This window comes from Amblyraja radiata, chromosome 23 (genome assembly GCF_010909765.2).
Source record: "Amblyraja radiata isolate CabotCenter1 chromosome 23, sAmbRad1.1.pri, whole genome shotgun sequence".
NCBI lineage: Eukaryota > Metazoa > Chordata > Chondrichthyes > Rajiformes > Rajidae > Amblyraja > Amblyraja radiata.
This window is the reverse complement of record NC_045978.1, coordinates 33,926,418-34,070,596: the sequence shown is the minus strand read 5'-3', so window position 1 is coordinate 34,070,596 and position 144,179 is coordinate 33,926,418. Positions and strand designations below refer to the sequence as shown.

Below are 144,179 nucleotides of genomic sequence, written 5' to 3'. Positions count from 1 at the left end.
TGGTGGAACAAATCCAATCTGTTGGTTGTGAGAAGGCTGAGCTGGCATATTGGATGTTTTCACTAGTCCAGTGGGACATGGTGGATAGTTTCCTTAGTGTAAAGATAGGACATTGTATCCAGGAACTGTGCAGAGGTTATTTCTATGAATGTTATCGAGGATACGGTGGCACAGAGGTAAATTTGCTGCCTTACAGAGCTTAAGCGCCAAAGATCCGGGTCTGATCTCAACCACGGGTTCTGTCTGTACGGAGTTTGTACGTTCTCCCCGTGACCATGTGGGTTTTCACTGAGATCTTTGGTTTCCTCCCACATTCCAAAGACGTACAGGTTAACTGGCTTGGTGTATAGTGTGAATTGTCACTAGTGCGCGCGGATAGTGCTAATGTGCGGGGATCGCTGGTCGGCGCGGACGCAGTGGGCCGAAGGGCCTGTTTCTGCATTGTATCTCCAAACTAAACTAAACTAGACAGATGTATCTGCCAAGGTGGATTGATGAGGATCAGGTGGATCAGGTTTATCTTTTGTGTTGGTTCACTCGCCACCTGCCTCAGACCCAGTCTTAACTCTATCCTTCAGGCTTGGCCAGCGACCGACATCAACGTACCACCGGAGGGCATCCTATGCCCTGACCACACAGCACCTCATCCAAGTGTTGTTCAACATGAATAAGCTGTGTTTCATCAGCTGATGAAGGACAGTAGGTGGTAAACAAGTGGCATTAATCTTGCCTATGTTCCACCTGGTGCCATGAGATTTCACGGGGCCTGGAGTCATCACTAAGGACTGCTCCTGTGTGCCACCCTCTCAGCGGTTGGGACAAGACATCCCCAGGGAGTGGAACGAGGATTGAGGCATGCATAGGAAGGAACTGCAGATGCTGGTTTAAACTGAAGACACAAAATGCTGGCGTAACTCAACGAGACAGGCAGCTTCTCTGGAGAGAAGGAATGGGTCGAGACCCTTCTTCAGACTGAGGGTCAGGGGAGAGGGAGACACAGAGATAAGGAAGAGTAAGGTGCGAGAACGCGACATCAAAAGGGATGTGGTCAAGGAAAATGTAGAATAGATCATTGTTAGCTCGGAGAAGGAGACAACGAAGCACGCAAATGGGTGACGTTTCGGGTCGAGACCCTTCTTCAGACTGAGGGTCAGGGGAGAGGGAGATCATTGTTAGCTCGGAGAAGGTGACACATTTTCTCAGACCTCACAAAATATAGTCAGCTGTATTGCTGCAATGCCCCAAAAAACTGCAAACCCTCCCGGGGAAACGGCATTTGTTGATGAGGCAAAGAGACTGATCGGGCCATTGGTAAGAAATGTCTCATTATGTACCGATTGTGTTTCTCAAACTTTCCTTACTGATGAGAAGCAGCAGCCACCAGTACGTTTGATGTCAAATGAGGGCATTCATTTTGTGCGGGTGAGCTGGCTGACCTAAAAATCTCCCGTGAGTTGAGTTTGCAATGTTGGAATGGTGGAGTAGACTTGATGGGCCGAATGGCCTAATACTGCTCCTATCACTTATGAACTTATGAAACTCATTTATTTAATCAAATTCTAAAATTGCTGATGCAAAAGGGTGAAGAGATCGCCCCTGAATTTCTGAGGGTCTTTCTTGAGAATGCAAACGAGAATACGCTGTGGTCTCTGGGACAGGGGAGAACCTACTGAGTCTTTTGTTGTTTCTCCTCCTTCCTCTTCTTACAAGATCAGGGACAAATAAAATATTATTTTTTGAAAATGTGGGCTGTGGAGCCTGTTCCTGTGCTTTACTAGGTTCTAGAATGGCCACACACCTTAACAAGTCATGAAATGTTTAATAATACGTGTGAGCATTCTAAATGTAGTGTGGACGGTTCATCCACGGATGACCCCACCCACCTGGAATATTGTTGCGTTGCCCTTCACCAGAAGGATAACTGGCAACAAAATTCTAAGTCACCCTTTGACTACAAAGATGAGAAAACGTCTGTGTTAATGTTTTAACATAACCAACAAGTATACCGAGAGGAAGCTTATCAGAAAGAACTGCTGTAATCGGTGAAACCTCCTTATAAAAAGAGGAGACACCAAAAGGCAAGGTGACACAGTAGTTGACCTTGTACCTAGAACTTTAGAGCAGCAAGGTGGCGTAGCGGTAGAGTTCCTGCATTACAGCGCCAGAGACCCGGGTTCAATCCTGACTCCAGGTGCTGTCTGTACAGAATTTGTACGTTCTCCTCGTGACCGCGTGGGTTTTCTCCGGGTGCTCTGGTTCCTCCCACACTCCAAAAGACGTACAGGTTTGTAGGTTAAAGGGCTTCTGTAAAATTGTAAATTGTTCCCAGTATGGGGTGATTGCTGGAGGGCACAGATTCAGTTGGCCAAAGCGTCAGTTTCCACTCTGTATCGGTACAGTAAATAAACTGTGAAACAAAGGCATGTGTGGGATGGGGAGGGAGCTTGGAGGGGGTGGGGCATGGAGGGGGTGGGGCATAGAGGGGGTGGAGCATGGAGGGGGTGGAGGTGGAGGGAGTCTTCTGGTGGGAATCAAATGATTGCTTCTTTGGTGAGAACTACTGATCAACAAAAATATATATTTTTAATCTTAATTCAGTCAAATAAACCATGATTTTGTTCTGCCTTTATAGCATAAATAACTGACTCTCTCCTCTCACTGAGAGGCGAACAACTGAGAGGATTTGTGATTGAACACGGACTGCGGACTGATATATTGGGATCTTCCCATTCTTTTGAAGTTACAATAACTTGTGCAAAGTAATGCCCCTGTCCCACTTAGGAAACCTGAACGGAAACCTCTGGAGACTTTGCGCCCCACCCAAGGTTTCCATGCGGTTCCCGGAGGTCTCCCTACCTGCTTCCACCAACTGCAAAGTCTCCAGAGGTTTCCGTTCAGGTTTCCTAAGTGGGACAGGGGCATAAAACAGCCCCATCACCAGCAAACCTGAGAGCGATCAACTGGGACAGCACGGGCCTGGAAAACTCCATGTGCCACAGATGTACACTGCGCACTGATTCTAGTTAATAAATCAAACTCAGGCAAGGGAGGGAAAATACAATGCACAGGAGATATAAAAATAATCCATGGTGACGGCGGTGTAGTGGCAGAGCGACTGTCTCTCAGCGCCAGAGACCCGGGTTTGTTCCTGACTATGGGTGCTGTCTGTTCGGAGTTTGTACGTTCGCCCTGTGACCTGCGTGGGTTTTATCCAAGATTTACAGTTTCCTCCTACACTCCAAAGATGTACAGGTTTGTCGGTTAATCGAGGTTGATATAATCACATTCACAATCACAATCACAATCAGGAGTTTGCTCTCCCGCGGTCGGGGGCCACCAGCCCTCTGTTGACGGGACGATCTTGACTGCCGTAGCTGTCGGTCGGGCCTTCCGTATCGGGGCGGTCAGCTACTGCATCGGGGGGATGTCAGCTCCCCCGCGCCGGTGATCGGACCCCGCGTCAGGGCAGGGCGGACCCCGGGTCTGCGTCGTTGGAGCTCCCGACTAGCCTCTCCCAAGACTGCGAGCCCTTAGAAACATAGAAACATAGAAAATAGGTGCAGGAGGAGGCCATTCGGCCCTTCGTGCCAGCACCGCCATTCATTGTGATCATGGCTGATTGTCCCCTATCAATAACCCGTGCCTGCCTTCTCCCCATATCCCTTGACTCCACTAACCCCTAGAGCTCTATCTAACTCTCTCTTAAATCCATCCAGTGATTTGGCCTCCACTGCCCTCTGTGGCAGGGAATTCCATAAATTCACAACTCTCTGGGTGAAAAAGTTTTTTCTCACCTCAGTCTTAAATGACCTCCCCTTTATTCTAAGACTGTGGCCCCTGGTCCTTGATGTTAAAGTCCGCAGGCCGCAATTGGAGCAAGGGATTGGCTCCAATGTTAAGTCCACGCCCCATGGTGGGGCTCGAAGTCAGTCGGAGGAGGCCTCCAGCTCCATCGATGGTAGGCCCCAGAGCGACCAGAGATACGATCCGGAAAACACTTGCATTTCCGGCAAGGTAAGAAACTGAAAAAAAAGTTTCCCCCGAACCCCTCCCACATAAAACAAACCGGAGAACATTTACACAGACTTTTAACACACACTAAAAATTAAAAAAGGCGAACAAACAGACAGACTGTTGGCGGGGCTGCCAAGCGTGTGGCACCCGTGCTGGGCATAAATGTATAAATGTAAAAATGTAAAAATTGTCCCTATGTGTGTGTGTAGGATAGTGTAAGTGTGAGGGATCGCTGGGCGGCGTGGATACGGTGGGTCGAAAGGCCTGTTTCCACGCTGTAACTAAACTAAACAGATCAATGGTCTCCAGGGGGAAATTTCCACTCAGTTCCTAGCAAACGGCTCCTGGGAAACCGGTCACTCCCCAATGGGATTGTGTATGGCAATGGGATTGTGTATTGCTGATACAACAACTAGAAGTTACTGTCGTATGCATTCAACTGTAATGGATAGTCAGTCAAACAGAATCCCGTAAATCACTCTCGCTGCTTGGATAATCAATTGCTCTTCAGTAAATAACATCTTTTACAACCTTATTCCACCCTCCAGGCACAGAGCCAAACACAGTCATAACTTTCAGCGAAACAACAAATTGTTGGAGTAACTCAACCAGTGCGGCAGCATCTGTGGGGTAAACGGACAGACGATGTTTCGAGTCGGGACGTCTCGTCAGACCAATCAATAGATGACCTTTCACCCAGTGATGACTTTCCCCTTCTAAAAGTTCCACTTGCTTGCAAGAGTAGCAAGGACTGCATTTGTCCCACACTGTTATTCATCCATTGCAATGGTGAAAGGGAGGAAGCAGCAGCAACTGAATGCAGACACCAAAATATAACTGGTTCAAAGAAAACGAGGAGGCTCGGAGCACGATTCCACATAAAGGGCTGAAGAGAGGTTGGTTCAGCTCTTGGAGCACCAGATTTGGTCCTGCCATGACTCCCTCTTCTCCTTTCTCCCAACAGTAGGTTTATTTTAAGGGTAGATGTATAGAAGTTCCAAATCTGTTGGCTGTAGTCTAGTTTGTTTTTTAGTTTAATGATATAACGCGGAAACTAGGCCCTTCGGCCCATCAAGTCCGCACCGACCAGCGATCCCCGCACATAAACACTATCTTACACACACTAGGACCAATTTACACTTATGCCAAGCCAATTGACCTACAAACCTGTTTGTCTTCGGAGTGTGGGAGGAAAGCGAAGATCTTGGAGAAAACCAACGTGGTCATGGGGAGAAGTTACAGACAAGTTGGGATCCAACCCGGGTCTCTGGCACTGCAAGCGCTGTAAGGCAGCAACTCTACCGCTGTGCCACCGTGTCGCCCAACTTCATCAGTGATCTTTTAAATGTGCCAGAGTATCCAACATTCAACAGTTTTTGGGACCTACATTTATCACCACAAATCATGGGGGTAAACAATGCTCTGGGCCAGCTGAGACCAAACGTTAACTGGGCTTGTGAGACAAGCAAGTAGAGGTGTATTCTGTAGCCCAGCCGACAAGCTCAGTTTTGGGATTGTGGACAAATTTTGAAAGTATAGGAACTATTTATCACAGCATGGAGTGTGAGAATGATTTCCCACTGCCATTGATGCAAGTTTCACTCCAGTGATGGATTCTTGTGAAACCAAGTAAATGTCCATGTGCTTTTTTAAAAAAGTCTTCAAATTTCCGATAGGCCTACAGGATCTCCCGGTTGCTAATTACTCTTCCCATTCCCATACCGAGCTTTCTGTTCTGGGCTTCGGCCATTGGCAGAGTAATACCACAGGCAAACTGGAGGAACAGCACCTCATATTCTGCTTGGATTGAATTCTACTATTTCAGGTAACTAACGTACAAACAACTCAGCTCCCCTTTCCCCCCCACTGTGTCTGGACGCACGCACTTTTCTCCCTTTGCCCCTCCCCCCCGCCCATCCACTTCCACATCCCCTTTTTCCTTCCCCCCTTCCTCCATCCCTTCTTCTGCCTTCACATTTCACATTTATCTTCTCTCCTTATCTCACACCTTTTGTCTTTTCTTCTCTAGCCATTGTCCAACCATCTGCTAACCAACCCCCCCCCTCCCCCCTTTCACCTGTCTACGCCATTCACTAGCCAGGCTTTGCCCCATCCCCACCTCTCTTCCAGCTTTCTCCCCCCCCCCCACTACAATCAGTCTGAAGAAGGGTCCCGACCCAAAATGTGGCCTGTCCATATTCCCCAGACAAGCTGCCTGCCCCATTGAGTCACTCCAGTATTTTGTAAACCAGCATCTGCAGTTCCAAAAACACATGTCAGGCTGTTATTCATTGATTACAGCTCGGCATTTATTACAATCATCCCCTCCAAGCTGGTTACCAAACTCGCAGAACTGGGTCTCTGCGCATCCCTCTGCAATTGGATCCTCGACTTCCTCATTCACAGACCACAGTCTGTTCGTATTGGTGGAAATGTGTCAGACTCGATAACAATCAGCTCGGGAGCACCTCAAGGCTGCGTGCTCAGCCCCCTGCTATACTCACTGTATACTCATGACTGCGTAACTGGTCATAGTGCGAACTCCATCATCAAGTTTGCTGACGACACCACTGTTGTGGAACGTATCACTGATGGGGATGAATCAGAGTATAGAAGAGAAATCAAGCGACTATCCATATGGTGCCAGCACAATAACCTGGCCCTCAACACCTGTAAAACCAACAAACTGATTGTGGACTTTGGATGGAGTAGGATGGGGACCCACAGCCCCGTTTATATCAACGGGTCGATGGTTGAAAGGGTCAAGAGCTTCAAATTCCTGGGCGTGCACATCTCTGAAGATCTTTCCTGGTCCGAGAACACTGATGCAATTATTAAGAAAACACATCAGCGCCTCTACTTCCTGAGAAGATTACGGAGAGACGGTTTGTCAAGGAAGACTCTCTCTAACTTTTACAGGTGCACAGCAGAGAGCATGCTGACCAGTTGCATCGTGGCTTGGTTTGGCAACTTGAGCGCCCTGGAGAGGAAAAGACTACAAAAAGTAGTAAACACTGCCCAATCCACCATCGGCTCTGACCTCCCTTCCATCGAGGGGATCTATTGCAGTTGCTGCCTCAAAAAGGCTAACAGTATCATCAAGAACACACTGATCTGTTTTGTAGTCATGCCTACTATGTTCTGTTGTGCTGAAGCAAAGCAAGAATTTCATTGTCCTATCAGGGACACATGACAATAAACTCTCTTGAATCTTGAATCTTGCATCTGCCCATTGCTATACCGTCTGAATGGTTCTGTGAAACAAAATTATTTCCATAGATGAGCTTTGGAAGCAGAACAGAAACACAGATGCTTTGAGAAAAGCTACAGGCAGTTTATCACAATAGAATTCCATCACAACAACACAAACACAACAGCGGTCCCCTGATATTTCACCGCAGAAATGCACTCAAGCTCGCAACTCTCCCTGGAACAAACATAAAAGATACGCAACCCTGTGTGTGCATCTCTTCTGGGAACATCATCTTCTGTCCTTCTCAATTAGAGAAATCTAATTAGCAAAAGCACATCATCAAACACGTGCATTGCAAACTCAACCCACGGGAGATTTTTAGGTCTGCCAACTCACCCGCACAAAATGAATGCCCTCATTTGACATCAAACGTACTGGTGGCTGCTGTTTCTCATCAGTAAGGAATGTTTGAGAAAGACAATCGGTACATAATGAGACATTTCTTTTTTTTAATTTTTTTTATTAGAAGTACAGTAAATTACAATAATACGCATCAGATATATCTTATTACATTTGTTGTACCACTTCGTTTTTCGAGCTTTAAAAAAGATAGAAATAAAAGAAGTAAGGAAAGTGAGCAAGAATCGTGAAGGTGCAGGAAAGTGTTGGGAAAAGAAAGCCCCTTAGGGAGGAAGTTAGAGAAGGAAGTAAAGAAAGGAAATAAGACCCTAGAAAGAAAAGAAAAAAAAGGAAAAACAATTGCTCTATTGTAACACAAAACTCGCAAAAAAGGATATACCAACCGTGTTTTTTATTTAAATGTATTTCATACCCCCCGTTACCAGATCCTGGTACCATTTATATTTTAAATTACTATTGCACCTTATGCTTGTAATAGTTCCATAAATGCAGACCACGTCTTTTGGATGTGGTCTGCTTTGCCTGCTAGGAGGAGTCTCATCTCTTCCAAATGTAGTGTTTCGAACATGTTTGAAATCCACATTTTTATTGTTGGTATTGGAGCATTTTTCCAAAATTTGAGTATAAGCTTTTTTCCCATTATTAGCCCGTAATTAAGTAAGTTCTTTTGAAACACGTTTAATTCGGGGTTACCTTCTGATATTCCAAAAATGATCCATTCTGCTTTTTGTACAAGTTTTATTTTAAATGATTTTGTGAAGATTTCAAATATTTCGTTCCAGAATTTTTGGATTTTTATACAAAAAACAAAAGAGTGCGCTATGGTAGCTTCTTGTGACTGACATTTATCACAAATGGGTGAGACATTGGGGAAAAGTTTATTTATTTTAGTTTTTGAATAATATAGTCTATGTAATGTTTTATATTGAATTAGAGTATGTCGTACGTTGATCGAGCATTTATGCACATATAGTAAGTGTTTATCCCAGCTCTCTTTTGAAATTTTTATAGCTAGTTCTTGTTCCCAGTCTCTTCTAATACCATCGGTTGTAGGTATTTCTATATTTAAAATAATGTTGTATAAGTATGATATTAGATTTGTTGATTCAGCCTTTGTCTTCATGGCTTCATCCAATAAGTCTGGGGACATGTTATGATTGAATTGAATTGAATTGAATCCCTTTATTGTCATTCAGACCTTACGGTCTGAACGAAATTTCGTGCCTGCAGTCATACATACATCATACAATAATAAACAACAGTAAACACAAATTAACACCACCACAGTGTATCCACCAAGCACCTCCTCACTGTGGTGGAGGCAAAAAAATCTTAGGGTTACTGTCTCTTCCCTCCTCTTCTCCCTCTGCGCTGAGGCGATTCCCCACCGGGCGATGGCACAACAGTCCCACGGCTCACCGAACCCCGCAACGGGCCGGCTCAAACACCGCGGCCCGGGGTGGTCGAAGCTGCCGCCCTCCAGTCCAGCATACGCAGCCGTTGGCCCGCGGCTGAACCCAGGGTTCAGGTCACTACCGCCAGAACGCCGTCCCAGCCACCGGAGCACCGTTCCAGCCCCGAGCCGGATCGCCCTCACGTGAGTGCCGTTCCTCCCTCGAGCTGGGCCGCTCCGACGGGAGTGCCGTTCCTCCCTCGGGCTGGGCCACTCCGACGGGAGTGCCGTTCCTCCCTCGGGCTGGGCCACTCCGACGGGAGTGCCGTTCCTCCCTCGGGCTGGGCCACTCGGACGGGAGTGCCGTTCCTCCCTCGGGCTGGGCCACTCCGACGAGAGTGCCGTCCCTCCCTCGGGCTGGGCCACTCCGACGGGAGTGCCGTTCCTCCCCCGGGCTGGGCCACTCCAACGGGAGCGCCGTTCTCCCTCGGGCTGGGCCACTCCGACGGGAGTGCCGTTCCTCCCTCGGGCTGGGCCACTCCGACGGGAGTGCCGTTCCTCCCTCGGGCTGGGCCACTCCGATGGGAGTGCCGTTCTCCCTCGGGCTGGGCCACTCCGACGGGAGTGCCGTTCCTCCCTCGGGCTGGGCCACTCCGACGGGAGTGCCACAGCTCCTCACGGGAGAGTCTCGGCCCCTCGCCAGGCCGTCCTCACGGGAGCGCAGTTCCAGCCCCGAGCTGGGCCGCCCTCACGGGAGCGAGCCCAGGGCAAGTCCTGACAGGCTGCCTCCGGAGTCCCGAGGTCGCCAGCTCCGCCATTAGGCCTCAGCGCAGACGGAGGCAGAGAGGGGGGATACAACGAAAAAGTCGTATTCCCCCCAAGGGAGAGACAGCAAACCCCGTTTCAACCCCCCGCCCCACATAAACACAACCTAAAAACCAAAAACGCAACTACACAAAACGAAAAAAAACAACACAAAAAAGTAAAGACAAACGGACTGCAGGCGAGCCGCAGCCATTCCCAGCGCCGCCACTTCCGGTATAGATAGTCTTTTGTGTATTTTTTCAGATAGTCACGGATTTGAAGATATTTAAAATATTGATTATTTTTCAAATTATATTTCAGTTGTAATTGTTGAAATGATAATAATTTTCCTAATTCATACAAGTTTCCGAGCGTTTTGATTCCCATTCTTTCCCATTGTGTAAATTATTTATCTATAATTGAAGGTTTAAATGACGGGTTATTGACTATTGGCATTAAAAGAGATAGATTTCTTAATTTTAGATTCTGTTTTATTTGTTTCCAAGTTCTAATTGTACTATGTATCATTGGATTTTTATTATAAATTTTTGTTATTCAGATTCATTGGTGAGAGGAGAGTCGCTCCTGTATTACACGGAGAGCAGTCCTCTCTCTCCATTACAATCCAGTCCACCTGCTGGGCAGAATTGTCCAGCAGGTGAATCATATTTTTAATATTTACTGCCCAATTATAGTACATAAAATTAGGGAGCGCTAGACCACCCATCTCTTTTGGTTTACTAAGGTGTGCTCTTTGTATTCTGTGGGATTTATAATCCCATATCAAATTTGTAATGTCGGAGTCTAGTTTTTTGAAAAACTTTTTTGGAAGATATATTGGAATTGATTGAAATAAATATAGGATTTGTGGTAAAAAGATCATTTTTATAGCATTTATTCGACCTATTAAAGACATCGGGAGCGTTTTCCAGAATTTGATTAGATTATTTAGTTTCTTAAGTAAGGGGCTATAATTGGCGTTAAACATAGCGTGATAGTTTCTAGTGATTTCAATTCCTAAATATTTAAATTTTTCTGTGGCTATTTTAAAGGGGAATTTCAAGAGATGTGTTGAGTCTTTCAGTTTTATCGACATAATTTCACTTTTGTTCCAGTTTATTCTATATCCTGAGAAAGATCCAAAGTCCTCAATTAGATTTAATATGTTTGGTATACTGATTTGGGGTTTTGTGATATACAGTAATACATCGGCTGCATATAAGGATATTTTGTTATTTGAATATTTTGTATTATAACCGTAAATATCCGGGTGTGTTCTAATTTTTTCAGCTAAAGGTTCAATTACCAGAGCGAATAACAGCGGTGATAATGAACATCCTTGTCTATTGCCCCTTGTTAATTGGAATTTCGTAGATAGTATATTATTAGTTAATATTCTAGCCGTGTGTTTGTTATATAATAATTTTATCCATGCGATGAAGTTTTCTCCCATTTGAAATTTTTGCAATACTTTAATCATATAATCCCATACTACTTGATCAAACGCTTTTTCTGCGTCCAATGAAATGATAGCTAACTCTTGTTCTTGAGGTTTGTGAGAGTGCATTATGTTAAGCAGACGTCTCAGGTTATTAAATGAATGTCTCTTAGGTATAATCCCCGTTTGATCCTCATTTATTAATCTACTAACATATTGACTTAGTCTTCTAGCTAGTGTTTTCGCTAATATTTTTTGGTCCGTATTTAACAAAGCTATAGCTCTATATGAGCCTGGTTCTTCTATATCTTTATCTTTTTTAAGTATTAATGTGATCGTTGATTCTGCTAGTGTTTCAGGTAAAATTTGTTCTTTAAAAGCGTATGTATACATTTTCTGTAGACGTGGTGTAACTATGTCGTAAAAACATTTATAAAATTCATTACTGAATCCGTCTGGTCCTGGTGTTTTTCCATTCTTAAGTGAGTTTATTGTGTCTTCTATTTCCTTAGATGTAATTTGTGCTCCCAGTTCCTCTTGTTCCTTCAGTTCTAGTTTTGGAAGGTTACAGTTGTCCAAAAATTCTGAAACTTTATTATTGTCTATTAGCGTTTTTGATGTGTCAACGGATCAGCCTCTTTGCCTCATCAACAAATGTCGTTTCCTCAGGAGGGTTTGCAGGTTTTTTGGGACAGTGTAGAAATACAGCTGACTATATTTTGAGAGGTCTGAGAAAATTTGTCACCTTCTCCGAGCTAACAATGATCTGTTCTACATTTTCCTTGACCACATATCATTTGATGTCTTGTTCCCTACTCTGCCTTATCTCTGTGTCTCCCTCTCCCCTGACTCTCAGTCAGAAGAAGGGTCTCGACCTGAGATGTCACCCATTCCTTCTCTCCAGAGACGCTGTCTGTCCCGCTGAGTTACTCCAGCGTTTTGCGTCTATCTACACAGTTCAAGCTGGTCCGTGCAGGGAGAAGGTCCCGGAGCAAGGCAGTTAAAGACCTCCGAGTTTAGGGGCGATTTGGAAAGCTTTCTGAAACCTTGTAAAAGTAAAAAAATAATTTACAGATCTTGAAACAAGGGAAATGGAATGCCTTTGGACAACTGGAGGTTACGTACGGATTGGACATGTACAATGTGGTGATTCCTCTGTATAAGTACTTGTATTCCAATGTTGCATTTCGCAGTTCTCTGTAATATCCATCAACGACCATGTAATGGACGTTCTTGGCATCCAGAGATTTAAATCTTTTATCGCCTGAGTCGCAAAGTAGGTATAATTAATATTCGAGGTTTTTTTTAATGGACTTTTAATCCAGTTTTATTGTTTTATAGTTATTTTATGGTGATGGCATGTTTTATGTTGGACCCTGGTGAATCATAATGCAGATCGATAATGTGCATCAGGGAACTGAATGTAATATTTCTCAGCATACCGATGACACAAAACTGGGTGGGATTGGTAGATGTGAGGAGGCTGCAAAGAGGCTTCAAGGCAATTTAAACCATATGATCGCGTGGGCGAATGCATGGCAGATGTATCATGAGGAGGATGAAATGTGAAGTTATCCACATTGGTTGGAGAAGAGAAAGGCATCACATCCTCAAAGAACTCCAGCAGATTAGTCGAACATGATTCACTTTCAGAAATCTGTCATATTATTTTCAAAATGCCTTTAAAGCTGCATCTTTTATTATGGATCTTGCCATTTCCCAAATACCAATACCAGGCCAACAGTTCTGGAGCTCCTGGTTTCTCTCTCCTTCCTTTCTCAAGTAGTTTAGGGCAGCACGGAGATGCAGCGGTAGAGGTGCTGCCTTACAGCGCCAGAGACCCGGGTTCAATCCTGACTCGGGCGCTATCTGTACGGAGTTTGGAAGTTCTCCCCTTGACCGAGTGGGTTTTCTTTGGGTGCTGCGGTTTCCTTTGACATTGCAAAAGCGTACAGGTTTGCAGGTAAAATTGCAAAACAAATGTCCCCTGTGTGCAGAACAGTGCAAATGTACAGGGATCGCTGGTCAGCACGGACCCGGTGGGCTGAAGGGCCTGTTCCCGCATTGTATCTCTAAAACATTTGCTCCCTCTAATCAGCATGGAAAATTCCAACATCTATAGAATTATGGAAGATGAGCCAGAACTCTTACTGAATATTCCAATAAACTTCTACAGATGCAATGTAGTAAATACATGATTGGTGTTGTTGTGGCCTGGTTGGGGCAAAATTCCAATATACATGAGTGAAAGAAGCTGCAGATACTGGTGGACAGCTGGACACAGCCCTCCCCGCTATTGAATGCATTTATCTAAGGTGCCTCAAGAAGGTGGCATTTATCAACAAGTATCTCTACCTTCCAGGCCATGCTCCCTGTTTGCTGCTACCATCGGGCAGAAGGTATACAAGCCTGAAGTCCCACACCACCAGGTTCAGGAACAGCTACTTTCCTACAACTATCAGGCTTTTAAACTGGCTAACACAACCCTAAGATAGACACAAAAGGCTGGAGTAACTCAGCAGGTCAGACAGCATATCTGGAGAAATAGATGCTGCCTGACCCGCTGAGTTAATCTAGCTTTTTGTGTCCATCTCCGGTTTAAACCAGCATGTGCAGTTCCTTCTTTCACAACCTTAATGCCCCTGTCCCACTTAGGAAACCTGAACGGAAACCTCTGGAGACTTTGCGCCCCACCCAAGGTATCCCTGCGGTTCCCGGAGGTTTTTGTCAGTCTCCCTACCTGCTTCCACTACCTGCAACCTCCGGAAACTACCTGCAACCTCCGAGAACCGCACGGAAACCTTGGGTGGGGCGCAAAGTCTCCAGAGGTTTCCGTTCAAGTTTCCTAAGTGGGACAGGGGCTTAATCCTACCTCAACAACAAAACACCACACACAACATCTAGTACTGTCATAGACTTGTTTTCTTATTATGGGTTTTTTTCCCATCTTTTTCTTTTCCCAATTTTGTAGAATTTTATATGTATGTTTTGTGTGTTGTCTGAGCCTTTGTTGTCGGAGATGCTGCTGCAAGCAGGGTTCTCAATGTACCTGTACCTCACCACACTTGTGCATATGACAACACACATGAGTGCAAGAGGCAGCAGAGAGTGGGGGACTCCGCACCATCCATCACGGACACAGCCCTCCCTGCTATTGAATGCGCTTGGCTAGATATTATCTCAAAGGCCACCATTTCCAAAGTGCCTTGGGTCCATAGCAAGGGTTAGCTTTCTGTCTCACTGACTACTCTAGTACTAAGAGTGCTTTCTTCCTGTGTCCTAGACTACTCTAGTCCTTTGCACTGAACCCTTGGTTCTCCAACATATCTGGGAGGTTCCTGTGTGATCTCTCCCATGAAGGCAAAAGATACGCATTTGTTTCATCGTTTCAACATCGTAAGTTCTTCTGTCACTTGGTCTGTCGATGATACCCTTGACCCTTGGCACCAGGGAGGCAACATGAGTCTGAAGTAGGGACCTGACCCTAAAAGTCATCTATCCACGTTCTCCAATGTTTCGGCCTGACCCGCTGAGTCACTCCAGCACTTTGTGTCATTTTGTTTGTAATCTACAGCTTCTTGTTTCTTCAGGCAACATGCCATCTTGGAGGCTTCTCAGCGACCACAGAGTTGCTTATATGACTCCTTAACACCTTTCACTCTTGATCTCTTGCACTTATCCCTCCAATCATGTGCACCTGAGGCTCCCATTAGCTCTGACAGCACCCCTTAAAGCAACTGGCACCATCACCATTATCTGAAAGGGAAAATCTGTTAGTGAGTGAGATGTGTCTGGACTGATTGCACCTTCTAGTTTGCTTGGTGGTCACAGGATGGATTATTGGTGTTGGTCATGTGTACAGAGATACAGTGAAAGACTTGTTTTGTGTGCTGTCCAGATAATAAAACTGACCATCCATGAGTAATATCATGCCGTGCAAAGAGAAAATAAACAGAGTACAGAATGTAGTGTAGTGGGTACAGAGAAAGTGTAGGCAACAGAAGTGTAAAGGCTGCAACGAGGTAGATTGGAAGATCATCATAACATTTGAGAGATCTGATAACAGCAGGAAAGAAGCTGATCCTGAATCTGGTGTCACATGCTTTCAAGCTTCTGTACCTTCTGCCCATTGAGAGACGGGAGAGGAGTGAATGACCAGGACGTGAGTGGTTCTTGATTGTGTTGGCTGCTTTCCGAAGTGTAGATAGAGTTGTAGATAGAGTTAATGGGAGGGAAGCTGGTTTGTGTGATGGACTGGGCTGCATTCACTACTCTGCAATTTCTTGCGGTCTTAGGCAGAGCACTTATCATACCAAGCTATGATGCATCTGGATAGGATGTCTTCTAAGGAGAATCCATCCCTGTCTGAAATCTGATTTATTTCCCTGGTCTCCTGTGGTCATTGACAATGTCACGCATTGGGGTTGGTTTCTTCATCCCTAATTAGTGAATGCACATGATGTAAAGCCATTGGGATCTCAATATAACACTCACTCTGGTTTGGTAGCATTCACAAGTTAGGTCTGATGACCGGAGTCATCAAGTCTCGAGTCCTGTAGCATATTGGGTTGTGCAATTCAATGTTATTGTCCACCAGGCAATTTACCAGCAGAAGGAGTGAGGGTGATGGAGGAGAATAAAATGGCCCCACATAGATGAACAAGCACAAGTTGCACTCTTTGTATTATTTGCAACAAAAGGTATCACCATGGCGACAAGGTAAAAATGACTTGAACTGGGGACTGCAAATGTACAATGTTTTTGTAGCACATGGGTTATCAGCAACAATTTGTTCTTTCAACGAAACCTCCACGATTAAAATAAAACTGTCGAGCAATAACGTGTCAACAATTGAGCATGTGCAGTTATCTGCAGGATGAAAAGATGAAGTGGTTTTTATTTGGCATGTTCTTAATGGTAGTTTGTGGCAAATGATATTACCGACAAGGGCAAAACTATCCCTTGCTAATTTGGGTCCTACTGATTTTTGACGGCACCAAAGAAACTGTGGGTTTGTCAGTTTCGTTGATATTTGTATGTTTTACAGATTCAATCAATCATAAACTCCTGACCGCACTTGGGTCAAAGTCAGTGGAGCTTGCCTCTACAGTACTGAGAGTGTGGCCTTGTTGCCTTACAAGTAGGACATCAGCATTTCCCTCTTTAGGTTAGTTTAGAGATACAGCGCAGAAACAGGCCCTACGGCCCACCGAGCCCGCGCCGACCAGCGATCACCGCACACTAACACTATCCCACTAACACGCACATTAGGGACAATTTACAATTTTACCAAAGCCAATTAACCTCCAAACCTATACATCTCTGGAGTGTGGGAGGAAACTGGAGCTCCTGGAGAAAACTCACACAGGTCACAGGAAGAATGTACAAAGTCCGTGCAGACAGCACCCGTAGTCGGGTTAGATCCCGGCTCTCTGCCGCTGAATGGCAGCAGCTGTACCGCTGCGCCACCGTGCCGCCCTTTTTCACAGAGTTTGTTCAAGCATTCAGAGGAAGAGAGCCATGGGTGTCTTGTAGTTTAAAAACAAAAACGCTCCCAGAAGTGGCTCCACAAACAGCAATTCCCATTGTGTGAATTCAATAGCTTCTGCTGACCTCAGTCTGCCACCACCCTGACCATTGTGGGAGGCGCTTAGACCGGGAATCCAATGTGTTCTGAAAGGGGTGACGTGTGCCTCCCACTCATGAAGAATAACGGTTCTCATGAAATCCTGCTAAATACTGTCAGAAAATTTCCTCGTACCATTTTGAGCAGCAGCTTTCCGTAATGGGAACCTGCTTGTAAACCCTGGTGTATTTTACCTGGAGGAAAAATTGCAGAAGACCTAAACTAAAATGAGCTATTCTTTCCATCTTCATGTTTCCTTATAGGAATGCCACTCAGCCCATCAAGTCTATGCTGGCAGACAAAAGTGCTGGAGAAACTCAGCGGGTGCAGCAGCATCTATGGAGCGAAGGAAATAGGCAACGTTTCGGGCCGAAACCCTTCTTTAGACTGATGTTGGGTGAGGGGGGGGGGGAGGGGGGGTGCGGGGAGAAGAAAGGAGAAAGGAAGAGGAGGAGCCTGAGGGCTGAGGGAGAGCTGAGAAGGGGAGGAGACAGCAAGGGCTACCAGAAATTGGAGAATTCAATGTTTATGCCGCTAGGGTGCAGACTGCCCAAGCGGAAAATTGAGGTGCTGCTCCTCCAATTTCCAGTGGTGCTCACTCTGGCCATGGAGGAGGCCCAGGACAGAGAGGTCGGATTTGGAATGGGAGGGGGAGTTAAAGTGCCGAGCCACCTTGAGATCAGGTTGGTTATAGCGGACTGAGCGGACGTGTTCAGTGAAACGATCGCCAAGCTGACTCACAGAGCAATCCCAGACTCCCACTAAATTTCCAAGCAATTTATTATCACCCCATTCCCATCAACACTCCCGAGATTCTATTACTCAGTCACACGCTGAGGACAATTTGCAGTGGCCCATTAGCCCACCGACCATCATGTCACTCAGCTTCTGTTCAAAGCGAGCATGGAATGCATCAAATGCATTGAGAGGGCTGCAATGTTACAGTGATACTGCCCAACTTCAGTTTGTAGACTGTTATAGCATGCAGGATTTGCTGCAATTGACAGGTGTCCATGTGTTTATCCCGGGATTCTAGCTTGGTCCAGAATTCTCTATCGGTATCCTCGATGGCTTTGCGAAGGTTACAAATAGATTTTTAGTATCGCTTAAATCCTGCAGACTGGGCCTTCACGGTTCACCCATGGTATCTGTTTGGGGAACACTCATCTTGTCCTCCACATTTGCTGCTGAAGTCTTTAATGGCAGTGGCATACTCATTTAGGTTGGCTACAGAGTCCTTGAACATGGATCAGTCCATCAACTCAAAGCAGTCACAATGCATCCCATCTGTTTTATAGACCAGCACTGCATAACTTTCTGTCCCCGATCCTCCCACTTCAGTTTCTGCTTGTAGTTTAGTTTTTAGTTTAGAGATACAGAACGGAAACAGGCCGTTCGGCCCACCGAGTCTGCACAGACCAGCGATCCCCGCACATTAACACTATCCTACACGCAATAGGGACAATTTACATTTATACCAAGCCAATTAACCTATAAACCTGTATCTTTGGCGAAGATTTGGGCGAAAACCCACGAGAACATACAAACTCTGTACAGACAGCACCCGTAGTCAGGATTGAACCTGGCACTGTAAGGCAGCAACTCTACCGCTGCGCCACCGTGCTGCCTGTAGGCTGGGAGTAGAAGCACAGCCAGGGGTCTTGTACTTGGCATCCACAAAACAAAAATGTCTCATTGTACTTTACTGCCCTTTGGCCATAAATGTCCACGATGAGACCCTGGAAAATGTGGATCACTTCCCATAACATTGGAGCCACGTATTAATGAAAACAAATATTGATGATGACATTCACCACTGTCTCTAGTTCACTAGCAAAGCCTCGGGATAGCGGAGTGCTTGGAGATCAAGTCCAGGCACTAGATTAATGGTCTGGTCAGGGCAGCAGTGATCCCTGCTCGTGGATATCTTGCAGTAGATACTCTAAAGGGCCTGTCCCACTTAGGCGATTTTTTTAGGCGACTGTCATAGTCGTAGCTGGTCGCTGAAAAAACGGCGACTGGACCCCTCCCACGACAATGTCTATGACAAGCTACAACAACCTACCACCTAGTTGACGCCAAGCTACGGCAAGCTACCGACAACCCATTAGGACTTCCATCTACGACCACACCTACGACAACCTACGACCACATAGGTGACAGCCTACGACAACTGAAGTCAACCTACGTCCACCAGCGACAAACTACGACAAGCAACGACCCTGCCGGCGACAACTGAAGACAATTCAGTCGCCGGTACCTGTTGCTGGTTGACGTAGGTTGACGTAAGTAGTCGCTAATGGACAACCTATATCACCTGGCGACAACCTACGACAGCACCTGCGTCAGGAGAAGTCAAGCTACGCTCATTGGCGTCAACCCACTGTCGCCGAAAAATTTTGAACATGTTGAAAATCCAGCAGCGACCAGAAAGACGCTACGACTCTTTGAGCGACTGAGGAGACTACTCACGACCATACAGGCGACACCCCGGCAACCATGTGGCGACAGCCTAGTCACCTGTAGTCGCCTAAAAAATAGCCTCAGTGGGTCAGGCCCTTAAAGCGTTGGAATAATAGAACATAGAACAAAGAATACAGAAGAGAGCAGCACAGGAACAGGCCCTTCGGCCCTCACCATCCACAATGAACATGATGCCTGGTTACACTAATCTCCTCTGCCTGACGTGATCCATATCCCTCCATCCTCATTGTCAAAAAGATTAAATGTACAATCCAGAACATTGTTATATGATTACAACCAGTAGGACAAAAAGCCAAAACAAACTAGAGACCCTGACACAAAATGTATTTATTTTCACCACACATAATCAGAAAATTATTCTGTATTGAAGAGATAGATATAGCTCTTAGGACTAACGGAATCAAGGGATATGGGGAGAAAGCAGGAACTGATTTTGGATGATCAGCTATGATCATATTGAATGGCGGGGCTGGCTCGAAGGGCTGAATGACATCTATTTTCTGCACCTATTTTCCATGTTACTATGTTTCTATAATGTTGGTCAAGCACATGAGAGCACAAATGCCAAACTTCATTGGCAGCTAAGCTCGTGTTCGGCTTTCCACTGGATCACACAAGCCAAGAATAGCTTCCTCACCCGTAATGGCTACAACACAACCGGTGATATTAAGTGCCTGATATCATAATTTCCTTGACATCATTTCTGTAACCTGGATAGGGATTTCCAGCAACAGAGGATGGCAATGTGTTGTTACTGGTAATCACCCAAGGTGAACACTGGTGAGGGGGGTCAACATGCAATGCTTGCCCCAAAATCCACTGAAGGGGACATTTTGCGGGCCTTTCCTGTTTGTAGAACAGGACATCTCCAAAGATGCTTATGGCAGAGAGGTCCATCAATGGACAGGTCTATGAATGTAACCATTCCACGGAGGCATTGCTGTATCAACTTCAACGTACTCCCCTAGATGTTACTGAGAAAGATGTTGCAAGACCCACCGCACTGCCTCAATCTTACCCTGGTGCAAGGGTCCATTCAACTTTCCTCTTTGTATTGGTTGACTGTGATGAGGTGGTTTCCTGACGTATCTCAGGAGCTGCTGTCCAGATCGTGGGGCTGTAAACTAGTCTAAACTGGAGGAGATGAGGGTACTCCTTTACACTCATGGCTGCCCTGTTCGAGGGAGCGTCAGTCCTTTACAAAGATGGAAGCTGTGAACCTACATCATAACAATACTACCTCCTTTGGGATAATGGGGTTCATGTAGATGGTGTTTAAGAAGGAACTGCAGATGCTGGAAAATCGAGTGTCTGAAGAAGGGTTTCGGCCCGAAACGTTGCCTATTTCCTTCGCTCCATAGATGCTGCTGCACCCGCTGAGTTTCTCCAGCATTTTTGTGTACCTTCGATTTTCCAGCATCTGCAGTTCCTTCTTAAACTAAACCTGATCCTCATCACCAGTGTTTCCTTTGTTCTCCGGTTCTGATCTTGATCACTGACCCTACAACTCCCCCACCCCCCACACCAGAGGTGCCCGTTCAGTAGTCGCCGAGCTCTGAGGCAGTGGTTTACCCAGGGCTCAGGCAGCCGTGGGCACACTGTGCATTGAGCGTATCCTGCACTTACACTGCTTACAATCACTCCATCCACAGTACCAGCATCTTTACTCATCCTTGCTGTCTGCCCAGAGAGAAAGCCTGCTTCAACATCCTTATTTTAATTATTTTTGCTTCTCTCCAGTGGGTACAGTCTAGACAGTCTGGAAATAGAAGCAAGCTGGTTATTGACACCGCAATCAAGTGTTTCTTCAATCATAACAAGTGCAATGAAGGAGAAACTTCACGATGTTGTGGAAAGATTTCAGTGCACATGTGAGAGGATGTTAATGCAGAAAGCCACCGGAGAGGGGTGTGCAACGCTACCAGCCCCACCATTTACTACGGGTTAGGTGCCCTTCATGGGTGGCACGGTGGCACAGCGGTAGAATCGTTGGCTTACAGCGCCAGAGACCCAGGTTCGATCCTGATCCTGGTGCTGTGGGTTTTCCCAGGGGACTCCGGTTTCCTCCTGAATTCCAAAGACGCACAGGCTTGTAGGTTGATTGACCTCGGTAAAAATTGTAAATTGCCCCAAGTGTGTCGATTAGTGTTAGTGTAAGGGGATCGCTAGTCGGCGTGGATGTAGGTCTTGTCCTTGATACTGCTGCCACCAAGTGCAACTTTCCGGGTCTATCTCTGGGAATTGTCCAACTCAGGATACGACAAACACACAATAATGACCTCTGCTGTCTGGAGGAAGATTCTGGAAGGTCTCTGCAGAATTGCCATTGTCGATTCCCCTAGAAGAGCCTGATTCTAATTAGTGAAAGTCTCAAGGATGTTGGTATTTGACAATGTACTGATTAGAGGAAGAACTCAATTTGGATTTGGACAGTTATACACTATGTTCATTACATCAATAATTTAGTTGTCTGGGGATGGATAAAAGGCAAAATGTGTTAATAAAGCAATTGTTGTGTGTGTCGAGACCTCATTAAACCTGCGCTGGTGAATGCAGCAGTCATCTACCAATCTGCTGCGTTGTGTTATTAACAAAATCACTTCTTGTAGCGCAGCAACGCAGGTCAATCATCCATCCGACACTTTACCTCTGATGTAATCCTCCATGTATTACTGCACACTCAGCTTTCTCTGTGCCAACCACAGATCTTTCATCCTGTGACTTGCAAGGACACAATACAGAGTGACAAATTGTACATCTTCACCCCTCCTCCTACATTTGTGGGAAGGGTGGTGTGGGATCCAAGGCTGGGATTGAAGGTGGGTGAAGGCAGAAAATAGAACTGGGACTGGCATCAAAACACCTGAAAGATGCTTAAAAGGGAGCCAAAAGCTTTCAAGAAATCATTGGTGTTTCTTCTGCAATTAGCTGAAAAGCCATCGAACCATGGAGTTATGCAGCACAGAAACAGTCCCTTCGGCCTATCATGTCGATGGTGTTCACCAAGTAACCATCTACATGAAGGTACACAAAAATGCTGGAGAAACTCAGCGGGTGCAGCAGCATCTATGGAGCGAAGGAAATAGGCAACGTTTCGGGCCAAAACCCTTCTTCAGACAGGAAATAGGCAACGTTTCGGGCCGAAACCCTTCTTCAGACACTCGATTTTCCAGCATCTGCAGTTCCTCCTTAAACACCATCTACATGAACCCCATTATCCCAAAGGAGGTAGTATTGTTATGATGTAGGTTCACAGGTTCCATCTTTGTAAAGGACTGACGCTCCCTCAAACAGGGCAGCCATGAGTGTAAAGGAGTACCCTCATCTCCTCCAGTTTAGACTAGTTCACAGCCCCACGATCTGGACAGCAGCTCCTGAGATACGTCAGGAAACCACCTCATCACAGTCAACCAATACAAAGAGGAAAGTTGAATGGACCCTTGCACCAGGGTAGATTGAGGCAGTGCGGTGGGTCTTGCAACATCTTTCTCAGTAACATCTAGGGGAGTACGTTGAAGTTGATACAGCAATGCCTCCGTGGAATGGTTACATTCATAGACCTGTCCATTGATGGACCTCTCTGCCATAAGCATCTTTGGAGATGTCCTGTTCTACAAACAGGAAAGGCCCGCAAAATGTCCCCTCCAGTGGATTTTGGGGCAAGCATTGCATGTTGACCCCCCTCACCAGTGTGCAGCTTGGGTGATTACCAGTAACAACACATTGCCATCCTCTGTTGCTGGAAATCCCTATCCAGGTTACAGAAATGATGTCAAGGAAATTATGATATCAGGCACTTAATATCACCGGTTGTGTTGCAGCCATTACGGGTGAGGAAGCTATTCTTGGCTTGTGTGATCCAGTGGAAAGCCGAACACGAGCTTAGCTGCCAATGAAGTTTGGCATTTGTGCTCTCATGTGCTTGACCAACATTATAGAAACATAGTAACATGGAAAATAGGTGCAGAAAATAGATGTCATTCAACCCTTCGAGCCAGCCCCACCATTCAATATGATCATAGCTGATCATCAAAAATCAGTTCCTGCTTTCTCCCCATATCCCTTGATTCTGTTAGTCCTAAGAGCTATATCTATCTCTTCAATACAGAATAATTTTCTGATTATGTGTGGTGAAAATAAATACATTTTGAGTCAGGGTCTCTAGTTTGTTTTGGCTTTTTGGCCTACTGGTTGTAATCATATAACAATGTTCTGGATTGTACATTTAATCTTTTTGACAATGAGGATGGAGGGTTTCGGCCCGAAAAGTTACCTATTTCCTTCGCTCCATAGATGCTGCTGCACCCGCTGAGTTTCTCCAGCATTTTTGTGTACCTCAGGTTTAGTTTAGTTTAGTTTAGAGATACAGCGGGGAAACTTGCCTTTCTGCCCACCGAGTCTGCACCGACCAGCGATCCCCGCACATTAACACTATCCTACACACACTAGGGACAATTTACACTTATACCAAGACAATTAACCTACAGACCTGTGCATCTTTGGAGTGTGGGAGGAAACAGTAGATCGTGGAGAAAAACCATGTGGTCACGGAGAGAACGTACAAACTCCGTACCGACAGCACCTGTCGTGGGGATCGAACCCGGGTCTCCAGGACTGGAAGCGCTGTAAGGCAGCAACTCTACCGCTGCACCACCTTGCCGCCCTTCCCACGGTTGTGGGGTACAGCTGGAGGAGGGAAGGGGCAAGTGGGTGATGGGGCCTTGGGGCTGGGGCAAGATGGGTGGGTCAGGGGTCGAGACCGAGTTTGGATAAGGTTGGAGGGGGAAGCAGTGAATGGGCACGTGGGTCTGGGGGCTCGGAGAGGAGTGGGTGTACGGCCAGGAGCAGGTTCTGGGTCGTGTTTGGAGGGGAAAGGGTTGATTTAGTGATCAGATCTCGGGACTGGGGGGAGATGGAAGGGTCAATCAGGATCCAAGGTGTGGTCGGAGTCAGAGGCAGATCAGTGGCCAGGATCAGGGGTGGGATAAGGGAGGGGACGGGTCAACAACAGGTCTAGGGGCTGGGGGAAGGAATTGGGGTCAGTCAGCAGTCAGGATTTAGTCTTGGTGGGTGGGGAAGGTTGGCTTGGCTTAGTTTAGTTTAGTTCAGTTTAGTTTATTGTCATGTATACCAAGGTACAGTGAAAAACTTGTTTGTTGCGTGCTATCCAGTCAGTGGAAAGACTATACATTACTACAGGTGTCAGAGGCCAGAGAATGGGATTAGGAGAGAGAGATAGATCAGCCATGATTGAATGGTGGAGTAGACATGACGGGCCGAATTCTACTCCTATCACTTATGACCTTATGATTACCAGTGATGGGAGTGATCATTGATGGGAGCTAATGTTCCCAAGACATGGACTCATTTTTCCATTGAAACTCTAAATGAATGTTCCAGGTAATTGATGCACGTCGGAGTTGAATTTCTGGATGACAACACTACTGCAAGCTGGGTTAATGGCTGCCCTCGGCCATCTGATGTACACAGGTCTGGTGTGTTCAAGATATGTTTTGCATTTAAATCACACATTTCACGTGAGCATGTCGAAGCATAGTTTGAAGTGCGATGCATTAAGAGATAATTAGTTTGGGCAGAAAAATTCATTTTTTAAATTTAGTTTAGAGATATAGCATGGAACTCATCCACTCCCTACACACTAAGGGCAATTTGTAGAGACCGCTTTACCTACAAACCCACACGTCTTTGGGACGTGGGAGAAAACCTGAGCACCCGGAGGGAAACCACGCAGTCTCATGGGGAACACGCAAACTCCACACAGACAGCACCCAAGGTTAGGATTGAACCTGGGTCTTTGGCATTATGAGTCAGCAGCTCTACCAGCTGTGCCACTGTCATCCCATTGTCAAATCCCTCCACGGCCTTTCCTCTCCAGTTCTTCGATCACACCAGACCAGCGCCGGGCAAAGGGTACTTGCCACAGGAGATTCCAACCACAGATTACACCCCCATCACCACGCTGAGTGGTGGCCACCAAACATACACTTGGCTGGAAAAGCTAGAGTGTGGTTACAGGGTTTGACCAGCCAGAGTGTAGTTACAGGGACAAGTCAGAGGCTGGCTATCCTGCAGTGTGTCACTCACCTCCTGACACTCAATGCATTTGCACCACTTACTAGGCACGTCAGGAGCAAGACAGAATGGATGGATGAGGACACCTCGAACAAATTCTCAGGAAGCTCACATTATTGAGGACATGTGCAGGAAGGAACTGCAGATGCTGGTTCAAACCGAAGATAGGCATAAAAAGCTGGTGTAACTCAGCGGGTCAAATAGCATCTCTGGAGAAAAGGAATAGGGTCTGAAGTTGGATCTCGACCCGGAACGTCGCCTATTCCTTTTCTCCAGAGATGCTGTCTGATCCGCTGAGTTACTCCAGCATTTTGTGTCTATTATAGAGGACAAAGCAGTTCCCTGGATTAGCACCCATCGTGCACCCTAAGTATCCGTTGTTCCACCATCAGAGCACTGTAGCTGATTTTGGGCTTGCTACCTTCCTCAGCATAAAGCTATCTCCTGCTTCCACCATGATAAACGGATGGAGAGGCAGAAAAGCAACAAGGAACATGAGTCAGGAAGAGAGTGGTGAGTGCCCTGAGCGCTGAAACAAAGCAGCAAATTTGTCCAGGGAGGTGCGAACATGAAGCAGACAGCTGGCAGGCAATTCCGAGCTCCAGGCCGACAACAGACCTCCAGTGAGTTGTGCGGAGACGGTGCCAAGCCGACCATCTGCTGCAGCAGTTTGCAGACAAATTGGGGACATGATCAACCTTTATTCATCCAGGCTGCTGTAGTCCCAACGCCAGTTTGTCATGGCACATGTAGGTCGCCTCCTGATGCCTTGCTCCAGCACTTTGTGCCTGGACTCTGGGATTTGTGCTGATCTTTAACCAGTTGTAGAGGTGGCTGCCAATGTCAGAGCACAGCTTCTGTGGTAACCTAGTGACGATGAGGTTCATGCTGCCATCGCCAATGCATAAGCAACGTCAATACGATGAAGAAGTGAATTAATACCTAAACGTGAGTCCCTGATCAACACTGGAAGGGCACAGGGTGTCTGCATTTGTCATTCTTGTTGTAAGAAGGAGCAGTAATCGTTGTGCCTTGCACCGAGGTCCTCGGGTAATCGGGAGGTCATCCAACAACTCCAGATCATCCCACTGCAGTCTCCCACAGGGAACAGGTCATAGGTTCATAAATTCATAAGTCACTAGACCAAGTGGGACCCGTTGGGCCCCATTCCTCCAATGCAATATTCCACCACTCACCCATAGCCCCGGATTGCGCAGGCGCGGCTGACAGGTTCCCGTTGTGACGCCAGAGATCCCCGTTGTGACGCGAGTCAGGGCAATCACCCCCAAGTGCGCCTCGCCATCCCTCTTCCTACCTCTATCCTCCTCCATTACCCCTCACCCCCCAGTACTCCCCCCTTCCCCTTCACCCTCCCTCTTCTTTCCCCTCTCATCCTCCCCTCCCTCACTCCCTCCCTCCCTCTCCTTACAACAATGTAACAAATCTCTCATTACACTGGGCAGAACACTGTTGACGGGCAATTTATGTAAATGAGATCCCATTGTGACGTCATAGGCTGCTAACTGCCAGTGGAACACTGGTGAGGGGAAGTTTATGTAAATGAGATCCCATTGTGACACCATAGCTGTAACTGCCAGTGCAGATGGAATTTTGTTTTCACAAAGTGGGATTTTGTAAAGTTAAAAATGTGAATAACTTGTAAAATATTACATCAATCTGAATGAAACTTGATACACTACACCACAGGATAATGGTGAGTAAGGCGGTCCATAAATTGTAGCACTATCGTGTACTGTTTTGGCAAAGGTCACGTCATGACGGACATGCATGCACTTAGACAAGATGAGAGTTTAAGTAATATACTAGACCAAGTGGGACCCGTTGGGTCCCTGTCACACGGTAGGACTGGTTCCCAAATGCAATATTCCTAATATTCCCATTCACCCATGGCCCCCAACTGCGCAGACGTGGCTGATGAGTTCCCATTGTGGTGCTAGAGTCCCCGTTGTGACACGAGTCATGACAACCCTCCCCAATTGCACCTCGCCATCCCTCTTCCTACCCCTATCCTCCTCCACTCACCCTTCATCCCCAACACTCCCTTCCCCTCCTCTTCACCCTCCCTCTTTTTTCCCCTCATCTCCTCCCCTCGCCCACTCCCTCCCTCTCCTTACAACAATGTAACAAATCTCTCATTGCACAGGGTGGAACACTGTTGACGGGCAGTTTATGTTAATGAGATCCCATTGTGACATCATATGCTGCTAACTACCAGTGGAGCACTGTTGAGGGGCAGTTTATGTAAATTATATCCTATTGTGACATTATAGCTGATAACTGCCAGTGCAGATGAAAGATTATTTTCAAAGTGGGGTTTTGTAAAGTTAAAAATGTGAATAACTTGTACAAACTAACATCAATCTGAACAAAGGTACACAAAATTGCTGGGGAAACTCAGCGGGTGCAGCAGCATCTATGGAGCGAAGGAAATAGGCGACGTTTCCTCCATAGATGCTGCTGCACCCGCTGAGTTTCCCCAGCAATTTTGTGTACCTTCGATATTCCAGCATCTGCAGTTCCCTTTTGAACACATCAATCTGAACAAAACTTGATACACAACACCACAGGACTATGGTGAGTAAGGTGGTCCAAAAATGTTAGCGTTATCGTGCATAGTTTTGGCGTAATTCAGGCCATGAATCACACACACACGTGCACAGAAACACACACGCACACTCACTATCAGACAAGATGAGAGATAGATAGATAGATAGATAGATAGATAGATAGATAGATAGATAGATAGATAGATAGATAGATAGATAGATAGATAGATAGATAGATAGAGATAGAGAGATAGAGAGAGAGAGAGAGAGAGATAGATAGATAGATAGATAGATAGATAGATAGATAGATAGATAGATAGATAGATAGATAGATAGATAGATAGATAGATAGATAGATAGATAGATAGATAGATAGATAGATAGATTCAGATTCAGATTCAGATTCAATTTTAATTGTCATTGTCAGTGTACAGTACAGAGACAACGAAATGCATTTAGCATCTCCCTGGAAGAGCGACATAGCAAATGATTTAAATAAATAATAATAAGATAGATAGATAGATAGATACTCACCAAGAACCTATTAATCTCCACTTTAAAAATACCCTTTGACTTGGCCTCCACAGCCGTCTGTGGCAATGGATTCCATAGATTTACCACCCTCTGGCTAAAAAATTCCTCCTCATCTCCTAACTAAAGGTGCGTTCTTTCATTCTGGAGCTGTGCCATCTGGTCCGAGATTCTCCCACTAGTGGAAACATCCTCTCCATGTCCACTCTATCCAGGCCTTTCACTATTCGGTAAGTTTCAATGAGATCACCCCCAGTCCTTATAAACTCTAGCATGCACAGGCCCAGTGCCTTCAAATGCTCACAATTCATAACTTATAGCAGCAGAATTGGACCATTCGGCCCATCAAGTCTATTCCACCATTCAATCATGGCTAATTTATTTTTCTCTCCCAATGCCATTCTCCTGCTTTCTCCCCATATCCCCTGACACCATTATTTAATCATACTCATCATACGGTAACCCAATCATCCCCGGGATCATTTTCATAAATCTCCTCTGGAATGGATCCTCTCCAAAGCCAGCTCATCCCTCATCAGATATGGGTCCCAAAACTGCTGACGATACACAAAATGTGATCTGACCACTCCGTGAAAAAGCCTCAGCATCACATCCCTATTCATTCCAGCCCCTGTGCTGTTGCAGCCTGCACCCTCATGGGTGAGTAGACTCACTGGAGGTCTATATTCTCAAGTGGAAGGTTCTACAATTTGTGCTTGGTCTATAAACAGAGTATAGGTTTAGGTTTATTAATGTCATACGTGTGATATGAGAGATGTGTGCCTAGAAATACTGCTGGGGGTGGCAGATGCAATAGTGGCATTTTAGAAACTTTTGGAAAGGCATATGGATCTGCAGGGAATGGAGGGATACAGATTATCTGCAGACATGGCAGAGTTGTTCTTATAAACATAGAAACATAGAAAATAGGTGCAGGAGGAGGCCATTCAGCCCTTCAATAATCGTCTCCAATCAATAACCAGTGCCTGCCTTCTCCCCATATCCCTTGATTCCACCTGCCCCTAGAGCTCTATCTAACTCGTTCTTAGCGCCATGTTGCGGATAGAAGGGCCTTTCCTTGTGCTGAACTGTTCTATGTTCTATGCGTACCAAGATACAGTGAAAAGCTTTGTTTTTGCATGCTATCCTTTCAGATTAGATAATACTAAATATAAATACAATCGTCAAACTCAAGTATAATAGGATGAGCAAAGGGGGAGATATACAGTGTATTAGTGAACAACTCCATGCTGCCCCGACCTCACTCACACTGGGTGCTTTACCATCATGAAGCACTGGGGGTTCACCCAAGACTGAAATACTTGACCTGAGTCTCTTATCCTGATTTGGAGTTTGCATGTTCTCCCTATGACCACCTGGCTTTCCCTCAGGTGCTATGGTTGCCTCGTGTCAAGAGGTGGATGGATGGGTTAATCTGCTCATGTAAATTACTTGTTTAATGACAACATATTCAGAAAGGGGATTGGATGGATACTGTATATTAAACAGTGATAAGCTTTGTTTGCATGCTATCCAGTCAAATCAAATAATATTGTACAAAAATTACCAGAGTGCAGAATACAGTATGATAGTGTTACAGTTATGGAGAAAGTCCAGGTAAAGAAAAGTGCAAGGTCTCCAATGAGGTAGGTTGGAAGCTTGGGGTTCACCCTATATTATGAGAGGATTGATAACATACTTGCTGAATTTAGTGGTACGTGCTTTGAAGGTTTTGTACTTTCGAAGCAACCGTAGAGGGGAAAAGAGGGAATGGCCAGGGTGAAAATGGTCCTTGATTATGTTGGCTGTTTTCGCGAGGCAGCGTGAAGTCAATGGGGAAGTAGCGGGTTGATTTGATGGAGGGGGATACATCCACAACTCTCTACAATTTCCTGTGGACTTGGGCAGAGCGTAACCACATGCAGAGTTAGATGGAAATAAGGCGGGAACTGGGCTCAACGCGATTGTCCGTGGAACTGATTTATCTGATGGGTTGATGTCCTAACAGGTTCAGGGTCTTTGACCTGACACACTGCCTCTGAACGTTTTTCTCCACAAATGCTGCCTGACCTTCTGAGTGTTTCCAGCTCTTCAAGTTTATATTGACTCCCAGCATCTGATTTTCACTTTCCTGCCTTCCTCCAGAGAAATTCCTCCCTCTTCCCTCAACTCCAACGTTACATCATCTCATGAAGCCATCTCAAGAATTGACAGCCTCTATCATATATTTTAAGCTCCTGTATGTAATGCGTTGGCCTTATTAATTAGTCATAAATCATGGGAATATAACAGAGCGTGAATTAATTATTTTTTTTGGGAGAAGGAACAGTTACTATGGTAACAATTCAGCTTTGTTAGCCAAAGTTTTATGCCTAAGCAGGAAATGTGTTCCTGACTCTGTGGAGCTTAAAGAAGGGGATTCTTCTCCAGGACATCGAGAGCAGTTCAGAGCTTGTAAATATTTCAGGATAACACTGGCATTTGAAAGGAAACGCTAAAGCAAGTTCGGATCAGCTGCAGTGGAATTGGGGTCTCACTGACTGTTCATTCAATAACATGTGTGTGTCTATCCCAGTCCAAGGGTTAACACAAACACCATCACTTCTCTTAATTGGGCCATCTCATCTCACACTCATCCCCAAAACAAGAACTTCAAGTTCAAGTTCAGGTTACATTTATTGTCACATACACCAATTGGTGCAGTGAAATTTGAGTTACCATGCAGCCACACAAATAAAATAAAATGATCACAACACGATAGAATTTAACATGAACATCCACCACAATGGAATCAACGTTCCCACTGTGAGGGAAGGCAATAAAGTTCAGTCATCTTCCTCGTTGTTCACCTGTGGTCGGGGCCTTTGAGCCCTCCACAGTCGCCGCTATGGACGGCCCGATGTACAGGCCCTCCCGCCGGGATGATCGAAGCACCAGCGTCGGAACGCAAGAACACTCTCAGCAGCTTGGAGTTTCCGAATCGGCCGCTTCTTACCGGAGACCGCGGCTTCTGAAGTCCACAGGCCGAGCTGGACGGAGCTCCGACACTGGCGACCTCGACAAAGATCCCAGGCACCGCGATGTTAGGGTCAGCGCCGCCCGCAGCTGGAACCTCCACAAACCACAGCTCCAGGGTGTGAAAGTCGGCAGGCCCTCCGGAGCTCCAACACGGCGATCCCCGGTAAGGCATCGCCCGCTCCGCGATGAAATTCAGTGCTGTGCTGCTGCTGAAGCTCCGGCCGATCTCCGGCACGAAAGTCCGCGCCAATCCAGATGGTAGGCCGCGAGGGGGGGGAGGCGAAGATGCGACTCTGAGAATAGACGCATCCTCGACCAGGTAGTGACTGGGAAGCAGTTTCCCCTCTACCCCCACCCCCTCACCCAACCCCCACATAAAAAAGACTAAAAGACCTCCAAAGACATACTTTTTGACACTAAAAATAACAAAAAGGGTGAAAGGACAGACAGCTGCTGGCGAGGCTGCCACACTAGATGGCGCCACCACTCGAGACTTGCAGGGAGTAGTTCACTGTGCAAACCCGCCTCCCCTTCCCTTCGGGAAAACAGCCAATATAATCAAGGTCCACTAGCATCCCTGGATAGAAGGAATGGGTGACGTTCCGGGTGAGACCCTTCTTCAGATTCCTTCTATCCACGCATGCTGCCTGTCCCGCTGAGATATTCCAGCATTTTGTGTCTATCTTTGGTGTAAACCAGCATCTGTAGTTCCTTCCTACACATAATCAAGGACCACTCGCACCTCGGTCATTCTTCACCCTTCTATTCGGCAGAAGGTGCAAAAGCTTGAAAACGTGTACCACCATATTCAGGAACAACTTCCCCGCTGTTATCAGAATATTGAACGGACCTCTCATAATCTAGCCCTGTCCCACTGTACTAGTTCATTCATGTACTCTCCCGAGTTAAAAAAAAAATCAAACTCGTGGTAAGCACGTAGAATGAACGTAGCGGGTACGTCGGAGCTCGGGAACGTCTCTTAGTGGCTCGTAACGCGGTAAGCTCGGAAAGACTCGTGAAGATTTTTCAACATGTTGAAGAATGTCCACGAGAGCCCCGAGTACCTACGAGCGGACAGTACCGTAAATCTCCGAGTTCGAATCAGGGGAAACTCGGGAGAACTCTTTGAATGAACTCGTACAGTGGGACAGGGCTTTAAGGGTGTATTCCCAATCTCCCAACCTACCTTGTTGCGGCCTTTGCACTTTTTAAATCTTCAACGTCTTTGTGGATGTAACACTATATTCTTCACTGAGTAATTTTCTATTTGTACTTCCCATTGTTCTTGTGTGGCTTGATCGCACTCATGCAAGGTATGAACCAACTGGAGAGCATGTAAAACATAGTCCTGAAGTAAACAAACACCTCGGTGTCAAACAATTGGCGAATAAGCACAGAGACATGTGGCAGAAAATAGACTTGATTCACGTTGCAAGTGGGGGCTTTGGGCACCACGTTCCACAAATGATGTCCACCTACAATTCCTCGCCCTTTGGCGGTTCCCACGGCAACCAAGGAATCAACAACACTGGAAATTCAACTTTCATTATTCTTCCCTGAGAGTAAATAGCGCCTGAAAAGCATAAACTGTCAGAGTAAAATCACCTCTTGTCAGCCGCAAGGTGATTAATAATGCAGCTTCAGCAACATAAAATGTCCTGCGTTATTTACAGAGCATGATTACAAAATGCTCTGTAATCTACACCAACGACCAACCACTTCCCCCACAATGCCGCCGCTTCATCTATGCTGACCTCTGCATCACCACCCAACAGGAGAACTTCCAGAAGATCGAATCTGTCCTGGAAAGCGCCCTCCAAGAGATGACAACCTACTACAATAACAACCACTTGAAACCCAACCCATCAAAAACCCAACTATGCAGCTTCCATCTTAAAAATCGAGATGCAGGAAAACAACTGAGCGTCTCATGGGATGGCCACAAACTCTCCAACCACTTCCACCCCGTGTACCTCGGAGTCACACTCGACAGGACACTCTCTTTCAAAACCCACCTTCAGAACACCAAAGCCAATGTCAACACTCGCAACAACATCCTGCGCAAACTGGTAAACTCAAAGTGGGGCGCTGATCCACCAACCATCCGTGCAACTGCCCTAGCCCTGTGCTTCTCCACAGCTGAATACGCGTGCTCAAGCTGGAGCCGCTCCCACCACACCAAACTGGTTGACACAGCCCTCAACGACACCTGCCGCATTATCACGGGATGCATAAAGACAACGCCAGTCCCGTGCCTCTACGCCCTAGCTGGTATTGCCTCCCCCCATATCAGATGATCCATCGTCGCCCAAGACGAGCGGAGAGCACAGGAGATCGATACCAGGCACCCCCTACACGGACACACAGCACCTCCACCCCGACTGAAATCCAGAGCCAGTTTCTTGCAGACAGTCCCACCTCTCCAGACAACCAAAGAAAAAGCAAGGACCAACATCTGGAAAGATGAATGGAACCAGCTCAACACACGAGCCCACGACTGGATGGAGAGAGGAATCACTCCGACTGAATGCCTCGCCAGCGGGCACGACCTCCCATGGCCAACCGGGAAGACCCTCAACAGATTACAAGTGGAGCAGGGGAGGTGCAAAGCACTTATGAAAGCATGGAACTACCAGGCAGAAGACACATGCAGCTGTGGAGCAGTACAGACAATGTCCCACCTACTGGAGTGTGACAACGCCCCCCAGTGCAGCCCCCAGGACCTGGCTGAACCGACCCGACCAGCTGTGACCTGCGCCAGATACTGGCAGAACGACATCTGAGATTGCAACGGACTCGAAGAAGAAGATTACAAAAATTGACAATGCATTAGGGATATCAGGACAGGAAACAAAAAATTGATCAAAGACTTGAAGGAGAATCGTAAAGAAGGAGGAGAGCTTTACAGAACAAATTGCACTGAGTGACCTAAGACACGGCAGCTCACAGCAGAGCAGTTATGTGTTGGAACCAACTGCAGATGCTGGTTTGTACCGAAGATAGACACAAAATGCTGAAGTAACTCAGAGGTAAGGCAGCATCTCTGGATAGAAGGAATGCGTGACGCTTCTGCATTTCCTTATCACTGTCTGCTTTGATCTGTCGTTTTCACACCTTACCTTTCCATATCTCGAGACTGAAACGCTACCCATTCCTGCTCCCCAGAGATGCTGTCTGTCCCGCTGTGTTACTCCAGCAATTTGAGTGTATCTTCACCAGGACATTGCCTGAGATAACGTTTCGGGTCAGAACCCCTCCTCAGAGGTAACTTTTCAGATCCAAGCCTCCTTTCCCAATTCTGATAAAGAGTCTCAGATGTGAAACATCAAACACTATAATGTTCCTCTCAACAGATACTGCCTGACCTGCTGTGCATTTTCAGCACTTTCTGTTTTTATTTCAGATTGCCAGCATCCGTAATTTTTTATTTTCATGTCTCCTGGCTTAGTTGGCTGTCAAATATTTTTGGTTGTACTGAATATTTCTGACATTCAGAAACATTAAAAAAGCTATTGAAGCATTTTGAATCTGTGGAAAATATTTCACTTTTTGCACATATCTTTTAAAACATTAAATGCAAAATAAGTACGAGAACAAAAACAATTAAAACATTGGAATAAATTCAAACATTGAAACAGATCTAAAGACCCTCAGTCCTGCTTGGCCTACGTGACCTCCCGTTGACAAAAACTTTAAATCTCCTTCCCCGCTCCCGCACTGACCTGTCTGTCCTGGGCCTCCTCCACTGTCAGATTGAGGCCCAAAGCAAATTGGAGGAACAGCATCTCATATTTCGCTTGGGCAGCTTACACCCCAGTGATATGAATATTGATTTCTCTACCTTCAAGTAACCCTGGCATCCCGTCTCTCTCCGTCTCTCCCCCACCCTTGTCGTCGTACTAGTTTCACTGCTGTCCTGTTGAGTTTCATCTGAGTTTCATCCTGATAAGTTATCTGTATAACTCGTTTTCAACTTGCCCACAGCTATCAATGGCCCGTTTCATTTATCATCGATTCTTTTTTGCATATCTTTCATTCATTAGTTCTATATCTCTCTCCGTCACCGTCTATATCTCTCGTTTCCCTTTCCTCTGACTCTCAGTCTGAAGAAGGGTCTCGACATGAAACATAACCTATTCCTTTTCTCCAAAGATGCTGCCTGACCCGCAGAGTAATTCCAGGTTGTTGTGTCTAAAGACATCAGCACATGGTCATCATTCTCCACCGCTGAGATGAACAGAGAAGGTCTCGCTGTCCCAAGGTCTAATCCAATGCTGGCCATTCCAATGAATCTCCCATCCATTATAATGCAGGGACTGCAATTGTGCTCTTGTGTTGTATTCAACGAGGAACCCCATGTCAAAGTGTAGGCAAAGAAATTCCGGCAAGCAGCTGTCAGCATGTTTGGGACACACTTGCATCCGCACACATGTGTTGTAATTCCGGTCTTGCTGGTGCATGCACGGGGCTGCAGCAGAAGTTACATGCAGAACTGCTGCCATTTCCCTACAGAGACCAGGCCAGCATTTTCCTACTTTAAATCAATCTTACTGCCGGCTGAGAACAGTGTGGGTAGTGTCTCTCTCAGTCTGGCTGCTGCTTTATTCCTGCATCGTATTCCAAAACCAACAGCGGAGAACGACCGAGAACCGGGGTTAACGAAGGAGCTGTCTGATTAGGTTCTGCTTTACAAGTGCACCTGAGACATGTTGCTCTCAGATGACCTCCAGCAAGAATCCTAACAAGCTGTAGATTATTAAACACTGGTGGTAGGACTGGGGTTGGCAGACACAGGGACTAGTACTCAAGGTTTCTGTATATCTCTTGAATAACGTTTAATAGGCAGCTGGCAATTGCTTGGGGAAATATTATCTCTGGGACCAGTTGAGGCATATGACCATGAGGTAGAGACAGGCTGTTCGGCCCCTTGACCCTGCCCCGTCATTCACAAGGAGCATCACAGGTCTAGCTTTCATCACGTTCCTGCCCGATCTATGACCCTCGATTCCATCACTGATTAAAAGTCTATCCATCACAGCTTTGAAGATATTCAAGCATTTTATCTTGGTAGATCTCTGAAACAAGGAAAACCATAAACTCACACCCTTTGACAGATGAAATGCTTCCTCATCTCAGTATTGAGAGTGAGCTCCTTAGTCTGAGGCCAGGCAGCTGGTCCCACAACAACCTCCTAGCATGTAGCATGCCATGCCCTAGCAATCTTATGATCAATTCTCATTCTTCTAAACTCCAAGAATCAAACCCTTCAAACTCTTCAATCTTTCATAGAATCATAGAGTCATAGAGTGATACAGTGTTGAAACAGGCCCTTCGGCCCAACTTGCCCACGCCGGCTGACATGTCCCAGCTACACTAGTTCCCTTCATACTTGGGTTCAAAATGAAACATCTCTGAATTGCCTCCAATATATTTCCTTAAATAAGGAGATCAAAATCATTCTTTGGATGTGGTTCAAGTGCTCATCTAGACAGGGTGGCATGGTGGCGCAGCGGTAGAGTTGCTGCTTCACAGCACCAGAGACCTGGGTTCAATCCTAACTACGGGTGCTGTCTGTACGATGTATGTTCTCCCTATGACCACATGGGTTTTCTCCATTTGCTCCAATTTCTTCCCATCTTCCAAAGACATCAGGTTTGTAGGTTAATTGACTTCTGTAAATTGACCCTAGTGTGTAGGATAGTATTAGTGTACATGGTGATCATGGTTGGCGTGGACTCAGTGGGCCGAAGGGCCTGTTTCTACACTGTATATCTAAAATCTAAAAATCTTGGAAACCAAGTGCTGGAGTAACATAGCATATACGGCACTTGGAGGGGCTCCTGTTTACCTTTGTTATTGGATGTGTACAACATGAATCTGTGGGCATGAAGGCATCTTAGCAAGGCTGCTCAAGTCCATGTAAAGACAGTCTTTGTACATGTGGTGCCAGCCTTCATAACCATCAAGGCACTCAACAAGATTTACTGAAGAGAATTTAACACCAAGCTGCATAACAATCAAGATGTTCAACACCTTCATCCAAAGAGGTAGGTTTAGAGCAACTTTATTGGAGGAAAGAAGTGTAGAGGAATTCAGGGAGAGACTTCCAAGACCAGGCATGTCAATGTTGGACGGCGTTGTTAATGTCTGGGATTCTCAGAACTGACAACTAGAGAATAGCTAACATGGCAGCGTTAAAATCAAGATAAAATCAATATCATGGAATGATTTAGAGGGATAAGGTCATAAGGTCATAGGTGACAGGAGCAGAATTAGGCCATTCGGCCCATCAAGTCTACTCCGCCATTCAATCATGGCTGATCTATCTCTCCCTCCTTCTCCTACCTTCTCTCCATAACCCTAACACCCGTACTAATCAACAATCTATCTATCTCTGTCTTAAATAGGAGCAAACGTGGCCAGGTGGGATGGGCACCTTGTTCAGCTTGGGCATGCCTTGCCCAAAGGGCCTGTTTCCATGCTGTATAACTCCATGACTCAATGTCTGCCTACGCATAAAATCAGATCAGCTGAGATCTAGTGCAGGTCAGCAGGCAATCCAAGTACTGAGGTGGTAATGGGAACTGACATGAGCAGGCAAAGTTTTGGTTTGGAAGAACTCATTGCCACAGAGGGCTGTGGAGGCCAAGTCAGTGGATATTTTTAAGGCAGAGATAGATAGATTATTGATTAGAACGGATGTCAAGGGCTTTGGGGGAAAGGCAGAAAAATGGGATTAGCTGACAGAGATCAGCCATGATTGAATGGCGGAACAGACTCGATGGGCCGAATGGCCTAATTCCACTCCTATAACATGAACTGGCGAACTGATTCAAGATAATGGAGACGGTCGCATGGTTTCAGCAACTGCCCAGCCGTGGGGCCGCTACATCCGGCCTGCAGAAGGTGGGCTGCTGAAGGATGAGCCCTTCAGGAATCCCGAGCCCTTCCCACAGAGAAGCGATTGGCATGGCAGCAAGAGTTAATCCAGCCTCACGTGGCCCGGACCTGGATGCAGGTGAGAGAGAAAGCTCCAGGTCTCTGCAAGCCTGCCAAAACAACTCTACTCACACTATGCAGAATGTCAGACTGTTATTTTACAAGACATCTTAATAGCACTTCTCCCACTCACTTTCTCCCACAGTTTGCAGCTTACAATATCTTGCCAAGAGGTGCCTTTGTCATTTTACAGTCATGTTCTCTGTGCTGTTATTGATTTTGTTAAATATTTACAGGATCAAAGCATTCCTGGCCCAGTCCTACTGCCCACAAGAAGGAAGGAGGTGGCGAGCCAGCCTCTTGCACCACTGCAATCCTTGGTGGGAAGATGGCCGCACAGAGTTAATGGGCAAGGCATTGTGATAGAATGAACATCACTTCCAAAGTGCCTCAGACACAGCAACATCTCCTGCGTACGACACTGGGAGGTTAGCCTGGACTATATGACCAGGTCTCTGAAATCAGTCTTTTCACCCAGAGAGTTGTGAATCTGTGGAATTCGCTGCCACAGAAGGCAGTGGAGGCCAGTTCACTGGATGTTTTCAAGAGAGAGTTTTGCCCCTGTCCCACTTAGGAAACCTGAACGGAAACCTCCGGAGACTTTGCGCCTCACCCAAGGTTTCCGTGCGGTTCCCGGAGGTTTTTGTCAGTCTCCCTACCTACTTCCACTACCTGCAACCTCCGGCAACCACCTGCAACCTCCGGGAACCGCACGGAAACCTTGGGTGGGGCGCAAAGTCTCCAGAGGTTTCCGTTCAGGTTTCCTAAGTGGGACAGGGGCATTAGATTTAGCTCTTAGGGTTAAAGGAATCAAGGGATATGGGGGGAAAAGCAGGAACGGGGTACTGATTTTAGATGATCAGCCACGATCATATTGAATGGCGGTGCTGGCTTGAAGGCGCCTGCACTATTTTTCTATGTTTCTAAGCCACACTGTTTTGGCTCAGATTGAGTGTGCAAACACTGAGCCAGGTCTGGGCAGTGCAGAACATGAACCAGGTCAGACGCCCTGCATATATATGTATGTCTGTGTATATTAAGTGAGCTTTGTTCACTCACTAGAAACAGCAAGTCACCATAAATAGGCAGCTGCCTTTAATTTATGATGTTACTTGGTAACTGGTTCAAATACCTCAGCGGTATTCAGGCTGCAAATTCCTTCCGGTAATGCACTGGGAGGTTCGAGAAGGGAATTGTATTTATAAGGCTATTAATTCATTAAACATATGTCAAGCATAGGCCCATTTTTCTTCATGATATGGAGTACTCTGGTCTCTAACCTTCACGAGCTATCAATAGGCTTCTCTCTATTGACAGCATCACAGTCAATTAATTCTCGTAATTACACGCTGCAGTTTTGCTTTGCTTACACTTATAATATTGGGACTCCAAACACAATAATGGCTGCCTTGAATGAGATCAACTAATTCAGTTCTCCCAGAGGATCAAGTCTCAGAACTTCCCGTCTGCACTGGCTGGCTGCTGTCCAAGAAGCATGCAGTCATTTGCATCTGTTTTCAGACTTCCCTTAACCCAACCATTGTTTTTAATTCACATGTGCAGGCAGATACCTTACTTAGCTTTGGTTCCTGAGATAATTTCCACGCCAACTGATCCCACTCAGATCTACAGATTCCAATTTTTTTTTTTAAGTCTTTTTAATGATGCTTTTAGGGGATTTGAAGGGAAAGTGTTTTTTTTACACAGAGAGGCACGATGACACAGTGGTAGAATTGCTGCCAGAGTTCCTGTCTGGATCGAACCAGTGCCAGAGACCCAGGTTCGATCCTGACTACGGGTGCTGTCTGTGCAGAGTTTGTATGTTCACCCCTGGCCCTGCATGGGTTTTTTTCTAGGGATCTCCGGTTTCCTCCCACATTCTAAAGACGTACAGGTTTGTAGGTTAATTGGCTTGGTGTAATTGTAAATTGTCACTAGTGTGTGTAGGATAGTGTTAGTATATGGGGATCGCTGGTCGGTGCGGACTCAGAGCTTTCGTGCTGTATCTCTAAACTAAACTAAACTGAACTAAACTAAGTGTAGTCAGATACAATCACAACATTTAAGAGGCATTTAAACAGACACTTAATAGGCAAGGCATTGAAGCAGACGGACTTAATGCGGATAAAGTGGACATCGTAGATGGGCCGAAGAGATACTTTCCGTACTGTACAATTCTATCATACCTCCAGGTGGCCCTTTGTTTTTGGAAAATGCAGTTTCCATTTGAAACTAATGATTCGCTGTTGAACCACAAACATGAAAATGTAAGATGTCTTCCGAACTCATTATTGGAGGGATTCTCAAAAAAACTGAAATGTTCCACGTTTCCAAAGAAAGACAAACCTACAGGGATAGGTTGAGTTAAATGGTTCTTTCTTGGGAATGGTTTATTATGGTCATGTGTTTTAACATGTTTTGCATGCAATCCAAGCAAATCATACCGTACATGAGTAATAAAAGGGAACTGCAGATGCTGGTTTATACCAAAGCTATACACAAACGCTGCAGTAACTCAGCAGGTCAGGCAGCACCTCTGGAGAAAATGGACAGATGTGTTAACTGTTATTTTTCCACAGATGCTGTCTGACCTACTGAGTTTTTCCCTCATTCTGTTTTTATTTGCATCTGCATTTCTTACTCCTTCAAAGTTTTGCCATCTTATTATGTCCTTTACTCAAGAACTACCTCTGCCAGGAAGTAGTTATCAGAATGGGCCAAGTTTATATATAGATAGTTTTATTGTAAATGGACATCAAGGAACGAAGGGCTGAGATATAACTTCCAATTCCAACACTAAATCATGCTATAAAATGTTGATTGGGGTGTATATACACCATATTTGAGAAATCTTGCTCCTAATATTGCAAATAACTCATTATATTGAAACGACAGCGTAAAAGTGGAGTCAAATGGAGCCATTTTATGCTCCACAAATCAATTCGACAGACATGGACTAAGCTTACTTTGCACAATATGGTTCTTGAGCGTCTGCAGTTACAGTGTATTCGAGACATATAGCACAGAAATAAGCCCTTCAGCCCAACTTATCCATGCCACATGTGAGCTAGACTCAGCTCTCCACATTTTGCCCATATTCATCTGAACCATCCCTGTCCATGTACCTGTCCAAATGCTTTTTAAATGTTTTAATTGTGCCTGCCTCAACTACTTCATTGAGTAGCTTGTTCCATATACCCACCATCCTCTATGGAGGGACCTGTGGTGCATGGAAGGTAGTCATGTAAGATTCCTTATAGGAGCTACTTATGATGTGCTGCCATCACTGCAGAGCCTCAAACAGTGGGGACCCAGCGTGTCTCTTGTGTTCAGAGGTGGCAACGTTGAGGCTTATTTTATCAGGATGTAGGACTATAGACAATAGACAATAGACAATAGGTGCAGGAGTAGGCCATTCAGCCCTTCGAGCCAACACCGCCATTAAATGTGATCATGGCTGATCATCCCCTATCAGTAACCCGTTCCTGCCTTATCCCCATATCCTCTGACTCCGCTATCCTTAAGAGCCCTATCTAGCTCTCCCTTGAAAGTGTCCAGAGAACCGGCCTCCACTGCCCTCTGAGGCAGAGAATTCCACAGACTCACAACTCTCTGGGTGAAAAAGTGTTTCCTCATCTCCGTTCTAAATGGCTTACCACATTCTTAAACAGTGACCCCTCGTTCTGGACTCCCCCAACATCGGGAACATGTTTCCTGCCTCGAGCCTGTCCAAACCCTTAATAATCTTATATGTTTCAATAAGATAGACAATAGACAATGGAGCCAGCAATCCCTCTCATCCTTCTAAACTCCAGAGTGTACAAGCCCAGCTACTCCATTCTCTCAGCATATAACAGTCCCGCCATCCCGGGAATTAACTTTGAAAGCATACGCTACACTCCCTCAATAGCAATAATGTCCTTCTTCAAATTAGGGGACCAAAACTGCACACAATACTCCAGGTGTGGTCTCACTAGGGCCCTATACAACTGCAGAAGGACCTCTTTGCTCCTATACTCAACTCCTCTTGTTATGAAGGCCAACATGCCATTTGCTTTCTTCACTTCCCGACTAACCTGGATTTCACTCAGTTCCTCCATCTCATTTGACCCCCGGTCCCCTGCTATTTCCGGAAGATTATTTATGTCTTCCTTAGTGAAGACAGAACCAAAGTAATTATTCAATTTGTCTGCCATGTCCATGTTTCCCATGATCAATTCACCTGTTTCTGACTGCAAGGGACCTACATTTGTTTTAACTAATCTTTTTCTCTTCACATATCTATAAAAACGTTTGCAATCAGTTTTTATGTTCCCTGCCAGTTTTCTTTCATAATCTATTTTCCCTTTCATAATTAAGCCTTTTGTCCTCCTCTGCTGGACTCTGAATTTCTCCCAGTCCTCTGGTAGGCTGCTTTTTCTGGCTATTTTGTATGCTTCATCTTTTGTTTTGATACTATCCCTGATTTCCCTTGTTATCCACGCATGCACTACCTTCCCTGATTTATTCTTTTGCCAAACTGGGATGAACAATTGTTGTAGCTCATCCATGCAGTCTTTAAATGCCTTCAATTGCATATCCACCGTCAACCCTTTAAGAATCAATTGCCAGTCTATCTTGGCCAATTCACGTCTCATACCCTCAAAGTTACCTTTCTTTAAGTTCAGGACCCTTGTTTCTGAATTAACAATGTCACTCTCCATCCTAATGAAGAACTCAACCATATTATGGTCACTCTTGCCCAAGGGGCCACGCACAACAAGACTGCTAACTAACCCTTCCTCATTACTCAATACCCAGTCTAGAATAGCCTGCTCTCTCGTTGGTTCCTCTACATGTTGGTTTAGAAAACTATCCCGCATACATTCCAAGAAATCCTCTTCCTCAGCACCCTTGCCAATTTGATTCACCCAATCTATATGTAGATTGAAGTCACCCATTATAACTGTTTTACCTTTGTTGCACGCATTTCTAATTTCCTGTTTGATGCCATCCCCAACTCCACTACTACTGTTAGGTGGCCTGTACACAACTCCCACTAGCATTTTCTGCCCCTTAGTGTTTCGCAGCTCTACCCATATCGATTCCACATCCTCCAAGCTAATGTCCTTCCTTTCTATTGAGTTAATCTCCTCTCTAACCAGCAACGCTACCCCACCTCCTTTTCCTTTCTGTCTATCCCTCCTGAATATTGAATATCCCTGGATATTCAGCTCCCAGCCTTGGTCACCCTGGAGCCATGTCTCCGTGATCCCAACTATATCATTGTCATTAATAGCTATCTGCACATTCAAATCATCCACCTTATTATGAATGCTCCTTGCATTGAGACACAAAGCCTTCAGGCTTGTTTTTACAACACTCTTACCCCTTATACAATTATGGTGAAAAGTGGCCCTTTTTGATTTTTGCCCTGGATTTGTCTGCCTGCCACTTTTACTTTTCACCTTGCTACCTATTGCTTCTACCCTCATTTTACACCCCTCTGTCTCTCCGCTCAAACTCTTTCCCTTTAACTCCATCCTCGACTATCCCATTTGACACCCCACCCCCCTTATTCAGTTTAAAACCACCCGTGTAGCAGTGGAAAACCTGCCTGCCAGAATGCTGGTCCCCCACCTGTTAAGATGCAATGCGTCCCTTTTGTACAGTTCCCCCTTACTCCAAAACAGATCCCAGTGATCTAAGAATCTAAATCCCTGCCCCGTACACCAGTTCCTCAGCCACGCATTCAGGTCCCATATCTCCCTGTTCCTGCTCTCGCCAGCACGAGGAACTGGAAGCAAACCGGAGATAACAACCCTGGAGGTCCTGCTTTTCAGCATTTTTCCGAGCTCTCTGAAGTCAGGCTGCAGAATATTCATTCCCTTCTTTCCGACATCGTTTGTGCCGACATGCACTACCACTTCCGGCTGTTCACCTTCGCCCTTGTGGATTTTCTGCACTGTCCGTGACATCCTGGATCCTGACACCAGGAAGGCAGCGCACCATCCTCGAATCCCGTCTGTTGCCGCAGAAACCCCTGTCCGTACCTCTCACAATGGAGTCTCCCACTACAATGGCGTTGCCTGACGTTGGCCTCTTTGGTTTTGGCTCAACAGCCCTTTTTCCTTCGCAAGCCAGTCCGCCGCTCGGTGTAATAACGTCTTCTGACCCGACAGCTTCTAAGTGGGTGAACCTGTTCACAAGAGGTACAACACCCGGGGACGTTTGCATTCCATGCTTCCCTCCCTTGTTCACCATCACCCACCTTCTCTCTTCCAGTACCTTAGGTGTAACAATCTTACTGTAGGACTTGTCGAGGAACGACTCAGTTTCTCGGACGAACCTGAGGTCATCCACTTGCTTCTCCAGTTCCCCAACACGGTCCTTCAGGAGCTGTACCTGGATGCACTTCTCACATTTGTAGCAGCCAGAGGCACCAGCAATGTCCTTGACCTCCCACATACTGCAAGTATCACACTGAATCAGCTTGCTTGACATCTTCTTCTATCGTCTCTCCCTCTTCAGCGTTTTGCGTAGCCTCCTCTCCTCAGCCTCTTTGCCGAAGACTTTCGAGCCAAAGACTCGCACTTTTCTCACAGGGTACTTCCCTCACAAGGCCGCTCACTCACTGCCGCTCGCTAAGAACCGTCTTGCTTATATTGACTGATAAATTGCCTAATTTACCAATTTACAAACCAAATTCCTCAATTTTCAACTGTTTTCCCCCCTCTGACTCACTTCTCTCCTCCCACTTGGGCTAGAGCCAATCAGTGTTTTCTCCTGCTTATCTTTGTTGCTGTTGCTTCCAAATCCACAGCAGCTCTGAGTAAAGTCTGCCTGTGCTTTGCCTCTCCTTTTCAACTGATCCTGAATCTATTGAACATTGGAAAATTATCACCAATGCGTCCACAATTTCTAGAGCCAGTTACTTAAGTACCCTGGGATGCGGACCAACGTTTGTTGTTCCGCAGGAAATAATTACTACTAGTTTGAGGCCTGATATAGTGTTTTGGTCAATTAGTCAGCGGATAGTGCATTTTATAGAACTGACGGTGTTTTGAAAGAACTTAGTGGATGAGGTTTATGAAAGCAAAAGGCTTAGATTTGTAGAGTTGGCAGCAGAGGTTGAGCAGCGAGATGGAGAGCGAGACTACACCCGATAGAGGTGGGCTGTAGCGAGGTCAGCTACATCGCTAGGAATTTGCGGATAAAGTTTGTGTCTGGCCGTATAGGAGATGTCAGAGGCAGCAGTGCAAGGCAGTATGTGGATTTGATGGTGAAGAAACAGTGTCAGTTGGGGGGGGCGGGGGCAGAAGGGAAATGTATAACGTGCGGTAAGTGTATTTTGTTGTATGTGTATTCCTTATAAGTGTATCTGTGAGGTTGATATTTGTGGCACTGCGATTGTTTGATGATGGGCTAGGATGAGTGTAAGACAGGATGCGAGTATTTAGCATTTGTTTGAGTGAATTAATTGTCTGTGGATATTTACATATTTAGCTGCTTAGTAGAACACACTGGTAGCATGGGTGGTGAGAGCCGCCATTGAGGAGGGTGGTTCTGGGACCCCCACGATACATGTCGGCACAAACGATGTCGGAAAGAAGGGGATGAATATTCTGCAGCGTGACTTTAGAGAGCTCGGAAAAATGCTGAAAAGCAGGACCTCCAAGGTTGTTAACTCTGGTTTGCTTCCAGTTCCTCGTGCTGGCGAGAGCAGGAACAGGGAGATACGGGACCTGAACGTGTGGCTGAGGAACTGGTGCACGGGGCAGGGATTTAGATTCTTAGATCACTGGGATCTGTTTTGGGGTAAGGGGGAACTGTACAAAATGGACGGATTGCATCTTAACAGGTGTGGGACCAGCATTCTGGCAGGCAGGTTTGCCACTGCTACACGGGTGGTTTTAAACTGAATAAGGGGGGTGGGGTGTCGAATGGGATAGTGGAGGATGGAGTTAAAGGGAAAGGGTTTCTTAAATGTGTGAGCGTAGAGACAGAGGGTGTAAAATGAGGGTAGAAGCAATAGGTAGCAAGGTGAAAAGTAAAAGTGGCAGGCAGACAAATCCAGGGCAAAAATCAAAAAGGGCCACTTTTCAGCATAATAGTATAAGGGGTAAGAGTGTTGTAAAAACAAGCCTGAAGGCTTTGTGTCTCAATGCAAGGAGCATTCGTAATAAGGTGGATGAGTTGAATGTGCAGATAGCTATTAATGACTATGATATAGTTGGGATCACGGAGACATGGCTCCAGGGTGACCAAGGCTGGGAGCTCAACATCCAGGGATATTCAATATTCAGGAGGGATAGACAGAAAGGGAAAGGAGGTGGGGTAGCGTTGCTGGTTAGAGAGCAGATTAACGCAATAGAAAGGAAGGACATTAGCTTTGAGGATGTGGAATCGATATGGGTAGAGCTGCGAAACACTAAGGGGCCGAAAACGCTAGTGGGAGTTGTGTACAGGCCACCTAACAGTAGTAGTGGAGTTGGGGATGGCATCAAACAGGAAATTAGAAATGCGTGCAACAAAGGGAAAACAGTTATAATGGGTGACTTCAATCTACATATAGATTGGGTGAATCAAATTGGCAAGGGTGCTGAGGAAGAGGATTTCTTGGAATGTATGCGGGATAGTTTTCTAAACCAACATGTAGAGGAACCAACGAGAGAGCAGGCTATTCTAGACTGGGTATTGAGTAATGAGGAAGGGTTAGTTAGCAGTCTAGTTGTGCGTGGCCCCTTGGGCAAGAGTGACCATAATATGGTTGAGTTCTTCATTAGGATGGAGAGTGACATCGTTAATTCAGAAACAAGGGTCCTGAACTTAAAGAAAGGTGACTTTGAGGGTATGAGACGTGAATTGGCCAAGATAGACTGGCGATTGATTCTTAATGGGTTGACGGTGGATATGCAATGGAAGGCATTTAAAGACTGCATGGATGAACTACAACAATTGTTCATCCCAGTTTGGCAAAAAAATAAATCAGGGAAGGTAGTGCATCCGTGGATAACAAGGGAAATCAGGGATAGTATCAAAGCAAAATATGAAGCGTACAAATTAGCCAGAAAAAGCAGCCTACCAGAGGACTGGGAGAAATTCAGAGACCAGCAGAGGAGGACAAAGGGCTTAATTAGGAAAGGGAAAATAGATTATGAAAGAAAACTGGCAGGGAACATAAAAACTGACTGCAAAAGCTTTTACAGATATGTGAAGAGAAAAAGATTGGTTAAAACAAATGTAGGTCCCTTGCAGTCAGAAACGGGTGAATTGATCATGGGGAACAAGGACATGGCAGACCAATTGAATAACTACTTTGGTTCTGTCTTCACTAAGGAAGACATAAATAATCTGCCGGAAATAGCAGGGGACCGGGGGTCAAATGAGATGGAGGAACTGAGTGAAATCCAGGTTAGCCGGGAAGTGGTGTTAGGTAAATTGAATGGATTAAAGGCCGATAAATCCCCAGGGCCAGATAGGCTGCATCCTAGAGTACTTAAGGAAGTAGCCCCAGAAATAGTGGATGCATTAGTGATAATTTTTCAAAACTCTTTAGATTCTGGAGTAATTCCTGAGGATTGGAGGGTAGCTAATGTAACACCACTTTTTAAAAAGGGAGGGAGAGAGAAAACGGGGAATTACAGACCAGTTAGTCTAACGTCGGTAGTGGGGAAGCTGCTAGAATCAGTTATTAAAGATGGGGTAGCAGCACATTTGGAAAGTGGTGAAATCATTGGACAAAGTCAGCATGGATTTATGAAGGGTAAATCATGTCTGACGAATCTTATAGAATTTTTCGAGGATGTAACTAGTAGAGTGGATAAGGGAGAACCAGTGGATGTGTTATATCTGGACTTTCAGAAGGCTTTCGACAAGGTCCCACATAAGAGATTAGTATACAAACTTAAAGCATACGGTATTGGGGGTTCAGTATTGATGTGGATAGAGAACTGGCTGGCAGACAGGAAGCAAAGAGTAGGAGTAAACGGGTCCTTTTCACAATGGCAGGCAGTAACTAGTGGGGTACCACAAGGCTCAGTTCTGGGACCCCAGCTATTTACGATATATATTAATGATTTGGACGAGGGAATTGAATGCAACATCTCCAAGTTTGCGGATGACACGAAGCTGGGGGGCAGTGTTAGCTGTGAGGAGGATGCTAGGAGGCTGCAAGGTGACTTGGATAGGCTGGGTGAGTGGGAAAATGCATGGCAGATGCAGTATAATGTGGATAAATGTGAGGTTATCCACTTTGGTGGCAAAAACAGGAAAGTAGATTATTATCTGAATGGTGGCCGATTAGGAAAGGGGGAGATGCAACGAGACCTGGGTGTCATGGTACACCAGTCATTAAAAGTGGGCATGCAGGTGCAGCAGGCAGTGAAGAAGGCGAATGGTATGTTAGCATTCATAGCAAAAGGATTTGAGTATAGGAGCAGGGAGGTTCTACTGCAGTTGTACAGGGTCTTGGTGAGACCACACCTGGAGTATTGCGTACAGTTTTGGTCTCCTAATCTGAGGAAAGACATTCTTGCCATAGAGGTAGTACAGAGAAGGTTCACCAGACTGATTCCTGGGATGTCAGGACTTTCATATGAAGAAAGACTGGATAGACTCGGTTTGTACTCGCTAGAATTTAGAAGATTGAGGGGGGATCTTATAGAAACGGACAAAATTCTTAAGGGGTTGGACAGGCTAGATGCAGGAAGATTGTTCCCGATGTTGGGGAAGTCCAGAACAAGGGGTCACAGTTTAAGGATAAAGGGGAAATCTTTTAGGACCGAGATGAGGAAAACATTTTTCACACAGAGAGTGGTGAATCTGTGGAATTCTCTCCCGCAGAAGGTAGTTGAGGCCAGTTCATTGGCTATATTTAAGAGGGAGTTAGATGTGGCCCTTGTGGCTAAAGGGATCAGGGGGTATGGAGAGAAGGCAGGTACAGGATACTGAGTTGGATGATCAGCCATGATCATATTGAATGGCGGTGCAGGCTCGAAGGGCCGAATGGCCTACTCCTGCACCTATTTTCTATGTTTCTATGATACCATTTACTTCAGTATCACCTTCAAACTTATTAATCATGCCTTGTACATTGACGGCGTTGATATAAACTGCAAACAGCAACGGGCCCAGCACCGAATCCTGAGGCCCCCCAGTCCAAACAACACCCTTCCACTTCCAACCTCTGATTCCTTCCTTGAAGCCAATTCTGTATCCAGTTTTCTAGGTCTCCCTGGATCCTATGTGACCTAAACTTCCAGAGCAGCCTGTCATGCGGAATCTTAACAAAGGCCTTGCTGAATCCATATAGACTACGTCTATGACCACGCCCTTATCAATCTTCTTGGTTACTTTTCAAAAAGTTCAATCAAATTCGTGGGACACCATCACCGAAGCACAAAACAATGGTGACTATCACTAATGACCCATTGTCTTTCCAAATGCATGTATAGCCTCAGGGCCGGATTTACATGAAGAGAGGCCCTAAGCTATTTCACTTGTGAGGCCCCCCCCCTCCCAATCCCCCACCCCCACGACTAGAGGACCATGACTACCTGACAGTGACAGTGTGACACGTTTAGATCCTACTGTATGTTGTCATTAAACAGTTGGTTTTAAAATACATATTGGATTCACCGCGGAGCGGGCGATGCGTTACCTGGATCGCCGTTTGAAGCTCTGGAGTGTTGGGCCTGCTGCTTCAACATCATGGAGCTGTGGTTTGTGGAGCTCCCAGCCTCGGGCTGCGCTGATTTAAACATCGTGGAGCCCTGGGATCCCTTTGCCGAGGGCCGCCAACGTGAATCTCCGCCCTGCTCAGCCTGTGGACTTCGGATGGTGCGGGAGGGAAAGGAAGAATTGACCATGGAATTGCGGAGGGAGCGGTCTTTGCGGAAAGCAGACCTGGGGGGGGGGAGATGGGAAGATGTGGCGAGTGGTGGGGTCACGTTGGAGGTGGCGAAAATGACGGAGGACTATTTGTTGTATGTGACAGCTAGTGGGGTGAAAGGTGAGGACTAGGGGGACTCTGCCCTTGTTGTGAGTGGAGGGATGGGGAGAGAGAGCAGTGTTACGGGGTATGGAAGAGACCCTGGTGAGAGCCTCATCTATAGTAGGGAAGGGGAACCCCCGTTCCTTGAAGAAGGAGGACATTTCCGATGCCCTCGTGTGAAACACCTCATCCTGGGAGCAGATGCGGCATAGACGGAGGAATTGGGAGTAGGGGATGGAGTCCTTACAGGAAGCAGGCTGGGAATAAGAGTAGTCTAGATAGCCATGGGAGTCAGTGGGTTTATAGTGGATGTCGGTCAGAAGTCTATCACCTGCGATGGAGATAGTGAGGTCAAGAAATGGTAGGGAAGTGTCGGAAATGGTCCAGGTGTACTTGAGTGCCGGATGGAAGTTAGTGGTGAAGCGGATGAAGTCAGTCAGTGGTGTGTGGGTGCAGGAGGTAGCACCAAAGCAGTCATCGATGTAACGGAGGTAGAGGTCGGGGATGGGGCCCTGGTACGTATTGAACAAGGATTGTTCGACGTACCCGACAAATAGGCAGGCATAGCTGGGGCCCATGCGTGTGCCCATAGCTAGGCCTTGTATTTGGAGGAAATGGGAGGAGTCAAACGAGAAGTTATTGAGGGTAAGGACCAACTTACCTAGGTGGAGGAGAGTGTCAGTGGCCGGGTATAGGTTGCTTCTCTGGTCGAGGAAGAACCGGAGGGCTTTGAGACCATCCTGGTGGGGGATGGAGGTGTAGAGTGACTGGACATCCATGGTGAAGATGAGGGGATGGGTGCCTAGACAATGGAATGCCCGGAGACGACGGAGAGTGTCTGAGGTGTCTTGAACATAGGTAGGGAGGGATTTAACCAAGGGGGGTAGGATGGAGTCAAGGTATGTGGAAATGAGTTCGGTAGGGCACGAATAGGCAGAGACAATGGGTCTACCAGGACAGTCAGGTTTGTGGATTTTGGGGAGAAGATAAAATTGGGCCGTGCGGGGCTGTGGAACGATGAGGTTGGAGGCTCGGGGGGTCAGGGCCTGGGAGTTGATGAAGTCGGTGATGATGCTGGAGATAGTGGCCTGGTGCTCGTCAGTGAGGTCATGGTCCAGGGGTAAGTAGGAGGAGGTGTCCGAGAGTTGGCGCATGGCCTCAGCTTTGTAGAGATTGACACGCCAGACTACCACGGCACCTCCCTTGTCGGTGGGTTTGATCACCCAGTCTGGGTTGTTGCGGAGTGAGTTGATAGCAGTGCGTTCGGGGGGGGAGAGATTGGAGTGAGACAGGGGAGTGGAGAAGTTGAGGTGATTGATGCCCCGCCAGCAGTTTTGGATAAAAAGGTCTAAAGCCGGAAGATAATAATAATAATAATAATAATAATAATAATAATATCTTTTATTGTCATTGCACGTCAGTGCAACGAGATTTAGTGTGCAGCTCCACTGATGTACAAGAAAGGTAAATAAATACAATACATAAATTAGCAAGCTGAATTGATTGACGTGACCATCTGAGGGAGACTGTCCAAAGGGAGTGGGTGGGGGGGCACGCATTAGGGCCGGTTCAGAGCTGCTATAGCTCTTGGGATAAAACTGTTCCTGAGTCTGGAGGTTCGGGCGTAGAAGGCCTTGTAACGTCTGCCGGAGGGAAGTAGTTGAAACAGACCGTGGCAGGGGTGTGATGAGTCCTTATGGATGCTGAGGGCCTTCCTGAGGCACCGCGTGTGGTAGATGCCCTCCAAGGCTGGTAGCTCTGTCCCGATGATCCGCTGCGCTCTGTTGACGACGCGCTGAAGAGCTCTCCTCTCCGCCTCCGTGCAGCTGAGATACCACACAGAGATGCCATACATTAGTATGCTCTCAGTGGTGCAGCGGTAGAACGTTGCCAGCAGCTGTTGGGGCAGACCAGTCTTTTTTAATGTCCTCAGGAAGAACAGTCGTTGCTGCGCCTTCTTGACCAGCGCGGCGGTGTTCGTGGACCATGTGAGGTCTTCTGAAAAGTGAGTGCCCAGAAACTTAAAGCTGGACACTCTCTCCACACTTTCCCCGTAAATGGAGATTGGGGCGTATTCTCCAGAATGGGACCTCCTGAAGTCAATAATCAGCTCCTTGGTCTTGGAGGTGTTTAGTGCCAAGTTGTTATTGGCGCACCAGTCCGCCAGGTTCTGCACCTCCGCTCTGTATTTTGTTTCATCACCGTTGGTGATCAGCCCAATCACTGTTGTGTCGTCTGCAAACTTCACGATGGTGTTGGTGTCGAATGCAGAGACACAGTCGTGAGTGAAGAGGGAATAGAGCATGGGGCTTAGTACACAACCCTGTGGTGTGCCGGTGCTCAGGATGATGGTGGAGGACAGGTGCGGGCCCAGTCTCACTGCCTGCGGTCGCTCCGTGAGAAAGTTCAGGATCCAAGCGCATATCGGTGAGCTGAGGCCTAGCTGGTGGAGTTTGGTGGTGAGCTTGGTGGGGATGACCGTATTGAATGCAGAGCTATAGTCAATGAAGAGCATCCTCACATACGTGCCCTGTCTGTCCAGGTGAGTCAGGACAGTGTGAAGGGCCAGAGAGATGGCATCCTCTGTCGATCTATTTGCCCTGTATGCAAATTGATGGGAGTCCAGTGAGGCAGGGATGCTGGATTTAATATGGGAGAGGACCAGCCTTTCGAAGCACTTCATAGGGATTGGAGTCAGGGCAACCGGGCGGTAGTCGTTGAGGTTGGTGATTTTGGACTTTTTCGGCACCGGCACTATGGTGGCTGTTTTCAGGCACTTGGGGACCGTTGCCAAAGATAGAGATAGATTGAAGATTCTCATGAATACCTCCGCCAGCTGTCCAGCACAGTCCTTTAATACTCTTCCCTGGACTCCATCCGGGCCTGCAGCCTTGCGTGGATTGATCCTACGCAGAGCGCACTGTACCTCCTGTGTGCTCAGTGTTAAGGCCTGTCCCTCCGCAATGGCCAGGGTTATTCCACACCTGGTGGTGTTGCCAGTTTCGAACCGGGCAAAGAAGGTGTTTAGTTAATTGGCCAGTGTGATATCACCATGGGGGCAGGCGGGGCTGCTCTTGTAGTCAGTGATGTCCCTGACACCCTGCCACATGCTTCTGGTGTCCGCGGTATTGAAGTGGTCTTCTACCCTTTGCCTGTGGATGACTTTGGGCTTTTTTATACCTCTGTTCAGGTTCGACCTGGCCGCACTGTAAGCCGAAGTGTCCCTGGATTTAAAGGCGTCGTTGCGTGCCCTTAGCAGATCCTGAACCTCCTTGTTCATCCAGGGTTTCCGGTTTGGGAACATCTTTATTTGCTTGTCCACTGTGAGAGTCTCTACACAGCAGTTGATGTAGGAGAGCACAGTGGATGTGCACTCCTCCAAGTCTACCTCTGTACCACTGGTAGCCTGTTGTGCAAACAGGTCCCAGTCGGTGCGATCAAAGCAGTCCTGGAGTTGTAGGGTGGCATCCTTGGGCCATATTTTGACCGTCCTTATTGCAGGTTTGGTCTTGCGGATGAGGGGTTTATATGCAGGCAGTAGAAACAGTGAGAGGTGATCGGATTGTCCCAGGGATGGGCGGGGGAGAGCTCTGTATGCGTCCTTGATGTTGGTGTACACTTTATCCAACGTGTTTGAGCCCCTGGTAGGGCACTGCACATGCTGGTGGAATTTGCGGAGTGTGGCATGTAGGTCGACCTGGTTAAAGTCCCCTGCAACAATGAAGGCACCGTCGGGGTGAGCATCCTGCTGCTTACTGATGGCCGAGTGCAGCTGTGCTAGTGCTAGGTTAGCATTAGCCTGTGGTGGAATGTATATGGCCATGATGATAACCACAGTAAACTCCCGAGGCAGGTAAAACGGCCTACATTTAAGCAGTAGGTATTCCAGGTCAGGGGAACAGTAGCTCTCTACTGCAGTGTGGTTGGTGCACCAGTCATTGTTGATGTAGATGCAGAGCCCGTCACCCTTGCTCTTACCATAGTCCTTTGTTCTATCAGCACGATGTAGTGACCGGTTGGTCAGGTCCACAGCCCCATCGGGAACCAGCGCGCTGAGCCAGGTCTCTGTGAAGATCAGCACACAGCAGTCTTCCAGGGATCGCTGGGTGTTGGTCCAGAGCCTTACCTCATCCATCTTGTTGGTGAGTGACCGGACATTCGCGAGAAAGACGTTTGGGAGCGATGGTCTTTGTGGAGCCCTCCGTAGCCTGTCCTGCACCCCCGCTCGCCTTCCACATTTCTGCTTCCGTTCCCGGCGCTTGCTCCGTCTCCTGCCCTCCGGAGTGGTGATCCAAGGAGCTTTCCTGCCCAGCTCCGACGGGACGGTAAGGGTACTGTGGTACTCACACGCCAGTTTCTCGCAGCCACGTCCGATGCTGAGTAGTTCCGAGCGGCTCCATGTGCGACCAGTCGGGATTGCGATGTGGGTCTTGGATTCCCTCGTCCTGTAGGTGAGTTTCTTCTTATGGTTCTTATGGTTCCTGGGGTTTCCGGGGTTACAAGGGTTCCTATGGGTTCTAGGGGTTCTGGGGTTTTTAATTACCTTGTTTTTCCAGCCGCGTTCGGTACCGGGCTGCTCCGAGTAAACTCGGGCTTGGGAGCGCAAAGCCGCTGCGTCCGCCATCTGTAATAATTAAAAAATAAAAAATAAATAAAAAAAGATGGCCATGAGGGGGGGTCCACGAGGAGGGGGTTCGTTGGAGATGGGAAAAGGGATCATCAATAGGGGGCGAGGACTCCTTCCCATGGAAGAACGCTGTGAGGTAGAGGCGACGGTAGAAGAGCTCCAAGTCGTGGTGGGCGCGGAACTCATTGAGGTGGGGACGGAGGGGGACAAAGTTAACGCCTCTGCTGAGGACCGACCGTTCGGTGTCGGAGAGGGGGAGGTCGGGGGATGGTGACCACACAGCAGGGATAGGGGTTGGGGCCGGAGGAAGGCAGAACTGAGGCCGAGGCGATATCTGATGGGGGGGGGGGGGTCAGGGGGTGGGGGGTTGAGAGGGCTGTAGTGTGGGTGGGGAAGAGCAGGGGTCACATAGTTAGAGGGGGATGGGGAAGACTCAGTGAAACTGCCACTGAGGTTAACAAGGCTGGGCAGACTAGCACTAGGACCCAGTGGAGTCAAACCCAGGAGAGTGGGAGTTAGCAGCGTGGAGGCTTCAGGCCCAGTGCAGAGTCCAGTTTGCAGGTAAGGCGACGGCTGCGGGTTGCTCGAGGGCAGTGGAGTGGCGAGGGTCGGCGGACCCGATGGTAGGAGTCCGCGGGCAGTAGAGTCGGGGTCGGCGGGCGATGCGTGGGAGGCCCCGGTGGGCGGATGGTCGGTGGGGCGGCGCGGATCGGCCAGCCCGGTGAGGCGACGAGGTGAGTAGGGCGCGGTGCGGCGGCCATGTTCGGAGAGCCCCGTTCTGGCGGCGATGTTCGGTAGGTCCGATCCGGCGGCGATGATGGATGGGCCCAGTGCGGCGGCATTGTTGGGTGGGCCCAGTGCGGCGGCATTGTTGGGTGGGCCCAGTGCGAGGTGGGTCAGCCAGGTGCGGATGCGAGGTGGATAATAGGGCCCCAGTGCGGATGCGAGGTTCGGCGGGGGGGAAGGGTTAAATATACCTACATACCTTTTTCTTTGTCCTGCACTTCCAATGATCCAAGGATCTGTGGAGCAAATTCCTCTCCACAACAAATATAAACCACACCTGCATTTTAACCCCTCCCCCCCCCCCCCCCCCCACACCACCAAAGCCGCCGGAATCGCAAGCACAGTGCCACCGATGGTAGGTTTTGTAACAACGCCACTATCGCACAGCGCCACCGATGGTAGGGTTTGTAACAACGCCACTATCTCAAAAGTTTAACACACAATGGTGCAGCGAGCATAGGCCCCACTAGATCTCGAGGCCCTAAGCTTAAGCTTGTCTAGTTTATACGTAAATCCGGCCCTGTATTGCCTACACCTCAGAATCCTTCCCAGTAACTTTCCACCACAGGTTGTTTGGCTGTTATTCAAATTAATTTATTTACAGCCCTTCTTAAATCGAGGCACATTAGCCACCCTCCTCATTCATGTCTAACAAAGATTCATATATCTCAGCCAGGACAACTGCAATTCCATCTCCAGCATCCCACGATGTCCTTGAATATATGGTATCTGATCAGTCCAGGAGATTTGTCTACCTTCATATGTACTAGGACATCCAAAACCTCCTCAAATGTAGTGTGGACTGTCCTCAAGATATCGCTATTAATTTTCCCAAGTTCCCAAATCTTCATGTCTTTCTCTGTTGTGAAAACAGAGGAAACATGGGCTCCTACACAGGCAGTGGGAACCTTACTGATAGATGTTACCTTCTGGTGAGGGTGCTCCTATCGTGCTGCAGGGAAGGCAGTTTCACGATTTAGACCGATGGTGAAAAAGGTAGTGTAATACAGGGTGTCCCCATGCACTAGCTGCCCTCAGTGGTGAAGGTCACTGGGTTGGGAGGAGCTGTCACGGACCTGATAGAAGTATGGATTAATTGCTCTAGTCTTTGAAGAGGGGCTAACCTACTAGCTCAGAATATTGACTGGTTGCATCACGGCCTGGTTCAGCAACTTGAATGCCCAGAGTGAAGATGACTGCAAAAAGTTGTGAAAACTGCCCAGTCCATCACAGGTTCTCACCTCCCCACCATCGAAGGGAACGACAGGAGGAGCTGACTCAAAAAGGCAGCCAGCATCATCAGAGACCCACACCACCCTGGCCACGCACTCATTTCACTCCTGTCATCGGGAAGAAGGTACAGGAGCCTGAAAACTTCAACGTCCAGGTTCAGGAACAGCTTCTTCCCTGGAGCCATCAGGCTATAAAACACTACAACATCCAAATAAGCTCTGAACTACATAGACTTGGGGGCATTGGCTTTGTCTTTTTGCACTATTATTGTTTGTTTGTTTTTTATGTGCACGTACGTGTGTGTGTGTGTGTGTGTATATACATATACATGTGTGTGTGTGTGTGTGTGTGTGCATGTGTATGTACACACACACACACACACACACACATACGTATGTACACACACACTGAACGTTTTTTTCATGTTTATTATATTGTTTACAGTGTACTATGTTTACATTGCCTGTTGTGCTGCTGCAAGTAATAATTTCATTATTCTATCTGGGACATATGACAATAAAACACTCTTGACACTTAAAAGTGCTGCAATCAAACCAAGGCTTTTGGATAGGCAGTGGATATGCAGGAAGGGAAGGATATGGATCACATGTTGGCAGAGGAGAATAGTTTTACTTGGCATCATGTACTGCACAGACATTGTGCTGCACTGTTCTATGTTTTCTATGTAAAATCGAAAATGCCCATGTTAATTGTTTTCCTTTGCTCAGTTAGGTAACACATGGTCCACAAAAAGGCACAGTTGACTATGGACCAAGTGAATTGGATTAGTATAGATAGTATTGATGGTTAGCATGGACACAATGGGCCAAAGGGCCTGTTTCTGTGCTGTGTGATTCAATAACCCTATGACGTTATGGAAGGTACTGTGGGGTTTCAGCACTCAGGAGAGAAGTCAGCTGAGCTTCCTGCTGCTGAACCCTAACCACCCGTCCGTCCATAGCTGGAAGCAAACTTCACTTTAGTTTAGTTTAGTTTAGTGTGGGGATACAGTGCTGAAACAGGCCCTTCAGCCCACCGAGTCCATGCTGACCAGCGATCTCCGCACATTAACACCACAGTAGGGACAATTTACAATTTTACCAAAGCCAATTAGCCTACAAGCCTGTACGTCTTTGGAGTGTGGGAGGAAACAGAAGCTCCTGGGGAAAAGCCACGCAGGTCACGATGAACGTACTCTTCTCACAATACCCTTCCTTATCTCTGTGTCTCCCTCTTCCTTGACTCTCAGTCTGAAGAAGGGTCTCGACCCGAGACGTCACCCATTCCTTCTATCCAGAGATGCTGTCGGTCCTGCTGAGTTACTCTGCCATTTTGTGTCTATCTTCGGTGTAAACCAGCATCTGCAGTTCCTTCCCACACATGAACGTACAAATTGCGTACAGACAGCACCCGGAGTCAGGATTGAACCCAGGTCTCTGGCTCTGTGAGGCAGCAATGCTACCACTGCGCCATCGTGCCGCCAACTTGCGTGAAAGTCAGGTGGGAATTGGACACTACCTGCAGGTGAATAGCCCGCTGATACCGAAACTTATCGACAATGATAAGTCTATGGAGAGCGACGCAGGAGAAGTGAATCTCTTCTTGTGGCAGTGAGAAGACGTCATGGTGTACCAGCAGGGAGCTTCAATCCACCAACAGCTCGCCCAGGAGAGAAACTAATCTCTGACCTCCCTCCTCAAAAAGGCAGCAATTATCCCAATTGCCTTAAAAAAAAGAGCTGGATGGAATAAATCAGACATGTAGACAAAAGATACGATTTACATAATGAAGACCTGAGTAACTGCAGCTCCCCAGTCACTTTGTCACATCCCCCGCCAGCCCAACTCTCCAGGGAGTAGAGGTTAGCTGGCCCTGATTTAATTACTGCAGACTCAATAACATCAGGCACAGAGCAGCTCCCTCAGCTCTGGCTGTGTGAGGAGCTCCGTGTTATCTCGGCTGATTATGAAGATACAGCAGGTCGAAAGGACGATGAGGCAAGTGATGATGGTGTCATTCACACAGTCCCCTGGACCCCCCCCTGGGACCTGGCGGGATAATCATTTAATAAATATCCCAGCGCTGGGGCTTGCGAACAATTGTTCAGACGATAGCTCTGTGGAAGGGCTGCAATCATCAGGGAATCAGCTGGGAGATCAGACAGTCAACCTGGAGGTCGAAGAGGTCATGGAGGGGGGGTCCATGAGGTCACTCTGGAATGAAGCCAAACTTGTGCATTAAAGACAAACTTGCATTTCTATGTCGCCCCTTTCACCATCCCTGGACCGCACAGTCCCTGACATATGATTCAAATGTTCTCACTGTAGCACTGTTGTAATTGCAGCAGAACGTTTCACCTAACAAGGTTTTGTGGGCGGTAATGTGATAATATTTTCATGAAATAACAACACTGCGGGAAAAAGTGAGCAGGTCAGGCAGCAACTGTGGAGGGAGAACCAGACGTAATGGTTCAGGACCATGTCCTTATGTTATATGAACTTTGTATCTCTCTCTGTTGAGTGTTCTTTAAATTTGTTTAGAGATACAGCGCAGAAACAGGCCCTTCGGCTCACCAAGTCCGCGCCGACAAGCGATGCCCATATTGTCCTACACGACCATTTACAATCTTTACCAAAGCCAATTGACCTACAAACCTGTATGTCTTTGGAGTGTGGGAGGAAACCGGAGCACCCGGACAAAAAACCCACATAGAAACTACATACAGACAGCATCCGTAGTCAAGATCAAATTTGGGTCACAGGTGCTGTAAGGCAGCAACTCTACCGCTGCGCCACCGTGCCGCCATATATATTGTCTGCTTTTAATCAGGTTTTCAGCATTTGCACTTTTCTCCAGTTTGTCTCTCGCTGTTTCCCTTGTTTTTCCGCGCTCCTATGTCCTCATTCATCTCTCTCATGCATTCTCCTGCAAATAGATTAGCAAGCGTCTGCAAGCCTCCATCGCCCTCTCTCAGCCAGCACCATCATCCAGGGGCGGAAATCACTGTCAAAACATGGGGGGGGACACAATTTCTTGGTGGCCACACGCTCACGCACACACACACACACACACACGCGCGCGAGGCTTCGGCCGTGGGCCCTGTGGACGGTAACCTGGTTGGTGACCGACTCCGAACTCCAGCAACGTCCGCCCCGAATCGTGTGGGCTTGAATCGGCCCGTTCGCGGGACCTTTCATCGCCTGGCGCGGTTTAAAACCGGCCGCCGGATCTTCCATCGCCCGGCGAGGGCTTCAACATCGGGAGCCTCGATCGCCTCGACACAGCAATATGGCCGCAGGGCGGTGGAAGATCCCGCGGCCGATTTTAAGCCGCGCCGGGCGATGAGAGGTCCCACGAACGGGCCGATTCAATCTCCGCTCTATGATCTTTGCTCCACCAGGTCGTCTCCCTCCTCCAATCACCGCGCTCTATCCTCTGTCCCACCCCCTACTTCCGCCTCCGACCGACACCTCCCTCCTCCAATCATCACGCTGAATCATGTCCCATTCTCCCCCCCACTACCTGCTGGCCGACGTCTCTCTCGTCCAATCGGCGCCCTCGATCATCAGTCCCACCCCCACTATCTCGCGGAAGTGGAGATTTTTAATCGATTTTTTTCACCGAATTTCAAAATCCGGATTACAAACATGGGGGGGATTGTCCCCCACCTCTCAAAACATGGAGGGGGCGTGTCCCCCCTGTCCCCCCCCCCCCCCCCCCCCCCCACCCCCCGGATTTCGGTCCTTGCCACCATCCCTGTGTCAGTCAGTCTCTCTTGCGCTCCACCCATCAGTCATTTCCTCTGTTCTCTCCACCCCTCCACTCTCATTACAACTTCAAAGTTACTTGGTTGCAAACATTCCCAGTTTCTGAAGAAGAATCATCAACCTGAAATTGTAACTGTTTCTTTCTCCACGGATGCTGCCAGAAATGTATGTGTTTCCATCGATACTTAATTGAACTGTCTCATACCTGCTGGAGCTGGTGCTTTCAGATTGGCCTGATCTCATTGTGTGGCTGAACAAACAAGGGTCGAACATTGACTCAGATCCTGCCACAAAAGGGTTCCAATGGGTATACCCCTGCACACACGCACTTGCATACATACACGCACCACACACACACTCCACACACATACCATTTACATGAACACACACTCCACACACACCAACACACAAACGCATGCTCACACCACAAACACACACTCACACCATGCACACACTAACACACACACTTACATAAACACTGCATAGTCTCTGACATATGATTCAAATGTTTTCACTAGAGCATTGTTGTAAGTGCAGCAGTTTGTTTCATATCACAGGGGCTTGTAGATGGTAAGGTGACAATATTTCATTAAAATAAGAACACTGCTAGAAATGTTCAGCAGGTCAGGCAGCAACTGTGGAGAGAGAAACAGAGTTAATGATTCAGGAACTTGACCTTTTATTACATTAACCCTGTTTCTGTATTCTCTATTTTTATTTCCCAGCATCGGCACTGCTTTGCTTCTCCAGTTTGCCTCTCACTGTTCCTTGTTTTATCTCACTCCCGCATTGTTCTTATTCGTCTTTCTCTCACGACATCTTCTCTAGATAGATCAGCAGCAGTGTGCATGCACGCTTGCGTGTCTGTTGTGTGTCATAGTCTCCCACACCTACACAAACACGCATTCATACACACACTCACAGCACACATTCATACTCACACACATAAACAAGCACACTTAGATAAGCACATAGCCTCACACCACACACATAAGCACACGCACTTACATAAACACAGAATAATTTCTACACTCAAACATGCACAAACTTGCACATCCTTACAATGAACATCACCAGCAATTTGTCCTTGGCCAGCAACATGAAAGATATGGCCATGAAAGCACGCCAACTCTCTACTTCTTTAGAAGGCTTATGAAGTTCGACATGTTATGGTGTGGCGGCGCCTATCGGCAGCGGCTCGACTACAGTACGTCTGTATTTTTTTTAATTTTTGTCTCGTTCAATGTATGTCTTGACTCTAGTTTTTATTATTTTTTAGCTGTGTATATGTGAGGGGGAGGGGGGGGAACCGTTAATCTCTTCCCTGCACGGGGACCCGACTTTTTCCCTGTCGGGTCTCCGGTGTCGTTGGGCCCAACATCGTGGAGCCGGCGGCGGCCTCCAGCCGGGACCAACCTGAGGGCTCCAGTCGCAGAGCCTGCGGACCTGACATCGCGGAGCTGGCCGTCCTCGGAGCGGGAGGAGCTGTGGTGGCGCGCGGCTGTGACCCAACTTCGGAGCTTTGGAGGCTACGGCCACAGGCCCGGTGGATGGTAACATCGGGAGCTTCAGGCCCCTGGTGGGTGACCGCTTTTCGGAGCTCCCGCAACAGCAACTTCTCCCGCTGGAATCGCGGGGTTTAAAGGACTCGGAGCGGGGCCTAACATCACCAGGCGTGGCTTAAACGGCCACAGGACTTACCATTGCCCGCCGGGGGCTTTAACATCGTGAGCCCCAGTCGCCTCGACGCTGCAGTTGGACTGCTGGACTGCGGGAGAAGAACAAAGGGAAGAGATAAAGACTTTTGCCTTCCATCACATTGCGGAGGTGTTGGAGACTCACTGTGATGGATGTTTGTGTAAACTGTGTTAAGTGTGTGTCTTGGGTTTTTTTGTAATGTAAGATTGTAGAAAATGCAATGTCGTTCAAACCAATCTGTTTGAATGACAATAAAAGGCATTCTATTCTACTTTATTCTATGTCCCCAACAACTCGCACCAACTTCTACAGTGCACCATAGAAAGCATTTTATCGGAATGCGTCACAGACTGGTTTGGGAACAGCTCCATCCAAGCCCACATGAAATTGCAGAGTTGTAGACTTAGCCCAGGCCATAACACAAGCCAGCCTCTCGTGGCAGTGATGTCTCGCAGGTCGTCCCATGGTCAATGAGATCATGGAGGACCGCCGTGAGGGAGGTGGGGGGAGAACAATGGACAATAGGGGGGGGGGATAAAGGACAATGATGGCCCGGCGTGGGGGGTGGGGGGGAGGGAGAACAAAAGGAGGAGCCGGTGTGTTTTGTAACTTTGTCAGTGCCGTAGGTGGCTGCTATTTGTATACATTATTCCATTCCGTCCATTCCATTCCCTTTCCTTGACTGCATCTACACCTCTCGCTGCCTCAGCAAGGCCACCAGCATAATCAAGGACCAGTCTCACCCCGCTCACTCCCTCTTCTCCCCTCTCCCATCAGGCAAGAGGTACAGACATTTGTAAACACATACCTCCAGATTCAAAAACAGTTTCTTCCCAGCTGTTTATCAGGCAATTGAATGGTCCTCTCATCGGCTAGAGTGTGGTCCTGACCACCCATCAACCTCCTACCTCATTGGAGGCCTTTGAACTTCTTTATCAGACTTGATCAGACTTCAATGTTATATCGTGCACTAAATGTTGAGGACTTTAGCCTTTATCTGTGCAGTGTAGATGACTTGATCATATTTGTGTGTAGTGTTTTCCTTGACTGGATAGCATGCAAAGAAAACCTTTTCACTGTACCTTGTTAAACATGACAATAATAAACACTACTGAACACACACAAAAAACACTCACATTCAATCACAGTCATTCGCACAAACATACGCACAAACACAAAGACACACACATATAAAGCACGCACAAATAATCGCACACAGGCATGCACGTATAGACACAAACGCCTACATGTCACAAACGCAAACATACATGTGTCATTTACTCCTGGGCTCACCATTGTGTTCAGGTACTGGCAGCTGCAGCAGTGTCAGACTCTACGAGCAATCCAACTCAGGAGCATTTCCCTCTTCTGGGTTTGACCTTTGTTATCTGAGAGATTTTAATTTTTAATCTTGTTGCCATTCCTTGCTGCCCTGGTGCTCCCTCCCACATGCACCCCATCTGGTCGGCTCAGTGTTGATTTCAAACCCACAGGCTGCACATGGGAGTGGAAATTAATACACGCAGCTGGTGGCCGGATCTTCTGTTCACTCAGTAACCAGGCCTCGAACTGGCAATTACTTGAAACGTTTTCTCTCAAGGCTTTGGTCTTTGATCCTGTTAGAAAGCAGTGGCGTTGGCCGGGCTAACTCTGTGCTAACAATGCAGGCGGTGAATGGAAGGATGAGAGAGTGGCTCACAGGTAAAGTGAGATGGTGGTGTCAAGGGGCGGCTGCAGGGGAGAGGTTGTGTAAGGCAGACACCTGGGAAAGCGTCGCACAGCCAAAGACCACAGGACAATGCATGAGGAAGAAGCAACAGAGGTGGCCCTGCCACGGCCTAGCGGGGTGAACAAAGGTTCACCTGGAAATCCAAAATGGCTGCCCGCTGTGAGTGCGTGGAGCCAGCCGCAGTGAGATGCTGCACCAAGCCAGGATCTTTCTAACGCAAGAGTGTCACAGGTGGATGTGCATTCCCCAAGCCTGCTGCGTGTCTGGGTGAAGGCAATGGTTCAAGGTTTTAGAGAAACACTAAATCTAGAACAGTGACATGATACGATACGATAGGGCTTTATTTATCCCAGGTGGGAAATTGGTTTGCCAACAGTCATCAGGTTGAAGATATGCTGGAGTACTCCGCACAACTGGCTGGCAAACACCTTGAGTACCCTCGGGCTGACACCATCGAGACCCTTGGCTTTGCCTGGGCAGAGTCTGCTCAGCAACTTTCTCACCTGCTCAGTCTTGATGGTCAGGTGCGACAAAGATCGGGCAGAGGAAGTGGATCAGGTGGATTGAGGGGGAGTGTCGGGGGGGCAGGGGGTGGGCAATGGCCCCTCCATTAAATCTGTTAAAAAAACAGGTTTAGCTCATGGGCCCAGTCTTGATTGCTTTCCCTCCCCAGACCACTGGTCTCCTTGTAGCCTGCAATACTCTTCATACCGCTCCACACATCCCCCATGTTGTTATGCTGACGTTTCAGCTCCAGCTTCCTCCTGTGGTCATCCTTGCCCTCTCTAAGTCTCACCTTACTGGCACTCACATTGCACAGATCAAGCCCGGTGGAAAGTCTGGACACGGATATTTTGAGGCTGCAGAGCCATCATTTTCCCTGCACCCTACAATGATTCATCGTTTTATGTACTGGCAGCTGCTCTGTACACTGCCTTTACCGGTGGATCCTGTCTGTGTATCCTAAAAATGCCCCTGTCCCACTTAGGAAACCTGAACGGAAACCTCTGGAGACTTTGCGCCCCACCCAAGGTTTCCGTGCGGTTCCCGGAGGTTTTTGTCAGTCTCCCTACCTGCTTCCACTACCTGCAACCTCCGGCAACCACCTGCAACCTCCGGGAACCGCACGGGTGGGGCGCAAAGTCTCCAGAGGTTTCCGTTCAGGTTTCCTAAGTGGGACAGGGGCATTTTTAACTCCTCACTAACAGCAGTGCCTGGCACAACTGTGTTACAAAGTCACGCAGACACCTGCTTGATCCATTATTTCCAGGGCCACTCCCTTTAGTTTTCCAGAATGTTGTTCACAGGCCTTGGAATTCTCATCCTTTAGCCCTATTATTTTCTCAATCATTATTTCTTTATTAACACTGATTTCCTTGGGATCCTTAATCTCTGTAGTGTACATCCAAAATAGCAGGAATATGTATGGAGTGGGGAATCTTGTAGGTCTCGGCGAAGCATTGGGCACGTCAGTGGTGTAAGGATCTGTGGTTTTTGGATGACAATACCCTCTTCAGGCAGGATGTGTGTATCCCCTGGGGTTTGTAGAATCCGGGTGATCAAAGCCCAAGCACCATTGTTCACGTCTTGGGCTGTATATCGTGGCTCTGTGTATTTCCTACATGTATAGACCAACCAGTCTTTGTCTTCAGTTACTCCCCATTATTTTCCTCTCACCTTCATGTTCTTGGGACAAAGTGTTTTGTATAGAATAGATCACCAGGGACTCTGAGTTAGGGTGTAATCTCTGACTTATTCCCCTGCCATATGTCAGGAAGTTTAAAAAGAGGGATATATCTCAAAAAGTTTCTCATATGTGCTGTTTCTAATCCTTTAAGCATAAAATAAGTTGATATTTAAAAAAAAGATTGGAATATCTAAAACCAAACACATTGGCTGAATGTATTACATTCGCACTATATACTCTGTAAATTGGTCACCACAGTATAGGAAGGATATTGGTTCTCTCGCGAGGGTGCAGAGGAGATTCACCAGGACATTGTGCAGGAAGGAGCCGCAGATGCCGGTTTGCACCAAAGATAGACACTAAATTGTGGAGTAACCCAACGGGACAGGAAGCATCTCTGGGTGACCTTTCTACATTTCCTGATCATCGTCAGGTTAGATCTGTGGTTTTCACACCTTACCCTTCCATACCTCTAGACTCCCGCTCCTCTGAGTCAGAAGAGGGGTCTCGACCTTCACCCATTCCTTCTCTCCAGAGATGCTGACTGCCCCGCTGAGTTGGTCCAGCATTTTTTGTCTATCTACAGCAGGACATTGCCTGGGATGAGATGCTTCAGTTATGAGGAAAGACAGGATAGGCTGGGTTGTTTTATTTGGAGCACAAGAGGCTGAGGGGGAACCTGACTGAGGTGCACAGGGAGAGTTGTTAGAGGAAATGTATAGATATGGTTTATTTAGATAAAGGCATTTGACAAGGTGCCCCATAAGAGGCTGGTGCATAAATGAAGAGCCTAAGGTATTCGAGGCAGTGGGTTAGCATGTACTGGAAAATGGCTGTCACATGGAAAACAAAGAGTTGGGTCCTCTCATACATGATAGGAGCATAATTAGGCCATTCGGCCCATCAATTACCACTCCACCATTGAATCTTGGTGGATCTATCTCTCCCTCTCAACCCTCATCACTCAGCCATGATCATATTGAATGGCGGTGCAGGCTCGAAGAGCCGAATTGCCTACTCCTGCACCTATTTTCTATGTTTCTATGTTTCTATTCTTCTGTCTTCTCCCCATAACTCCTGACACCCATACTCATCAAGAATCGATCTATCACTCCCTTAAAAATATCCTCTTCAGGCTAGAAGAGTGAAACTCATGAAGTACCCCAGAGATTGATTCATGGTTCTTGGCACTCATTTGTTTACTACATATATTAATGATTAGAGGAGGGAACAGAATGTATCCAAGGTTGCCGATGATACAAAAGGGACACATTGTGAAGAGAACATTGCGATTCTGCAGTGGTGGATAGATATGTGGAGTGAGTGGGTAAAAACCTGGCAAGTGGGGTTTAATGCGGGGAGGTGTGTGTGGCCATGCACTGAGCAAGGGAAAGCTAAAGGAAGAATATTGTCTAAATGGAGAGAGACAACAAATTAGTGAAGTCCAGTGGAATCGAGGATTTTCAGTACACAAATCACAAAACGTTAGCCGATAGGTTCAACAGGCACATAAGAAGATAAGCAACATATTGGCCGCTTGTGACCAATTAACTTCTCGACCTGCAACTCTTTGGGATGTGGGAGGAAAATTTGAGCAGCCGGAGAAAATCCACTTGATCACAGGGGGAGCATAGAAACTCCACACGGGCTGAGGACAGGAGTGAAACTAGGTGTCAGGCACTGTGAAGATAGACACAAAATGCTGGAGTAACTCAGCGGGACAGGCAGCATCTCTGGAGAGAAGGAATGGGTGATGTTTTGGATCGACCCGAAACGTCACCCATTCCTTCTCTCCTGAGATGCTGCCTGTCCCGCTGAGTTACTCCAGCATTTTGTGTCTACCTTCAATTTAAACCAGCATCTGCAGTTCTTTCCTACTTAGGCACTGTGAGGTAGCTGTTCTAAACTGATGATTTTTAAATTTTTTTATAATGTATTACATTATCTATGAGGACTGTGTTTACAGGTCCGTTATGCTTCTGCAAGTCAGAATTTCATCGTTCCGTTGAGGGTCCATATGACACATTCTTGACTTGAATCAAATCTTGAAGAAATATCTTTAATTCAGTTTAGTTTAGTTTAGTTTAGTTTAGTGATACAGTGCGGAAACAGGCCCTTCAACCCACCGAGTCCGCGGTGACCAGCGATCCCCGCATGTTACCACTACCCTACACACGCTACGGACAATTTTACATTTATACCGAGCCGATTAACATACAAACCTGTACGTCTATGGAGTGTGGGGGGAAAGCGAAGATCTTGGAGAAAACCCACGCAGGTCACGGGGAGAACGTACAAACTCCGTACAGACAAGCCCCCGTAGTCAGGAATGTATCCGGGTCTCTAGCGTTGTAAGGCAGTAGCTCTAATGCTACGCCACCGCCCCGCTCCGTGAAATAAAGTGTTTAGTACAAATATGATGGTGAAGTATACATAACTGCAGACTCAGTGGCTTCAGATGACAGACACTTAAATAAAAGGATAATCATTGCAAGTGTGGAATGGTTTCAGCATGGAAGGAGGCCATTCAGACCCTCACGCCTATGATGGTTCTATGCTAACTCAATGTGGTGGTCCCACTCCCTCATCGTCCCCACGCTGTGCAAATTCACCCGTTCAGATACTTTCCATCTCCCTCTCGGACCCGACAATTGAATCTGCCGCCTCTGATTCTCCAGCAGTATGATCCAGACCCAAGCCAGGAGCTCTGGAAGTAGGTGTTCCTCTGGTTGCCCAATGGGATGCGTCCAGCATTGAGCTGTGACTGAGTGGTGTGGGGGTCTTCCCCCTTCTGCTGGGTCTCCACAGGCTCCTAGTGTGCAGGTGACCCGTGTAAACTGGGGAGTTGATGGGAGTGTGGGGAAGACGAGGGAATGTGGAATTAGAGTAGGAGCAGTGTAAACAGATGGTTGATGGTCAATGCTGTCCATTGAGCAGGACAATCCAATGACCGCGGAGACCAATTAATTCCCACTTTCTATCCCGTTACTCCCATTGCCATGTCCCAAAACCTCCAGTGCCCATCCCCGAACCCCTAATGCTCATTTCTTGGCCCCAAATGTCCATGACTCTTGCTACCCATGCTTCAACACTCTGACCCTAATTGTCATCCTCAGACCCCTCTGACCACCCTCTAATCCCTACTCCCAACACAACCCATCCCACACTCTCACCGGCCCTTCCTTGGCCACTGAATGAATAAATGATACTTTATTTTCGCATGTGACAGGTCACAGTGAGATTCTTTGCTTTGTGTACCCAATGTATGCAAAGAGTCACCACATAAAGGGCGCTGAGACTGCTTCACAACCCCTGTTATTGGGGTATAGCTGTACAGACTTTAATCCTGCCATGACCCAGACTCGATCCTCACCTCCGGTGCTGTCTGTATAGAGATACACATCATCCTGAGACCACATGGGCTTCCACAAATACTCCATCTCCCATCCACCCCATATACCGAAGATGTTCAGGTAGGTTAACTAGCAACCTTAAATTGCCCAGAATGTGGGTGGGTGACAAGACAATTGAGCAGCTGGAGAGTATACAAGAGACAATACAGTATGGTCGATGGGATTGCCCTGAGACCAAGCACAGACTCATTGGGCTGAATGGTCTCATTTTATGTAGTCTGAAATCAATTACTCCTAACGTGTGTGTCGGCACCTTTTGATGGCATCTTATCAACCGGTCTTTCAAGATATTTGTGCCGAACGGCAAAATGTTTTTGCTGACGATATTTTTGCAGAACGGCAAATATTTTTGCAGAGTAGGCGGCACCGTGACGCAGCTGCAGAGTTGCTGCCTTACAGCGCTTTCAGTGCCAGAGCCCTGGGTTCGATCCCAAATACGGGTGTTGTCTGTACGGAGTTTGTACGTTCTCCCCGTGACCTGCGTGGGTTTTCGCCGAGATCTTCAGCTTCCTCCCACCCTCCAAAGATGCACAGGTTTGTAGGTTAATTGGCTTGGTAAATGTAAAAATTGTCCCTAGTGGGTGTGGGATAGTGTTAATGTGCGGGGATCGCTGGTCAGTGCGGACCCGGTGGGCTGACGGGCCTGTTTCTGCGCTGTATCTCTAAACTAATTCCTTTCTGTTCTGTGTAGGTGTATTGTCAAAGTTTAATTAGAGGAAAGCTGTCCCAGAGATGTAATAAAGAAGGTAATAAAAATGAATACATTCAAAGCCAGGAGCTCGCTCAAGTTGACCAGTGTGGAGATAATTAAGTGCTCATGTTGGTCGATGAGATACTTTCAGAGAGCTTAAAGTCCAAGTGCACACAGCTTCCTCCCTCAATAATAGCTTGGGGAATATTGGTTACTTTGTGCAGAGCTGTGTGCTTAGAGTATAGATTAACATTATTCTGATTGGAGTGTGCATTTGTGAAGGAGCACAAGCTAGGCCTGTCTAGAGCAAGTCTGAAATTAGATTTATGGGGCTCGGAGTCCAATCCCACTTCAGAAACCTGTCTGTACAAACTATGCATTTCCTCTGCAGTTCCCCAGTTGATCGGTGATGTGCCTGGCTCAATGCTATCACACCTGCCTCTGAGTCACAGTGCTGAAGGCTTGTCAGAAAGATAAGCACAAATTCTAGAGAGAGAGCTTGAACATGAATCCTAATGTCTGCCGCCTCTTTGCTAGATGTACAGAGGTGAAATCAAAGATAGACACAAAAAGCTGGAGTAACTCAGCGGGCCGGACAGCATCTCTGGAGTAAAGGAAGAGGCGACGTTTCTGGTCGAGACCCTTCTTCAGACTGACTGAGAGTCATGGGGAAAGGGAAACGAGAGATGTAGACGGTGATATAGCGAGATATATAGAACAAATGAGTGAAAGATATGCAAAAAAGTAATGATGATAAAGGAAATGGGCCAAAGACTCAGACAACTGGGCCCATTGGCAAATAGCCACCTGGTCATTGGCATTCTCACAGGGCTCGATGCGTGGATCAGTTAATGCAGGGAGCGGGAATAAATGGGTCATCTTCAGGTTGACAGATTGCTTCCAACAGGATGCCACGGAATCATTTACCCACAATTTATATTAATGACTTTTTGAAAGGACAGAGTGCAACATAGCAAGTGAACAGCTGATGGAGATCGGGAGAGGAGGAGAGCTGCATGGAGGGTCCCAGGAACCTGCAGAGACACGTGGAGAGGTCAAGCAGGCAGGCAAGATGCTGGCAGCTGGTGTAGATAATTGGGTGGGGTGGATAAAGGGAAGGGGAGGTAATTCACCTTGACAGGAAGAAATGAAAAAAAGTAATATTTTTTAATAGGTGGCAAATTAATAAATCTTGGAGTTCGGAGGGGTTTGGGCATATTGGTTCCTGAGAGGCAGCCATTAAAGATGCAGATACAGTGAATAACCAGAAGGCAAAGTTGTGTCTATTGGAAGAGTGTGGAGCGTAAAATTTGTTATCTTTTACTGAGGTAGAACAGACTTTGGCAGGACATCACCGGAAGCACAATTGTGTTTAGTTTAGTTTGTTTTAGTTTAGTTTAGTTTAGTTTAGTTGAGAGATGCAGTGTCGAAACAGGCCCTTTGGCCCTCTGAGTCCACGCCGACCAACGAACACCCCTACACTAGTTCTATCATGCACACTAGGGATAATTTACAACAGCCAATTAGCCTACAAACCTGCACGTCTATGGGATGTGGGAAGAAACCGGAGGACCCAGAGAATACTCACACCATCACAGGGAGAACGTGCAAACTCCATACAGACCGCACCCATAGTCAGGAGCGAACCTGGGTCTCTGGCGCAGTTAGGCAGCAGCTCTACCGCTGCGCCACTGTGCTGGCCGGTAGAGTTGGGGCCGGATTTGATCAGGCGCTGTCTAAATAGAAGAATAGAACAGAATGCCTTTTAATGTCATTCAAACAGCTTGGTTTGAACGAAATTGCATTTTCTACAGTCTTACATTACAAAAACACCCAAGACACACACTTAACACAATTTACACAAACATCCATCACAGTGAATCTCCAACATCTCACTGTGATGGAAGGCAACAGTGTGGGTTTTCTACTGGTTCTCTGGTTTCTTCCCACATCCTAAAGACTTACAGGTTTGTAAGTTAATTGGCTCCTGTAAATTGTCGCTAGAGTATACGATAGACCTAGGTTATGGGGTTGGTTGGTGCGGACTCGGTGGGCCGAAAGGCCCGTTTCCACGTTGTGGAACTAAAACTAAAACTCATGTCCTAATGGTTGCCTCTTAACCTGAGGCTAGGCTTCCTAGTATTAGATTTGAAGCTGATGGAAATCAGCTTCTCAATCAATCTCGGAGCTCTTAACTTCTCAATAGGATTATCCCACATTCCTCTCAACTCTTGTGAGAGTGAGTGCCAATGCTACTCACTCCCATCCTCTGCAGTGAACCTACACGACACTGACCAAGGCAAGTATATGCTGCTGAAAGCAAAAAGCTTAGATGTCATGAACCATTAACTCTGGTTCCGTCTCTGCAGATGCTGCCCAATCTGCTGCGCATTCCAAGCATGGAGCAGCCTCAGTGCAAGAGTCCCGGGCCGTCGGAGGCGTCGAAGCGTTGCGCCGCTGCTGTGAGAGTCTCTGTGCCGAATTCGCCCAGGTGACCGGCATGGATCAGGCTGCGGCTCGGTGCATCCTGGAGGACAACCAGTGGCTGCTGGAAGTAAGTACCAAGCACTGGGTAGATACGGTGGAAGATAGTGGACTTCAAATGGGGGTGGTTGGAGAAAGCATCTTGCTTGCCTGCTAGATTTTCACTTACTGTAAATGCAGGAAAAATGTTCCCGATGTTGGGGGCATTCAGGACCATGGGTCACAGTTTAAGAATAAAGGGGGGGCCAGTTAGGACTGAGATGAGAACAAACTTTCTTCACGCAGAGAGTTGTGAATCTGTGGAATTCTCTGCCACAGAAGGCAGTGCAGGCCAATTCACTGGATGTTTTCAAGAGAGAGTTACATTTAGTTCTTGGGGCTAACGACATCAAGGGATATGGGGAAAAAACAGGAAAGAGGTGCTGATTTTAGATGAATAGCCATGATCATATTGAATGGCAGTGCTGGCTCAAAGGGCCGATGGCCTATCCCTGCACCTATTTTCTATGTTTCTATGCTTGAGTAAATGGCAATAAAACTCGATCACTTGATTTTGAAGCATTCATGCATGGTGGAGGTATAATGTAGTCATAGAGTGATACAGTGTGAAAACAGGCCCTTCGATGCAACTTGCCCACTCCCGCCAACATGTCCCAGCAACGCTACCTGCTTTTGGTCCATACCTCCAAACCTGTCCTATCCATGTATCAGTCTAACTTTTTCTTAAATGTTGGGATGGTCCCTGCCTCAACTACCTCCTCTGGCAGCTTGTTCCATACACCCATCACCCTTTGTGTGGATAAAGTTACCCCTTAAAAAGTTACCTCTTAAAAATACTTCATACAATAAACATTGAAATCATACTTCTACAGTGCACTAAAACATGATTTTAATACATCAAATTTCAAAAGGTTCCTACCCTGGGAGGGGGGAAACCCTTCTACCACACCCTCTCCCCACTCGGTTGCTCCACTCCCTCACCGGGTACCCTCAAGGCCAGTGATCAATGATCACACAGCCTCCCCCCTTTCAAAAACGCTCCAATCCAATTTAAAGCATATATATTGTATTCAAGTTAAAAGACTCGCTGCAGTATGCACCATATTGCACAATTTCACCATATTGCACAATTCGCAATTTCTCACTCCCAACTCTCACCCAATGTTGGCAGCCCTGCTTTGGGTAAATCGTAAATTGGCCCTAGTGTGTGTAGGATAGTGCTAGTTCACAGGGTGATCGCTGGTCGGTGCGGACACGGTGGGCTGAAGAGCCTTGATGGACTGGATGGGTCAAAGAGCCACCCAGAGAGTTGTGAATCTGTGGAATTCGCTGCCACAGAAGGCAGTGGAGGAAATTTCACTGAATGTTTTCAAAAGAGAGTTAGATTTAGCTCTTGGGGCTAAAGGAATCAAGCGATATGGGGAAAAAGCGGGAATGGGGTACTGATTTTGGATCAGCCATGATCATATTGAATGGCGGTGCTGGCTCGAAGGGCCGAATGGCCCACTCCTGCACCTATTCTCTATGTTTCTACGTTTCTGTGCTGTGCGACTTCCAAGCGTGTTCAAAATGGTCGCAGATAAGAGGAAATGGCCTTAGCTTAATGTCTCACCTTGAACTGGGCCGTGCTCCCTCGACATTGCCTGCATCATCAGCCTAGGCCTCGCCCATTAACATTACATTCCACTTGTCATCCAAATATTATGTCGTGGTCACGATGGATGTTCATCAAGCTGTTCTGTGTAGATACCCCTGGCCTTACGCCAAGCTATGTCCTGTTCTCTATGATGCTGGTTCAGTTAAACAGCCTTTGATGGAGGGGTAGTCCACCTGTTGGCTCTAGCAGCTGTTCACAGTCTTGTTATGTGTTCTCCATATTGGGGAATGTATTCCGGTCTCTTGCTTGCTTCTTCCTTTGGCTTCTCCTGCTCCTCAGCCATTGATGGGAGATGTGCGGTCGACAGTGAGAGGGGCTAGGCACCGTGCAGTTGGCCTCTCGTTGACAAAAGGTAATCACAAAGGGCAAGTAACCTCCAATTGAGCTGTTGTTGATACATGCAGTTAGCCTCAGGGGCTGTCCCACTTGGGTTTCATTTGCACGTCACGCAGATGGCGCGCGAAGATTTTGTACATCCCAAAATCCTGGGGTGCCACGTGCGACCGCGCGTCACTGCCTATGTCACCACGCACCATGCGCGCGTAATACCCACCATGTGCGCATCAAATGCGTGTCATAATGCGCGCGTCGTGCGTCGTGACGTATAAATGATATTGCGTAAATTATGCGCAAATGACGCCCAAATGGGACAGGCCCTTAACTGACCCAAGGAGCAACACTATCCAATGGCTGTAAGGAGAACCCTTACATTAAACTGAGTGTCACGTTAGCAACAGAATAATAAACACAGTATTTCATTAAGTTAGTTGGGAAGGGGAGTCAATTGGGTGTCAAAACTTTGTCGGAAATGATATAAATGTGTACATCCAGAGACTGTGATGGTTTTCCATTGGTCGTTGGGAATTTCCTGGTTGTCATGGTGGGCTTGCTACTGCTTTCATTATAATTGATACTTTATTATTACACGTGACGTGTCACTATGAGATTCTTAGTTTTGCGTACACAAGTATGCAAAGAGTGGCCACATAAAGGGCATTGACAAAGTTACAAAGTATTCCATTTGATCTCCAACAGTCTCTCTTTGTTTCTGGCGCCACTCCCCCCCCCCCCCCCCCACCCCCCTACACCGGGTGCCCCCTTGTTCTCTCATGACAATAAACTAAACTAAACTTAACTAAACTAAAGACAAAATCCAGGCAGTGAGACAGAAAAATATAATTTACAGGTCTTTCATTGCCAGGATTTCTCAGTTCATGATGAAATGTGGTTACACAAGTAGCTGCTAAGGCAGGCACGGCACCAAAGCAAGCGCAACATAATTCCTTCATTATATTTGTGATGATGACTGAAATGACTTTGAACATCAATAAGGTAGCGCTGTTTTACGTCTATGTTTCAGTAATCCAAGGTTGAATTAACACGGGTAAGTCACTAGTTGATGGGTGGCAGAGTGGTGCAGCGGTAGAGTTGCTTCCTTACAGTGCCAGAGACCCGGATGCGATCCTCACCACAGGTGCTGTCTGCATGGAGTTTGTATGTTCCCCGTGTGATCGCGTGAGTTTTAACCGGTTTCCTCCCACACTCCAAAGACGTACAGGATTGCAGGTTAATTTGGCTTTGGTAATTGTACTTTGTCTCTGGTGTGTAGGATACTGCTAGTGAAGGGGGTGAATGCCGGTCGGCATGAACTCAGTGGACCGAAGGGCCTGTTTCTGCGTTGTATCTCCAAAGTGATGTCCCAGGTTGACATCAATAACGCCATAGGCTCAAAGCCCTGTGCCACTGTACGAGTTCATTCAAGAGTTCTCCCGAGGTAGGGGCATGACTGACCCTGCACAGGAGAGACCTGTGAACCCTGACCTGCAGCCCTACTCCTGTGGGAGGGGATCTGCGCACACCTAGTGTGTCAGTCACAGTGTTGTACTGACTAGTGATGGGTTGGATTTGATGAGCCAAGTGTGCAGCGTTAATATTCTAGCTCCAATCTCACGTGATCTGACTGCTTATCTCTCTCTGCGTCTACTGTGACCCTCTAACCCCTTCTTATCCATAACAGCCTATTGCACTTTATCTGTTTATTTATATGTGTGTATATATGTGGTCTATACTATATAGACACACTGAACTGTTCTGTATTTATGCTTACTATACTCTGTTGTGCTGCAGCAAGCAAGAATTTCATTGTCCTATCTGGGACACATGACAATAAACTCTCTTGACTTGACTTGACTTGACTTATCTATATATTGGCCCAAATGTCTTTTGACATTCAGAACTCAGAGAGAGAGATAGGCAGTCAGATCACGTGAGATTGGAGCTAAAACGTTAACTCTGCAAACTCGACTCATCATATTCAACCCATCACTTGCCAGTAGCCGCGGATTCTCCATAGTGAGGAGCTTCAAGATGGCAGGCCTGCTGTGCTTGATCATTCCTTCAGCCCAACAGCAGAGCCAAGCAGCTTGAAGTTGCAACACTGCATGGCTGCGGTGCCACATCAAGACAGATGCAGTGGAGGTTGACCAATATACACGGCATGATTTAGCATGGTAAGCACACGACAAAGTTTACCTTCAATTTATCTCCTCGGAACAACCCTTGACGGCAGGTTGAATGAGAAAATGCTTAAATAAATCATCCCTATTTAAGTGAAAGTGAATCAATTTTGTGAAGAAGATGGATGTCCCGGAGACCTCCTTATTGTGGGGACAGAGACAGTGAACAAGTCAGCTTTCCCCAAAGCCTCAACAACCTTTAGATGAGCTCATTCCAGTGATTATAATGAAACTTCCACAAAGCCACTGCTCAGCACATTTGGAACGATGCTGCTCAATTCAAAATGCCGCCACATAAATTTCTCAACCGCCCTGCCAGACACACTAAATTATTTCATCAATATTTGAGCTGGAGTGCTAAGTTTTAACAATTTATGATGACACCTTGCAAACAATTCTTGTATTAGCTTTTGAATGATGGTGGTGCTGTCTGCCTGCATTGTGTAGGCTGGGCTTGGAACTCTGGCTGGTTTGTATATGATGAATTAAACTGGCTCTGTCTAGACTTCAGCTTGCATTGTGCACAGCAGACTTGCCTTCAAACTGAGAGTTACATCTGGCTGCATTGTACAGGTGGGGCCAGTACTTCAGCTTGCTGTGCTTGGGCAGTGCCTCCAAGTTGCATAGAATAGACAAAGATCTTGCCAGGCTGCATAGTACAGACCAGGCCTTGGCTTCAGACTAGGCCTTGAGATCCACTGAAATGCAGTGACTGGGTATAGACACAAAATGCTGGAGTAACTCAGTGGGACAGGCAGCATCTCTGATGAGAACGAATGGGTCGAGAACCCTTCTTCAGACTGAAATTCAGGGGAGAGGGAGACACAGAGATAAGGAAGGGTAAGGTGTGAAAAGGAGACATCAAAGGGGATGAGGTAACATTGTTAGCTAGGAGAAAGTGACAACGAAGCATAAAATGTAATCAGGAGGACAGTCAGACTGGACAGAGAACTAGGAAGGGAGAGGGATGGAGCGAGAGGGAAAGCAAGGGTTGCATGAGGTTAGAGAAGTCAATATTCATACCGCTGGGGTGTAAGCTGCCAAGAGAAATATGAGTGACTGGGCCTTGGCTTCAAACTATCTTGACCTGGCGTGAGCCTTGATTTCAGCCCTTACACTTTGGCTGTTTTGTGCCTTGATATCAAGTTTTTTTGTGCAGTCTGGCCTTTGAATTCTGGACACACTGACTATGGACACTCCTTAATATCAGGCTGTGCCTTCACTTTAAGCTTCATGGTACAGGCAGTGCCTTGCATTGAGGCTGCACTTTACAGCTCGGGCTTTGACTAAGGCTAGAGGAGAAAGGCTGGTCCATGAGGCCCCACATAGTATTGATTGGGCCCAGTTTCCAGGCTTCATTTGACATTTTAGGCCCAGTCCCAGCAATAAGGCTGCACTCAAGGTCCAGATATTTTCCCTTTGCGGTCCTGCTTTCAGGCCTATTGCTGGGACTGGACCTTGACTTCAGACTGCATTGTGCAGCCTGTAAAATACAACATAAAGATCTGACTGCGCAGTGCAGCCTAAAGTCCCCATCTGGAGGCCTCAGGCTCTGTGGCACAGTCTGGGACCTCATGTCACCTGAATGTGCAGATGGGGTCAGGCTTTGGCTTCATGTTGTAATCTATAATCTAAACCTGGATATCATGGTCCATGAAGTGAAGGCCAGCCTGAGGTCCAAGAGGCTTGAAATGTCAAATGGAGCCTGAAAGCTAGGCCCAATCAATTCAACCTGCATTGTGGTGGCTGAAACCAGGGCATGGCGTGTAAAATCCGCGCTGGGGTCCTGAGACCCAGGCCCAACTTGTACGATGCAAAGGGAGGTGCAGACTCATCTGTGTAAGCCATCCTGGGGCAGACCGCAGTGAGGAGATACAGCATGAGGTGAAACTCCAGCCTGAAGGATGTGGATTAAAGTCACGTCCCAGCCTGTAAACGGCCAGACTGTAACATGCAACCCGAGATCAAGGCCCAACTCATAATGTGCATCGGATGACAAGGTCCAATGCTGCTGCAATGCAGACGCAAGTAAGGACCAATCCATGAAACCAAATCTGAACCCACTGTAGAACCCATATAATTGGTGTGAACATAGGACCCTGCCTACAAATGACAGCCTGATTTCAAAGCCAAACCTTCACAATACAGCATTACATGAAGTTACAGGCAGTAGTAAGTTGCCTAAAAACAGACCAGGCTATGAAATCCAACCTGAAATAAAGGCCCAAACTATAAAGAGGAACCTGAAATCAAGGGCCAGCAAGGTTTTGTTTAGTTTAGAGATACAGAGCGGAAACAGGCCCTTCAACCCGCCGAGTCCGCCCCGATCCCCGCAGACTAACACTATCCTACACACACTTGGGACAATTTACATTTATACCAAGCCAATTAACCTACAAACCTGTACGTCTTTAGAATATGGGAGGAAATCAGATATCCCGGAGAAAACCCATGCAGGTCACGGGGAGAATGTAAAAACTTTGTACAGTCAGCACCCGTAGTCAGGATCAAACCCCCACCCCCACATCGATCTTTCACTGAAGAAAGCTTCACGACCCGAAACATCACCTAATTCCCTTTCTCCAGAGATGCTGCCTGACCCGCTGAGTTACTCCAGCATTTTATGTCTACCTTCGTGCTGAAAACACTCAGCAGGTCAGGCAGCATCTGTAGGCGGAGAAACAGTTAATTTTTTCAGGAACCACACCCTTCATCAGAACTGTTACAGAATCTGGGCAATATGTTGAACTAGAATAAAGAAGTAACTTCAATTAAAACACCATAGAACATAAAAGAGTCCAGCACAGGAACAGGCCCTTCGGCCCACAACGGCTGTGCTCAACATGATGCCAGTTGTACATGATCCGTATCCCTCCATTCTCTTCATATCCAATATCTTCCACAATGAAAGGGTTTCTCAACTCAACTCTCAACTCAACTCTGTTACCATCTATCAGCTAATGAGCCATCAATGAATTATGATTACCATGTAGAACATAACAGCTGATTGTGCCTCAGTAAGGCACACAAAGCATAACACATAATTTTGGTTCAGGCGCATGGTATATAAACCTTCTGTTACTCCCCAGGAGACATAGAAACATAGAAAATAGGTGCAGGAGTAGGCCATTCAGCCCTTCGAGCCTGCACCGCCATTCAATATGATCATGGCTGATCATGGGATCATGAACTTGGGATATTTCACCTGGCGGGGTAGTCAGCCACTTGCCCAACCGATGGTGACTCCAGCTATGCATTGTTTAGTTTAGTTTAGTTTAGTTTAAAGATACGGCGCAGAAACAGCTCGGCCCACCGAGTCCGCCCCGACCAGCGATCCCCACACATTAACACAGGGCTACACACACGAGGGACAATTTACACTTATACCAAGTGTACAGATCCTCAAGGCTCTCGCAATTTCGCGATTTCCCGCAGCTGCGGGAATCCAGGACTTTAAACTTTCCCACACTGGCTGTGGAACTCCCGACCCGACTGCGGATCACAGGTACTGTACCTTGAAACCCCGGGATGACCCCCAGAGCCGACGGGCTGGATCTCCCAGCAACAACGGAGCTGCAGTTGCCGACTTTGAGGGAACCCCTGTTCGTTACGGAGCTGGAGCTGCCGTCTGTGAGGGAATCCCCGTTCCAGCGCAGGTCCGCAGAAACAGCAGGTACAGGAAGCACAGTACCTGGAAACAAAGGGGAAGCCTCCATTGTGTCCGGAAACGTGGCCGTCGGGCAGGACTTCAGGTCAGAATGAAGCGCAGGGGCCTCCGGCCCCCTCTCCCTACTATCCTACTGGCTAATGTACAGTCCCTTGAAAACAAAGTGGAGGACTTAAGGGCAAGGCTGCTTTATCAAAGGGAGCTGAGGGAATGCTCTGTGTTCTGTTTCACAGAGACATGGCTCACCCCCAGCTCCCCAGACTCAGCGGTCCAGCCTGAAGGGTTCTCCATCCACCGCATGGACCGTACCCTGGCATCTGGGAAAGGGAGAGGAGGGGGCGTCTGCCTCATGGTCAACTCTGCGTGGTGTTCCGACGTGGCAGTCCTGTCCAACTCATGCTCTCCACACCTCGAACATCTGGCGGTGAAATGCCGTCCCTTCTACCTCCCGAGAGAATTCACCTCCGTTATCCTGACCGCGGTCTACATCCCACCCCAGGCAGACGTCCGTCTGGCACTGGAGGAGCTGCAGGCCGTGGTCAACAAACACCAGACGTCTTACCCCGAGGCATTTACCACCATTGCTGGGGACTTCAATAAGGCGAACCTCAAGAAATCACTCCCCAACTTCCACCAACATGTCTCCTGCTGCACCAGAGGACCAAACACCCTCGACCACTGCTACACCACCATCAAGAATGCCTATCGTTCTATCCCTCGCCCTCACTTCGGTAAGTCCGACCATACCGCGGTGCTGCTTCTTCCTGCCTACAAGCAGCAATTAAAGAGCGCACCCCCAGAAGTGAGGACAGCACAGAGCTGGTCGGGGGGGGCAGAAGAACAACTCCAGGACTGTTTGGAGTCTGTAGACTGGGCAATGTTCAAGGACTCGGCAACGGACTTGAACGAATACGCCACAGTCATTACAGACTTCATAAAGAAATGTGTGGAGGACTGCATCCCTACAAAAACCTTCCGAGTGTTTCCCAATCAGAAACCTTGGATGAACTTTGAGATCCGCACTCTCCTGAAGTCCAGACACAGGGCATTCACCTCCGATGATACAGTGGCCTACATGAAGACCAGATACGACCTTGGTAAGGCCATCAGAAAGGCCAAAAGGGACTTCTGCTCCAAACTGGAGGACGAGACAGATGTTCGGCAGCTGTGGCAGGGTCTGAATGCAATCACCTCCTACAAGGCAAAACCAGGAGGCAGCTCGAATGCCGGTGTAACATCACTCCCTGACGAGCTCAATGCATTTTACGCACGCTTTGACAGGGAGAATACTGATGTGCCTGCCCGATCCCCCATTCGCTGCGATGGCATTTCAGTCTCAGTCACAGAGGCCGATGTCAGGAAATCCTTCAGAGGGGTGAACCCCCGAAAAGCACCTGGTCCTGATGGTATACCCGGCCGTGTTCTAAAAACCTGTGCGGACCAACTGGCGGGAGTTTTTACGGACATTTTCAATCTCTCACTTCTGAGGTCTGAGGTCCCCACCTGCTTTAAAAGGGCATCAATTATACCGGTGCCCAAGAAGAGTAAGGTGACATGCCTCAATGACTATCGACCAGTGGCACTAACGCCGGTGGTGATGAAGTGCTTTGAGAGGTTGATCATGGAGCAAATCAACTCCTACATCGACAAAAACCTGGACCCACTGCAGTTCGCGTACCGCCACAACAGATCAACGGTGGATGCGATCTCGCTGGCCCTCCACTCCGCACTGGACCACTTGGACAACAAAAACTCATATGTCAGGCTGTTATTCATTGATTACAGCTCGGCATTTAACACAATCATCCCCTCCAAACTGGTTACCAAACTCGCAGAACTGGGTCTCTGCGCATCACTCTGCAACTGGATCCTCGACTTCCTCGTCCACAGACCACAGTCTGTTCGTATTGGTGGAAATGTGTCAGCCTCAATAACAATCAGCACGGGAGCACCTCAAGGCTGCGTGCTCAGCCCCCTGCTGTACTCACTCTATACCCATGACTGCGCAGCGAACCACAGTGCGAACTCCATCATCAAGTTCGCTGACGACACCACTATTGTGGGGCGTATCACTGATGGGGATGAGTCAGAGTACAGAAGAGAGATCGAGCAACTGTCCATATGGTGCCAGCGCAATAACCTGGCCCTCAACACCAGCAAAACCAAGGAACTGATTGTGGACTTTGGAAGGAGTAGGAGGGGGACCCACAGCCCCATTTATATCAACGGGTCGATGGTTGAAAGGGTCAAGAGCTTCAAATTCCTGGGCGTGCACATCTCTGAAGATCTTTCCTGGTCCGAGAACACTAATGCAATCATCAAAAAAGCACATCAGCGCCTCTACTTCCTGAGAAGATTACGGAGAGTCGGATTGTCAAGGAAGACTCTCTCTAACTTCTACAGGTGCACAGTCGAGAGCATGCTGACCGGTTGCATCGTGGCTTGGTTCGGCAATTTGAGCGCCCTGGAAAGGAAAAGACTACAAAAAGTAGTAAACATTGCCCAGTCCATCATCGGCTCTGACCTTCCTTCCATCGAGGGGATCTATCGCAGTCGCTGCCTCAAAAAGGCTGGCAGTATCATGAAAGACCCACACCATCCTGGCCACACACTCATCTCCCTGCTACCTTCAGGTAGAAGGTACAGGAGCCTGAAGACTGCAACAACCAGGTTCAGGAATAGTTACTTCCCCTCAGCCATCAGGCTATTAAACCTGGCTCGGACAAAACTCTGATTATTACCAACCACTTTCTGTTATTTGCACTATCAGTTTATTTATTCATGTGTGTATATATTTATATCATGGTATATGGACACATTTATCTGTTTTGTAGTAAATGCCTACTATTTTCTGTGTGCTTAAGCAAAGCAAGAATTTCATTGTCCTATACAGGGACACATGACAATAAACTAACTTGAACTTGAACTTGAACTATACAAACCCAAGCCAATTAACCTGCAGCCTTGTACGCCTTTGGAGTGTGGGAGGAAACCGAAGATCTTGGAGAAAACCCGCGCAGTCACGGGGAGAACGTACAAACTCCGTACAGACAGCACCCGTCGTCGGGATCAAACCCGGGTCTCTGGCACTGCAAGCGCTGTAAGGCAGCAACTCTACCGCTGTGCCACCGTGTCACCCTGAATTGGTTCCGAAGGCTGAAGTAGATGCTCAAGTCTCCAACATGGGACTCGTACCAACAGCATTCAGAGACAGAGGCAGGGGCACTGGTGCTGAGCCAAGACCCGACACATAAGCACAGAGAGGCTGTATCCAAACCCAGACAGAGACGTTCTCTGTGCAGGTCCCTCATGCATAGCAGAATGTGTTCTGCACAGTGTCTAAATGACTATGAATGACTGCTTTCTGATCTAAGTTGGCTGCCTGGAACCTCTCACGTTTCATTCTCCGCACATGTTGACCTTGGCTCTTCTTTTGAATGCTATGTCCTTCTCTTACATATTGCGGTTCCCCTTGAAGGGAAGATATTTCCGTATCATCAAAATGCACCCATCTCTTGAGCACCCTGCCAGAATTCCTGAAGGTCAAAACACTTGAGCACTGAGCAGACCCAACGTGCCAATGTGATGTATCATCCCGCAAATGCCCCAACACGTCAGTACCAATTGGCTCAGCTAGCTTCAGTTATCTCTGTCTGGGTAGAAAACCATAGGGTTTCCTTTCCCCCAGGCTACAACAGGCCTCCATACATTGTGTCTGCTCCATCAGGTCCTTGGTCTCGTAAGGGAAGCAAGAAGAGGCTGGGAATGCATTAACTGGAGCTCTGAACCTGAAGTTGCAATATCAATGAAATACTTCATTTTGTTACCCACCTCATGCAAGCAAGCACAAAACAGAATCTGCCATTTGTTACCAGTTTTCATCTCTTCCCTTTTATCCCTTTCATCCCCACCCCTGTGTGAAACAACCAACTTGTCCCTCTCTTTCCCGTGCCACTCTCATCCTTGTGTGTATCCATTTCTCCCACATTCAACTGCTTCTCCACCCACCCCCCTCCGCCCCCACGCACACACACGCACACACACGCACACACACGCACACACGCACACACACGCACACACACGCACACACGCACACACACGCACACACACGCACACAAACACCGTCTCTTTCCATCTATATCCTGATCTCTGGGTTTACGCTCCTCGTCTCTCCATATCCGGTTCCCTTTTGTCTCCTTTTCATCTCCAGCCTATCTGCCGCCCACCTGCAAGTGAACCCCCCACCTGTATCCACCTATCACTTGTCAGGCTTGGGTCACCACTACTTCTCTTTTCCAGCTTTCTCCCCCTCACTCCATCAGCCTGAAGAAGGATCCCAACCCAGAATGTCTTCTATCCATCCCCTCCACAGATGTTGCCGACCCACTGAGTTACTCCAACGCCTTGTCATTCCAGTGTCTGCAGTTCCTTGGGACTTTACCTCTCTTATATTCAGTTTTGTGTTTCTGGTGCCGTTGTTAGAGCCAGTATTTGTGCACATCCCGTGCTGCCCATGATCTTCCACCATCACTGGGACAATATCCCAGTGCGGAGCAGGGTTGGGAAGACTCTTGTTGTTCTTCAGGGATCAGGGATCAGCAGTGTTGCGCCTTCACTACTCATTCCGGAGGAGGCGCTGTCCTGAACGGCTGCCTGTCCTGCAGCTGTCCGTTTTCTTCCCTTCTTTTTTATTATTTTTAGTTTGTTAAGTGTACAGTCAGGGGGTCTAAATCTTTTATGTGTGGGGGGTGGTGGGGGGGAAGGGGGAAACTGTTTTTCTAAGTCCCTACCTGGTCGGAGGGGTTGCCTTCCTCCGAGCAGCGTCCTCAACCTGTCCTCGCGGCCTACCAGCGGGTCCTGGAGCGACGTTTCCCTGAGGGGACCTGGCCAGAACATCGGCGTTGGCGGCGGCGCAGAACATCGGCTTTGGCGGCAGCGCAGCGCTGGAGCGCTGTCGTGGAGCGGGCGATGCCTTTCCTGGGTCACCGCGCTGGGACTCCAGTATGCTTGGTACCGCCGAGGAAAACATCGTGGAGCCGCGGTTCTGCGGAGCGGCCAGCTGCGACGTTGAACCTACATCTCGCCGAGATCACCAGTGTGCGGAGCTCCGTCTGGCGTGGTCTGTTGGCTTGGCAGCCGCAGGCTCCGGTGGGAAGGCGGCCGTTCCTGGCACCCCGAGCCGCTGGGGGTTCTCCCGACGCCGGAGTACCATCACCCGGCGAGAACATCGGGCGCCGTGGCGGCGACTGTGGAGGCCTCAATAGGCCCGACTTTGGGTGGACAAGAGGATGGGGACTGGACTTTGTGCCTTCCCCCACAGTGATTCCCACTGTGGGGGGATGTTTTTATGTTTTGGTGTTGAATTTCTTCATGAATCCTGTGTTGTATTTTTATTAGTGTGCTGCAAGGACATCAGAATTTCCCCTGAATAAGGGGATTTATAAAGTCTATCAATCAATCAATCAATCAATCAATCCATTTTGAGAGACAGGTTGCAGTATATCTGGCAGCTTGCACAACCAACGCTATCAATCAGAGCCACACACTGCCACCAAGCTGTTAATGTCACAGCCATCACCCTCTGACCGCTCCACTTCCCCATTTGACCTGGTATCTCCTTCTTACACATACTCGTTGTCCTATTCAGCCAGCCCCCAACTTTCTCTACAACTTAAAATTACCTTTCTTAATCTCTCTTTTCCACTTCTGATGAAGGGTCTCTGACTCTGTTTCTCTCTCCATAGATGCTGCCCAACCTGCTGGACGTTCCCAGCAGTTTCTGACTGAACGTCAGATTTCCAGCATTCCCCTTTGGATTGTAGACGGATGAAGGCAACTCTTGGGGTGTGACTGCGCAGTGGAGCCACGTCACGGTGTCACACCGAAACACAACAAGTTAAAGGAAAGAGCAACGGTGAGTAATGTTATTGATCACGTCTGGCTCTGAAGCTGGCAATTTGCCAGCACCTGCCAATCTGCAGCCACCCCTCACCGCAGTCATTAACCTCTCACGAAGCTCAGAGTATAACTTCTCATGCAAGTGAATGCTGTGGCTCTCTCTCTCTCTCTCTCACTCTCTCTCTCTCTCTCCCCCCCCCCCCCCGTCTCTCTCTGTCCCCTGTCTCTCCCTCTCTCTCTTTTACTTTCACACGCTTGCACACACACACACATACATATATGTTCATACATACATAGATATTAATAATTTTAAAACATATATATTTGTATTTATACGCACACACTATATTTTATGTATAAAATTGGGGGCACATTTACTAATGTGTAAATTTACATGATATATGTTAATAACATAATGTGTAGCATTACCCAAACGCCACAATGCGTATAGACAGCAATTTTACAGCTTACCGCGCACTATGAGCCACATTTTACCTTGTACTTGCAAGAAACTTACCTTGCACTAGAAGTTACAACTGGTAAAACCACTGCCTCACAGCGCCAGAGATGCAGGTTCGATCCTGACTTTGGGTGCTGCCTGTGTGGAGTTTGCACATTCTCCTTGCGACCATGTGGGTTTCATACAGGTGCTCCGGTTTCCTCCTGCATCCCGAAGAAATGCAGATGAATTGTCATATGCAAATTGCCCCCAGTTCATCGGGAGTGGTTGCGAGTGGGATAACATAGAACTAATGTGAATGGGTGATCGATGGTCGGCATGGACTTGGTGGGTTGAAGGGCCTGTTTCCATGCTGTATCTGTAAACTCACTAAACTCATAAGGACTGTGATATTTAAGTAATGTTCCCTAGCACTAAGGGAATGCCAATACTGTATGACTTTTCCATGCCAATGTGAACATATTTACTTCAGTCGGTTTGGAATCTCATATAATGCTTGTCCAGGTTCCCTGATAATTACCCAGACTCTCAGTGGCCCTTTTATTAACTCGCAACCTGGCTGACTCAAGCGTTTGGTCTCATTGGCCTTTAGCAGGTTCATCTGCGTCAGCCGCGGTGGGGAAAGAAGCTGCCCTCCTGATGGGGGACATGGAAGAAGCTTTAAAGGAAACAGCAGATAAAAAGAGATATATCTTCCGTTGCAGGGGCAGAAAACCCGGGGGGGCCAGAGGGACACGTCCCCCCCCCCCCCCCATGTTTTGAGAGCATTTTTAGCGCTGGATTGAGCCTCCGAAGCCTCGAGCGTGTGTGTGAGTGTGCGCATACGCGAGTGGCCACCAAAAAATTGTGTCCCCCGTCCCCTCCATGTTTTGATAGTGAGTTCTGTTCTTGTTCCATTGTCTCCATTTATACCTCACGCTGCCTCGACAAGACAAGCAACATAATCAAGGACAGGTCGCACCCTGGCCACTCCCACTTCTCCCCTCCCCCATCAGGCAAAAGGTATAGAAGTGTGAACACGCACTCCTCCAGATTCAGGGACAGTTTCTTCCCAGCTGTCATCAGGCAACTGAACCATCCTACTGCAACCAGGGAACAGTACTGCAACTACTATCTATCTCATCGGGGACCCTTGGACTATCTTTGATCGGACTTTACTGGCTTCACCATGCACTAAACGTTATTCCCTTATCACGTATCCGTACACTGTGAATGGCTCGATTGTAATCATGTATTGTCTTTCCGCTGGTACACAAAAATGCTGGAGAAACTCAGCGGGTGCAGCAGCATCTATGGAGCGAAGGAAATAGGCGACGTTTTGGGACGAAACCCTTCTTCAGACTGACTGTCTTTCCGCTGGCTGGTTAGCACGCAACAAAATAGTGAGATTTACAGACGTGACAATAAATTAAACAGAACTGAACGGAACTGAACAGCAAGTCATTTGAATCAGAAATGTAGACATGGTTAAGCAAAAAACAATCTGCTGGAGGAAATAAATTACTCACACAAAATCCGTTGTCACATAGAAACATAGAAAATAGGTGCAGGAGGAGGCCATTCGGCCCTTCGAGCCAGCACCGCCATTCACTGTGCTCATGGCTGATCATCCCCTATCAATAACCCGTGCCTGCCTTCTCCCCATATCCCTTGACTCCACTAGCCCCTAGAACTCTATCTAACTCTCTCTTAAATCCATCCAGTGACTTGGCCTCCACTGCCCTCTGTGCAGGGAACTCTCTGGGTGAAAATGTTTTTTTCTCACCTCAGTCTTAAATGACCACCCCTTTATTCTAAGACTGTGGCCCCTGGTTCTGGACTCACCCAACATTGGGAACATTTTTCCTGCATCTAGCTTGTCCAGTCCTTCTATAATTTTATATGTTTCTATAAGATCCCCCTCATCCTTCTAAACTCCAGTGAATACAAGCCTAGTCTTTTCAATCTTTCCTCATATGACAGTCCCGCCATCCCAGGGATCAATCTCGTGAACGTACGCTGCACTGCTTCTATCACAAGGATGTCCTTCCTCAAATTAGAAGACCAAAACTGTACACCAGATACTCCAGATGTGGTCTCACCGGAGCCCTATACAACTGCACATAGTAAATATTGTGACGATATTTTATTTTGGATCGTATATAGATCCCCCTTCTCCTGATTTGTGTTTATTCCCCTCTCTTTTCTTTACAAAGAACATTTTATAATTCCTGTCTTGCGAGTAATTTTATTACTTTCTGTCCTTCTGCGAAGGAATAATTCATCATTCAGATTACAGCAGCAATTTTGCAAGATCTGTCACAAGAGAAAATGTAAAAGCAAACCAAATGAGGGATGTGAGGAGGTGGTTGGTGGCTTGGTTCATGCACCTGGTTTGACAGACTATTGTGAAGGAGTGAGAGGTGGGGTCATAAGGTCGTAAGGTCGTAAGTGATAGGAGTAGAATTAGGCCATTCGGCCCATCAAGTCTACTCCGCCATTCAATCATGGGTGATCTATCTCTCCCTCCTAACCCCATTCTCCTGCCTTCTCCCCATAACCTCTGACACCAGTACTAATCAAGAATCTATCTATCTCTGCCTTAAAAATATCCACTGACTTGGCCTCCACAGCATTCCATGACAAATAATTCCACGGATTCTCTAATACATTTCTCCTCATCTCCTTTCTAAAAGAACATCCATTAATTCTGAGACTATGACCTCTAGTCCTAGACTCTCCCACTAGTGGAAACATCCTCTCCACACCCACTCTATCCAAGCCTTTCACTATTCTGTATGTTTCAATGAGCCGCGGTCTCTGGTTGGGAAGAGCCGATCCTGGACTCACCTTGAATTTGACTTTGTCCCTTACCATCTGGACGCCCGCAGCAACGGCTGTGGAGAGTGGAGGTCCCGACCACGGGGGAAAATGGAGGAGGACTGGCCAAGCTCTGTGCCTTCCACCACAGTGATGAATGCTGTGGTGGATGTTTGTGTAAAATTTTTATTGTGGTTGTGTTCTTTATTATTGTACCGCTGCTGGCAACCCAAATGCCACCGACCTTGGTTGTGTGGCAATTAAATTATTTCAATTTCATTTTCAATTATTTTATTTGTTCTAAACTCTAGCGAGTACAGGCCCAGTGCTGACAAACGCTCATCATAGGTTAACCTACTCATTCCTGGGATCATTCTTGTAAACCTACTCTGGACCCTCTCCAGGGCCAGCATATCCTTCCTCAGATATGGTGCCCAAAATTGCTCACAATATTCCAAATGCAGCCTGACCAGCACCTTATAGAGTCTGTGGAGGATGTCCATGGAAATCCTGGAGAGGTATGGCATGAAACAGACCCTTTGGTCAATCAAGTCCAGGCTGACCCATTTATACTAAACCAACATTAATCCCACGTTTTATTCCACAATATTCCCAACCAATACCTCTACGAATCTACCACTCACCTTCATGAGGGGTGATTGGCAGCAGTCACTTAACCTGCCAAACTGTATGTTTGAGTTGATGGAAAAAATTGGATAACTCATTGGAAACCTATGTGGTTACAGGAAGAACGCGCAAACTCCACACACAGCACCCGAGGTCTGGATTGAACCTGGCTCTCCGGCGCTGTGAGACAGAGGCTTTACCAGCTGAGCTGCAGTAATATGTTCAAGCAGCTCGGGTCAGGGGAGGTTGAAGCACGGCATCAATGATGGAATAAAGATTGTGGGAATGCGGGGGAGGCCAAGACAGCAGATGGTGGAGCTCAAGGGGAGATGGAAGGCTTAGGAGGTTGTGTGGGAAGGAGCTGCAGGTGCTGATTTAAACCGAGATAGACACAAAAAGCTGGAGTAACTCAGCGGGACAGGCAGCATCTCCGGAGAAAAGGAATGGGTGACGTTTTGGGTCGAGACCCTTCTTGAGACTGGTTAGGGATAAGGGAAACAAGAGATATTGACGATGATGTAGGGAGAAACAGGCCATTGTTAGCTGGTTGTTGGGTGAAGACAAGAAGCTGGTGCGACTTGGGTGGGGGTGGGATAGAGAGAGAGGGAATGCTGGGGTTGGTCTCCTCAATTATCAGAGTGAGGCTAAATGCAAATTGGAGGAACAGCATCTAATTTTTCGCTTGGGCAACTTACAGCACAGTCCTAAGAATTTTGATTTCTCTCACTTTAAGTAACCCTGGCATTCCCTCTCTCTCTATCCCTCCCCCACCCAAGTCGAAACCAGCTTCTCGTTTTCACCCAACAAACAGCTTACAATGGCCTTTTTCCTTTATCGTCGTTACTTTTTTGCATATCTTTCATTCATTGTTCTTTATCTCCCTACATCTTCTATATCTCTCTTTTCCCTTGTCCATAACCAGTTTGAAGAAGGGTCTCCACCTGCAAAGTCACCCATTCCTTCTCTCCAGAGATGCTGCCTGTCCCGTTGAGTTGCTCCAGCTATTTGTGTCTATCTTGGGCTTAGAAGGTTATGGGGAACAGGAAGGGTGAGGTTTGAAAACAGGACAAAAGTGTTTGTTCCGAGAATTGCTGGGCCAGGGATCAACAGCCATGAGGTGATGCCAGTTTGGGGGGGGAGGGGGGGGGGGGCAGCAGGGTTTATGGTCAACTCTGCAGAAGATGCCAAGGTGTTAGGTCCCTCAGGACTGCATTAGACTGTGATCTATTACATGATGCAGAGATATTGGAAGAGCTTCCCAAGGTGATGCACAGGGAAGAGAGGGGAGGGAACAAAGGTGGGAAGAAGTTGGGAGGGGACTTTTTTATAGGTTAGCTACTTAAAATTGGAGAATTCAAAGTGAATCCCATTAGGTTGTAAGCTGAAAGAGCAGACTATGAGGTGCTGATCCTGCAGTATGTGTGTGACCTCACTCTGACAATGAGGGAGGCCCAGGATAGAAGGGTCAGTGTGGGAATGGGGAGGGTCCAGCTGGCCTCCATGGATCCAGCGTAATTGTTGGGCAAAATGGTCAACTATTCCATGCTTGGCCTCGTCGATGTAAAGGAGGCCACATCTGGAACACAGAATGGAGTAGTTGAGATGAGAGGAGGAACATGTGAACCTCTGTCTCATCTTGAAAGGTTGCTGGGGTCCTTGGATGGATGTTGGGGAGGAAGTGTAAGGACAGGTGTTACATCTTCTGTGGTTGCAGGGGAAAGCAAAGCGCTCAGCGAGGGGTTGGCTGGGGTGGGAAGGGATCGGTGAACTAAGGAGTTACGGAGCTGGAGATGGGAAGATGTGACTGGTGGCGGGATCCCGTTGAAGGTGATGAAAATGTCGAAGAATGGTGTGTTGGATGCGGAGGCTGGAGGATGTAAAGTAAGCACCAGGGGATCTCTATTCATCTTCCGTGTTACACACTGGGGACAATTTACAGAGGCCAATGAGCCACCAACCCGTTTGTCTATGGGATATGGGAGAATATTGGAGCACCCAGGACAACCCATGTGGCTACAGGGACAACAAGCAAACTGCACACAGACAGCACCCGAGGTCAGGATCGAGGCAAAGGAATGGTTAATGTTTCAGGTCTAGACCCTGCATCAGCATTGAAATGTTGACTATCACTTTGCCTCCACAGATGCTGCTCAACCGACCGAGTGTTGTTTGCTCCAGATTCCAGCATCGGCAGGCCCTTGTGTCTTCATTGTATAACTCACTCTTTCTTTTTGCTTGTATCTGATCAGAACTATGAAAGTAAGCATGCAGGTACAGCAGGCAGTGAAGAAAGCGAATGGCAAGAGGAATCGAATATAGGAGCAAAGAGGTCCTTCTGCAGTTGTACAGAGCCCTAGTGAGACCACACCTGGAGTATTGTGTGCAGTTTTGGTCCCCTAATTTGAGGAAGGACATTCTTGCTATTGAGGGAGTGCAGCGTAGGTTTACAAGGTTAATTCCCGGGATGGCGGGACTGTCATATGCTGAGAGAATGGAGCAGCTGGGCTTGTACACTCTGGAGTTTAGAAGGATGAGAGGATATCTCATTGAAACATATAAGATTGTTAAGGGCTTGGACACGCTAGAGGCAGGAAACATGTTCCCGATGTTGGGGGAGTCCAGAACCAGGGGCCACAGTTTAAGAGTAAGGAGTAAGCCATTTAGAACGGAGACGAGGAAACACTTTTTCTCACAGTGGTGAATCTGTGGAATTCTCTGCCTCAGAGGGTGGTGGAGGCAGGTTCTCTGGATGCTTTCAGGAGAGAGCTAGATAGGGCACTTAAAAATAACGGAGGCAGGGGATATGGGGAGAAGGCAGGAACGGGATACTGATTGGGGATGATCAGCCATGATCACATTGAATGGCGGTGCTGGCTCGAAGGGCCGAATGGCCTATTCCTGCACCTATTGTCTATTGTCTGTTGTCTAACTGGCCATTTTGACTGCCTCACCTCTCTTCCACTTTCTCCATGTGTATGTTCTAACCTGCTGGGCATGAGTGGACATCATTCATCCCCCTGTTACCTCCCAACACCTTCTCTCCTGTTTTCCCTCCTTCTAAGTTCTGGTGAAGACGAGAAGCTGGTGCGACTTGGGTGGGGGAGGGATAGAGAGAGAGGGAATGCCGGGGTTGGTCTCCTCAATTGTCAGAGTGAGGCTACAGGCAAATTGGAGGAACAATTTGTCTATCCGTTTTTCTCACTGCAGATGCTGCCTGACCTTCTGAGTGTTTCTAGGGCATGTTCTGAATTTGCCCAAGTGGGATGTTCAATGCAAGAAGTCTGACAATGTGAGTGAATGCCAGCAGGAAGCAGAGTCTAACACAGCAGAAGGTCGGAGGAGGTAAATCCAGAGGCAAGCTTGGAAAGTAGAAAGATGAGCTGAGAAGATGCGGTCAATGATGGAAGAACATGTAGGATAGGGTCTCTAGTTATTGTTTATTGCCACAATGTGAATATGGGCAGATATCCTTTCTCAGAGATACCTTCACACTGTTGTGGCACAGTTGTTTATAAAATGTACCAGCAAATGTATTGTGCTCCTGGTTTGGTTCAGGTGTACACTGACTAATAACAGGTGGGCTAAGGTTGTCTGGCTCTTCATCCTAAAAGTCTGAGTACATTATCACAACATTGAATATTCAAGGATTTTCATAAATTATAACAAAAGCTGGTATCAGTAAAGGTGACCATGAAGTTGCATCGATGCACCATTCTTTGGGAGTTAAAGTCGATCCATAGAGTATGTTCTCTCTACACTGAACAAACTGGTGTGGTTTCAAAACACAACGTTCCATGTGAAGGTGTTTGTCTCACCACCCATAAGGTCGTAAGGAATTAGGCCATTCAGCCCATCAAGTCTACTCTGCCATTCAATCATGTCTGATCTATCTCTCCCTCCGAACCCCATTCTCCTGCCTTCTCCCCATAACCTCTGACACCTGTATTAATCAAGAATCTATCTCTGCCTTAAAAATATCCACACCGAGAGATCACAGATTAGGCCAGGCCAAGGATCTCCACTAACAACATGGATAACGTTCTCAGTTTCAGTTTAGTCTATTGTCACGTGTTTCAATTTAGTCTATTGTCACAGTGAAAAGCTTCTGTTGCGCACTAATTAGACAGCAGAATGACAATACACAAAAATGCTGGAGAAACTCAGCGGGTGCAGCAGCATCTATGGAGCAAAGGAAATAGGCGACGTTTCGGGCCGAAACCCTTCTTCAGACTGATGGGGGGTGGGGGGGAGAAGGAAGGAAAAAGGGAGGAGGAAGAGCCCGAGGGCGGGGGGATGGGAGGAGACAGCTCGAGGGTTAAGGAAGGGGAGGAGACAGCAGGGCTAGCAAAACTGGGAGAATTCAACGTTCATGCCATCCGGACGCAAGCAACCCAGGCGGAATATGAGGTGCTGTTCCTCCAATTTCCGGTGTTGCTCACTCTGGCAATGGAGGAGACCCAGGACAGAGAGGTCGGATTGGGAATGGGAGGGAGAGTTGAAGTGCTGAGTCACCGGGAGTGCAGAACAGAAAGGAATTAGTTTAGAGATACAGCGCAGAAACAGGCCCGTCAGCCCACCGGGTCCGCACTGACCAGCGATCCCCGCACATTAACACTATCCCACACCCACCAGGGACAATTTTTACATTTACCAAGCCAATTAACCTACAAACCTGTGCATCTTTGGAGGGTGGGAGGAAGCTGAAGATCTCGGCGAAAACCCACGCAGGTCACGGGGAGAACGTACAAACTCCGTACAGACAACACCCGTATGCAAAGAGTCACCACATAAAGGGCGCTGAGACTGCTTCACAACCCCTGTTATTGGGGTATAGTTGTACAGACTTTAATCCTGCCGTGACCCAGACTCGATCCTCACCTCCGGTGCTGTCTGTATAGAGATACACATCATCCTGAGACCACATGGGCTTCCCCAAATACTCCATCTCCCATCCACCCCATATACTGAAGATGTTCAGGTAGATTAACTAGCAACCTTAAATTGCCCAGAGTGTGGGTGGGTGACAAGACAATTGAGCAGCTGGAGAGTATACAAGAGACAATACAGTATGGTCGATGGGATTGCCCTGAGACCAAGCACAGACTCATTGGGCTGAATGGTCTCATTTTATGTAGTCTGAAATCAATTACTCCTAACGTGTGTGTCGGCACCTTTTGATGGCATCTTATCAACCGGTCTTTCAAGATATTTGTGCCGAACGGCAAAATGTTTTTGCTGACGATATTTTTGCAGAACGGCAAATATTTTTGCAGAGTAGGCGGCACCGTGACGCAGCGGTAGAGTTGCTGCCTTACAGCGCTTTCAGTGCCAGAGCCCTGGGTTCGATCCCAAATACGGGTGTTGTCTGTACGGAGTTTGTACGTTCTCCCCGTGACCTGCGTGGGTTTTCGCCGAGATCTTCAGCTTCCTCCCACCCTCCAAAGATGCACAGGTTTGTAGGTTAATTGGCTTGGTAAATGTAAAAATTGTCCCTAGTGGGTGTGGGATAGTGTTAATGTGCGGGGATCGCTGGTCAGTGCGGACCCGGTGGGCTGACTGGCCTGTTTCTGCGCTGTATCTCTAAACTAATTCCTTTCTGTTCTGCACTCCCGGTGGCTCAGCACTTCAACTCCCCCTCCCATTCCCAATCCGACCTCTCTGTCCTGGGTCTCCTCTATTGCCAGAGTGAGCAACACCGGAAATTGGAGGAACAGCACCTCATATTCCGCCTGGGTTGCTTGCGTCCGGATGGCATGAACGTTGAATTCTCCCACTTTTGCTAGCCCTTGCAGTCTCCTCCCCTTCCTTAGCCCTCGAGCTGTCTCCTCCCATCCCCCCCCGCCCTCGGGCTCCTCCTCCTCCCTTTTTCCTTCCTTCTCCCCCCCACCCCCCATCAGTCTGAAGAGAGGGTTTCGGCCCGAAACGTCGCCTATTTCCTTCGCTCCATAGTTGCTGCTGCACCCGCTGAGTTTCTCCAGCATTTTTGTGTACCTTCGATCTTCCAGCATCTGCAGTTCCTTCTTGAACAGCAGAATGACAATACATGATTACAATCGAGCCATTTGCAGTGTACAGATACATGATAAAGGAATAACGTTTAGTGCAAGGTAAAGCCAGTAAAGTCCGATCAAGTATAGTCCGAGGGTCATGGATGAGGTAGATAGTAGTTCAGGACTGCTCTCTAGTTGTGGTCAAAGATCCTATAGCGAGCAAGATAGTCCACTCGACGAAAAAGACATAATATGGTCACGGGCAGATTCATGGGTGATTTTCGGCCCCATTTCCGTAAACCGGCTTCCGTCTCCGAACCAAAGATCCCATAGCGGAGCAAAGATACTAGTGCGGAGACGGAAGCTGGTTACGTAAAAATCAAAGTTCTTTGGTAAAAATCTTCTCCTCATTTTCAGAATTATAATTTATTAACACAAACTGTTCCCCCGCAACGTTGATTACACTGCGAGTTGGGTCGGGTCGGGTCGGGTTACTGAAATGGATGAAAAAAAGGCCCATGTTCCGCTCCGTTGCATACTACACGTCAGCCCATTGCATTTAGCAGGAGTGGTTTATCTTGCTCCGCTATAGGAACTTTGGTCCATGGGCTCATGGGCAGCAGAAGCCATTTTGCGGCAGAAAGAGTCGATAGAGCATTCCGACTGTGTTGGAAAGCAGCAGCCCGCCATAGTGTGGCTTTGGAACAGCCGCACAAAACAAATACATGGGCACTTCACTGAATAAGTGAACAAGGAGAGATCAAACCCAAGCAGCACATAGCAGGCTGTAACGCCAGCACAGTCAGACTGTAGACTGGCGCCCTGGGGAAAAACAGAGTCCAAGGCACTGGTCTCTGCAGGGACAATGGTGGATGGGTCCACAGCAAAGGATCAACCAGGAAACAAGGTAACCTGGGCCGTGGTTTTGGAATCGGATGGAAGGAGAGGAAAATATTCCCAAAGAGAAGAGGAAGGGGGAGTAGAAGGAAAATGCTGGAGTAACTCAGCGGGACAGGCAGCATCTCTGGAGAGAAGGAATGGGTGATGTTTCGGGTTGAGACCCTTCTTCAGACTGAGAGTCAGGGGAAAGGGAAACGAGAGATATAGACAGTGATGTGGAGAGATATAGAACAAATGAATGAAGGATTTGCAAAAAAGTAACAATGATAAAGGAAACAGTCCATTGTTAGCTGTTTGCTAGGTGAGAACGAGAAGCTGGTGTGACTTGGGTGGGGGAGGAATGGAGAGAGAGGGAATGCAGGGGTCACTTGACGTTAGATAAATCAATATTCATACCACTGGGCTGCCCAAGCGAAATATGAGATGCTGTTCCACCAATTTGCATTTAGCCTCACTCTGACAATGGAGGAGACCTAGTACAAGTAAGGTCAGTGTGGGAATGGGAACTGGGAGATCAGGTAGGGCCAAGCAGACTGAGCGAAGGTGTACTGGAAGATCAGGTAGGTATGAGTACTCAGATGCAACATGAGACTCTTCCTGTTACGATCATGTCATCCAGTAGTGTAATAAATGCACTGAAGAAGTCTGAAGAAGGGTCTTGACCCGAAACGTCAACCATTCCTTCTATCCAGAGACACTGCCTGTCCCGCTGAGGTACTCCAGCATTTTGTGTCTATCTTCGGTGTAAACCAGCATCTGCAGTTCCTTCCTGCACTAAAATGTGTTCCACACCCGCGGTCGGTTACACCTTCCCCTCTCCTCCCCGTCCGCATTTCACAGGATAGATAGATAGATAGATAGATATAATTTAATTGCCACACAACCAAAGTCGGTGGAATTTGGGTTGCCAGCAGCGGTACAGTAATAAAGAACACACAACCACAATAAAAATTTTACACAAACATCCACCACAGCATTCATCACTGTGGTGGAAGGCACAGAACTTGGCCAGTCCTCCTCCATTTTCCCCCGTGGTCGGGACCTCCACCCTCCACAGCCGTTGCTGCGGGCGTCCAGATGGTAAGGGACAAAGTCAAAGTCAAGGTGAGTCCAGGATCGGCTCTTCCCAAACAGAGACCGCGGCTTCAGGCTGGTGTAGGCCGCAGGCCGGCGGTCAAAGTTTTAAAGTACCTGCCGTGCCACAGCCGGAAACACCGCAGTCTGCAGGGCCGGCGGTCGAAGCTCCCCTCCAGGGGAGATGGTAAGTCCAAGCCGCACCCGCGGTAGAAGACGGCCGCGGGCCGGCGGTGGAAGCTTTTTCTTCCCCCCGGGTCCTCCACGAGGGATCCCGGGCTGTAGATGCCGCACCAGTTGGAGTTCTGCAGACCGCTGCTTCAGGCTGCCGGCTGCCGCGGGCCAGCGTAACGGAGCGCTCCCCTCCAGCGAAGGCTCACCCGCTCCGCGCCGAGAGTCCACGCTGCGCCCGCCGCTGAAGCCCCGGGCGCGTCTCTGGGAAAGGCCGCCCGATCCTCGATGTTAGGCCACGGGGGAGGCGACCTGGAAAAAGTCGCCTCTCCATGGAGGAGGCGGCCGAAACGGTTTCCCCCACACCACCCCCCACACAAAACACACAAAGAAACATTAAAAACAGACTTTTAAACATACTAAAAAAAATTAAAAAGTTGAAAATAAACGGACACGCTGCCGACAGGCTGCTGCAGTGCAGCGCCCCCTTCCCCATATCCGGTGGCAAGTTGTTAAACAGACTGAAGAAGGGTCTCGACCCGAAACGTTCACTTTGTGACTGTCTTCCTTCCCCACGCAGCACTTGCTGTCCTCTGGCACCTTCTCATGCAACACCTGGCCATTCACCTCTTCCCTTCTCCCTCTCAGCCGTTCCGGGTGAAGCTGTGATTCTCATGCACATTTTCCAACCTGCTACACTGCATCCCAGTGTTAATGACCCGAGCTTCACATTAATTCTCAATCCCACTCCCGTTCTGACACTTCCTCCACGGCCAGAGTGAGGCCATTAACTAGAAGAACTACATCCTAACTTCCATCCAGGCACTTTGCAAGCCTGTGGAACGAACATCCAATTTTCCAACTTCAACTAAATTGTTGTCTCATCAGTTCCCGTTATCAGTCCTATGTTCCTTTCTCACCCCGAAGATGGACACAAAAAGCTGGAGTGACACAGCAGGTCAGACAGCATCTCTGGAGAAAGGAAATAGGTGACGTTTCGGATCAAGACCTTTCTTCAATCTCCATTTGATCTTTTATCTCACATCTCATCCCTCCCTCAGCTTCCGAGGAAGGACATGAAATACTGGCTGGTTCTTTACTTCAGAGATACAGTGTGGAATCAGGCCCTTAGGGCCCACCGAGTCTGCGCCGACCAGAGATCATCCTGTACACTAGCACTATCCTACACACAAGCCAATTAACCTGCAAACATGTACGTCTTTGAAGTGTGGGAGGAAACCGAAGCGCCCGGAGAAAACCCACGCGGTCACAAGGTGAACGTACAAACTCCATACAGACAGCACCAGCGGTCAGGATCGAACCCGGATCCCTGGCGCTGTAAGGCAGCAACTCTACCGCCGGGCCACGGTGCCACCCCATTCCTCTTTCCACAGAAGCTGGCTGAGTTCTTCCAGCTGGCGGCTGCTGGCACCTTTACTGCGTGTTGAAGCTCCATGTCTCCTCTGAATCCCTTCCCACCCTCCTGTTTAACAACTTACCACCAGACGGCCAAAGCAGATCCTCTGCCCCTCAGGTAGAAACAAAATGCTGGAGTTTCAGGGGAAAGTGGGTCAGGCAGCATCTCTGGAGAGAGGAAATGGGTGATGTTTCGGGTCGAGACCCTTCTTCAGACTGATGTCAGGGGAGTGGGCGGGACAGAGATAAAATGTACTCGCTAGAATTTAGAAGATTGAGGGGGGATCTTATAGAAACTTACAAAATTCTTAAGGGGTAATACAGGCTAGATGCAGGAAGATTGTTCCTGATGTTGGGGAAGTCGAGAACAAGGGGTCACAGTTTAAGGATAAGGGGGAAATCTTTTAGGACCGAGATGAGAAAAACATTTTTCACACAGAGAGTGGTGAATCTGTGGAATTCTCTGCCACAGAAGGTAGTTGAGGCCAGTTCATTGGCTATATTTAAGAGGGAGTTAGATGTGGCCCTTGTGGCTAATGGGATCAGGGGGTATGGAGAGAAGGCAGGTACAGGATACTGAGTTGGATGATCAGCCATGATCATATTGAATGGCGGTGCAGGCTCGAAGGGCTGAATGGCCTACTGCACCTATTTTCTATGTTTCTATGTTTCTATGTAATCGGAGACAGTAAGACTGGTTGGAGAACTGGGAAGGGGGAGGGGATGGAGAGAGAGGGAAAGCAAGGTCTACTTGAAGTTAGAGAAGTCAATGTTCATACCGCTGGGGTGTAATCTACTCAAGCAAAATATGAAGTGCTGTTCCTCCAATTTGGGTCTCACTCTGACAATGGAGGAGGCCCAGGCCAAAAAGATCAGATTGGGAATTGGAGGGGGAGTTAAAGTGTTGAGCAACTGAGAGATCAGGTAGGTTTAGGTGGACTGAGCGAAGGTGTTCAGCGAAAGAATCGGCGAGCCTGCACTTGATCTCACCGATATACGAGTCCACACCTGGAATAGCAGATACAGTGGATGAGGTTGGGGGAGGTGCAAGTGAACCTCTGCCTCACCTGAAAAGACTGTTGGGGTCTTTGGACGGAGTCGAAGGGGGAGGTATAGGGACAGGTGTTGCATCTCCTGCAGGGGAAAGTACCTGGGGAGGGGGTGGTTTGGGTGGGAAGGGACGGTGCCTACGGAAAGCAGAAAGGGGTGGAGATGGGAAGATGTGGCTAGTAATGGGATCCCGTTGGAGGTGGGAAAAATGTCGGAGGAATATGTGCTGATTTTGCCTGGATCGCATTTGGTCCAGATCCCTACAAACCTGTCTTATCCATGTACATATCTAGCTGTTTCTTAAATGTCGGGATAGTCTTTGCCTCAACTACCTCCTCTGGCAGCTTGTTCCAAACAACCACCACCCTTTGTGTAAAACGGTTGCCCTTCAGATTCCTATTAAATCTTTTCCCCTTCACCAATAGCATTAACAAACTCATCAGGAAGGCTGGCTTCATCCTGGGGGCGGAGTTGGATTCATGAGAGGTCGTCTTGGAGGGGAGGACGCTCCTCAAATTGCGGAGCATCCTGGACAATACAGCTCACCCCCTCCATGACACACTGGTCAACCTGAGGAGTACCTTCAGCAACAGACTGGTTCCACCAAGATGCAGCACAGAACGCCACAGGAGATCCTTCTTCCCTGTGGCTATCAAACTGTACAACTCCTCCCCCTTTGGTCATGGGGTAGGCTGAGACTGACCCCCTCCCCAATCTGTACACATCCCCAATCCTGTCCACTCCTCACTTTAATTTCTTGTTCCATGTATTTTGTGTTTTATGGCTGTTGGCAGATCAATTTCCCTCCTGGGATAAATAAAGTTCTATCATATCATTAAACCAATGTCCTCTGGTCCTCGATTCACCTACTCTGGGCAATTATGGATTTATTTTCTTATTGTGTTTTACACCAATGACTTGACTTTTTCTTTTCACTGACTTGTGGAACTGATGGGATGTGTATGTGTGTTGTATGTTGTGTGTTGATCAGTTTATGTGTCTGTGAAGCTACACCAAGCAAGATTGTTATTGTACCTGAACCTTGCCATCCTTAAGGGCCTGTTGCAACTGCATGCGGCAAGCGCAACCTAACGTGGTCGCTTGAGCCGTACGGCCTCGCGGGGCCGGTCCCACTTCGATCGCCGGAGCCGTATGGAGTTGTGCGGGGCTGGTCCCGACATCGCGCGGGGCTCAGAAAAACTGACACTGTCCAAAAATTCTGCGCGGCAACGACCTGCCGGCCCGCAGCCGCATTGAGGCCGTACGCAGCGCCTCGACGGGCGTGCGCAGCGTCTCAACGCCGTAAGCAGCGTCTTGGCGGCGTACGCCTTTGCTTGAACTTCACGTCAACTCGTACGGGATTACTCAACCTCCACGCAGCCCCCGCTTCCGGTTTGGTCGCGCTCGCCGCATGCAGTCGCATGCTCGTGGGACAGGCCCTGTACGGAGATCACCCAACCTCCGCGCGGCCCCCGCTTCTGGTTTGGTCGCGCTCGCCGCATGCAGTCGCATGCTCGTGGCACAGGCCCTTAATGCACATGCCAATAAACTTGAGGTGGCTCGCTGTACTTGACTTTTTCTAACCCTGCTATTATAAATTCATAACTCCTGGAATGATGAACTGCATTGAAGGATCTCATCAGTGGTACGCTCACACTCACATACCATGGAGGTGTGAGAGGGATATCTGTGGCTACAGCTCTCTGCAGTATAGAGAGTCTGATTGCAGGCGGGCTCAATGTGCTTCAGACAGCAAGCCATCCCTCCCCTGGCCCAGACTCATATTACAGCACAGACACTCAATAAACGCCCAAAGGCTTCATCTGCCTTTTCCGTTTATGTGGATCTGGGGTTTAGAAAGATAAAACTCAGCAAATCCTATTAATAATTTTTTTTTTTTAAAGTGTGATTAAAATCACAAGCCTTAGGACGTCTGGTCACCAATGTTTCCTTTCACCTCTAGGACTGAAGTTTGAAGCCAAACTAGACTTACTGAACAAAAGCACAGAAAATACCATCCTTTAAAAAAATCACATCTGTAAAGCATCTTTTGTTTAATACAACTTTATGCTCATACCCACCCAGTTGTTATCAGACTGCTGAACAATCCTCCCAAATGCTAGGCTGTAGCCCCGATCTTCCCACCTACCTCATTGCAGACCTTGCACTTTATTTTATCTGGTCTTCCTCTGCAGTTGTAACACTGTATTGTGCACTCTGATATTTTTCTCTTTGCATGATCAGTTATACTTGTGCAAGACTTGATTGTACTAGTATGATTTTAGTGGTTAGCACACAAACAAAGATTTTCACTCTACCTTGGTACATGTGGCAATATGTATCAAGGTACAATTGAGGGGGGATCTTATAGAAACTAAGGGGTTGGACAGACTAGATGCAGGAAGATTGTTCCCGGTGTTGGGGAGGTCCAGAACAAGGGATCACAGTTTAAGGATAAAGGGGAAATATTTTAGGACTGAGATGAGAAAAACATTTTTTACACAGAGAGTGGTGAATCTCTGGAATTCTCTGCCACAGAATGTAGTTGAGGCCAGTCCATTGGCTATATTTAAGAGGGAGTTAGATGTGGCCCTTGTGGCTAAAGGGATCAGGGGATATGGAGAGAAAGCAGGTACAGGATACTGAGTTGGATGATCAGCCATGATCATATTGAGTGGCGGTGCTGGCTCGAATGGCCGAATGGCCTACTCCTGCACCTATTTTCTTTGTTTCTATGTTTCTAATAGTGAACCAACGAACCAATGTAGGAATAGTCACTGTTGCTTACAACACATTGAACAGGTGAAGCCAACAGAAACAGGGGCACCGCAGGCAGTTATTTTTGCTTAGAACATAAGGTCATAAGTGATAGGAGCAGAATTAGACCCTTCAGCCCATCAAGTCTACGCCATTCAATCATGGCTGATCTATCACTCCCTCCTAACCCCATTCTCCTGCCTTCTTGCCATAACCCTTGACACCTGTACTAATCAAGAATCTACCTATCCCTGCCTTAAAAATATCAATTGATTTGGCCTTCACCGCCTCCTGTGGCAAATAATTCCACAGATTCAACACCCTTTGACTGAAGAAATGAGTCTTCTTTAGTTCAGTTAAGTAAATTAATCTTCTAGTCGGGGCAACTTCTTTTCCCCGGGGTTGTGTCCTTCTCCCACTCCAGCCTTCCTTGGGATCCAGGGTCACTGGGCCAACCCTGTCATTAGTTGCCACTCGTGGGAATCATCCATTACTGCTGTCCCACTAGTGAACACATCCCAACATTTCACAACTGCCATCGGGAGATGGTACAGGATCCTGAAAACTGTAAAATCCAGGTTCAAGAAGAGCTACTTCCCTACAGCCATTGGGCTATTAAACACTACGACCTCAAATAAGCTCTGAACTATATGGAATTTGGGGCATTGGTTTTGTCTTTTTGCACTCTTAAGGGCCTGTCCCACTTGATGATTTTTTCGGCGACTGCCGGCATCATTGACTGACATATCAGGTCACCGAGAAATTTGGTGTGCGATGCGGTGGTGACGCGTCATGATGACGTATTGACGTGCGGTGTTTTTTCAAATGTCGCAACATTTATTTTGTCGCCGCTTGATTTTGAAATGTTCAAAAATCTTTTTGTGACACTGATATGACGCCGACAGTCGCCGAAAAAAAAGCCATGGGACAGGTCCTTTATTGTTTGTTTTTTTGTGTACGGAAGTGTGTGTTTATCTAGTCTAGTACTTAACTAAAACTCTCATCTTGTCCTCTTCCGGTTTGCGTTGTTTTTACATAAGCGCAGAGGCGGTACCCGATAGTGCTACGATTTGTCGCCTCCTTACTCGCCATTCCCCTGTGCTCCAAGTTTTGTTCTGATCGGTGGAATATTACAAAAGTTATGAAGGTTTTGTTCTTCTCTCCTGTCATTCGCCGGGACAGCGACGCCCCTTCCGTCACCAGCCATCAATCACCGGAGGCGAGGAAAATAAAGCTGAAGGAGAGGAGTGAGCAGAGTGTGGAGCGACCACCAGGCTCGGCAAGCCGCTGAGCCCGAGAACCGCTGAGCCCAGGGACCGCTGAGCCCAGGGACCGCTGAGCCCGAGAACCGCTGAGCCCAGGGACCGCTGAGCCCAGGGACCGCTGAGCCTGGGAACCACTGAGCCTGGGAACCGGTGAGCCCGGCCAGAGTCAGGAGGCGCTTAATGTAGCCAGAGCCAGGGCTGGGAGCCGCTGAGTGAGGCCGGAGCCGGGAGGCTACAGGTAGGCAGGGGTAGGCAACGGCAGCACTCCCCCCCCCCCACCACCGGTCCCCGACAGGCCCCTTCTGAAGCCGTCCCCATACTCAGCTGCAGGACGCTTCCCAACCCCGACAGGCCCCGCCTGAAGCCATCTCTGTCCCTGGTTACAGGACACTCCTTCCAGCCCCGCCTGAAGCCATCCCCGTTCTCGGCTGCAGGACGCTCCCCCACCTGAGCCTGGCCAGCACCGGGGCGGGGGACGCTGAGTGTGGGACGCTCCCCCCCCACACACCGGCCCCAACCTGAAGCCGTCCCCGTCTCCAGCTGCAGGATGGGGAGCGGCAGCATTAGTCCTGCAGCTGGGGACGGGACCGCTTCAGGTTGGGGCCGGTGGGGGGGGGGGAGGAGCAGTTGTTCATGGCAGCGTTAGGCCACGACTGTGATATACCGTGGCTGGGGTAGGCAGCGGTAGGCAGATACCAGATCCTTCGGCCCCACCACCTGGACTAGCCCAGGAAAAGTCCCTATGGCCCACAATATCCATACTAGCCCTCTGGAAACCAGTCCCTTTGGACCACAACACCTGTACTAGCCCTCCCTGTTGGGAGCCGGGGGGGAGAGTTCTACAGCGGTAGGCTATGGCAGCGCTCCCCCCCCCTCCCCACCGGCCCCCGACAGCACCCACTTAAAGCCGTCCCCCTCCCCGGCTGCAGAACGCAACAAGAGAAACAACACATGCACACCTCCCCCCACACACCCCCGACACATACACCCATCTCCCGCATCCCCCCCTCCCCCACATGCCCCATTCCCCACACCACGCTCCCCCCTGCTACATCCCCCTGCCCACAGACACCCCCACTTCCCTCTTCCTCTTCCACCCCACACCCCCCTTCCCTCCCCTCCTCCCCTCCCATAGATGAAGAGATGGGGGAGGGAGTGCTGGGGGATGAGGGGAAATGAGCCATGCCTGTGCAGTTAGGGGCTATGGGTGAGTGGTGGAACATTGCTTTGGGGGATCGGGTGAGTGGTGGAATAATGCGTTGGGGAATGGGTTGAATTGAGGGACCAGGCCTCCCGCGTGACTGGAACCCAACAGGTTCCTCTTAGTCTAGTATCTATATCACTAAAAGTCTCATCTTGACCACTTCCTGTCTGCGCTGTATATTAGAATGCCTTTTATTTTCATTTAAACAAATAAAAGTTTGAATGAAATTCCATTCCCTGCAGTCACAACAGCAAAAGCAAAAACATAAAATAACGCAGTTTCACACAAACATCCATCACAGTGAATCTCCAAACACCTCCTCACTGTGATGGAAGGCAAAAGTCTTATCTCTTCCCTGTTCTTCTCCCGCGGTCAGGCAGTCAAACTGCAGCGTCAAGATGATCGAGGCTCTTGATATTAAAGCCCCAGGTGGGCGATGGTAAGTCCCGCGGCCGATTAAGCCGCGCCGGGCGATGAAAAGCCCTGCGACGGGGCAGGTGAGGTTGCCATGTGGGAGCTCCCGAAAATTGGTCTCCTACCAGGGACCTGCGAGCTCCCGATGTTATCGTCCACAGGGCCTGCGGCCGAAGCCTCCGAAACTCCGAAGTCAGGTCGCAGCCACAGCGCCACCGCAGCCTCCGAAGTCAGCCAGCTCCGTGATGGTAAGTCCACAGGCTCTGCGACGAGAGCCATCAGATCAATTCCAGTTGGAGGCCGCCAGCTCCACGATGTTAGGCCCCAGCGAAACAGTGACGCGACAAGGAATAGGTCGTGTCCCTGTTCAAGGAAGAGATTAAAACGTTTAAAACGTTTGCCCCCACCCCCCCCCTCACCACCCCCCGCATATACACAACTAAAAATAAACCAAAAACGTACCCCTAACAAGACAAAAAAAAAGACAGAAAGAAAAAAGACAAACGGATTGCAGGCGAGCCGCAGCTGCTTAGGCAGCGCCGCCACTTCCAGTATATTGATTTTAGAAAGATTGCCACCATATATCACCATGATTTTTGGCCATCTTACTCACAGTCCTCCTCCGCTGAGGCAGCCCTGAGGATTTTTACGATCGATGAAAAATAAAAAAAGGTATGAGTGTTTAAAAAATCTTGAGATTCGCTGATTGGTCCTCTCGCCTGTCAATCACCACGATTAAGATAACGTCCCTTCTGGGGGGGCAGGGCCATAAAACCCCGGGTGCCTGGATGTATGTCAATCCCTCTGGAAGATCGCGAGTGCGAGTTCACAACTGTGATTCTAAGCTGTGAATCAACTGAACTGTGAGTCTGCAATGTACTTGCAATAAATGATTTGTTAGCCCTTAATGACAATGCAATGAGTTGTTTGGCAATTTGTTGGCCTGCACTCTGCTTGAAGTTCTATGAAATTGAATTTGGTGGCCTGCACTCTGCTTGAAATGGAATTTCAAGGAATACCCATGAGTGAACTGCCAGCCCACCAGCCCAGAGTGACAGCTGCCAGCCCAGTAGTCCTGAGTGACTGAGCTGCCAGCCCATCAGCCCTGAGTGACTGAGCTGCCAGCCCACCAGCCCTGAGTGACTGAGCTGCCAGCCCACCAGGCCTGAGTGACTGAGCTGCCAGCCCAAGAATCCATTCGGCCCAAAATGTCCATACTAGCCCTCTGGAAACCAGTCCCTTCGACCCACAACACCCATACTAGCACTCCAGAAAGACCCCCCCCCCCCACTGGCCACCAATATTGGAATTGGTGGAGAGGTGGAATATTGCGTTGGGGGATCAGCCCTCCTGTGTGAACATGGGACCCAATGGGTCCCACTTAGTCTAGTATATATATGTGTGTGTGTATATATATATATTGTTTACAATGTACAATGTTTACATATTCTGTTGTGCTGCAGCAAGTAAGAATTTCATTGTTCTATCTGGGACATATGACAATAAAAACATTCTGGACTTGACATCTACTCTGTAAAGTCTCATATGATTGAATATGGTCATCCTTCCATGTAAGACTGGCGCATTCTGTCTAGCCTCTAGCTTCTCCTGAACCTCATTCTGGGAAATAGCCTGGTGAATCCTCTTTTCACTGCCTCCTAGGCGACAAAGTCAAGGAAACGGGACCTAAACTGCACAGTATTCCAGGTGTGATCTCGCCAACGCCTTGTACGACTTGACCCTGTACAACTGCAACAAATTGAGGTAAAGTAATCAGTTACACGAGAAGTGAAAGATTGGACAAATGGAATATAACATGGAATTATTTATTTTGGCAGGAAAAGGTATGAAAAAGGACACGTATATTCTGAGTTGTCTGAGTTGATTAACAAAGTTCTCCTGTGCATGGTTAACAAATAACTGGCAAAACTAGAGGAATGTTACTGTTTATTGTCAGGAGAATATAATCCAAAAGTAGGGAGGTATTGTTTCAGTTATATAGGGCCCACATCTGGAGTAATGTGTGTTGTATTGGTCTTATTTAAGGGAGAATATTAATGTGTTTGGAAAATGCTACTATGGTAGATGAAACTTAGATTAGTCATAATCTTATTCAGTGACAGGACAGACTGAGCTCCCTAGATTTGATGTATGTAGACAAACACTGACAATGAATGTCCTGGGGTGGTGTACATTGGGCAGACCGCTGGGTGTCTGGTCTGGGCAGTGGGCCATGTGGTGAATACCACCGTTGTCTGTCACGGGTGGCACAGGGGGGCGATCCCTCAAGTGGGCCGAGTGCTATTTCAGGCAGCACCAGCGTGTGGCAGTAGCGAGGAGCCTGTGGAGGTTGCTGCAGGAATGAGCAGGATCCACTCACCAGGGGCTGGCTCATCCTGTCCTTTAACCATGTGTCTGCCTCTGCATCTGTGTGTGATTGTGTGTAGATAGTGTAACTGTGTGTAACTGTGTGGCATTGTGTATCATTGTACGTGTATGTGTGAATAGGTGTGTGAGTGCATCTATGTGTGTGTGTGTATGTGTATAGGTGTGTGTGTGTGTGTATAGGTACGTGTGTATAGGAGTGTGTGTGTGTGTGTATAGGTGTGTGTGTGTGCGTATAGGTACGTGTGTATAGGAGTGTGTGTGTGTGTGTATAGGTCTGTGTGTGTATATAGGTATTTGTGTATAGGAGTGTGTGTGTGTATAGGTCTGTGTGTGTATATAGCTATTTGGGTATAGGAGTGTGTGTGTGTGTGTGTGTGTGTGTGTGTGTGTGTATAGGTGTGTGTGTGTGCATAGGTGTGTATGTGTACTGATAGGTGTGTGGGTTTCTGTGTGTGTATGTGTTTAATGGTATTAGGGTTGCCAACTTTATCACTCCCAAATAAGGGACAAAAGATCAAAATAAGGGACAAATTCCCGACAGTATGTCGTCGACTGACTCAAGCCGTGGCTGGGTGAATGATGAGTTGGCCCGGGTGCTGGGCTGCACACAAAGCCCAGCCGACGGGCCAGCTGAGGAGTTCTGGCCCGGGCTGCGCGACGCCGTGCGCAAAGTCCGACACCCCACCCACCTCATGAACTGATGATCGGCCATGAGAAGGAGTGGTGGTGGTGTCGGCGGTAAGCGAAGGTCCGAAGGTCAGACAGCTGGCCGGGCTGCCGACCGACGGGGCCACGGACGAGGCGCTGTACTGCACTCCATGGGCTGCACTACGTCGAGACGGACGAGGCGAGGCCGGACACGGCGCTCCGACCCGACAGTCCCCTCGACCCAAGTAGTAGCGGTCAAATACGGGGCAAGGGCGGTCCCGTACGGGACAAACCAATTTAGCCCAATATACGGGATGTCCCAGCTAGTATGGGACAGTTGGCAACCCTAAATGGTATATGTGTGTGTAGGTGTGTGTGTATTCATAGGTGTGTGTGGGTATGTGTGTGTATAGGGGTGTGTGTATAGGGGTGTGAGTATAGGTGTGTGTGTGTGTATATGTGTGTGTGTATAGGTATGTGTGTGTGTGTAGGTATGTGTCTATTCCTATGTGTGTGTGGGTATGTGTGTGAATAGGGGTGTGTCAATGTGTGTGTATAGGGGTGTGTGTGTGGGTATGTGTGTATGTAGGGGTGTGGGTATGTGTGTGTATAGGGGTGTGTGGGTGTGTGTGTGTATAGGGGTGTGTGGGTATGTGTGTGTATAGGGGTGTGTGGGTGTGTGTGTGTATAGGGGTGTGTCAATGTGTGTGTATAGGGGTGTGTGTGTGGGTATGTGTGTATATAGGGGTGTGTGGGTATGTGTGTGTATAGGGGTGTGTGTGTGTGAGTATGTGTGTATGTAGGGGTGTGTGGGTATGTGTGTGTATAGGGGTGTGTGTGTGGGTATGTGTGTGTATAGGGGTGTGTGGGTATGTGTGTGTATAGGGGTGTGTGGGTATGTGTGTGTATAGGGGTGTGTCAATGTGTGTGTATAGGGGTGTGTGTGTGGGTATGTGTGTATATAGGGGTGTGTGTGTGGGTATGTGTGTGTATAGGGGTGTGTGGGTATGTGTGTGTATAGGGGTGTGTGGGTATGTGTGTGTATAGGGGTGTGTCAATGTGTGTGTATAGGGGTGTGTGTGTGGGTATGTGTGTATATAGGGGTGTGTGTGTATGTGTGTGTATAGGGGTGTGTGTATGTGTGTGTATCGGGGTGTGTGTATGTGTACCTGCACATGTGCCATGTGTGTCCACCATGTTGTGGCCATGGTTCCACCCAACATGGCTCCAGCCCAGCGCTGCCACCATTGCTGCCGCCCCTTCAGCAGATGTGAACCCTCTTGGGCGCTGTTGTGAAAATTCACAATCTTGATAAAACTCACAACAATGTTGGGAAATCTCACACTCTCTATGAACGGCATGTGTGCGTGTGTGGGCCAGTTATTTAACCTCTTTGATTCGGCTCGATGCGCTGCTCCATAGATTTGAAGCCATGATCCTGCCTGATCCTCCCAGTGCTGCCCGCCCAATCTCAGTGGGTGTAAGGGTGTTGATGACCTGAAGAGAAGCTGGAGTGGTTCCTCGGTATCCTAGCCTGAATCCACTCCTCAGCCATGATCCCACTTTTCTTCATGGGATCATGCTTTGTCCACACTGGGTGCAGCAGCGCCCCACGACACAACAGCGACTACCCCCTATTTCAGGGGCTGGATATTACTTTGAAAACATTCCAAGGTCAACAAAGGCAGACGGAAACCCGAGCTAAATTCAAACTGGCGTCACACAACTCATCTTCATCCAAATTAGTCCACAATATAGGAGAGCAAGCTGGAACCCAGTGCCCATTCCCAATGGGAACAGATTGGGAGGAAGATGTATTTGGAATAGTCTGCTCTTGCCCCATTCTACCCACAGGCCAGATCTCTCTTCCAGCACCTCTCCCAGAATTGGTTTCTCTGTTGATTGGTACAGGCTAATGAAGGGCACAGGAGGTTTTATATTGCGACTACATCCTACGAGTCTACACAGGGTAACAGATGCTTTCTGCACCCGACTTCAAATCACTATTATAGGATAGAACAAATTAATTATTGAAAATGATTGCCATGCACAAATAAAAGAACATCGAAGCTTGTCGGGCATTTGTCAGACTGCTATGAATTTTCTTTGTGCAATGACTGAGCTAGTGTTCCTCTATAAATCAACACTGTTGCAACCAGTGTGGAAAAAAAATCTATTGATTTCCTGCTCCAGACACATAACTCCTTGCCCTCACCAACAGATGCAATGCTTAGCAAACAAACTATGCCCCAGGGTGAGAGTGTGAGACAGGAACCATTCAGTTCCTGGCTGGAAGGGATTATTAGCGCTTGGTGTGACACATTTCATGAAGTCAACTGTATAATTAAGTCACCTTGGATATGTCTGCTTTGGAGAAGGAGGACAATGGGATGAAAAGACAATGAGGGAGAGAAACAAGGGTTGATGGAGGCTGGGAGGGAAAGGGAGAGACAACAGAAGTGGATGGAGAGAGATAGAAACAGGGATGCACAGAAAGGAAGAGAGATAGGGAAGGATAGAGATGTAGAAAGAGAAACACACACAGAGACAGAGGGAGAGGTGGGGATAGTTGGAGATGGCACCAGAGAGGTAGGAAGAGTTCAAGTTCAAGTTCAAGTGAGTTTATTGTCATGTGTCCCTGATAGGACAATGAAATTCTTGCTTTGCTTCAGCACACAGAACATAGTAGGCATTTACTACAAAACAGGTCAATATGTCCATATACTATAATATAAATATATACACACATGAATAAATAAAATGATAAAGTGCAAATAACAGATAATTGGTTATTAATAATCAGAGTTTTGTCCGAGCCAGGTTTAATAGCCTGATGGCTGTGGGGAAGTAGCTATTCCTGAACCTGGTCGTTGCAGTCTTCAGGCTCCTGTACCTTCTACCTGAAGGTAGCAGGGAGATGAGTGTGTGGCCAGGATGGTGTGGGTCTTTGATGATACTGCCAGCCTTTTTGAGGCAGCGACTGCGATAAATCCCCTCGATGGAAGGAAGGTCAGAGCCGATGATGGACTGGGCAGTGTTTACTACTTTTTGTAGTCTTTTCCTTTCCAGGGCGCTCAAGTTGCCGAACCAAGCCACGATGCAACCGGTCAGCATGCTCTCGACTGTGCACCTGTAGAAGTTAGAGAGAGTCCTCCTTGACAAACCGACTCTCCATAATCTTCTCAGGAAGTAGAGGCGCTGATGAGCTTTCTTGATAATTGCATTAGTGTTCTCGGACCAGGAAAGATCTTCAGAGATGTGCATGCCCAGGAATTTGAAGCTCTTGACCCTTTCAACCATCGACCTGTTGATATAAACGGGGCTGTGGGTCCCCATCCTACTCCTTCCAAAGTCCACAATCAGTTCCTTGGTTTTGCTGGTTTTGAGGACCACGTTATTGTGCTGGCACCATATGGACAGTTGCTTGATCTCTCTTCTATACTCTGACTCATCCCCATCAGTGATATGTCCCACAACAGTGGTGTCATCAGCGAACTTGATGATGGAGTTCACACTGTGACCGGCTACGCAGTCATGAGTATAGAGTGAGTACAGCAGGGGGCTGAGCACACAGTCTTGAGGTGCTCCCGTGCTGATTGTCATCGAGGCTGACACATTTCCACTAATACGAACAGACTGTGGTCTGTGAATGAGGGAGAGAGATACAGAAGAGTATAGTGACTGATTAGGATTGACTATGAGGGGCCGACAGGTAGCGAAAGGAAGAGAAAGGGAAATGGTAAGAGATACATCAAGAAGTAAACATATAGTGTGGAGGAAGGAACTGCAAATGCTGGTTTAAACTGAAGATAGACACAAATAGCTGGAGTAACTCAGCAGGACAGGGAGCATCTCTGAAGAGAAGGAATGGGTGACGTTTTGGTTCGAGACCCTTTGTCAGACTGAAACTTACAATAAACATACAGTATTGGTCTGAAGAAGGGTCTCGACCTCTCCAAAGATGCTGCCTGGCCCACTGCGTTACTCCAGCATTTTGTGCTTATCGTCGGTTTAAACCAGCATCTGCTGTCCCTTCCTACACATATGGTCAGCCATGAGCCCCATGCTGTGGTTTAATTCAGTTGCGGGCAGCCCATTTCTCAGCCCCTTGCAGCGTACAGTGAGAGAAAAAGAGAAAGTGGTTTTAACCGTGGCGAGCCTCGGCCACTGCCATCAGGTCCTCTTCCCAGGTACCCGCGGCCTAATCTGCTCTTTTGAACAGGCACAGAGGACAGATGGCGGAGCCCAACCGGGTTCGTTGATCGCTCTGCAGATGGGGCTGTAATTACATCGTCGGTTTCCAACTGACTCCTCAGCTTCCCACTGACTTCTCTCCGGCAGTGGAGGACCTTGTCAAAAACCTTTCTTGCAGAGCTCAGAAATGGCAGTAGGTTTGTCCTCCCTTGTCCCTCGGATATCCAGGCCAGTCTAAAACTCTGTGTCCTGTCTCAAGCAGCAAAGGCAGTAAACTCCTTTTGTGCTCCCAATTCCTGACAAGCTACATCACTGGTGTGGGGAAATGTTTGGGAGAGTCCTGCCTTCAACGTCAGTCTTTAGTTCAGTTCAGTTTTAGTTTATTGCCACGTGTACCAAGGTACAACGAAAAGGCTTTGTTCCATGCTAACCTGCCAGCAGAAAGACAATACATGATCACAATCGAGCCATTCACAATGTACAGATACATGGTGACGGTCAGTAAGAGATGTTGCTGACAGAGCAGAGATTTGTAAGTGCAGAGTGATTGTAATGTGTGATTGCAGATCCACTTCTGCGACTGGCACACTAATAGATAGATGCCTGGGTTGGGAGCCATCATTCTGCAGTGCACTCAGGAGGCAAGTAGGTCACCATGCATCAGGTTCCCAATGCAAGGACAACGGCAAACTGTGAGGACACGGCTTTTTCCCACGTGAGTGTAGAACTTGGGAGGTCATGTTGCAGTTGTAAAAGATGTCGGTTAGGCCGCATTTAGAGAATTGTGTTCAGTTCTGGGCACTGTGTTGGGGGAAAGATGTTGCCAGGACTAGAGGGTGTGAGCTGTAGGGAGAGGTTGAGTAGGCTGGGAATCTATTCCTTGGAGCGCAGGAGGATGAGGAGTTATGAACTACAGCCTGATGTGTTTATTTTGATAGTCCAAGTGCAGAGTGAAGAGCCAGCCATGGGCAGAAAATGTTGGAGGATTATGGTCAGATGTAGGCGAATGGAACTAGCTCAGGTAGACATCTTGTTCAAAAGGGAACTGCAGATGCTGGAATATCGAAGGTACACAAAATTGCTGGGGAAACTCAGCGGGTGCAGCAGCATCTATGGAGCGAAGGAAATAGGCGACGTTTCGGGCCGAAACCCTTCTTCAGACTGATGGGGGGTGGGGGAAAGAAAGAAGGAAAAGGGGAGGAGGAGGAGGAGCCTGAGGGCGGGCGGATGGGAGGGTGGGAGGAGACAGCTAGAGGGTTAAGGAAGGGGAGGAGACAGCAAGGGCTAGCCAAATTGGGAGAATTCAATGTTAATGCCATAAGGACGCAAGGTCCCCAGACGGAATATGAGGTGCTGTTCCTCCAATTTCCGCTGTTGCTCACTCTGGCAATGGAGGAGACCCAGGACAGAGAGGTCGGATTGGGAATGGGAGGGGGAGTTGAAGTGCTGAGCCACCGGGAGGTCAGGTAGGTTATTGCGGACTGAGCGGAGGTGTTCGGCGAAACGATCGCCCAACCTACGCTTGGTCTCACCGATGTAAATCAGCTGACATCTAGAGCAGCGGATGCAGTAGATGAGGTTGGAGGAGATACAGGTGAACCTTTGTCGCACCTGGAACGACTGCTTGGGACCTTGGATGGAGTCGAGGGGGGAGGTGAAGGGACAGGTGTTGCATTTCTTGCGGTTGCAACGGAAAGTACCCGGGGAGGGGTTGGTGCGGGAGGGAAGGGAAGAATTGACGAGGGAGTTGCGGAGGGAGCGGTCTTTGCGGAAGGCAGACATGGGGGGAGATGGGAAGATGTGGCGAGTGGTGGGGTCACGTTGGAGGTGGCGGAAATGGCGGAGGATTATGTGTTGTATTTGCCGGCTGGTGGGGTGAAAGGTGAGGACCAGAGGGACTCTGCCCTTGTTGCGTGTGCGGGGATGGGGAGAGAGAGCAGTGTTACGGGGTATGGATGAGACCCTGGTGTGAGCCTCATCTATGGTGGCGGAGGGGAATCCCCGTTCCTTGAAGAACGAGGACATTTCCGATGCCCTGGTATGAAATGTCTCATCCTGGGAACAGATGCGGCGTAGGCGGAGGAATTGGGAGTAGGGGATGGAGTCTTTACAGGGGGCAGGATGGGAAGACGTGTAGTCCAGATAGCCATGTGAGTCAGTGGGTTTGTAATGTATGTCGGTCAGGAGTCTGTCCCCTGCGATGGAGATGGTGAGGTCAAGGAATGGTAGACATCTTGTTCAGCATGGACATGGTGGGCCAAAGGGCCTGCTTTAGTGCTGAATGGATCTACAGTATACCTGGGCATTTGTCCTAATGATGTGTGTGTGTGTGTGTGTGTGTGTGTGTGTGTGTGTGTGTGTGTGTGTGTGTGTGTGTGTGTGTGTGTGTGTGTGTGTGTGTGTGTCTCTCTCTCTCTCTCTCTCTCTCTATCTCTGTCTCTCTGTCTCTCTGTCTCTCTCCCTGTCTCTCTCTCTCTCTCTCTCTCTCTATCTCTGTCTCTCTGTCTCTCTCCCTGTCTCTCTCTGTCTCTCTCTCTGTCTCTCTGTCTCTCTGTCTCTCTGTCTCTCTGTCTCTCTGTCTCTCTGTCTCTCTGTCTCTGTCTCGCTGTTTATATAGATGCCTGGTCATGAGCCACACTCTGCCACGTTCCACTATGTCTCTACCTCTATCATTAATTCACTCCTGGTTATTCCTGCGTTTCAATACAGGCTGTATTCAAAAGTCTTTCATCGGCTGTGAAGTGCTTTTGTGCATTATGACGATACACAAGTCCAGCGTATGAAAGCCTTTTCCTTTATAGCTTCTGAATGGCCATTGTTAGTTTATTTCTACACTCAGGCCACAGACCCATCAGCCTTCATCTTCCCTCTTGTGCCTGCTATTGACACTACATTAGTCAGTGAAAGACCCGTCACTGAAAGGAGGTTGTGAATTACATCTCTCTGGCTTCTGCAGAGACCTTCCTTTGCAGAGCCATAGACTCTCACCGGGTTCCACGTACCAAACTTTGCAAGATAGGTTGATGAGGAAGAGGTTTACTTGTCCATTTGACAGCTAGTTTGGGGAAAAGGCTCAGGAACACACTCCCCATATATAATATTAAGGTTTGCCAAACAAAACGTCAAAGCTCACATTGCTCATATTAGTAGCACATTCAAATGTTAGGATCTGGTCGATTCACTGGATGCATTCAAAAGAGAGTTGTCCCACTTAGTAAACCTGTGCCCCTGTCCCACTTAGTAAACCTGAACGGAAACCTCTGGTGACCTTGCCCACGACCCAAGGTTTCCATGAGGTCGCCGGAGGTTTTGATTTGGTCACTCTCCCTAATGGTTGAAAGTGGTTTCCGCGTGGTCGAAGCTTCTTCTATTTTGATTATTTCAACATAATCAAAACCAGCCTCGACTAAAAATAGGTTGCCGTTTGGTTGAAGCCAGTGGTGTGGGGTCTCTATTTACTTACAGGCAGCCGAAGGCCATCTCCTTCGCTGACCCGCCATTTTGATTGGCTCATTAGAGTTTCACGACCTAGAAGACTTAAAATGCCCGCTAAACTTTATTAAACTTCTTAAAACTGTCTCCACTCCTTCTCCCCCGCCCCCTTCTCTCCCCCTTCTCCCCACTTCTCTCCCCCTTCTCCCCCCTTATCTCTCCCCTTCTCTTCCCCTTCTCTTCCCCTTCTCTCTCCTTCTCACAGAAACATAGAAACATAGAAAATAGGTGCAGGAGGAGGCCATTCGGCCCTTCGAGCCAGCACCGCCATTCATTGTGATCATGGCTGATCATCCCCTATCAATAACCCGTGCCTGCCTTCTCCCCATATCCCTTGACTCCACTAGCCCCTAGAACTCTATCTAACTCTCTCTTAAATCCATCCAGTGACTTGGCCTCCACTGCCCTATGTGGCAGGGAATTCCATAAATTCACAACTCTCTGGGTGAAAAAGTCTTTTCTCACCTCAGTCTTAAATGACCTCCCCTTTATTCTAAGTCTGTGGCCCCTGGTTCTGGATTCACCCAACATTGGGAACATTTTTCCTGCATCTAGCTTGTCTAGTCCTTTGTTAATTTTACTTCGGAGTCACGTGAGTGACTACGTGAAGAACCCGCTCAGTGCGCAGGCGCGGCATTACGCCAGCAGTGCAACAGCGGCTGCCACGGGAGTAGGCACTCCCGTTACAGGATGAACCGGACCGTCAGGTGAGTACCCTGAGGTCGGGTTTTCTTTTACAGGTGAGCCTTTTTCTGCTTGTGTTTTTTACAGGCAGAGAAAAAGGCTCTGGAACAAAACTGTCCCCCGTTTTCCCGTTGGGGAGGGGGGCAGCAACAGGCGGTAGGAGCGTTCCCCGGTGTTCCGTAATTCCCCGACACCGTGCCGAGGCCAGCCCGCTAGTACCTGAAGCAGCGGGCTGGACGCATAGCCACTCGAGAGGCATCCGGCAGGTGTTCCCGATGTCGGACGGGACGTCTCTCCACCCGCACGGGGGGAGAGAGAGCCGCCTGAGCCGCTGGAGCGGCTCACGGAGCAGGTGCCTGCGAGACGCGCTGCTTGAGGGGCGCTCTCGCTACTACAAGGCACAAAAGCTCCAGAAGAACCTGTCCCCCGCTCGACTCCAGCGGAGGAGCGTTCCATTGCAGGGGGGGCAGCAACAGGCGGTAGGAACAATTACCGGTCGCTCCGCTATCCCCATCACCGAGCCCAGTCCCGCTAGTGCCTGAACTGCGGGCTGGATGTCTAGCCATCCGAACAGGCATCCGACCGGTGGCGTCCGATTCGTCGGACGGGGACATGTCTCCACCTAAATGGAGGAGAGATAGCCGCCTGAGCTGCATCCAACAGCAATTGGAGCAGCTCCAGCGAGATGCGCAGAAAGAACGCTCTCGCGGAGGGAGGTCAGGCACCCCCTCCACAGTGTTTCATGCACTGCCCTCTGCTCCCTCATTACTGGAGGCTAGCATTGGTGACCAGGGCTGGGCTGGTCTGGAACAGGGGCAGGCGGACGAATTCGGGAGTATGCCAGGGGTGCAGGAACATGAAGAGCTGTTGGGTGTGATGGACCGCTTGTAGCAACCCCACGGGCTGGAGCACCGCTGGAACCAAGAATGACGGCCAGCATCAACCATTACTGGAAAAGGTGCTCGCTGAGGTGCTGAAACAACACAGCACCAGAAAACGGTGAGGCCCTCAAAGTAAAAAGTGTCAACAGCCAAATCTGGGGGCATGTGGGTCACACATCCAGACCCAAGAACTCAAGCTACAGCGGATCCTAAGGCTCCTGACGTCAGCCATCACAGCCTTTGCTCGTTCCGTGGAGACCACGGAGATGGATACCTGCCAGCAGGATGTGCTGGCATTAATGTGTACCACACAATTTGAGATCAACAATCTCCGGAGGGAAACATAAGACCTGCCCTCAATCCCAAATTTGCTGGCTTGTGTAAAGCCCCAGCTGTGGAGACGGACGCGCTGCTATTTGGGAAAGATTTCAATAAAAAACTGAAGGAGATGCAGGAAGCATCAAAAACCTTCGGCCTAATGAGGGCAGGCCCCGGGACGAGCAAACCAAGACCTCCGATACCCAAGCGGCAGCACCCCACGGCATCCACCAGTCGACGTCCGCAATATGGGACTGGTGAACGCTTGGGGTCCGCACATTATCCCCAAAGATCTTTCAGATCAGGGCCCGCAGCGGACCCTCTGGAAAATGCGCCTCCCCCCAACATCGCCAGCACGTCAGAACAAAATCTTCAGGAAAATGAAGAAACAGAATCGCCAATAACCATGGAGGTAGGTGGGTCTGGTCCCTACCAGCATATAGAGAATAAGGGTGCTTTATTAACAGGGGGGAGATTACACTTGTTTAAAGAAGCATGGGGTATGGTCACGAGTGACAAGTATATACTCAACAACATTACAGGATATAAAATACAATTCATGTCAGAAAAAACGCCGCCAGTTCAACAATGGCCCCAAAGGGTATTTCTCCCTCCGTCAAAGAGAAACGTGAGGGACAAGCTGAACTGGTGAGACTTATCACAAAGGGGGTCATCGAAAAGACCAAACATGAACCTTTGGAATTTGTATCGAATATATTCACTAAAACCAAAAAGATGGTGTCTGTCGCATCATCATTGACTTAACATCACTAAACAAATTTGTTAAGTATATACATTTCAAAATGGAGACATATGTTACTGCCAAACAACTGAATTCCAAAGGACACTTCATGGCAAGCATTTATCTTAAAGATGCTTACTATCTAGTACCCATATACAAGGATCATCGCAGATACCTAAAATTTATCTGGATGGTACAAAGCATTGCCCTATGGGCGAACTTCAGCCCAAGATTATTCACCAAAATATTGAACCCAGCCATGGCAATACTAAGAAAACAAAAACATATTGTCATGGCATATCTGGAGGATATTCTCATAGTAGGGAAAACGATGGAATTGGCTGTGGCAGCAGTATCAGCTACAAAACAGCTCCTCGAAACTCTGGGGTTCGTCCTACATCCAGATAAATCTAAGTTGAAGCCATCCACTATCATGGACTACCTGGGCTTCACAATTAACTCAGTCCATATGACTGTTACCTTGCCAAAGGCAAAAATGGTTGAATTAGCACAATCATGCAACAAATTAATAGTCAACGAGCGACCAACTATTCGACAAGTAGCAAGAGTAATTGGGGAAATGGTAGCAGCATTTCCGGTTACACAATTCGGACCTTTGCACTATCAAAATTTTTTACAGAGAGCAAAGGTACGGGCAATAAAACGACATACAGGTCACTATGATCGTGTCATGAACTTACCCACTGAAGCAATATCAGAGCTACAGTGGTGGGAAGAAAACGTTTGGCATAGTTTCAGCCCTATCTTTATCACTAACCCTACTTTAGTTATTCAAACAGATGCCAGTGCTCAAGGCTGGGGAGCGACTAACTCCATATCCAGCACAAGTGGTAGATGGACTAAACTAGAGTCATCATTACTACTTACACTGGGCATTAACTATCTAGAGATGTTGGGCGCCTTTTATGGTTTAAAAGCATATTTATCTAATATGCAGCACTTGCATGTTCGCTTACAAATTGATAAATACTACGGTGATGGCTTATATTAACCATATGGGTGGCATAAAATCATTATCATGCGACAAATTGGTCAACGTGATTTGGCAATGGTATGTCGAAAGACATATTTGGCTATCAGCTACTTACCTACCAGGTAAGCTAAACACCCATGCCATGAGAAAATTAAACGCCTGGGTTGCAAGTTTGAACAGACCTTACCTGGAATTGGGATTGTCCAAACAAACCATCACCACCATGTCGGCATCCCTTCGAACATCCACCAAGAGGCAGTACTTAACCAGCATCAAAAAAGGGAGAAGTACTGCCAGGAAACATGGACAACATACGCAACAGCTACAGCCACCAACATACTGGAGTTCCTGGCCATCTACACCACGATGTAGGGATCAGCTACAGTGCCATCAACACAGCGCAGAGTGCTCTTTCTGCTTATCTCAAACCAGCGGCAGGACAACAGGCGATGGGATCCCATCCACTGGTGGTAAAACTGATGAAGGGCATTTACAATATCAAGCCCTAAACCCAGGTATACCCATATTTGGGATATCAGTGTGGTCCTGACATATCTCAGGGAATGGCCACCAGCCAGATCCCCGGCCTCGAGCAAGCTACACTAAAGACGCTCATGTTGATGGCACTTGTATCCGCTCAGAGGGTCCAGTCACTGCACCTATTGCGACTGGACAACATGATCACAGCTCCAGACCAGATCTGTCGTTATCCAGCGACTGGTCAAACAGAGCAGACCAGGAACACCTAATCCAGTCGTGGTTTACCCACCAGAACCACGGTTATGTGCCATGACCCACCTACTATCCTACATAGACACAACCAGAATATTCGAGGGAGATGAAAAGCCTTGTGGGTCAGTCACAAAAACCTTATGGTGGGGTACGAGCCAAACCATTGCGAGATGGCTCAAGCAGGTGCTAGAAACTGCTGGGATAAACACTAACATGTACAAATTTTATTCCACCAGGGCAGCATCCATGTCGACGGCTAAAGAATGGACATGCCTATAGACCACATCCTGGCTACAGCAGGATGGTGGGAAGGGAAAAGACCGTTCAGAAATTTTATAATAAGCCGTTGGCAAAACCTGGTTTATTTGCAGTAAAGATTTACGAACTGCAAATATTTAATTTAAGCCCAGGGGAGCAACTTAATTCTTTGTTGTTATTGTTTAAAAAATACCATTGTGTTTTTCTACAAATAGACTCATTGGTTCATTACGATAACACTTCCTCCCTCAAGAACTTCGGCAGTGAGTGAAATGAAACACGATTACACGGTTTGAAATCACAGAGCTTTGAAATCTTCACGTAGTCACTCACGTGACTCCGAAGTAAAATAGTAAGATTAAACGAGAACTTACCAGTTTGAAGTTTGATCTGTATTTTATGAGGAGTTACGATGAGGGATTACGTGCCCTCTGCTCCCACCCTCATTATATGGATCAAACTAATAAATTGATGTCTCCTTATCTTTACTATGTTTACTTCAAAATAACTGTGTCTATCTGTGATTCCACACCGCTGCTTGGAAGTATGCCGCGCCTGCGCACTGAGCGGGTTCTTCACGTAATCCCTCATCGTAACCTCATAAAATACAGATCAAACTTCAAACTGGTAAGTTCTCGTTTAATCTTACTATTTTATATGTTTCTATAAGACGCCCCCTCATCCTTCTAAACTCCAGTGAATACAAGCCAAGTCTTTTCAATCTTTCCTCATATGACAGTCCCGCCATCCCAGGGATCAATCTCGTGAACCTACGCTGCACTGCTTTAATCACAAGGATGTCCTTCCTCAAATTAGGAGACCAAAACTGTACACAATACTCCAGATGTGGTCTCACCAGAGCCCTATACAACTGCAGAAGAACTTCTTTACTCCTATACTGAAATCCTCTTGTTATGAAGGCCAACATTCTATTAGCTTTCTTCACTGCCTGCTGTACCTGCACACCAACTTTCAGTGACTGGTGTACAAGGACACCCAGGTCTCGCTGCACCTCCCCCTTACCTAACCTAACCCCATTGAGATAATAATCTGCCCCCTTGTTTTTGCCGCCAAAGTGGATAACCTCACATTTATCTATATTATACTGCATCTGCCACGCATCTGCCCACTCACTCAACCTGTCCAGGTCACCCTGCAACCTCCTAACATCCTCTTCACAGTTCACACTGCCACCCAGCTTTGTGTCATCCGCAAACTTGCTAGTGTTGCTCCTAATTCCCTCTTCCAAATCATTAATATATATGGTAAATAGTTGCAGCACCAACACCGAGCCTTGCGGCACTCCACTCACCACTGCCTGCCATTCTGAAAAGGACCCACCCACTCCTACTCTTTGCTTCCGGTCTGCCAACCAATTTTCTATCCATGTCAACACCCTACCCCCAATACCATGTGCTCTAATTTTAGTCACCAGTCTCCCGTGCGGGACCTTATCAAAAGCTTTCTGAAAGTCTAGATACACTACATCCACTGGCACCCCTTCATCCATTTTACTTGTCACATCCTAAATAAATTCCAGAAGATTAGTCAAGCATGATTTCCCTTTCATAAATCCATGTTGACTTGGACTAATCCATTTACTGCTATCCAAATGCCCCATTATTACCTCTTTAATAATTGACTCCAGCATCTTTCCCACCACCGGTCAGGCTAACTGGTCTGTAATTCCCTGTTTCTCTCTCCCCTTCTCTCTCCCCTTCTCCCCCCCTTCTCCCCCCTTCTCCCCCCTTCTCCCCCCTTCTCCCACCTACTCTCGCCCTCCCCTCCCCCCCCCCACGCTCTCTAAAGGACTTACCATGCTCTGTGGCAGCCGTTTACCTTTCTCTTCATCGCGCAGACAGCGCTCTTCTGCCGTCCCTGGCCCCCACCTTCGCGATGTGTGTGTGTGTGTGTGTGTGTGTGTGTGTGTGTGTGTGTGTGTGTGTGTGTGTGTGTGTGTGTGTGTGCGGTCGGTAGCAAAGATCCAACAGGATCTATGGTCAGTAGATACAGCTCAAGCTTCGGTGGAGGCTTTCCAGGCGAGTGACTCATGGAAACCTTGGGTCGCGGGCAAGGTCACCAGAGGTTTCCGTTCAGGTTTCCTAAGTGGGACACGGGCATTAGATAGAGCTCAGGGCTAGTGGAATCACGGGATATGGGGAGAAGGCAGGAACAGGGTAGTGATTGGGGATGAACAGCCATGATCACATTAAATGGCAGTGCTGGCTCGAAGGGCCAACTGGCCTACTCCTGCACCTATTGTCTATGCATCTATGTATCTATGTATAATCAAGGATGAGTCGCACCCTGGTCACTCCATCTTCTCCCCTCTCCCATCGGGAAAAAGGTATAGAAGTGTGAAAACACACACCTCCAGATTCAGGGACAGTTTCTTCCCAGCTGTTATTAGGCAACTGAATCATCCTACCGCAACCAGAGAGCAGTGTTAAACCACTATCTACCTCATTGCCGACTATCTTTAATCAGACTTTACTGGCTTTACCTTTGAACGTTATTCTCTTATCACATATCTGTACATTGTGAATGGCTCGATTGTAATCATATCTTGTCTTTCCGCTAGCTGGTTAGCTCACAACAAAAGCTTTTCATTGTACTCCGGTACATGTGGCAATAAACTAAACTAACTAACTAACTAACTAACTAACTAACTAAGTTAAACTAATCTCTTCTGCCTGCAAGGGGGACCATCTCCCTGCATTCCCTCTGAATGGCTCCTCCTGTTGCCAACACTCCAAGAGGAAGGGCTAACTCAGAATGCCTGTGCAGAGACACGCCATCACTTAACACTGGGTGAGGAAAGCAGTGTGGGCCCTCTAAATAAAGAAAAGGCATGTTTAAAGAACATAGACAGCAGAGGGGTCTGTGATAAGAGGGGATTTGCAAAGAGGTGACTAAAGCAAGTAGGGAAGAACAAAGGAAAATAACATTATCAAGTATCATGATAGAAAACAATAAAAATATTTTACAGTATATACAATAAAATGGAAGGTAGGTTGAGATGAGAAAAGGGCCATTACTGGATAGCCACAACTTTACCAGAGTAAAGGATAGCTTCCCAGTGTACAGTAAGGGTTAATGGTATTGACAAGAATCAATACTGGGATCACTGTGAGCAGCAGTTTATAATAACAACTTTCTCTTGAATCAAAAACATGATTTATACATAAGTAGGTGAATCCAAAGTGTGGAGATAGGGAGAGGAAATTGTCACTACCAGCAATTGGCAACAAAACACTGGAACCCCTGAATAAAATTGATGAATGAGAAAATAATCGGAACATGAAGCTCAGTATGGAGTGGAAGGGAATACTTCACAAACCACAATGGAATTCTTTGCTTGCACACCCAATATATATAAATAGCGGCCACCAACAGCGCTGACAAAGTTACAAAGTATGCCGGTTGCTCCTTTTGGTTCCGCAACCCCCCCCCCCACAGTGGTTCCCCACGCTGGGTCCCCTTTATCCTTTGTTCCCCCCCCCCCCCTATTGTCCATTGTTCTTCCCCTCCCTCACGGCGGTCCTCCACGCTCTCATCGACCCGCGTTTCACCGCCGCAGAGGCCTCATCGCTGCGAGGCTTCACCAGTACTGATGAACATTAAGAGCGTTACGTTTTGCCAGTCACTGAAGGTGCCAAACAAACCAGTTCTTAAATGAGTAATATTTTCTGTACAACGGACAAAAAGGGGTTAAAACAGCTGCAAAAGGAGAGGAGAGTCCCCTGCAACAGGTTTGTAGAGCAGCTCCAGCACAGGCTGAGTGTTGACAAATGCTCCCTTTCTACTTGATTACAGATGTTTTCCAATTTAAACATCTTTTAATTACTTCAACTAAGTGATGGCTGAATAACAGACTCATACAAAACTTTGCTAAACCCTAGTTAAATCATGAAAGTGTCTCCTTCCACAAGCTGTGAATATTCCAGCCCCTCACCACTCCGCAGACTGTAGTCGAATGATAACCATGTACAGCACTGGCTCCCATCTATTACCTGCATGTGGTATAGACACATGACCTTTAAAGGGCCTGTGTCACAGTCGTAGAAGGTCGCTGAAAAAGCGGCGACTGGACCCCCACTACGACAATGTCTACGACAACCTACCTCCTAGTCGACGTCAAGCTACGGCAAGCTACCGACAACCGGCGACCCAATCATCGCGACTTAGGACATCCACTTACAACCACACCTACGACAACCTACGACCACACAGGCGACAACCTATGACAACCGAAGTCAACCTACGTCCACCCGTGACAAGCTACGGCAAGCAACAACCCTGTCGCCGACAACTGAAGACAATTCAGTCGCCGGTTGAAGTAGGATGACGTAGGTTGTCGCCACTGAGGTCATCACCTGCCGTCATCCTGGTGACAACCTACGATAGCACCAATGACAGGAGAAGACAGGCAACGTCAAGCCCACTGTCGCCGAAAGGTGTTTGAACATTTCAAAATCCAACAGCGACAAGAAAAAAGTTACGACACTCGAGGAGACAACTCACAACAAAAGGCGTCACCCCGCATCACCCAGCGTCACCCCGCGACCAAATGGCGACAGCCTATTTTCCGCTGAAAGAACCACCTAAGTGGGACAGGCCCTTTAGACTTTAAACATTAGACTTTCGAGATACTGCAAGGAAACAGGCCCTTCAGCCCACCGGGTCCGCGCCGACCAGAGATCCCCGTACACTAACGCTGTACTACACACACTCTAGGGACAATTTACAATTTCACCAAAGCCAAACCTTTACGAGTGTGGGAGGAAATGGGTGCACCCAGAGAAAACTCACACGATCACAGAGAGAATGTACAAATCCGTACAGACAGCACCCGTAGTCAGGATCGAACCTGGGTCTCTGGCACTGGAAGGTAGCAACTCTACTGCTGCACCACTGTGCCCGCCACTGTGCCCGCCACTGTGCCGATAATGTTATTATATAAGTCAAGGCAAGTAAAGGATCATTAAAAAGTAGCAAACTATCAAGATTTTGGCACAGAAGGCTATTGGGCCATCTCTTTTCAGTTTGCCTCAACAAGAATCACGTCAAAAATAACAGATGTACTTCTCATCTTGTCCCTTCCCTCCAGCTTCCCTTTGCCACTGGCCTGGGGTTTTACTGCGCTTCCCCCCTCCCCGGAGAACCCAGATTATACAGGTGTGTCGGGGAATTCTGGGCCTTGCGAGTATGAAGCAGGTTCCATGAATCGGTTGGGCTATTCCAGCCACCATTTTTATTTCCTCTGTCGATTCTTAACTCCATCAAGACTTCTTGTCCTCCGCCTCAAACATCACAACAACTACTTAAGGCAAAGCATTCACACTCAAGTGAAGCTTTTCAGGTAATCTATCCTTCTGACGTCCTCCTTTATGCATCTGACACCAATACCTTTATATCTCAGTGTGGCTTCCCCTAGAATTTAAGAACCTTCCACTCTTCCAGTGTCTCCTGGCACTAGTTCATCTACTGAAGGTTTCCTTCTCCTTGCACTTAAATGGACTTCAATCCTCTGAATTCCTCATCCAATTATACGCTCATCTACAAAAGATGCCCAATATCATTATCTACACAGGCCGCAAAAACAATGTTCACTATGTCATGGGGCAAGGTTTCCTGTCTGTAATTCTATAGGTGGATGTGGTAGGCAAGGTCAGCCTTGACGTCCTGTCCCAAGTGGCTTTGGTAAAGGTGTGAGCCAAGTGAAGACTGCAAACCCGCACTGGTGTTGCCTGACAATGGTGATACCTGTCCAGGTGATGTGTGAATTAGGAGGTTATTTGGAGGTGCGGCTGTTCCCATGGACCTGATCCCAGTGCCCCACAAAGTGATGTGTGTTCTTGGACTTGGGCTCTGTTTGAGAGTTAGCTTTGTGCTGGAGGATATACAAACTCTGGTATACTGTTGCTGCCATGCAAGTGGCGAATCTTTACGCAAATTCCCAAATTCCCAAAGGATAGTTTGATGATTTGAACAAAGCAGCAGAATAACAGTGCTTGTATCTCTTGGGGGGGGGGGGGGGGTGGGGGTGGGGGTGGGGGTGATGGTGGGGGGGAACAGCGGGGTGGGTTTGATATGAATCCAACATGGTGAAGTAATGATGGCAAGGAATCATCACCCTATTCCGGGGTGGAAGATTGCAACCTTCACGTGGTCCGCCCTGTGTCGACTAATGCAATCAACTCAATGTGCACAAACGGAAGATCAAATAGAACAAGTTGTCCAACAACTTTAGGCTGTGCATGCCACATGAAAGAAGAAGATCACCCTATTCCCTGTGTGGAAAGGAACTGCAGATGCTGGTTTATACCGAAGTTAGGCACAAAGTGCTGGAGTGACTCAGCGGGTCAGGCAGCATCCCTGGAGAAAAAAGATGGGTGAAATTTTGGGCTGTGACACTTCTTCTGACTTCCCTGCATCCCTGTATTCTATAGATGGACACAAAATGCTGGAGTAACTCAGCAGGACAGGCAGCATCTCTGGATAGATCGAAGGGATAGATGGAATGGACCCGTCTTCAGTCTCGACCCGAAACGTCACCCATTCCTTCTCTCCAGAGATGCTGCCTGTCCCGCTGAGTTACTCCAGCATTTTGTGCCTATCTTCGGTGCAAACCAGCATCTGCAGTTCCTTCGTACACATTTCGCTGCATGCTATATTCCCGAGATTCCCTGTATCTGGAACATTTGCTCACGTCTATCCCTCAACTCAGAACTGGAACTACACAGGGCATCTTTTTCCGTTCCAGTAATGTCAGGATTTTGTTCCAAGCACAACGTAAAACGATGGATTGAGAACCTTCTACCTTCTTCTCCGCGGTGCCTGCAGCTTTTAACTCCCATCTTTGATTTTTAACAGGGGATGTGGAGCTGGTTCCAGCCCAGCTAAACACGACTCCTTGGAATGTGTTTTTGTTCCCAGCAGAATACTGGTATGAATTATGGAATCTGTGCCTTTAGATGTGGTTTACAGTGAAAATGCTGCTTTGAGGTAACTTGACACAATGTCAAGTGACCCAGGGGACTTGCTGAAACTTTAGTCAGAAAGACTATTTTCTTACAAAGAAATCATGATTATTGTTTCATGCCTTCGTCAAAAACTGGCAGAGATCTCCCGGCCCCATGGGTGGAAGATCAAGGTGACAATGTTTGAACTCAACAGCTGAGTATATCACGTGGAATGCGGTTCAGAAAGGGAGAAAAAACAGCAGACTTGTAAGGGCGGAATTTGCGAGAGAGAACTCTGAGGGAGTGCAGATCAGGAATTCAAGGGCAAGAGGCTCCCAATTTTTCCATCAAGTGATATTATTAATCAGTGAAAACACACAGCCCCCGGCGGGTTTGTTGCTGTTCGGCTGCGGGCGGAGAATGCTTGGTTGCAACGTTCTCTCATGATAATAAGCCACATGCATGCCAGGCTTCTTCTGCTCGGTCCCAAGACCCTTCCCACCTCATTACTGTCCCTTTCCCACGTTATGAAAGTCGTGTCCTGTCATATATTTGTCATCATTGCCCATCTAACACATTCCATACTGTTAATCCTGGCTAAATTGGAGAGGCTAGGACTTCAAAATGGGGTAAAAGCTTCAGGGCTGCTGGGAGATTTGGTCAATTTGGAATTGCTCTCTGCAGAGCTGGGACAAGCTGCGGAGAGATGCCAGAGTGTCTGGAGCTTAGACACAATTTGTAAGCAAAGAATGAGAACATCTGCCAGCCCTGTCAATTAGGTGCAAAATGCATAGAATTGATTGGATGGCTGCAAACCAGACATACACCTTGTAAATAATTGTAAATAATGTTGCAGAGTTTAACTTTGTCGAGTGTTGATTGGATGATGTATTGAGCCTTGTCTGGGTTTTCCTGCATTGAGGGTAAATGTTTCTAAGTTGGCTCCCTTACGAAGTTCGGTTTGAATACAATGTATTGAGCTGTTGTATTATTGGGTTAGGGAAATGTCTGTTATGTATGGGGTTAATCGATATCTGTAATTGGGTTATTAAGAGACCACCCCCATGTGGTTCGGCCTTTCGAGGTCCCGGGCCATATAAAAGTCCGCTACCACGAGGTTCAGCGTCGATCTTCTGGGAGAGCGCTTGGGACTGCGTGAACATCTGGAGTGTCTCTGTGGGAGCGAGGCCTAGAGGGCTTGAACAGGCAGATACGAGGATCAAACCCGCGGTGGGATAGGTACAGTAGTTGAACTGTAACGCGCTTTTGGTAAAATAAAATTTAGTTGTTTCAAGTGCTTGATTCGGGGTTTCTACTGAAACTAGACTGGGGGGAAGCTTAGAAATGAGCAATTTACATTGGGGGTTCGTCCAGGATCTCAAAAGACCCCCAAACACAAGTTTGCGGTCAAGGTTGTTGAGCTGTTTCGATTGCGAGTGCAGAAATCGGACCTACGGTGCGGTTTTCGCATTGATTTTCGGCACTTCGTGAGTCGGAGCGGATCCATCATTCGCCGGCTTGGGGAAGGGTCGAATCGAGATCAGTAGAACAGAGTCTAGCAAGCAAGGGGGAGTGGTTATCACGCCTTTGGGTTAGGGGCCCATAAAATCAGGGTGGGGTTAGAGGCCTGCTGGGGTTGGGTTAGAGACCCTTTCCTGGTTTGAGGCCCAAAACTTTGATCGTAGTTGGCAGACTGCAGATGTTTTAACGAGAGCCAAACGTGCTTCACCGGGCGAGGAGTGGCCCAGTGTTAGACTTGGTATCCAAATTGGTGGGGTATTAAAATACAGGTCTCGCCTTCAATCGGATTGTTGCCGGGAGCGCGAATTGAAAAAGTGCGCTCCAAAAATCGGTATCGAAAACTCACAGCGCGAAGCGGCTAGGCGCTGGATCCTCGGTGCCCAGCAGAGAGGAGTGTCTGTGTGTAGGTATCTGAGTCTCTCCATGAAGTGATGGACGAAGAGCCTCGAGAAGGTACTGGGCTTGGATGGACAGAGTATAGGCTGGCTGGAATACTCCAGCCCATTCAAGAATTCAACTGGGCAATTTTAGTTGATTCGAGAGCAGGCGTAGTAAGAGAGATACACGAACACACTAAAATTAGGAGATCGAGTTCGAGTCTATATTTGCTAAGCCAAATTTTCAAATACTGAATTTCATATTGAAGTCTGCCAGGAAGGTGGAATTCAAATTCCTGTATATAGAACTTCGAAGTTGGTGCATGTCCGTGATTGATTCCGAATAGCAGCTGATCAACAGTGAATAGTAACCCTCTGGTCGATTGTTGATTAGTACCTGATAGTGAAGAGTACCTGAGAGACGGTATCCTCCTTACTTGACGAAAAGTAATCCAAATAGCGATGGGTACCCCTAATTCTGTCGAACTTAGAGAGGAGGGATAGAGGTCCCCCTATAGAAGTCCAGTCTTAGCAGAGGGATAGTAACATTTGGGAGGAAAAGTAATCATTTAAGGAGTAGTACCCCTCAGCAAAGAGGAAGGGGAAAATCTTCGGTATCAGAGGGAGAGGTTCACTGCGTGATAACAGCGTAGCGCGGCGTCGACATCGAGTGTTCATGAATTGTGCGCTAGTGCTTTAAATCATTTAAAAAATTGTAAAAATCTAGCTTTTCGTATTGTCATAGGATCCGGATTTTGTAAATATTCTATGTATGAAAATAAACTTACAGTATATTAAGAATTAAAAGTTAATATTTAGAACGTGTTAAGTCTGCGGACCATCATTTGTGTTGCTGCTTGTGCGAGTGTTTACGGATTTAGAAACAAAGTAAGAGTGTGTTTAAGTTAAATGTTCATATTTGTTTAAGATTGTTTTGTAAGATTCTGAATCGGGGTGGTTCAATCAGGGGTTGTACTCCTTCGATCGTTGCATCGGGGGAGGAGTCATCTCGCTGATCGATTGTGCCATGAGGAAGATTAATTAGAGTGGGGCTTACTGGATGCTTATAATTTATATTGGGATGTGTTTTGGGTTATTGATAATCGGGGAAATATTTCCGTCCCTAATTATAATTCTGTGAGCTTGGTTTGGGTTTGTCTGTCTGCAAACGTAAAGAGAATTGAGTGAGAGAGAGATTTCTGCGTGGGAGACTGCGAGTGGGAGTTAGACTTGGATTGAGATCCTTTGTTTGAAAGTTTGGAATTAAATGCAGTGATTGTGATTTAACCAAAAAGAGAGTTGGGAGAGAGACTGAATAGGAGAGAGTGGTTTGAATAATTGAATAGGAGTGATTGAATAGGAGTGACTGGGAGACAGTTGAAAGGAAGTGATTGCTAGAGTAAGTGTGAATCGGAAAGACCGTTGACCATTGTGTGGGAGAGATTCCATTGACTTTGGAGTCTGAGACGAGGAGTGATTGAAAGAGGTGTTAGTGTCTGGAAACTTTATTTTGTAATTTGGGTTTTGACCATTGTTCCGAGAATGGGGAATGTCTCTGAGAAGGACCAATCAAACAGATTAGAAAGCCCGATAAGGATAATTTGCGGGGAGCTTCCAAATGAAGCGGATAGACTGAGAGGATTATTGGGGAAATTAAATACAATTTTGAAGGACAAACTTTGGGCATTGGGGGGACTAAAGTCTTTAATAGGGATAAACTATATAGAAACGATCGTTAAAAAAATATGGGAATAGTGAGGAAGGAAACTAGTTAATTGGGATGTGGAGGATATTCTTCACTAAAAGAAAAATAAATAAAGAAATTGTTTTGCTGTCCACCCTAAGAATGGTGGCTTGTAAATTGGGAAGAGGAGAAAACGATAGAACAGATCCTTCTCAGGACATTACAGAGTGGGGCCAGGGAGAATTAGTAAGCCAACACCAGGAGCAGGAGCAGGAGCAGGAGCAGGAGCGAATGTCATCTTTTGGAAGGGAGACTACTTGGACTACTGGGACTACTCTTAAAGGGGAGGTGCCGACGACAATGAAATTGGTTAAATGCGGTAAGAGTGAAACAGGGTCAGCACATCTTAAAGGGAGATATATTTATTATATGCCAGGATGTGCAGAATTCTTCAGAGTGGAGCTAGAGCCACAGTATTCCTCACAAAACTCTCATATTCCCAATTCGGAGAAACCGTGCGCAGCCTGCGAGCGGGGCACACGGGAAGAGTCTTCGGCTCCTCCCCCTAAATTTAAATCTGGAATAGAGACATCGGGTGAGCTCTTCTATCTCCTATGATTGCCCCACAGGTGGAGGACAATAGGGGAAATCAAGGAACTAGAAAGAAGACTCCATCGACATGACAAAATTAATTAGGGATTCCAGTAGCGAGAGGATGAAAGAATCCTTCTTGAGGCACCGGGATAAAACAAATAGCCTTTCAGGGGGTGAGATAGGGGGAGAATATGGATGGATTGATTTGGACATGGATAATATTATTACGCCAGAACAATTCACCACGGAAGAGGATTTTGTAAGGACTCCCCGTAGACAATGTGTTTGTAGGGAGATGCCCGCATCAGGTATAAATGTCCCCCAGACCACGGACAGTCAGACATCAATGCAGCCTGGTTCAACGGCAGCCCGGAAATTAGAGATTCGAATAAAATAAATAAGGAGGAAGAAGACCTCAAGGCCTGGATAGACCTCCCATTCAAAGAACCGACCTTTCCTCAGTTTGGCTGGCGAGGTTATAGAGCGATCTGGCCCGATCAGTGTTACAGCTGTGGGGGTTTGGGACATTGGAGTCGGTCGTGTCCTATGAGAGAATATTATCGAGAAGGAAGGGGGCAGAGAAGGAGGCCACGGGGTTACAGAAACCGATGGATTCCAAGAGGATACCGAGACTCTTGGGACCCTGAAGGTAGAGGACGAGGACACTGGCAGGGAGGTCAGATGGCAGGGACATTCCAACAGTCCAACCCATTTCGGTAATGCTGACCTGCCAGTTAACAGCAATACCATCTATTAAAATTAAAGGTGGCCTCACATGGCCTGAGAAACAGCACTATATATTAAAAAGAACACCACCCCTTCCAAGTAGGAGGAGATACATAGAATCCGGCTCTCAGAGAAACCCTCACTAAAAGGAAGAAGCACGACAGAGAAACATAGTAGCTAGCATGAGAAGGGATGACAACTAAGGAATGGAAATGGCACTAGGGAGAGAAGAAACAAACTTACCATGCAAGAGGAATAGGAGTGGGGAAAGTAGATATTGAATTAACGTGTTGCTGAGTTTGTGCCTGCAGGACAGTATATCGACAAGAGACTATCTGGGGAGTGAGGTTAAAGAATGCACAGACGCCTTAAGAATGGGAAGAAGCCAGCAAAAGGTAATGTATCTCCCCCAAAACAGGTTACCAGCAGGAGGAACTGATACTGTCCTGCCCCTTTAAGACATTTGGGAGGGCCAGCAGGCAGAGCAATATGCTCCTCAGTATCCCTACTCCCTAGTAACTGAAACTACCATCAGAAAGGAAGAAGAAAAGGACCTACCCTAGTGCCCAACTTTAATGTCACCTAGCTATTGGAGAAAGAAAAGGAAGGAGAATAAAGGACACTTTAATCATCTTTGAAAGAAACAACACCGACGACCTATAATGACTTCTGGGACAGGACTCACTTTAAAGGACTGACCAAATTTTTAAAAAACCATTCATCTGTGGTTTGGAGTAAAATACCTTTATTGCGTCTAAATTATGGGTATTAGAAATAAATTTATAAATTTTGGATTCGGTCTTGAAATTGTATGGTGATGAATTGGAGGGGCTTTAAAAAAAATTGTGACTTGGAATAGACTTGTGGAATCTGGCTTAGGAATAAATGGAGTTTGATTATCAACTGACATTGTTATTATCTCATCCTCAGAAAGGCAGGCAAAGATGGAAAGGATTGTTCAAAGGACATCAAGAAGGATGGAACATGGGAAGATCTGGCATGGAATTACTTCGGGAATATGAGAGTTGGAATGAGAATTGGGATCAAAACTGGAATTAAAATTGAAAATTAAAATGGGAATTGAAATTGAAATTGGAGTGGAATTGGAAATGGTCAAAAGGGGAACTGTGAGCAGCACGACTTCCCTTTAAGAGACCGGATTAAGGAAATATTCAGTAGTTAAGAACTAGTACCAGCGAGAACCCCCAGACAACAAACTAAGCCAATAGAGTAAAAGTGAGAACCCCTAGACAGAGAACGAAGCCAACCTAGTAAAGAATCAATAGATTAAAGAGCTAACATGATAGAGAATCAACATAGTAATGAGTTACAATAGTGAGGAGTCATACATAAATAAGAAGAGGTACTGGAGGAAGACTTGGTAAACTGTAGGGAGTAATTTGAATTGTATTGAGAATAGCAGAGCCGATGCATATTTGCCCGATGGATTTGAATTGTTTAACTCTTGATGGTAAAGCTGCTTCTATTATCAAGGTGGAAATAAATTGTCCCTGGATTTGGCATTCTTGATTGGATTTAGGATAAAATTGATAGCAATGGAAATTGATCAAGTTCGCTGACGACACCACTGTTGTGGGACGTATCACTGATGGGGACGCGTCAGAGTATAGAAGTGAGATCGAGCGACTGTCCATATGGTGCCAGCACAATAACCTGGCCCTCAACACCAGCAAAACCAAGGAACTGATTATGGACTTTGGAAGGAGTAGGATGGGGACCCACAGTCCCATTCATATCAACGGGTCGATGGTGGAAAGGGTCAAGAGCTTCAAATTCCTGGGCGTGCACATCTCTGAAGATCTCTCCTGGTCCGAGAACTGATGCAATTATAAAGAAAGCACATCAGTGCCTCTACATCCTGAGAAGATTACGGAGAGTCGGTAAGTCAAGGAGGACTCTCTCTAACATCTACAGGTGCACAGTAGAGAGCATGCTGACCGGTTGCATCGTGGCTTGGTTCGGCAACTTGAGTGCCCAGGAGCGAAAAAGACTACAAAAAGTTGTAAACACTGCCCAGTCCATCATCGGCTCTGACCTCCCTACCATCGAGGCGATCTATCGCAGTCGCTGCCTCAAAAAGGCTGGCAGCATCATCAAAGACCCACACCATCCTGGCCACACACTCATCTCCCTACTACCTTCAGGTAGAAGGTACAGGAGCCTGAAGACTGCAACAACCAGGTTCAGGAATAGCTGCTTCCCCACAGCCATCAGGCTATTAAACATGGCTCAGACAAAACTTTGATTATTAATAACCAATTATCTGTTATTTGCACTTTATCATTTTATTTATTCATGTGTGTATATATTTATATTATAGTATATGGACACATTGATCTGTTTTGTAGTAAATGCCTACTATGTTCTGTGTGCTGAAGCAAAGCAAGAATTTAATTGTCCTATCAGGGAACAGGAGCCTGAAGACTGCAACGTCCAGGTTCAGAAACAGCTGCTTCCCCACAGCCATCAGGCTATTGAACTCAACTCAAACAAAACTCTGAACATTAATAGCCCATTATCAGTTTATTTGCACTTTATCTGTTTTATTTATTCATGTGTGTATATATTTATACAATGGTATATGGACACACTGATCTATTCTGTATTCATGCCTTCTATATTTTCATTTCATTGTCCTATCTGGGACACATGACCAAAACTCTCTTGAATCTTGAATCGTGATTGTTTAAATTTGAACAGCTGGGAATTCCACAGGAATTGGAATTGTATTATCGGCTACAATGCTGTGGAATGAGAAGGATGAATTTGAAATAGTAAATTGAAGGCTGAGATTGAATTGGAACATTTATCATGGTTTTTAGAGTCACGCCTGTTGGGAAATCTGGACTGAACCCAGCTGAAATTTATGTGATTACCCGTTATCAGATATACATATCATAACATCGTGTGAGTATGAAGAAGGCTATTTAGTGTCGATCCTAGAATAATAAAGAGTATATTAGGGAACAGAATAGGAATAGGGATCTATTAATATAATAGGTTTGAATAGGGATAGTATTGCGAATGTGTGGGAAAGCTTGAGTGCATGATGGTAACTTGCTTTGACCCAAGTTTAATTTCTATGTTTTAGGTTTGACTGTGGAAGGTGGTGGAAGACTGGGCAGCAACACGGAAGGAGGGAATTCATGCCCACAAAATCTCGAGAGGAGAAGACTCCTCAGACAGAACTTGTGAGGTTATGCCCATGAAAACTCGGGACGCTTGACAAGATTCTGGGAAGAAACATCATCATCTTGTGTTGCTGATAGATGGAAAATGTAAAGCACACTTATGTATATCTGGTTAGCTGATGATTGAGCCATATTGGGTATCATAAATTATGGGTTATCATATATGATAAAAAGGAAGGAATGTTAATCCTGGCTAAATTGGAGAGGCTAGGACTTCAAAATGGGGTAAAAGCTTCAGGGCTGCTGGGAGATTTGGTCAATTTGGAATTGCTCTCTGCCGACCTGGGACAAGCTGCGAAGAGGTGCCAGAGTGTCTGGGGTTTAGATACAATTTGCAAGCAAAGAATGAGAACATCTGCCAGCCCTGTAAATTAGATGCAAAATGCATAGAATGGATTGGATGGCTGCAAACCAGACAAACACCTTGTAAATAATTGGAAATAATGTTGCAGAGTTCAACTTTGCAGAGTGTTGATTGGATGAGGCATTGAGCCTTGTCCGGGTTTCCTGTAGATCAGGGTAAATGTTTCTAAGTTGGCTTCCTTACAAAGTCCATTTTGAATATAATGTATTAGCTGTTATATTATTGGGTTAGGGAAATGTCTGTTATGTATGGGGTTAATCGATATCTGTAATTGGGTTATTAAGAGACCACCCCCATGTGTTTCGGCCCCTCGAGGTCCCGGGACATATAAAAATCCGCTGCCACGAGGTCCAGCATCAATCTTCTGGGAGAGCGCTTGGGACAGCATGAACGTCTGGAGTGTCTCTGTTTGAGTGAGGCCTAGAGTGCTTGAACAGGCAGATACGAGGATCGAACCCATGGTGGGATAGGTACAGTAGTTGAACTGTAACGCACTTTTGGTAAAATAATATTTAGTTGTTTCAAGTGATTGTTTCAGTGTTTCTACTGAAACTAGACTGGAGGAAGCTTAGAAACGAGCAATTTGCAATACAACACCCATAGCCTCTTCCCTATGATGCTTGTGCCTTCCCCAGTTCAATAATCAGGTGATAGAGGTCATGGGGAGAAGGCAGGAGAATGGGGTTAGGAGGGAGAGATAGACCAGCCATGATTGAATGGCAGAGTAGACTTGGTGGGCCAAATGGCCTAATTCTACTCCCGTTCCTTATGACCTTATGATCACCAGAAATGAAGGGAAAATACTAACCATTGTGACTGTGACTACATTTTAAGGGAAATAAGAAAGATTAGGACGTAGTTCTGGGCACAACCCAAGGCAATGAGGCATTTTTTTAAGTGAAGTTTCCATTGGAATATAAGAAATATAAGAGTAAATCTATGATGAGCAAGATCCTACAAGCAACAATATAATGGTGGCCAAATAATCCATTTTAGCCATTAAAATAATAAAATTGCTGCTGCTGGAAATCCAGAAACAAAGCAGAATATAATGGAAACACCTGGAAATCAGGCCTCATCAGCGGAAAGAAAAGCCAGTTTACAAGCTAGTTGAGGTTTCAGAGAGGGTGGAGAGATGGATAGGAGAAAGGGAATACCTCTGACAGGGTGAGTGAGGTAGGATTGCAGAGGGGTGCAACAGTTGATGTGGTTATCTGGTCAATTGGCAAATGAGAGCGGTGAGAGAGATAGTGCATGAATAAAAGGAGAGACATTTGTGAAATGAAAGAAGTTAGAAAGGGAGAACTAAAGCAACAGCAAAAGGGAAGCAGAATTAGCATTTTATGTCAAAGATCCTTCATCAGAACTGGGAAAGAGAGAAAACAAGTTAGTTCTCAGAGGGTGTGGAAAGGACAAAGGGAATATCACTGATAGGGTGAGGTCAGGTTGCATTGGTTTAGTTTAGTTTAGTTTAGAGATACAGCGCGGAAACAGGCACTTCACCCACCAAGTCCGCACCGACCAGCGATTCCCGCACATTAACACTGACCAGCTATCCCCGCATGAGGGACAATTTACACTTATACCAAGCCAGTTAACCTGCAAACCTGTACGTCTTTGGAATGTGGGAGGAAACCGAAAATCTCTGAGAAAACCTACGCGGTCACGGTGGGAACTTACAAACTCTACAGAAAGCACCCGTATTCAGGATCGAACCCGGGTCTCCGGTGCTGTAAGGCAGCAACTGTATTGCTGTGCCACCGTGCCACCCTGTTTGAACTGTAAATGTCAGCCAAATGACCTGGGAATCTCCTTGCTTATCAGAGGAGTTCTGCCATAGAATATTACAGGTCAACAATCCTTAATCTGCTATGTGGTGGCCCTCGTATAAACAGCATCTCCAAGAGACTGCCAGTGTGCTGGGCATTGTGTTCCATCTAGAGCAACACTTGAACCTTCAGCCTGTGGACGGAGGTGAGAGTGACTACATTGCCCCAGAGTTAATAACCCAGAGAAGGAATTCATGTCCTAGTCACCTTCAGGCACGTGGACAACCAAACATCTACCCCAACATCAAGGTAGATCCTACCAGCAGGAACCAACTGCAGAACTAATCTGCATGGATCAATTTATCACTCCATTTCCAGTTGGGATGGTTAGGATCAATTTCCCTCCTGGGATAAATAAAGTTATCTTGTATCGTAGGAAAATTGAAATGCCAGTCTAATGGATTTACTGGTCAATATCCGATTTATCACTCCTGATATAACACATGTACAATTAGCTTCAGTGTGGACTTAAAGCCCTGTCCCACTGTAGGAGTTCATTCAAGAGTTCTTCCGAGTTTGCCCTGATTCGAACTCTGAGATTTGTGGTAATGGCCACTCGTAGGTACTCGGGGCTCTCGTGGACATTTTTCAACATGTGAAAAATCTTCACGTCTTCCCAAGCTTACCGCGTTTCCCGAGTACCTGCCGTTAGCGTTACGAGCCACTAAGAGACGACCCAAACGCCGACGTACCCGCAACATACATTCTACGTGCTTCCACGAGTTTGATTTTTTTTTAACTCGGGAGAGCTCTTGAATGAACTCGTACAGTGGGACAGGGCTATTAGGCATTAATAGAGGACACAGAAGCTGAAAGTGTGGGGGAAATGCTGTGACCAATGTGGGCATGTGTGAGACTGAAGACTGGGTAATGTTTGTGGCGGTAAGAATTGCGGTAAAGATGTCCAGAGAAACAAAACGTCATGGCACTAACTGAGGAGACTGTGTCAATGGTGGGAATGGAATTCAAGATATATCATAGATCAAAAATAGAAAACACTGGAGTAACTCAGCGATTCTGGCAGGATCTTTGAAGAACAAGAATAGATGACGTTTCAGGCCGAGACCCTTCTTTAGACTGACTACTCAAGATATATCATGGAAGGAAAGATAAAACAAAACGCGAGCAGCTGGAAGTTTGGAAAGCTTGGCTAAAATGATAAATTATTTTTTTAAATGTAGTGTATTAGTTGTGGGCCCGTCCCACTTACGTCCCATCTTACGTGACTTTTTCGGTGACTGCCTGCACCCGTCATAGGTCGTTGCAGGTCGCGAAAATTTTCAACATGTTGAAAATACAGTGGCGAGCAAAAAGACGCTACGACTCTTTGGACGACTGAGGAGACTACTTACGACCGTACAGGTGACACACCGGCGACATGGGTGTGTGGGCGGGGGGAGGGGGGTTTGTGGGGGAGGCGGTGTGGGGGGAGGGGGGTTTGTGGGGGAGGGGGGTGTGTGGGTGGGGGGAGGGGGGTTTGTGGGGGAGGGGGTATGTGCGCGGGGGGGAGAGAGCTCGGAGAAAAGACGGGGATTCTGGCGGAGGGGGGCAGGAGCCAGCAAAGGGGACCAGAGGGGAATGGGCTGGAGCTGACGGTTGAATGGAGACTCACAGCGGTCACGACGCAGGTCGCTGAACGTTGGTCGTTCTCCTCCGCTGGGATCAGATTCTCTGCTTTCCGTCTGGTGACATTTCCCTTCAGGCCGGGCCGTTTCCATTCCCTCCGAAAATTGCGTCTGGCTGGAAACCTCCGCCGGCCATCCACCACTCCAGTAAAGATGCAATGGCGCAGGAAGGGGCGGACCGTCCCGCAGAGTGACAAGAGAAAAGACCGATCCACGTGGCGCTGAACGGCAGGAGAGGAGATCGATCTGAGCACGCGCACTTTTTTTAGATGCTTAAACCTCGCTAACTTTTACATTAGCCCACCAATCGGAATGAAACTTGGTGCAATCGCAGCGCAGGAGAACGGCGAGTAAGCTGGAGAAACTTTGTAGCGCTATCGCGTGACGTTATTGCGTAAATAGAATGACCGCGCGAACCGGAAGATAACAAGATCAGAGCTTTAGTTATGTAAAGATAGATAGATAGATAGATAGATAGATAGATAGATAGATAGATAGATAGATAGATAGATAGATAGATAGATAGATAGATAGATAGATAGATAGATAGATAGATTTTGGGTATTCAATTTAAGATCAAGATGAGAATATTCTTCCCTCAGAAAGTTGTGAGACTTTAGAATTCTTGACCTCGAGGGCTTTGGGAAACAGATGTGAAAGTGTGGCAGTGACTAAAGTAGGATCAGCCATGATCTTATTGAACGGCAGAGTGGGCTTAAGGAACAATGTGGATAGAGTGGTGGGGAGGATGTTTCCACTAGTGTGAAATTTTTGGACCAGACGTTGTAGCCTCAAAATGAATGGACATGCCTTTAGGAAGGCGATGAGGAGGAATTTCTTTAGTCAAAGGATGGTGAATCTGTGGAATTCATTGCCACAGAAGGCTGTGGAGGCCAAGTCAATGGATATATTTAAGGCAGAGAGAGATAGATTCGTGATTAGTACGGGTGTCAGGGGTTTTGGGGAAAAGGCTGCAGAATGGGGTTGGGAGGGAAAGATAGATCAGCCATGATTGAATGGAGGAGTAGACTTGATGGGCCGTAACCAGTTTGTCGTTTATTATAATTAGTACATATGCTTTTAATAAAAATATTATTAATTTAAAAAAAAAATTTAAGTGCAAACTTTACACTTTTCAGCTAGAAAAAAAAAAAAAAAAAGACTTGATGGGCCGATGGCCTAATTCTGCTCCTATCACTTATGCCCTTATGAAGTCTTCCAGTGCCTGATAATAAATCACGATCGCCACAGTCTTGCTGCTTGCAAACCCTTGCCTTAGGAAGAGCACCTAACACCAGAAGTGCGGACATCTTAAAACCGTTGTCCACTTATCATTCCATTATGTGAAGCTGATGAATCCACTTTGCTCTGCCACCGTCACAAATCTCACGGCTTGTCACTAATTCTAAAACACACTGTTAGTACTACACTGAGAAGTGTGGAGCACATGCACGCTCGTTCAATGCACAGCGCCATTAACTGATTAACACTCTTGTCCCCACTGTCACATTGGTCAATATAAAAACAATTACATACATCTGGAAGTAAACTCCCCTTCAGCCCCATTAACTGTCGCCGCATTGAACTCTGATTCACATAAATAATAACGTTTCACAGTTACTAAAAGGTGCACTCATTTGTCGTGACCCAGTTACAGGTCAGCTACTCTGAGTGAACAACAGCAGTGATTTATCTCAGTATGTGCTCTGACTGTCTGCACAGATAGAATCACGGGAACATACAGACCAGAAGGAGACTATTCAGCCCATTCAAACAGTGCCAGCTCATCAAGCAGGCTTGTCAATTAGTCTCACTGACTTAGCCTTGCAATTGTTTTCTTTTGAAGTATATTTAAAGAAATCCCTCTTGAAATGTGTTATTGAATCTGCTTCCTTCTCTGTCAGGCAAAGCATTCCAGGACTTCCTGCGTACCATAAAAATTCTGCTTGGATCTTTTGCCAATCAGATTACGTCTGTTATCTCTAGCTCGCAACCTTTTTGCCAGTGGAAATGATTTCTCCATATTTTATCAAGCAAAAACTTACTTAACAGCAGGCACCTGTATTAAATCATCTCTTGAATGTCACTGCTTCCTTCCAGCTTTGCTAATATTCCAAGTAACATTGCCATAAATCTCTGCACCAAGTTAAGCTTTGATATCACTCTGGGAAAAATGTTTCATCTCGTGTTACTGTTCATTTGTAGGGATTTTAAGGATTTAAAAAAATCAAAGCACAAAAAGCATGTTTGCCCGTGGCCCATTCTCTATCTTCAAACTACATTCCAGTTCTCCCTGTACCCCATGATGTTAATCACTCAGTATTGCTCTCAGACTCTGGGCTGTGAATGCTCCAATGTGATCTTTTGCTAGAAAGTTGAAGACTCACAAAATGGAGTGCTGCTGATGAACACAATCCTCAGTGAAGTTCACAAAGGAGAATGTAGCCCTCAACTTGCTCCATGGCTAGAGAGTTTTCCAAGGATTTCTAAATCAGAGGGAAATATTTATATTAAGGACATTTGTAGAGGCATACAATTACACAGTGTAAAAGCACGCTCTTTGGCTCACCCTGTCTATGTTGACCATCATGCTTATCTATACTAATCTCAATTGCTGTCATTAATTCCATCCCCTTCTATGCCTTGTTCATTCAAACACCTTTCCAGATGTTTGTTAAATGTTATTATTGAACCTGTCTCCACCACCCCCTCTTAAAGCTTATTCCGGATACCAACGATTTCATTGTGTGAGAACTGAACCTTTCAGTCCCCATTTCAACCTTCTCTCTCTTTGCTTGGAGCTGTGCTCTCTATTTTAAACACCCCTACCATGGGAATTATACATTTGCTATCTACCCTATGTGTGCCTATTAACTTTTATTTGCCCTTGTCAAGTCACCTTGCAGTCTCTTCACTCGGGGGAAAAAGGTCCTGGCCTATCCAAGCCCTCCAGTCCCCGGCAACATCCTTGCAAATTTTTTCTGCACCATCTTTAGCTTAACCACATCCTTCCTTTAGTGTGGTGACAAAAAAATACTCCAAATGGGACCTATCCAACATTTAGTACAACAGTAAAATGATGTCCCAATTCTAGTACTCATTGCCTTGGCCATTGACGGCATTTCTTACTGCTGAGTGAATATATTGTAAGTTTGGGCTCGGTATGAAATACTAATGGGGGAAAAAAATCATCTTTTCTCATATATTATTATTAATATTATTATGATTATTACATAAATGAAAACTATGCAGCCCATTGAGTTAGTCTTGCCTCCTGCCTACTTACTTTCCTGTAATCTTTTCCCTCACACATACCCGTGAATTCTACCCTGATTTTCCTACCACTCCTACTAAAGTTATTGCAGCTCGTGAACTTAGAGCATCAGTGGATGCTGGAGGAAACTGGAGCATCCAGAG

General features: G+C 47.3%; 1 long non-coding RNA gene across 1 annotated transcript; it reads right to left on the bottom strand.

Annotated features, from left to right (window-relative positions):
• Positions 1-55,698: 55,698 nt before the first annotated feature.
• Positions 55,699-57,130, bottom strand: LOC116986110. The gene is made up of 3 exons (XR_004415419.1): positions 57,113-57,130; positions 56,240-56,244; positions 55,699-55,959 (listed from the first exon to the last, which is right to left on the bottom strand). It is a non-coding gene; the product is annotated as an uncharacterized LOC116986110 (long non-coding RNA).
• Positions 57,131-144,179: the final 87,049 nt, after the last annotated feature.